The 144179-nt window shown below is 46.4% G+C and overlaps 1 protein-coding gene across 1 annotated transcript; it reads left to right on the forward strand.

Annotated features, from left to right (window-relative positions):
• The first annotated feature begins 41806 nt into the window (after positions 1 to 41806).
• On the forward strand, positions 41807 to 113423 carry LOC138246277 (galactoside alpha-(1,2)-fucosyltransferase 2-like). The gene is made up of 3 exons (XM_069200712.1): positions 41807 to 42242; positions 85702 to 85798; positions 107410 to 113423. The coding sequence occupies exons 2-3, from the start codon at positions 85791 to 85793 to the stop codon at positions 108461 to 108463; spliced, it is 1062 nt and encodes a 353-aa protein (XP_069056813.1). The 5' UTR covers positions 41807 to 42242; positions 85702 to 85790; the 3' UTR covers positions 108464 to 113423.
• Positions 113424 to 144179: the final 30756 nt, after the last annotated feature.

Consider the following 144179-nt stretch of genomic DNA (forward strand, 5'->3'; position numbering starts at 1 on the left):
CATAGCCAGGAAGATGGAGCTATGGCAAAGAATAGTGGACAGGGTCAACGCTGGGGGACAGCATCCAAGAAATAGGGAGGACATCAGGAAGAGGTGGAACGACCTACGGGGGAAGGTGCGTTCCACGGTATCCAGGCGCAACATCGTGGTACAGCGGACTGGCGGCGGACCCCCACCTCCTCCCCCACAACTAACAACATGGGAGGAGCAAGTCTTGTCCATCTTGCATCCTGAGGGCCTCGGAGGAGTCGTTGGAGGAACGGACACTGGTAAGTCAATTTAAAACTATCATATCCCCCACCCTACCTGCATGCTATCACACACCCCCACCCTCACACCCTCCCCTATCACCCCAAAGCCTCACTAATCTACCCATTACACCAACCACCCATCCCAACCCCAAGACCTGCATGACATAACTAAGCATGGATACCCATCACTAAAGCATGCCCACTGCACAGACCCACAACACCCCCCAACCATCACCACACAAGCCCCCACACAGGAATGCCTGCACTGGAGTACATGCACACCCAAACATTGCACATCATGAAACATACACATGCAATAATCATGTACTCATACCCCCGCAGGAACCCGAAGGAACGTCACCACACCAGAGGGTCCAGACAACACCACTCCACCCCCAGAAGAGGCCCACAGTGACAACAGCAGCTCTGCCCCACTGGATCTTGATGACCAGCCCGGACCATCGTGGGCCTCAGGACAGTCGGTTCCCCTTGCCCAGCCACAGCCTAACACCGAACTGCCACCCTCTGGGAACACCAGCACAGCACCCACCCAGCGGGCCCAAACCTCCCTACCCAGGACAGGTCAATCAGTGGTGTGTCCACCACTACAGGGCACCCAGGGTAACCCACAACCCCAACAACAACAGGGACCTGGGGGCAGTGGTAGTGGGCAAACGGTCCAGGGGACGGAGGCACAGGAACACAGGGGAACTGGGAGGGCTGCTGTGCGACAGAGGGAGGACAGGCCAAGGGAACCTACTCTCAACGAGGCCCTCTCCTCCATCATGGGAGCATACCACCACTCCCAGGAGACGATGGCTACGGTACTGGGCAAGTTGCAGGAGACCCTGCGTCTGCAGGAGGAACAGTATTTGGGCTTCAGGGAGGAGCTCAGGACCATCGGCTCCGCCCTGGGCACCATTGTAGGGGTGCTGACGGACATTCAAAAGACCTTGAGGGACACCGTGGCACTCCAAGGGGCCCCTGACACTAGCCACGACGATGAAATGCCCACCACCTCCGCCGGCGCTAGTGGACAGGACGTCCCGCCACAGGACCACCATACCAGCACTCCACCCCCTGCAGACAGACAACCACCACGAAAGCGGTCCCTGAGATCCAGGAACAGGACAGAGCAAGATGGCAAGACCCCACCAGGAAATAAGACCACCCTGATTGTCCTCCTACTGTCCCACTTTGTTACCCTGTCCAAATCGGAACTGCCCCAGCTCCACTTCCAATGGCCAGATGTGCAATGTACCTGTGAGACTAATAGACTGAACTCTGCCATGGACATTCTTCCACCCTAACCCATCCCCATTTCACAACCCCCCTTCATTGTTATGCACTTAAATAAACACCCTTGAAACACTAATAAAACTGGAGTCAGTCAATGATTGTGAACTTTGTATTGTCAATTACAGTGTTAAAAAAGGTTACCCATTGGAAGGACCACATACCAATGTCACACATCACAAGCCTTTCAAGGCTGCAAGCTGTTGACACGTAGGTTACCACATTAGTGAAACTGAAATGGAAGGGGACAACTCAGTTAACAAATAGTGAGTGAAATGTAGGTACAGGATAGAGGTAGACGTGTGAAAGTTAATATTATGTGAAACATGAAAATGTACTCACCTGTGTCTCACTGAAAATATTGCTGTATGACTGACTCCCTGTTGTCGTTTTCATCTTCATCAGCTTCATCCTCATCACTGTCCACAGGCTCCACAGCTGCCACAACAACGTCATCTGGATCATCCTCCTGCAGAAAAGGCACCTGGCTTCGCAATGCCAAATTATGGAGCATGGAGCAGGCGATGATGATGTCGCACACCTTCTTCGGTGAGTAGAATAGGGATCCACCTGTCATATGCAGACACCTGAACCTGGCCTTCAGGAAGCCGAAGGTCCGCTCGATCACCCTCCTAGTCTGCCCATGGGCCTCATTGTACCATTCCTCTGCCCTGGTCCTGGGTTTCCTCACTGGGGTCAGTAGCCATGACAGGTTGGGGTAACCAGAGTCCCCCAATAGCCATACACGGTGCCTCTGGAGTTGACCCATCATATCAGGGATGCTGCTATTCTGCAGGATGTAGGCGTCATGCACTGAGCCAGGGAACATAGCATTTACCTGTGAGATGTACTGGTCTGCCAAACAGACCATTTGGACATTCATAGAATGATAACTTTTCCTGGTCCTGTACACCTGTTCATTCCTGCGGGGGGGACCAGAGCTACATGGGTCCCATCAATGGCACCTATGACATTGGGGATATGTCCAAGGGCATAGAAGTCACCTTTCACTGTAGGCAAATCCTCCACCTCAGGGAAAATGATGTATCTCCTTACGTGTTTCCGCAGGGCAGACAACACTCTGGACAACACTTTGGAAAACATAGGCTGGGACATCCCTGATGCCATGGCACTGTTGTCTGAAATGACCCACTTGCAAGGAAATGGAGCACTGACAGCACCTGCACGTCAGGGGGGATTCCAGTCGGATGGCGGATTGATGACATCAGGTCTGGCTCCAACTGGGTACACAGTTCCTGGATTGTGGCACGGTCAAACCGGTAGGTCACGATGACATGTCGCTCTTCCATTGTCAACAGGTCCACCAGCGGTCGGTACACCGGCGGATTCCGCCATCTTCCAATATGTCCCAACTGACGGTGCCTAACAAGGGCAACAGCAAAGAAACTGTTAGCATTCCTCCAGGTATGTACCCACAGTCACACACAAGACTACAACAGACAATTAACCCATCCGGGAAAGGTTTTGAGTGTAGGCCTCGGTATGTGTGACGCAGTAGTAATTGAAGCCATGTGGGCCCCTGAAATGGCGGCTGCCTGACCTCTAAACTGGGACAATGGAATTGTGGGGTAACTTTGCTGGCATTGGACACCGTCGCGGTAGGCGGTCGTAGACCGCGGCGCAATGCTGCATTGGTTAACATTGGACCCTATGGGTCCCAGGAGCCAATGAGCAGGTGCGCTGGCGGTGATGACGCGCCCGCCGCGGACGTCACCGCCGCGGACGTCACCACCATTTTCTATCTCTTCAATCACTAGATACCTGACCTTCGACAGGAGAGGACCTACACTGCTAGTGCTGCTGTGACCTCGGTCTGGAAGCGACGATGGCTGCTGCGTCTGGGGAAAGGGTCCCTGCCTTCACTGCACAGGAGTTGGAGAAACTTGTGGATGGGGTCCTCCCCCAGTACACGCTACTCTACGGTCCTCCAGACCAACAGGTTAGTACACATGGAGCACGTTGTATGGGCTAGGCTTGGGTGGAGAGGGCTGGGGTGATGAGGGAAGGGGGCAGAGTACATAGAACAGTTATGCATGGGGATGAATGGGCCACAGGGATAGAGTTGGGAGAGGGCCAATCACAACGACGGTGCAGTAGGTAATGACTGTTCCCCTTTCCTTATGCATGTCATGTAGGTCAGCGCCCACCACAAGAGGGACATTTCGCGTGCCATCGCCAAGGAAGTCCGGACCCTGGGGGCTCACCAGAGACGGGGCACCCTCTGCCGTAAGAGATGGGAGGACATTCGCCGCTGCAGCAAGAGGACGGCGGAGGCTCTGCTGGGAATGGCCTCCCAACGTGGGAGGGGTGCCCGTCGCACCATGACCCCCCTGATGTTCCGGATCCTGGCGGTGGCCTACCCGGAGTTGGATGGGCGCTTAAGGACATCACAGCAGACACAAGGGGGTGAGTACAACCTCATCCTATGGACTTTGCGTGCAGTGGAGGTGTCTGGGTGGGGGTGGTGGGCTGTGGGTGTCCCTAGGCCAGGGCGAGTTAGGTAGGCAAGGCCCCTCCATTATGTAGGCCATGTGGCACTGTACCCCAGCTCAAAACAGAGGCAAGTTGATGTATAGTTGCCCCTTTGCCATCCATGTGGGCAGATTACTACCATTGCCATGTAGGCCATATCCCAGAAATAGCATGTGCAGAGGGCAGGAGCACGGCATAATGCATGGGGCTGCTGCGTCTGTCTTGTCCGCCAACGGTAGCGGTATGCCATGCACTAAAACTCTCTTTCTTCTGTCTCCCCCCTTTTCCTGCTCTCCCTGTCCTTTTGTACATCAGCATCTACAGGCGGAGGTACAGTGGCACCGGACCACGAGGGAGCTGCATGCCACATGGCCATGGAGGGCCACACCACAGACTCTGAATTCACCAGTGGGACGGAGGGCGAGGGGAGCTTCACGTCGGCCACCGGATCAGCAACCAGCGACACGGACTCGTCCACCGATGGGAGCTCCCCTGTGGTGGCGGCACCATCTGTGCGCCCCACTTCTACAGGTACAGCCGCCACCTCCCCTACCAGCACCGCCCTCCCAGCAGCCCCTCAGCGTGTGTCCCGTGCCCGCTCACCCAGGAGGGTGGGCATCACCTTCGCCCCAGGCACCTCAGGCCCTGCCCCAGTCACCCCTGCTGCCCTCAGTGAGGAGGCCATTGACCTCCTCAGGTCACTCACTGTTGGGCAGTCTACCATTGTGAATGCCATCCAGGGTGTAGAACGAGAGTTGAAACACGGTAATGCATTCCTGGAAGGCATTCATTCTGGTCAGGCTGTCCTTCAGCGAACCCTGCAATCTCTGGCTTCAGCACTGATGGCAGCCATTGTCCCTGTGTCCAGCCTCCCCCCTCCAACCTCCTCCACCCAGACCCAATCCCCTGTACCCCAGCCCATCCCAAGCACACCTACAGACCAGCATGCACACAAGTCAACACCCAAAAGTAGCTCAAGCAAACATAGGCACCACACACACCACAGGCACTCACACAAGCATCACACCCATACAGACACAGCAACATCCACTGTCCCCACTGTGTCCCCCTCCTCCACTTCTCCCTCCTCCCTCCCAGTGTCGTCTACACACACACCTGCATGCACCACATCTACAGGCACTAGGACTCGCACCAGAACACCCAGCACCACAAGCCGCTCACCTGCACTCACCACCTCCACTGCCATTTACACGTCCCCTGTGTCCTCTCCGAGTGTGTCTGTGACGCCCCCTCCCAAAGTACCCAAACGCCGGCAATCACTCACCCAACATCCATCCACCTCACGACAGCCTCCAGTACCTGCACCTGCACCCAAAACACCTAAAGTGACACCTCCTACAACCACCTCCTCTACCTCCACTCCCAGACCCCCTCCAGCTACCCATCCCAGTGTCCATCAGAAACTGTCCCTCTGTCAAATTGACCTGTTTTCCCCCACCCGCCCCCCCTCCAGTTCATCAGTACCGTTGTAGCGCCTCAGCCAAAAAGCCTTTAGTACCAGTGGTGCGTGTTCCAGGTTTTTGGAGTGCACCGTCCACCAGGGCAGACAGTAGTACCTGGAGCCAAGGCACTGGCAGCCCACCCCCTGTAAAGGCACCGAAATTGGAGAGCGGATGACGGGACCGTGTCAAGACTCCTGGTGGGACAACAAGTGAAATGCGATCGAAGGCGATTGGTGAGTCAGCTGTAACTCCAAAGAAGGTGGGGAAGGTTCCGAGGAAGTCTGCCCAGCCTGTTGTGAGTGTCACGGCGGAGAAGTGCGCCATCATTTCCGGCGGTCCAGACACAACCACCAGCACTGTCGTCACTGGTCCAGAGACCACCGCCAGAGTCAGTGCCCAGGAGGGCCCAAGTATCGTTACTGGTCAGGAGACCACCGCCAGAGTCAGTGCCCAGGAGGGCCCAAGTATTGTTACTGGTCAGGAGACCACCGCCAGAGTCAGTGCCCAGGAGGGCCCAAGTATCGTCACTGGTCAGGAGACCACCGCCGGAGTCAGGGGCCAGGAGGGACTAGGATCCCACATCCCTGCTGGGCGATGATGGAACATCAAGCCACACCCCAAAGTCCAGTGTGGAGTTCGTCATGCCACACCCCAAAGTCCAGTGTGGAGTTCGTCATGCCACACACCAATGTCCAGTGTGGAGTTCGTCATGCCACACCCCAAAGTCCAGTGTGGAGTTCGTCATGCCACACACCAATGTCCAGTGTGGAGTTCGTCATGCCACACACCAATGTCCAGTGTGGAGTTTGTCATGCCACACACCAATGTCCAGTATGGAGTTCGTCATGCCACACCCCAATGTCAGTATCTGAACCGCCATGTCAGGCCACCGCTGAACAGTCCATAGCCAGCCATGGCAAAGCACCGCTGAACAAGGCCAAGACCGCCATGGTGAAGACCACTGAACAGGGCCAAGACCGCCATGGTGAAGACCACTGAACAGTCCATAGCCAGCCATGGCTAAGCACTGCTGAACAGTCCATAGCCAGCCATGGCAAAGCACCGCTGAACAAGGCCAAGACCGCCATAGTGAAGACCGCTGAACAGGGCCAAGACCGCCATGGTGAAGCCGCTGAACAGTCCATAGCCAGCCATGGCAAAGCACCACTGAACAAGGCCAAGACCGCCATGGTGAAGACCGCTGAACAGGGCCAAGACCGCCATGGTGAAGACCGCTGAACAGTCCATAGCCAGCCATGGCTAAGCACCGCTGAACAGTCCATAACCAGCCATGGCAAAGCACCGCTGAACAAGGCCAAGACCGCCATGGTGAAGACCGCTGAACAGGGCAAACAGCATGTGGGTATGAATAAGCCGCCACATCAGACATCCTTCTCCCATGTGCAGCTGGGACAGTGACAGGACAGGAACTTTCACGGGGAGACTCATCCAGTCTGGCCACCAGTCCCACCCAGTACCAGTTGAGAACTGCATCTACTTGCGTCAATGTGGCTTTGCACTCCCCAGGATGGCACAGTGGGCAACCCACCCACTGTATAGACTTGAGAGACTGTGGCTTTGCACTCCCCAGGATGGCACTGTGGGCAAGCCACCCACTGTATAGACTTGCGAGACTGTGGCTTTGCACTCCCCAGGATGACACAGTGGGCAAGCCACCCACTGTATAGACTTGAGAGACTGTGGCTTTGCACTCCCCAGGATGGCACAGTGGGCAGCCCACCCACTGTATAGACTTGAGAGACTGTGGCTTTGCACTCCCCAGGATGGCACAGTGGGCAAGCCACCCACTGTATAGACTTGAGAGACTGTGGCTTTGCACTCCCCAGGATGGCACAGTGGGCAAGCCACCCACTGTATAGACTTGAGAGACTGTGACTTTGCACTCCCCAGGATACATCAATGGGCATGGAGCCCCGTCGTGGATCTGGCTTTGCAGTCATCTGGCTGAGGTGCCCCTCCTTCCCTTCCCTTCCCCCTGAGGTGCCTGTAGTGTTTCTATCTGATGCACCAGCAGTGTTCTCTCGGATTTTGGTCAGGTATCTATTGTGGGCCTCGCCCATGCATTTTTGGACTGTTGGTGCACGGACATTGTTGTGTACATATCTGCACTACTTCTTGTATTGTATATATAATTATGACAGATTTTGAGATATGATTCAGTATATTTTTATATGACATGTATATTGGCACATTACAATATTTGAACTGATCTCTCTTTGTCTTTGCATTCTTCCGGGGGAATTGTGGGTTGTTAATGTGATATTTTTGACTGCATTGGTGAGTATGTTGTAATCTGCGAGGGTGGGGGTGTTTGGTGGGTGTCCCCCTAACTTTTGCCTCCCCGTGTCGTAGATGCAGTACTCACCGGTATCTTCTGCTCCTACGTCGCTGTTGTTCGTAGAGGAGCAGGAAGACAAGGGCAGGGAGGATTTGGAGTTCCGGCTCCATGGAGTCCTCGTTCCACGTGGAGTGTGTTGAGGTGAGCGTTTTCCCATAGCAAAGGCTGTTTCCGCCGTGTTTTTATCCACGGTGAATCCACCCCGGAAAAGGTGGCGGATTGGTGTGTTGTAATAGTGTGGGTGGTACATTGTCTCCCGCCTGTCTGTTGGCGGTGACCGCCACGCTGTTTGTCTATACCGCCGTGGCGGGCGAAGTGTTAAAGTGGCTGTCTTTGTTGGCGGTTACCGCCAGGGTCGTAATTTCCTTTTTTTGTCCGCCGGCCTGTTTGCGGTATTTCCGCAGCTTTAACACCGTCCGCCAGGGTCGGAATGACCACCTAAGTCTTTTCCTACACCTATTTGTAACTGTTGTCCAAACCTTACCGGCTCATTAGCAGTACCTCACCAGAAACACAAAAGTAAAAGGTGATTTGTAGCAGTCGCTTACGCATGGACTCAAAGTAAGATTTCTCAGGGTTGTCGTGGTTAAACGGAAATTACCCTTTTCTCACAGATTTATTATGTCCCAAATAAACAAAGGCAATAACACAGATGCAGTGAAGTTATAATAGTTTTTATTCAACATAACTGCAATTTGCGATAAGTTGCATGAACTGCAATGATTAGGATAATGAATATACCAAGCAACAGTATTGTGAAGAAGAGAGTCATTGTTATGAAGACCCCCACCATTGTGCAATATATGAAAGAAATATATATGTATGTATAAGATGGAATATGCCCTAATACCCTAAGGAGAATAGGTCTAACCTCCTACCTAAAAGGAGAGCTGGGTTCGTTAAACCTAATCTGCGAAAGCCGTGTCCATGAGAGGAGCCCCCAACCCTCGTTACCTTGGAATGAGGTCTCTATCTCAGACTACGCAGGGACACGAAGACTGGGTCAGCGTCAAGATGACTGCAGCATCGGTATCAGCGATGGTGGCAATGCCCTCTGGTCGGAATCCCTCTGATTATCTGTCTAAAGTGTGATGTATTTATACAGATCTACAAGGTCCCCTGACGTAGGTGTAATTCAAAACAATAGATAACAAGCATGCTTGGGACGGCAATTGATATCAACAATCCCTCGAAAGTATAGAGAGGGAAAATCCCTAAGTGTGAACACCTACTGTTTGTTTGTCTTTCGTGCTTGATCTTGACGCCTTGGCGCAGTGACACTGATAATAAAATTCATAACAAGTGGCATAACTATAAACAAGGCCGCCATCTTAAAGGAAATAAATAATTAAATGAACTAAGACAGAGCAAGCTAAGTAGGTTAAAAGTCACTAGGTGACGGGGGCACGAGTTTACAAGCCTACGGCTAAGCTAACTCCTGTTATCCCGTTAAAACAAACTAGGATTCACTACACCCTCCCCATTGCTGTAACAGGTATGATGAAGGTACAGGAACCCAAATGCTAATAAAGCAGCTTCCAAACTAAAAGCCAAAAATAAAACAAAAAACAAGCTAATAAATGTAGCTAATAATAAAACAATTGCTGTGTGTTAAAATTCGTTTTACATACAGAGATGTTAATATCAACTATGACAAGTACAGAAAACGTTTAGTATAATTGCATATTTTGGAACCGGGAAATGGTAAGCAAATTCATCAAATTATGTGTTATACGCAGGATCTTGAAGAATGTCATCGAAGTCACCAGGCAAGGACCTCAAAAATTAGTCAACATCGTCTGAAGTGAAATCTATTGCTGGACGGACAAACGGATCCACAGAGTAGAAGTGAGCCACATTCACCGGTGTATCGATACTCGCTGCAGTGTCCTCATCCATGTTAGATCTTATAACAAAAGGCTCATAGGTGGCCTCGCGGAGCAACCTCAGTCTCAAGGGGCATGACCGTGTATGAACCCTCATCGGGGACATCAGCAGTTCGCGGTCCACAGGAGATGTCGGTGCAACAGCAAGACAGACCATAGGCAGATTTTCAAAGAGACACCATATGCAGCGGAAGACCGGTTGTACACACCAGAGTAGAGGCCAGAATGACAACGACCAGTCAAACTCCAGTTCCACCAGCAAAGGTGTACCGAAGATCCGAACCATGCGTTCATGGCACAGCGGGGTTGACGGGAGCGGCTCCATTGCTCTGTGTTGCTGGAAAGAAACAACCACCGCGAATCAGAAGAAATAGCAGTAGTAGTCCGCCAATTAAAGCCAAAATAATTGGAAAGCCACCAAACACACTGGAAAAGAGAGAATGGATGGCTGATGGGATGACTCCGAAGACAGTCTGGAAGATGGACACAAAACCAGACCCGACAACCTTAAAGAAATGAACAATCCCAGTTGTGCTTGAAGCACTGAATATTCTGGATACCAGCTCTCCAAAGTGTTTGGGGAAATCGGTATTTAAAAGGGATTGTATCTCGGCTGATGATCTCGCATTCTGGAGAGCATATGTCTCTTTTGCGGATATCAAGGCGACCTGTTTCTGAAACAATAGCACCTTTAGTCTACTCAACTTGTCATAGTTCACATTAATAGTATCTATGTGGGGCCACATTTCAGATACTTTTATCTCTCGTGTGGGGGGGAAACAAAACATGTCCACAACACGTAACGACCTTCGTGACTGAGATTGCGTAGGCAATTCCAGGTCGCAAGCCGCAACAGCTTTCATCGTTCAGTAGAACATAACTTCCATTGGAAAGTACATGAAACACTGGACGAATCAAGGGGACGGGAGTACCCTTCAGAAAACAGGCCAAATTTGCGACCCCCGCATTGCAAAGACCGTGAAGAGACACATGTTTGCATATCATAGAATGACGAACAGCAGTCTCACATTCACTTCCGCTAAGAAAGACCTCCTGTTCACCGTTCAGACACTTATCGTCAGAGGGCAACTCCCACTCTTCCTTAATAAAGCTATCTCCTAGCTGCTCATATCGTCCCACCGCAAGATGTTTCAGGCAGCTCGAGAAACGAAAGGTCGAAATCGGTAAATTAATAATGCCATGTACGAGCCAGATAGTTGAAGGACTCTCTGCTACCGTGAAGGGCAACTTATCTAACTTCTCTACTTGAAGCAGGGTGAAACGAGCCTCCCTTTTAGCCATTGTCTGTTGTTCCCTGGAAAAATTAAAACTAGTGAATAGTTTACTCCCATTAATGTACTTCCATGGAATGTGGCCACTTTTCAGTGTCTGTAATGTCCAACCCAGCTGCATGATGGAACGTAGCTGTGTTTGCCCATGATATAACCGGGACAAGTGAGTCTGAGTGATATCAATAGCAGACGACACTATATTTGATAGTGAATAAATTCTGTTGGACAGCGTGTTCATGCCATTGTCGACAACAGCTAATATTTTTTCCAAATTTTCCTTCTCAAGTTGCCTTAAACGTGCAGCAGCTTCAATCTGGGAAAGTTTCCAAATTTCATTGTACATAGCATATAAAAACCGTTTTGAGCATTGTTTCCTAGGACCTAATAGGAAATCCTGTAAGTCTACACTGTCAGAAAGAGTATTCAGGTGTTGCTTATCCGCTGTTAAAGTGTTTGTCTGCACCCATTGCTGGCACAGCTTACCCACACTGTATGTCGTAATTATACCCGTATGTTGACCTGATAGAAAGCGAGGGTCAGGCCTGTGAATGGAAAAAAACCCTGAAGAGTTCAAAAAACGCTTTTGACACTCATCAGTGTCGGTGGGCCATACCAACCATCCGCCGGGACAGGAAAGTGAAGAATTATAGGTACCAGCCTTAACCATTGCATCTAGCCTGTCTTCTGAGATATTAAGAAAGTGTTGCCAATCTCTAAATTTATTTGGAGTAGGGATACTGGGCGTGTTCAGGTCTTTAATTTTTGCTAACCCTAGACATGATGTCTGCTCAATAGTGTCATTTAAGAAAATAATTTGCACAGGAATCAGGCATGCTCGAAACAAAGCCTCCCTACCCTGTATCTGCCAATCTTGTGTCCCCCATACACTTTTCAAATCAATAGTGTTTTTCCAATATTCGTAACCCTCAATCGAGAGCCGGGAAACTAAGGGATCTGAATAAATCAGTTTCGTAACTGTTTGCAAAAGTTTTCTAATTTGTGCCGGAGGTATCTTAAAATAATATGATTCTGCGTTCTTCGTATCATGCCCAGAAAAGTATGTACATTTGTCACTGTAATACTTTGGACTCCCCACCTGTGGTGTTGAACAGTGTTCCCATTGTGTGTAGTTCAAGAGAGGCCTATATCTAGTTGCACGGTGTAGGTAGTGATGTCCCCAATTGTTATAACAGAACATTTCCCCATAATTCATTGTATAATGATATACATCATCACTTCCAAAAGTGGAATAGTCCTTCATTTCAGTTAGCATGGAATCAACTGTTTGGACATCCCAATCATCAGAGACAACATTAGGTGTAAATAACATCAGACATTGAAATTTTGAACACGTATGGTATCTGAATAATCTCAGTAGGCCCTTATACATCGAATGCAACTTTGTCCCACACAATCCCATCAGAAATTGGTATAGCTGTAATATTCACATGGGACAAATCTCGTCGTACCTTATGGGAAGAATGATGTGGTCTTAAAATTTCATCAACAGGCTCCACAGAGGAGCGATCAGCAATATAGTGACCATTAATCAGCAAAAAGAAAACAGCCACAAAACCAATCCATAAAAACAATGCAATAAATGTCAAACAGGACCATAGATAGTTCCATGGGTAGATCAAATAGTTCTTTTTAAGCCATCGATACACCCAGCTACCTCTCGAAAGTTTGCCAGTCTCAGTTGAGGATGAATCCGAAGAAAAATCATCAATGTCTACGAAATAGCCAGAGGAAGTCTCCGAAAACACAGGACCTGCTGCATTCTGATCCACCGCTCGCGGAGGGTCATGATAGACAACATCATTAGTTGTGGAAGTGTTCGTGTAAAATACAGCCAAATCTTGAAGCGGGGTGGTCACTGAAGTTGTAACTGGAACTAACAAAAGTTCATGTTCCGCCCTCCCCATGGTCGAGGAAGTGTCTGGAACAGCAGTGGACATAGTTGCATAGTCAGTAGCAGAGATGTTCATCCTACTATGTAGATGGATGTCCTGTTGGGTAGTGAGAGGGGATCGGAAACCACCAAAGGGACCTCCTGGTCTACTGTGAAGAATCGGCCACATGGTGTAATTTGATGTCATCAATGGAGATGAATCTATTCGATTTAGAGCCAGACAATGGTGGAAGGATGACAGTCCTGGTGCCTTTTATTCCCAAGACCGGTACGGGTGCTCTGTATGATGGACCGAACTCTTTTTTCACAGCGATCTTCTCACAAACCAGATCCCCAACGTTAGGAATCCAGCCAGTCGAAGTTTTCGCCAAGTCCCTTATTCCTAAGGTGGCAGCACTTGCAGATGATTTATCATCACAAAATTGTTGAAGCTCCTGTAAAACAGTGAGACGTTCTTTTATGTCAAATGGTGTTTCTGCTGCCACCATACCAGGGGCATCAAGATCGGGGACATACATAGGTATCCCAAAGAGAACCTCATATGGAGACTTTCCCCCCAAGGACCGTCTTGGCAGATTATTCAGTGCTCTCTGGACCCCATATAGGTGATGTAACCAACTGCGGCCTGAACCTAATACTCGAGCTGTTAAGGACTGCTTTAGATCACGATTCCGCCTCTCCACTACCGAATTTCCCTCTGGATAGTATGGTGAGGAGTAATGGAGTTCAACACCCATCGTTCTCATGGTGTCCCTGAAAGGTTTAGAGGCAAATGCAGGGCCCTGGAATGCTGCAACCGCATATGTACCGAAAAAGACCAGCAGATCTTTTATAACAGTCTGGGCGTCAGCCGACCGCTGTGGCCATACCCACAGGAATCTAGAACAGGAATCCACAGCCACTAGAATGTATTTGTATGCACCATCAGGCTGTAAGGGACCACAATGGTCCAGGTACACACATTGGAGTGGCTTGTCTGACACTAAGAGGGATGTCTGCGGAGGGCGTTTTATATTCGAGCCCTTAATCTGCTGACGAATGTCACAGCAAAGGACATACTGTTTAGTCCGTCTGCATAGACCAGGCCACCAGTATCATTGTTGTAGAATTGTTATAGTGGCCTGTATACCAGCATGGGCAGAAGCGACACCCTCATGTGCGGCTGTAATCAGCTCTAATCTCTGGTCTTCATTGGGGATCACTCGATCACCTACCCCAGGAATCGTCGCATAAGCAACATTCTGTGCACTCATATGGTAAGTATAGTTCGTAGGGTATCCTTTCGGAAGGGTCTTGCCTGCAGCCGAAGCTTTAACGGCAACCAGTATTTCATTATCCAACCTCGTCCTAGAACGAGTCACTGCAGCCACAGAAGCCGTAGCTACTGATGCTTTGGCTGCTTCATCAGCCAATGTATTGCCGGCAACGTGTATTCCTACACGTTGGTGTCCTAATGTATGAACTACATGGACATATGGCAGCTTATCCTTAAGATCAGCCACCCTTCCCCACAACATTTTGTGTTTAATGGTGTTCCCTTTAGAATCTCTAAACCCATTCAATTTCCAATGATTGAGATAATCATTGTATGACTGGACGCAATAATAAGAATCACAGACGATCAAAGTCTGAGTTCCTAGCTCAGTATGCTCGAGCGCTAGAAGAAGAGCCTTGAGCTCGGCCAACTGGGCTGTGCATTCCCCTAAGGTCTGCGTGTAGGTATCGTGTGGATGGAAACCTCCGTCTTCCATTGTCCCGCACACGGCTGCGCAGGCTGCCGAGTATTGATATTTAGTACCTACAGCTGGTTGTGCCGACCCGTCAGTATAAATGATGGTATTATAACTGTCTATTGGCAAGATATGTAGAGGAGCGGGGTACTCCTGTTCATACTGGAGAAATTCTTGTATCTGAAGTCTTGGGTCAAATACATAATCAACATCAGTGGGGGTCAGAGACGTTGCCCATTGAATCCAGCGTGGATGTAATGCCTTAGCGTTTGGAACGCTAGCTTTAGTGACAACCTCTAAGGCCGGCCCCGGGGAGACAACAATAATGCGTTTCCCCTGGGCAAGTGGCCTCTCCTTTATGACGGCCATCTGAACTGGTGTCAGAATCTTTTCTGTAGGTGCAAATTGTTTTTCAGCATTTGAGTATAAGTGTGATTTATATGCTATCGGCACTGTGTCACCCTCATTAAAGGTGACATAAGTAAATCCAAGGGCACCAGCAATTATTCTGATGACCAAATTTGTTTTATTGTCACATGTGTATAAGTGTCTAGCTTCTAGCATGTCCCGTTGTATGTCCCTAAGGATGTGTGTGTGTTCAATCGTCCATCGTCTGCTAGAAAAATTGGGCTGAATTAAGTCATAAAGTGGTTTGATGCGTTCTGCATAATCTGGAATGTATGTTCTGCCAAAATTAAAGAAACCCAGTAATGACTGTAATTTCTTAAGTGTGTTCGGAGGCTGTAGTTGAGCACACTTTTCTAGGAAGTGCGGGGCCAGGCTCTTCCCCTCGTTAGATAGCTCATATCCCAGGAACAATACACTAAGAAAGGCTATCTTACTTTTCTTAAAATAAAATTTATAACCGAGGGCTGCAAATCCCAAAATGATCCGATCGACCCTCGCAAGATGAATGTCGAGGGCGTCGTCAGTGAGATAGATATCATCCACATAGGACAATGCATCAGAATCAACCTCGTGCAAAATTGATGTCACACGGGCTGAAAACAGTCCTGGGCTATTTTCATAGCCTTGGGGTAAACGACAAAAGCGTTTCTGAGAGCCAAATGAAAATGCACTTAGGTCCCTACTTTCATGTGCTAAATTCTGGCAGAAAAACCCATTAGATATATCCAATGTAGTTTTATATTTTTTACGCACTATATTGCTTATCAGTGCTGTGCTGTGTGAATTTTGTATAGCATATGTGCGAGTATGACTATTTAAGTGTCTATAATCAACCACTATTCTATATGAATGATCTGGTTTCGCAACGGGAAATAATGGATTATTCATTGCTGATGTACAGGGCTCAATCACTCTCTGGTACTCAAGTTGTGACAGTATCTCGTCACCGGAGCTTTCGCTTCATGCTTAACAGGGTATTGTGGTTGCGGGTGGGGTGTAGACCTAACGGGAATAACATGAAAAGGAGAGTCCTTGTCCCAGCCTACATGATTACGGTATAATGCAGGTGCCTGCGCTAAAGCCCATTCAACAGCATAGGCTTTTTTGTCTGCCTCTGGAACAAGATCGGAGAAAGAAGGCAAAATGACATCTTCCCCATGAGGGAGCTTGCGGACGTGTTCAGGGGGCCAGTCTCTCTCAGCCAATAGGATATCACTAGTAAGTTCATCCCAAAATATTACACTAATAATTCGCTCCACGTCTCCCTCTATCATTGTCAAATCATAAACCCTATCGGGTGGGAGAAGGCGGCCATCCGCTGTCTCAACTGCGATGTAATCGCTAGTTGCTGTCAAATCCAGATGATCTTTCAGACTCTGGCGACATATCGTGACCTCTGCTGTGCTGTCCAACAGAGTCACGGCCCACTTCTTGTTCCTCAACAGTGTTCTCAATACTACTGGCATTTTTAACTGTCAGCGCTGCCACCTTCTTCTTTTTAAACTGTGGCTTTTGCTGAGGAGTCTTTTCTTCTTTTTTAATGGTAGACTGTGGCGAGTCTTTCTTTTCTTTCACGTATTCCGGACGTCGATCTTGAGGGCCCCCTCTCTCGCTACGTTTATCCGGTGCGTCCTGAAAGGAACGAGAAGGACGTGAATCAGTATATCTGTCTGGAGTTCTAATGTTTTCCCTGTTTCTGAGATTATACCTCCTTTCGGAGTACTCCGGATGTGGAGAATCAGCTCTTCTATTTCTCCTCTCTTTGAAATCTTTTTGTTTATCCCAGCGCTTTTTAGAGCCCTCTTGTGCCTGCTTAGTACCTTCCTTATGGGTGGTACTTGGTAATTCCAATTTTTTAGGTTTGGCTCCCAAACCATCCCGTCCTATACTAGTATAGGTATCGGAAATTATTTTCGGTAGCTGTCTCTCTTGTTCCACATTTGGAGTTTCCCGGAGACGCTGGCGTATTGCCAGTGCTACCGCTTCCCCTTTAATATTACTCAGTATGATAGAGGAGACGGCGTCAAAGTTACGCATCAATTTCATCCACAGATCCAGGGCCGGTGCAGCCCCATGTTCATTTTGTATGTGTTTTAACACTTCCGGTAAATTGGCAAGTGTTGGGGTACCATGTGTGGTAGTATAAATGGCAGAGAAGACTGTACCCCATGTGGCACAGTCATCCTCCGAGGGAACCTTCGCAAATGGCAAGCACATAGTGAGCAGTCTATGTTTTTCCTGCGGCCCCGTATGGGGGAACACAGCTTCCAGCTGATTTGTTTTCTGGGCAATCGAGAACAGTATTTTTTCCCGTTCCGTGGGCACTTTACCCATAATAGTATGCACTGTTTGTGGATTAATCCCAGTAGCCAATTGATAACCACTAGCTACTGGCGGTGCTGGACGCGCTGGTGTAGTGTTCAACGTTCGCATTACGAACTGAACCAATCGTCTATATAATGCCACTAATTCATTATATAATACCCGTAAATCTGCGATCGGCATGGTCTGTATGCCTGGGTGAGGTGTATACGTGGCAAACATAGGCCATGTAGGTCCCTCATTACTCAAAGGACCTAGCCTCACCCGTCTTAGTACATGTGGTAGGACGCCTTCAAACCAGTTCTGATGCTCTTGATATGTGAGCGATATATCATAATACTCGTATGCTTCGTATCTTACAGGTACGTTCGCAATTTCATATGTGTGAAATGTATGTGCTCTTTGGTCGGCCTCAGGAAAGGTGACCCAACTGTAAAAAGTCTCTGTTTGGTATGCTTCAGTCACTTCTATAATCAAAGTAACATCCCTGCCCTCTTCTGTAAGGCCATGCGCTAATAAATGTTGTGTAAGTGCATGTCTAGCATTCACAGGAATGTCTATGGTATCAGCCATAGTTGTTTCAGAGAAACGGAACACCAAATTAGGTGTTACCTGTTCAGCTGAGGAGGATTCTCCCAAAGACCACGGACGTCTCCGTATAATGGTACTGTGGGTACCTGTTGTCTGTGAGACAGTGATAGTCAGGGTAACCGTAAATTAGTGCCTAAACACCTTCGTTGGTGGCGCCATGTCGTAGTTTGGACTCTTGCTCTGAGCAAGACTGCTGGTCTCAGGATGACAGTACTTTCATTTGTAGGTGACTAAGGCCCTCATTCCGACTTAGGCGGGCGGCGCCGGGAACCGCCATTTGGCCGCTCCGCGGTCAAAAGACCGTGGAGGCTATTCTGGCTTTCCCGCTGGGCCGGCGGGCGCCCGCCAAAGGAGCGCCCGCCGGCCCAGCGGGAAAGGCCCTGCAACAATGAAGCCGGCTCCGAATGGAGCCGGCGGAGTTGCAGGGGTGCGACGGGTGCAGTTGCACCCGTCGCGATTTTCACTGTCTGCAATGCAGACAGTGAAAATCTTTATGGGGCCCTGTTAGGGGGCCCCTGCACTGCCCATGCCAGTGGCATGGATAGTGCAGGGACCCCCAGGGGGCCCACGACACCCGTTCCCGCCATCCTGTTCCTGGCGGATGGCGGGAAGGGGGTGGAGATTCAGCCCATGCAGGGGAAATCCGGCGGGAAACCGCCGGATTCCCTTTTCTGACCGCGGCTTTAACGCCGCAGTCACAATGGGCTGGGAAGCACCGCCAGCATGTTGGCGGTGCTTCCGTGGTCGTCGACAGGGTCAGAATGACCCCCTAAGTCTTTTCCTACAACTATTTGTAACTGTTGTCCAAACCTTACCGGCTCACTAGCAGTACCTCACCAGAAACACAATAGTAAAAGGTGATTTGTGGCAGTCGCTTACGCATGGTCTCAAAGTAAGATTTCTCAGGGTTGTCGTGGTTAAACGGAAATTACCCTTTTCTCACAGATTTATTATGTCTCATACAAACAAAGGCAATAACACAGATGCAGTGAAGTTATAATAGTTTTTATTCAACATAACTGCAATTTGCGATAAGTTGCCTGAACTGCAATGATTAGGATAATGAATATACCAAGCAACAGTATTGTGAAGAAGAGAGTCATTGTTATGAAGAAACCCACCATTGTGCAATATATGAAAGAAATATATATGTATGTATAAGATGGAATATGCCCTAATACCCTAAGGAGAATAGGTCTAACCTCCTACCTAAAAAGAGAGCTGGGTTCGTTAAACCTAATCTGCGAAAGCCGTGTCCATGAGAGGAGCCCCCAACCCTCGTTACCTTGGAATGAGGTCTCTATCTCAGACTCCGCAGGGACACGAAGACTGGGTCAGCGTCAAGATGACTGCAGCATCGGTATCAGCGATGGTGGCGATGCCCTCTGGTCGGCATCCCTCTGATTATCTGTCTAAAGTGTGATGTATTTATACAGATCTACAAGGTCCCCTGACGTAGGTGTAATTCAAAACAATAGATAACAGGCATGCTTGGGACGGCAATTAATAACAACAATCCCTCGAAAGTATAGAGAGGGAAAAACCCTAAGTGTGAACACCTACTGTTTGTTTGTCTTTCGTGCTTGATCTTGACGCCTTGGCGCAGTGACACTGATAATAAAACTCATAACAAGTGGCCTAACTATAAACAAGGCCGCCATCTTAAAGGAAATAAATCATTAAATGAACTAAGATAGAGCAAGCTAAGTAGGTTAAAAGTCACTAGGTGACGGGGGCACGAGTTTACAAGCCTACGGCTAGGCTAACTCCTGTTATCCCGTTAAAACAAACTAGGATTCACTACACCAGGGCCTGGAAATCAAATGCTACTAGTGGGTTTGCAGCACCGATTGTGCCACTCACATAGGTAGCTCTGTAATCATGTCTCAGACCTGCCACTGCAGTGTCTGTGTGTGCAGTTTTAACTGTAAATTCGACTTGGCAAGTGTACCGACTTGCCAGACCTAAACATTGCCTTTTCTTAAATGTAAGGCACCCCTAAGGTAGGCCCTAGGTAGTCCCAAGGGCAGGGTGCAGTGTATGGTTAAGGTAGGACAAATAGTAATGTGTTGTATATGTCCTGACAGTGAAATATTGCTAAATTCGTTTTTCACTGTTGCAAGGCCTGTCCCTCTCATAGGTGAACATGGGGGCTACCTTTGAATCTGATTAAAGTGTAGATTCCCTTTGGGAGTGGATGGACATGTGGAGTTGGGGTCTCTGAGCTCACAATTTAAACATACATCTTTTAGTAAAGTTGATTTTAAGATTGTGTGTTTGAAAATGCCACTTTTAGAAAGTGAGCATTTTCTTGCTTATACCATTTCTGTGACTCTGCCTGTTTGTGGACTCCCTGTCTGGGTCAGTTTGACAGTTGGGCTGGTTGCACCTCACACTAGACAGTGGCACAAAGGGAGCTGGGGTGTGGTCTGCATTTCCTGATGAGCCATCTGTGCTAGGAGGGAGGAGCTGAGTGGTCACTTACACCTGAAAGGGCTGTGCCTGTCCTCACACAATGCAGTCTCCAACCCCCTGGTGACTGTCTGGGGCCTGGCCTGGGCAAGACAGAATTTCATATTCAAAAGAGACTTTACTTTGAAGTAGGCCTACTTCAAAGGAGAAAATGGGTATAAGAAGGGCACCCAAAACCACAGACTTTAGAAACACTTCTGGAAACAAGAGGAACATCTGCCTAGAGAAGAGCTGAAGAGCTGAGGAAGAAGAGCTGCCCTGTCTGTGACTGTGCTTTGTGGAGCTATCCTGCAGTTGAGGCTTCTGCCAGAGTAAGAGGGCAAAGACTGGACTTTGTGTGCCTTCCATCTTGAGAAGAAATCTCCAAGGGCTTGATTTACAGCTTGCCTCCTGTTGTTTGAAGTTTCAGGGACATCAAAGACTTCACTCTGCCAGCACCTGGAGTCTGTGGAGAGACTCCTATTCTACCCTGTGGTGCCCATCCAGTTCCTGGGACCCTGAAAGGAGAAGCTGGCATCCTAAAGACAAGGAAATCCACACACAAAGCGATGTGCGGGGAAAAGAGTGACGCAACTCCGATCTGTGGCTGAAGAAACGACGCGCCGCCTGCTCCGCAGCTCAAAATCGGCGCTCGCCGGAAACGCGACCGAAGAATCAACGCACGGAGCAGGAGAAACATCGCTGACGGAGGCTGGGAAATCAAAACCCATGCTGCGGGGTTTTCGGATCATCGTGCGGCTGGATTTCCAACTCAAGTACCACTGGGCGTGTAAAAACAATGCAAGGCCTGCCCGGACCCGAGAGTGCTGACTGGATCGACGCATCGCTCTCCTGCAGAGAGAAGAAACAACGTGCCCAACCCGGAGAAAGGAGAAAAGACGCAAGGTCCCCCTCGTGAGTGGAATCAACGCATCGCAAGCCCTTTTTGACGTGCACTCGCCCGTGCACGGTTATTTTTGACGCACCCAAGGTCCTTTTTCATGCTAACAGTGTTAGTGTGTGTTTAAATCTACTTAAAGACTCTTTTTGCTTTTTTATTGATAACTTGACTTGTGTATTGTGGATTTTTGTCGTTTTGGTCTTGTTTTGTTTAGATAAATATTTCCTATTTTTCTAAACCTGTGTTGTGGCATTTTGTAGTGTTTTCATTAAGTTACTGTGTGTGTTGGTACAAATACTTTACACCTAGCACTCTGAAGTTAAGCCTACTGCTCTGCCAAGCTACCAAGGGGGTAAGCAGGGGTTAGCTGAGGGTGATTCTCTTTTACCCTGACTAGAGTGAGGGTCCTTGCTTGAACAGGGGGTAACCTGTAAACCAAGGACCCCATTTCTAACATTAGTGATCAGTGGTTGGGATTTGGACTTGTATTTGTACTTGACAAACAGTGATTAAGGGGGTCATTCTAACCCTGGCGGTCCGCGACCGCCAGGGCTAAAATGACGGAAGCACCGCCAACAGGCTGGTGGTGCTTCCCTGCCCATTCTGACTGCGGCGGTAAAGCCGCGGTCAGAAAAGGGGATCCGGCGGTTTCCCGCCGGATTTCCCCTGTCTGGGCTGAATCTCCATGGCGGCGCTGCAAGCAGCGCCGCCATTGAGATTCCGACCCCGTTCCCGCCATCCTGTTCCTGGCGGTTTTTACCGCCAGGAACAGGATGGCGAGAACAGGTGTCATGGGGCCCCTGGGGGCCCCTGCACTGCCTATGCCACTGGCATGCCACTGGCATGGGCAGTGCAGGGCCCCCCTAACAGGGCCCCAGCATGATTTTCACTGTCTGCTTAGCAGACAGTCAAAATCGCGACCGGTGCAACTGCACACGTCGCACCCCTGCAACACCGCCGGCTCCATTCGGAGCCGGCTTCTGGGTTGCAGGGCCTTTCCCGCTGGGCCGGCGGGCGCTCCCTTGGCGGGCGCCCGCCGGCCCAGCCGGAAAGCCAGAATGGCCTCCGCGGTATTTTGACCGCGGAGCGGGCAAGTGGCGGTTCCCGCTTGGCGGGTGGCGACCGCCGCCCGCCAATGTAGGAATGACCCCCTAAGTGTACACTACTATTTTGAGTGCAGACCACTACGTGACCACATACTACTTGTTTGGTGAACTTTTTATTTTTTCTCTTTGGGACTGTTTTTTTCTACTTCCATGATTTTGCTGATCCCTTGACTGACTCGTTTTACTTCATTGGGAACTTATTTTCTGCCTTTGGAACTTTGCACTTGTGACCATCCTGTTTCAATCTGGAGATGCAACAGCTGTAGCTGTGTTTGAAATAGAGAAACTGAAGGAGTACTCAGTTGCTCAATTGAAACCGTTCCTTAAAGATCTTGACTGTCCCACTGAGAGCTCCACCAGGGAGGGGGAGCTGCAAAAGGCACAGAGGGCCTGGGTGACAGACAAGGAGGCTGGAGGGCACACAGAGGAGGAGGATGTGGGTGGGGAAGTGTAGAGGATACACCGTGGTGTAGTGGAGGTACCTGTTACGCCTGGATGGAGGGTCCCCAGGAGGGGTAGCAGGGTGTAACCTAATGGTCTAACTCCTGACAAGTTACAGGACAGACAGGCAGAGTGGGCTCACCGGTTAATGTTCAAGGAGTTGAGGATGCAATGGGAGAAGGAGTTGGAAGAAAGGAGGAGGGACTTAGAGATTAAAAAGAGGGTTTGGGCTTATGAGCTCAAAATGAAGGAGCTGGAAGTCATAAGGGCTGAGTCCAGCTGGAATGGTGGCAGCAAAAATCTTGAATCCAGTACTGCTGAAGAAGTGCACATCCCAGAAGAGTGTGGGTTGAATGTCAGGGACAGTCAGGTACTGTCTCACCAGTTTCAGGAGGGTGATGTGGGGTGCTTTTTCAAAGAAGAGTCACTAGGTGGTTGGGTGAAGGGTACTTTGGTTAATTCATGTGAGGGGCTGAGTGATGTAATTGCTGGAGAGCATATGTCTAGTCCTTATTTTCCAGAGCTACGCCAACACCAGGTGGAGTGTGAGTTCTCTGACCCCAGGGAACTTTCACTGGAGGCGGACCTTTGGGTGAGTACCAGAGAGTCTGAAGAGGCATTTGGGGGTGCTCCAGAGAGGAGTGGTCTAGGTATTTCCCAACCAGGTGAGGTAAGGAAGGATTGTAGTGTCCCAGGTAGGTCCCAGTGTAGTGGGATGGGTGAGGGACCCCATGTCCAGTCTCAGAGGAGAGGGAATGGGGATGGGTTGAGACCTAAGGTGCCTGACATTCGGTCCCAGGTCCTGGAGGGTTCCATGAGGGAACACCGGGATGGGAGCCTAGCCTGCACCATAGGGCCATCTGTTGAGGGAAATCCCACAGTTTCAGGAGAACTTGGGGGCACGGCTGTCGCCAGCATCCCACCAGTTCTGGTGTGTTGCAGTACTACTCTTAGTGAGGGGGTGCAGAAGTCCAGGCAGAGGGTTGAGAGGGGGTTGCGGACGCCAGTGGAGGACCTGGAATGTCAGGCTTCAGCTCTGAGAGCGGAGCCCCCCAGGAATGACCTTGGTGAGACCATTTCTGGGTTGGGGGGAATCCAGACTCTGTCAGATGGGCAGGTGTCAGGAGACCTGCGCCAGCCAGACTCTTGTGTTGCCCTTGGAGACAGTGTGTCCCTTGAGGGGGATAAGTGTGCCCCTCTGGAAGTCCTGGTGTGCCAGGCAATGGTTCAACTGTAGGGTGGTGACTCTGGGTTGAATGATCAGGTTCAGGGGTTAAACTCTGACCTGATGATGGGTAGGTGTGCTCCCAACGAAGTCCTGGGTTGCCAGACAGTGGTCCAGTCTGAGGGTACATACCCTGGACTGGAGGATCAGGTGCAGGGGTTAAACCCTGACCTGAAGTGGGAGGCAGTTTGCCCAATCACCCCCCTGGTGTGATTTCAAGGGGTACTCTCCCTGAGGAGGTGGTGCAGAACCCTGAGAGTAGGGACAGGGGAGAGAGAGACTCACACCTGACCCCAGTGCAATCTAATGGCACAGACCCTGGATTGGAAGGCCAGGTTCAGGGTGTCACCCTGACCTGGAGGAAGGGGCTACTGCTAACAGTGCCCCTACCATGTTGTCTTCTGGGGGGCCACTCCTAGTTGGGGGGTGCAGGACCCCAGAAGGGAGGGCAGGGGGAGGGAAGCCTTACACCTGGCCCTGGTCCAACTTGAAGTGCAGACCCCAGGTTGGAGGACCAGTTGCAGGTTAACATCCCTGCACTGGTGGGAGAATTGTGCAGGACTGCTTCTACAAGCACCCTGACAATTTTGGGCTTTGGAGGTGCTTCTCCAGAAGGGAGGGTACAGTACCCCAGAAGGGAGGACCAAGGTCAGGTTATCATCCCTGACCTGGTGGAAGGGAGAGTGGTCAAAGGGTGCCAGGCACCTGGGGCTACCGCCCCCCCACTCTCCATAGTCACAGTGGTTGGAGAGGCCTGAGGTCGGGCCTCAACCCTGACAGTTGTCAGGAGTCACTGTGGCTTGCTGTCCTGGTGGACAGAGTTGCCCCTGGGGGTGGCCAAGAGTCTCACCCTGGGGGTGGAGTGGGCAACACCACTGTGTTGGCCCTGGTGGTACTATCTGCCCATTTGGATACATCTGTGAGCAAAGTAAAGTTAGGTGCTGCACAGATGGTATCTGCAGATGTGGAGAAAGGTTCCCCACGGGTTAGCTTAGTGGGCCCTGAGAGTATGGACAGAGGGATCCGACTGGACTCAGGAAGGCGTAGAACTGGAACATGCCCCTGCTGTTGGGGGCCTGGGTCCTTGTTCTATCGCCCCAATCAGGGAAGTACATCAAGGTATTGATTGTTCACCCCTCGCTTTAGGCTGGTAGGGGGTCATGTTGGACTTTTTTGCTTATGCAGGATCATTCCCAATCTTTTTGCCTCCTGGTTTTTATGACCTGTTGCTGTTGGCTTTTGAATTCTGAGCACTTTACCACTGCTAACCAGTGCTAAGGTGCATATGCTCTCTGTGTACATTGTATGTAATTGGTTTATCCATGATTGGCATATTTGATTTAATAGTAAGTCCCTGGTAAAGTGCACTAGAGGGGCCAGGGCCTGGAAATCAAATGCTACTAGTGGGCCTACAGCACTGATTGTGCCACCCACATAAGCAGCTCTGTAATCATGTCTCAGACCTTACACTGCAGTGTCTGGGTGTGCAGTTTTAACTGTAAATTCGACTTGGCAAGTGTACCCACTTGCCAGGCCTAAACCTTGCCTTTTCTTACATGTAAGGCACCCCTAAGGTAGGCCCTAGGTAGCCCCAAGGGCAGGGTGCAGTGTATGGTTAAGGTAGGACATATAGGTGGTCATTACAACCCTGGCGGTCGGTGTTAAAGCGGCGGTAAGACTGCCAACAGGCCGGCGGTAAATAAATTGCAATTACGACCGTGGCGGAAACCGCCAACAAAGACAGCCACTTTAACACTCTGACCACCACGGCGGTACAAACAAACAGCGCGGCGGTCACCGCCAACAGACAGACGGGAGACAATGTACTGCCCACACTATTATGACAGGCCAATCCGACACCTTTTCCGGGGCGAATTCACCGCGGATAAAAACACGGCGGAAACAGGAATCCCGAAGGAAAAACGCTCACCTCTCCACACCCCACGAGGAACGAGGACGCCATGGACCCGGAACTCCAAATTCTACCTGCAATAGTCTTCCTGCTCCTCTACCAAGAGCACGAACGCCGGCGGTGAAGACCACGGTGAGTACTGCACCTACGACACAGGGGAGGGGGAGGGAAAAAACAGGGACATACACATGCAACACCCTCACCCACTACAACACACACACTAATGCATATCAATACATCACAGTTACACCCCCCGGAAGAATGCAAAGGCAATAGAAAATGAGTGTAACCATTGTAATATATTAAAAGCAAGTAGGCAGAAGTATATATATACACCATATACAAAATATATACCAAGCATAGTAGTCCAGGTAGTGCTCTACGAAAGTCCGTGGAACACTGGGACCACACGGTATGGGCGAGGCCCACACAAGATCCCCGACCATGACGGAGAGAACACTGCAGGGACATCAGAGAGCAACTAAACAGGCACCTCAGGGGGAGGGAAAGGGGGGGCACCTCAGCCGCTTGAGTGCACAACGCCAAATCCCCGAGGGGGCCACATGCCCACTGTTCCATCCTGGGGAGTGCAAAGCCACAGTCTCTCAAGTCTCTACAGTGGGTGGTTTGCCCACTGTTCAACCCTGGGGAGTGCAAAGCCACAGTCTCTCAAGTCTCTACAGTGGGTGGTTTGCCCACTGCCATATCCTGGGGAGTGCAAAACCACAGTCTCTCAAGTGGATAACAGTCTCCACTGGTTCTGGAGGGGGCATGGTGCCCAGAGTGCTTCATCCTGCTAAGGACAGAGGTAGTGGATGGATCTCTCCACTGGTTCTGGAGGGGGCATGGTGCCCAGAGTGCTTCATCCTGCTAAGGACAGAGGTAGTGGATGACAGTCTCCACTGGTTATGGAGGGGGCATGGTGCCCAGAGTGCTTCATCCTGCTAAGGACAGAGGTAGTGGATGACAGTCTCCACTGCTTCTGGAGGAGGCATGGTGCCCAGAGTGCTTCATTCTGCTAAGGACAGAGGTAGTGGATGACAGTCTCCACTGGTTCTGGAGGGGGCTTTGTGCCCAGAGTGCATCATTCACCCCGTGACGGTCTCAGCTGCGTCAGTGCCCTTGCCGCTCATGGGCCAGCGGTGCTTGAGACAGCGGTGCCCTGTTCAGCGGTGTTTGAGATGGCGGTGCCCTGTTCAGCGGTGCTTGAGATGGCGGTGCCCTATGCAGCGGTGCTTGAGATGGTGGTGCCCTGTGCAGCGGTGCTTGAGACGGTGGTGCCCTGTTCAGCGGTGCTTGAGATGGCGGTGCCCTGTGCAGCGGTGCCTGAGACGGCGGTGCCCTGTTCAGCGGTGCTTGAGATGGCGGTGCCCTGTGTAGCGGTGCTTGAGACGGCGGTGCCCTGTGCAGCGGTGCTTGAGATGGCGGTGCCCTGTGCAGCGGTGCTTGAGATGGCGGTGCCCTGTGCAGCGGTGCTTGAGATGGCGGTGCCCTGTTCAGCAGTGCTTGAGGCGGCGGTCTCCATTGCAGGGACTCAGCTGCTGGCGGTCCTTCATGGCCCAGCTGGGCTTTTGCTGGCGGTCCTTCTTGGCCCAGCGGGGCTTTTGCTGGCGGTTCTTCATGGCCCAGCGGGGCTTTTGCTGGCGGTCCTTCATGGCCCAGCTGGGTTTGTGCTGGTGGTGGCCTCCTGGGCAGGTGGGCTGGTGCTGCGGGCCCCTCCTGGGCAGGTGGGCTTGTGCTGGCCATCCTGTCCTGGGTAGGTGGGCTTGTGCTGGCCGTACTGTCCTGGGCAGGTGGGCTGGTGCTGGCGGGCCCCTCCTGGGCAGCTGGGCTTGTGCTGGTGGTCCTGTCATGGCAGCTGGGCTTGTGCTGGCGGTCCTGTCCTCGGCAGCTGGGCTTGTGCTGGTGGTCCTGTCCTCGGCAGCTGGGCTTGTGCTGGCGGTCCTGTCCTGGGCAGCTGGGCTTGTGCTGGCGGTCCTGTCCTGGGCAGCTGGGCTTGTGCTGGCAGTCCTGTCCTGGGCAGCTGGCCTTGTGCTGGAGGTGGCCTCCTGGGCAGCGGGGATGATGGCGGTCTTCTCCGCCGTGCTGCTCTTCCCAGACTTGCCGGGTTTCTTGTGGCCCTTCCCCACCTTGGAAGGTGTCACAGCTGACTCCACACTCCCACCGGGACCCCTGGGATCGGCTTTGGTGGTTGGAGTCTTCCCCCCTCCCGCCGGGCACTGGCCAACTTCTGATGCTTCACAGGTGGGGGACTGGCTGTGCTGTGGCTCCGTGCCACACTGGCTGCCCTGGTGCCTGGTGCACTCCAGATTCCGGTGACTACAGGCACCACTGGTCCCGGAGATGTTGTGGCTGAGGTGCTAATTCGGGACCTAGGAGACGGACGGGGTGGGGGAGGTGTGGGAAAGAGGTCAAGGTTGGACAGGAAAAGTTTTTGGGACACACTGGGACGGGTAGCTGGAGGGGGTTTGGGAGTGGAGGAAGAGGTGGTGGTTGTAGGAGGTGTACGTTTGCTGACTTTGGGTGAAGGTGCATGCGCTGGAGGCTGTCGTGAGGTGGATGGCTGTTGGGTGGGTGTGTGCCTGCGTTTGTGTATCTTGGGAGGGGGTGTCACAGACACACTGGGAGAGGACACAGGGTACGTGTGAATGGTAGTGGGGGTGGTGACTGCACTTGAGCGGAGTGTGGTGGTGGGTGTGCTGGAGAGGGACGTAGTGGCTGTAGAGGTAGTGTATGCAGGTGTGAGTGTAGACGAGACTGGGAGGGAGAAGGGAGACGAGGAGGAGGGGGACACAGTGGAGGCAGTGGATGTTGGTGTGTCTGCATGTGTGTGATGCTTGCGTGAGTGCCTGTGGGATGTGTGGTGCTTATGTTTGCCTGAGCTTCCCTTGTGTGTTGAGGTGTGTGCATGCTGGTCTGTAGGTGTGCTTGGGATAGGATGAGGTACAGGGGATTGGGTCGGGGTGGAGGAAGTTGGAGGGGGGAGGCTAGACACAAGGACAATGGCTGCCATCAGTGCTGAGGCCTGAGTCTGAAAAGCTTGCTGAAGGGCCGCCTGACCAGAATGAATGCCCTCCAGGAATGCATTTGTTTGTCGCAACTGCCTTTCTACACCCTGGATGGCATTCAAAATGGTAGACTGCCCAGCAGTGAGGGACCTGAGGAGGTCAATGGCCTCCTCACTGAGGGCAGCAGGGGTGACTGGGGCAGGGCCTGAGGTGCCTGGGGCGAAGGTGATGCCCACCCTCCCGGGTGAGCGGGCACGGGGCAAAGGCTGAGGGGCTGCTGGGAGGGCGGTCCTGGAAAGGGGGGGGCGGTTGTACCTGTAGATGGGGGTGGCACAGATGTTGCCGCCACCACAAGGGAGCTCCCATCAGAGGACGAGTCCGTGTCACTGGTGTCAGCTCCTGTCCCCGCCGTGGACCTCCCCTCGCCCTCCGTCCCACTGGTGAAGTCTGATTCCGTAGTGTGGCCCTCCATGGCCATGTGGGATGCAGCCCCCTGGTGCTCCGGTGCCACTGCTCCTCGGCCTGATGATGCTAATGCACACAAGAACAGGGAGACCACAAAAAGGGGAGGGGACGACAGAAGAAAGACATGTTGAGTGCATGCATTACCGCTACCGTTGGCGGACACGACAGACACGTAAGCCCCATGCACTACGCCGCCCTCTTGGGATCCACTGTTCAATTCCTGGGAAATGGCCTACAAGGCTATGGACGACATCTGCACACATAGATGACACAGGGGCATGACTAGGTGTAGTTGTCACTCTACAGAGGTGGGGTGGGGTGCCACATGGCCTGCCTTACGGAGGTGCCTTGCCTACGGAACTCGCCCTGGCCTAGGGAAACCCACAGCCCACCTCCCCATCCAGACACCTCCACTGCGCGCAAAGTCAGCAGAATGAGAGTGTATTCACCCCCTTGTGGCTGCTGTGATGCCCATCCAACTCCGGGTAGACCACCGCCAGGATCCTGGTGCGACGGGGACCCCTCCCACATTGGGAGGCCATCCCCAGCTGAGCCTCCGCCGTCTTCTTGCTCCAGCGGCGAATGTCCTCCCATCTTTTCCGGCAGTGGGTGCTCCGTCTGTGGTAGACCCCCACGGTCCGGACGTCCTTGGCACGCCAAATTAACTTACTAATGGGGTGAAATGCTAGGGTTCACAAGGCGCTCAGGATTCAAATAGACTGAAGATCTCAAGAAAAGAGGATGCCTGCACGAGGGTAATCACCCAACCCTCCAAAAGGTTCAATGGAACCTCAAACCTAATCACAACAATGTGCGGTACCTCTCAAATTAATGTTAGAATCCAATATTGATAAGTATCTTTCAAACAGAAAAATCTATTTCGATATAGTTTCAGTTTAACCAATCAAATAGTAGTACTCTAATTCAAAACAATTTTTGCATCTATGATTAAACAATTCAAGCCTCAAAACAATTTTAGATATGATTTCAGTTAGTAATAATCGATTCAAACATTCATTGTAGCCCGTCCATCATGTTATACTTAAAGCTTGTAGCCCGTCCATGTTTTTACAAATCAAGCCAACACGTGTTTCGTCACGGGACATTGTTATCTCCCATCCCAAACGACTTCTTCAGGGCTAAAAAATTGTAAACAAATTAAATGTATAATTTATCCCAAAAAAAAAAAATGCTCCATCTTGAAGGTTCAAATAGTCTCCAAAGAACCCAGCAAAGAACTTAAAAATATAAAGGCACTGAGTAACCCTGACAAGGTACTCTTATAATGGAAAGATATTTAGATCATGTGCAAAAATGACAAGGGGTGAAATCAAACACCATTGGGGCATCCCCAACCCCAAACGTCTGTAGTAAACCTGAAAAGGGGTTGTGTAATATCCAACTTCCAACATATGTTAATATATCAAAGTGATGAACACCACCAATTACACACCTCCGAATAAAAAACAAAACCCTTCCGTGTCATAACCTACACACCAACGTGTTACATGCCCTCTGTAAATTATAATGCACTGAAGTGACCAATCATAAAGTGCACTACCAACCAGTGTCCGATGCAATCCCATATTTATTGCTGGTGCCTTAGATTAGAGTCCAAGAATTACGTTACTAATTAGCCAAGCCTGTCTTAGTTGTTTGAATACTCACCACTTGACTCTAGTTATCCATCTCTAGTGTCAAAGACAACAACAAATCTAAATGAGATAACTTCATGTGATGACCAAAATCATACTTTTATCAAATATAACTAGTTTTGCATATAATACCTCGATTATATCTTCCAATGATAGTATTAGAGACAAGATTTCCATGAACTTCGTTCATGCATTATAATGCAGAAAACTTCTATCAGAATCTATATATAAAATAATATACCATTAATTATCTTCCAAAGTAAATATAACCTTATAATACAACTGCCCTAACTTAATTGCTCACCTGGCTAGTACGGGCGGTTATTACAGTCGACAATCGGAAATGAAAAAGGCCATGTAACGAGTACGCCCAGTGCGTAGATCAGATAACCCCCAAAGCCGATCTATGTGAAAAAATATTTTGCCATTAGTAACCTCCTAAAATAAATAAACCTCTTAGTAACGCTACCTTATCTCAATAAGATTACCTGAGTACAGCGGACGATATTCCAAAACGGCATGCAAAAGTGAAGAGACGCCGTGTTGCGAGTACACACAACGCGTCACATTCACCCGGAAGTTAAATATGCTTCTGAGGTGAATTCGAGCCTTACATCGCAGAAACAAACAAAGGACTAGCGACCATATCCGTTACACATCATCAAAAAATACTTAGTAAAATAAACAAGCCCACAGCAAAGAGCCAATCTCAAAACGGCAAAACATTTTTTTTTTTGCTACTTAGGACAACAGTAGAGAATTACGATGTACCTTATAAATGGATACTAATCATCACTCTTATACCTTTTAATTTCTAATTTCACTCCCATCAAATCAGGCATGATTAAAGACATAAATCATCTGTTATCGTTTTTTTCTCACCAATTATTCAAACTATCGTATCAGCATTGTAAGATAGGCCCGAAATGTCAGATTATCAGATGTGCCAAAAATCATACACCAATCCGTAATTTAATTAGTTTGAGTGGTGAATACTGGTTAGACCTATATAACAGGTAAAAACTTTTTATGTTCCAGCATTTAGTAGCCAATTGTGAAATGTTGGAGAATTTTGGCTATTGTAGTCATCAAAATGTACAGTGTACCATCATGTTACATAAGAAAATCATTTCAATCATCACTTCATTTCCCCAAGAAAAATTCAAGTTCCCTATCAGAGTTAAGACCACACTCTACGCCAAATATGTTTTTTCTGGTGGGCACTGACCTACATGAAATGTACAGGGGAAAAAGAGAAGTTATTACCAACTGCACCGTCAAACTGATTGGCCCTCATCCCTACCCTTGCCATGTGGCACATGCATTCACCGTCTTTCATGCACGCAGCACTCTCCCCCCTTCCTTCTTACATCCAGCCCTCTCCACACAGGCATAGCTCATACAACATGCTCCATGTGTACTTACCTGTTTGTCTGGAGGACCGTAGAGTAGCGTGTACTGGGGGAGTACCCCATCCACGAGTTTCTCCAACTCCTCCGATGTGAAGGCAGGGGCCCTTTCCTCAGACACTCGAGCCATTGTCTCTTCCAGACCGAGGTCACAGCAGCACTTGCAGTGTAGGTCCTCTCCTGTCGAAAATCAGGTACCGAGTTATTGAACAGATAGAAAATGGCAGTCACGTCCGCGGCGGTGCGTACTGTCACCGCCGGCGTACATCGTCATTGGCTCCTGGGACCCATAGGGTCCAATGTCAACCAATGCAGCATTGCGCTGCGGTCTTCGACCGACTACCGCGACGGTGTACAACGCCAGGGCAGTTACCTCACATCCCATTGTCCCACTTTAGAGGTCAGGCAGCTGCCATTTCAGGGGCCCACATGGCTTCATTTTCAACTGCGTCACACATACCTAGGCCTAGACTCAACACACATACAGGCCACCTTTTGTGTATGAATGGTGGTCTGTGTAAACTGTGGGTACGTACCTCTGAGTTGTTTGACTCTGTGCTCGCCGTTGTACTTCATAGGCACCGTCCGCTGGGACATGTGAGGAAATGGGGGCATCCTCCGGTTTACTGACCATTGGTGGACCTGTCGACAATGGAGGAGCGACATGTGATTATCACATACAGGCTTGACCGTGCCACAATCCAGGAATTGTGTACCCAGTTGGAGCCAGACCTGATGTCAGCAATCCGCCATCCCACAGGAATCCCCCCTCAAGTGCAGGTGCTGTCAGTGCTCCATTTCCTTGCAAGTGGGTCTTTTCAAACAACAGTGGCCATAGCATCAGGGATGTCCCAGCCTATGTTTTCCAACGTATTGTCCAGAGTGTTGTCTGCCCATCTGAAACACATGAGGAGCTACATCGTTTTTCCTCAGGTGAAGGATTTGCCTACAGTGAAAGGTGATTTCTATGCCCTGGGACACATCCCCAACATCATAGGTGCCATTGATGGGACCCATGTGGCTTTGGTTCCCCCCCCCCCACAGGAGTGAACAAGTGTACAGAAACCGGAAGAGTTATCATTCGATGAATGTACAGATGGTATGTTTGGCAGACCAGTACATCTCCCATGTGAATGCCATGTTCCCTGGCTCAGTGCATGACGCCTACATCCTGCGGAATAGCAGCATCCCTTATGTGATGGGTCAACTCCAGAGGCACCGTGTGTTGCTATTAGGTGAGCACCTGGAAGCAAGACAGTGGGAATGGTTGTCTGGGTCTGGGGATATCCCTCCAGGTTAGTGCGTGTCTAACAGCTGTCCCTCGCCATTTGCAGGTGACTCTGGTTACCCCAACCTGTCATGGCTACTGACCCCAGTGAGGAATCCCAGGACAAGGGCAGAGGAACGCTACAATGAGGCCCATGGGCGAACTAGGAGGGTGATCGAGCGGATCTTCGGCCTCCTGAAGGCCAGGTTCCGGTGCCTCCATATGACAGGTGAATCTCTATTCTACTCACCAAAGAAGGTGTGCCAGATCATCGTGGCCTGCTGTATGCTTCACAACTTGGCTTTGCGACGACAGGTGCCTTTTCTGCAGGAGGATGGTCCAGATGGCGGTGTTGTGGCAGCTGTGGAGCCTGTGGACAGTGAAGAAGAGGAAGCAGAGGAAGAAGACATGAACAACAGGGACTCAGTGATCCAGCAATATTTCCAGTGAGACACAGGTAAGAGTACAGACCTGCCTACTACATGTACTTTAACACTACTACCTCTCTACTGTCTGTCGTTTTCACCCAGTGTATGGTCACTGAGTTGTCACTTTCCCTTACGATTTCACAGATGTGGGTCACACTGTGTGACATCTGCTTAGATTCCTCATGGACTAGAGCTGTGTGACATAGGTATGTTGACATTACAATTGAAAGAGCATTTTGTCACTGTAATTGCTAATACACTATTTCAAAATAACTGACAGACTCCAGATTGTTTTGTGCTTTAAGTGTGTTTATTTAAGTGCTCAATATTGGAGGGGGTACTGAAATGGTGAGGGGTGATGGCGGAGGAATGTCCATGGCAGAGTCCAGTCTATTAGTCTCACAGGTGCATTGCCCATATGGGCGTAGGAAGTGGAACTGGGGCAGTTTAAGTATGGACAGGATGACAAAGTGGGACAGTAGGATGGCAATCAGGGTGGTCTCATTTCTTGGCGGGGGTCTTGGCATCGTGCTCTGTCTTGTTCCTGGATCTCAGGGACCATTTGCGGGGTGGTTCTCCCTCTGCAGGGGGTGGGGTGCTGGTGTGGTGGGCCTGTGGCGGGGCATCCTGTCCACTAGCGCTGGCAGAGATGGTGGGCAGTTCATCGTCCATTCTAGTGTCAGGGGCCCCTTGTAGTGCCACAGTGTCCCTCCTGGTGTTCACAAGTTCCTTCAGCACCCCTACGGTGGTGCCCAGGGTGGAGCTGATGGTTCTGAGTTCCTCCCTGAAGCCCAAATACTGTTCCTCCTGCAGGCGCTGGGTCTCCTGAAACTTGGCCAGTACCGTTGCCATTGTCTCCTGGGAGTGGTGGTAGGCTCCCATGATGGAGGAGAGGGCCTCATGGAGAGTGGGTTCCCTTGGCCTGTCCTCCCCTGTCGCCCAGCAGCCCTCCCAGTTCCCCTGTGTTCCTGGGCCTCCATGCCCTGGACCGTGTGCCCACTGCCACTGCCCCCAGGTCCCTGTTGCTGTTGGGGTGGTGAGTTAGCCTGGGTTCCCTGTAGTGGTGGACACACTGCTGATTGACGTGTCCTGGGGACAGAGGTTTGGGCCCGCTGGGTGGGTGCTGTGCTGGTGTTTTCAGAGGGGGAAGCTCTGTAGTGGCCTGTGACTGTGTGATGGGAACCGACTGTCCCGAGGTCACCGATGGGCCGGGCTGGTCATCTAGATCCAGTTGGATAGAGCTGCTGTCATCACTGTGGGCCTCTTCTGTTGGTGGTGTGGAGATGTGTGGACCCTCCTGTCCGGTGACGTTGGGTAGGGGTCCTCAAGGGGTATAAAAGGATGTTTATTACATCTGTGTGTGCCATGGTGTGCAATGGGTCGGTGACCGTGTACCCCAGTGCTTGCATTGCTGTGTGGGACCTTGTGTGATGATGGTTTAGGGGGGTGTATGGGTTTGTGCAGTGGGTATGCTTTGGTGATGGGTGTCCATGTTTTGGTATTGCATGCAGGGCATGGTGTTGGGATGTGTGGTTTGTGATGTTGGGACATTTGTGAGGAGTTGGAGTGATGGGGGTGAGGGTGGGGGTATTTACTGGCATGCAGGTAGGGTGGGGGATGTAATAGTTAAGATTTGACTTACCAGAGTCCATTCCGCCATCTACTCCTGCGAGGCCCTCAGGATGCCGAATCGCCAAGACCTGCTCCTCCCATGTTGTTAGTTGTCGGGGAGGAGGTGGGGGTCTGCCGCCAGTCCGCTGAACCGCAAGGTGGTGTCTTGAGATCACGGAACGCACCTTCCCCCGTAGTTCGTTCCACCTCTTCCTGATGACATCCAGATTTCTTGGGTGCTGTCCCACTGCGTTGACCCTGTCCACTATTCTTCGCCATAGCTCCATCTTCCTTGCAATGGAGGTGTGCTGCACCTGTGATCCGAATAGCTGTGGCTCTACCTGGACGATTTCTTCCACCATGCCCCTGAGCTCCTCCTCCAAGAACCTGGGGTGTCTTTGCCATGCCAAGGGGTGGTGTGGGTGATGCGTGGGGTGGTGTGTGTGGTGATAAGTGTGCTGATATGTAGTGGGGTGTTGTGTGAGGTGCGTGGAAGTTATGTGGGTGATGGTCTGGTGTGCCTGTGGATGCTAGTATTGTTGATGGTGGTGTCTCTCTCTGTGCTTCTTTCTCAATTGTTGTCGTAGGGGTTTGTGGGTGATGTGGGTGTGTGTTTTATATTGTATTGGGTGTGTGGGTTTATTTTGAATTGTCCCATGTGGCTATGTTTTGTACAAGTGTATGTATTTTGAGCGCGGCGGTGTGTACCGCCAATGGAATACCGCGGTTGAAAGACCGCCACATGGATTTGTGTGTTGTGATAGTGTGGGATCATTTCTGTTGGCGTGACAGTGGAGGTTTTGTTTTCGCCAGTTTATCACTGACCTTTGGTGTGGCGGACTTGTGTGGGTGTCTGAATTTTGGCGGATTCCTTACTGTGGGTCATAATAGCTGTGGCAGATTTCCACGGCCACGGTCGTGTGTTGGCAGTCTTCTGCACGGGGGTAAGCAGCTTTTACCGCCAATGTTGTAATGAGGGCCATAGTAATGTGATTTATATGTCCTGACAGTGAAATGTTGCTAAATTCATTTTTCACTGTTGCAAAGCCTGTCCCTCTCATAGGTTAACATGGGGGCTACCTTTAAATCTGATTAAAGTGTAGATTCCCTTTGGGAGAGGATGGACATATGGAGTTTGGGGTATCTGAGCCCAAAATTTATAAATACATCTTTTGGTAAAGTTGATTTTAAGATTGTGTGTTTGAAAATGCCACTTTTAGAAAGTGAGCATTTTCTTGCTTATAACTTTTCAGTGACTCTGCCTGTTTGTGGATTCCCTGTCTGGGTCAGTTTGACAGTTGGGCTTGTTGCACCTCACACTAGACAGTGACACAAAGGTAGCTGGGGTGTAGTCTGCATTTCCTGATGAGCCATCTCTGCTAGGAGGGAGGGAAGGAGTGGTCACTTACACCTGAAAAGGCTGTGCCTGTCCTGACACAATGCAGTCTCCAGCCCCCTGGTGACTGTCTGGGGCCTGGCCTGGGCAAGGCAGGATTTCACATTCAAAAGAGACTTTACTTTGAAGTAGGCCTACTTCAAAGGAGAAATTGGGTATAAGAAGGGAACCCAAAACCACAGACTTTAGAAACACTTCTGGAAACAAGAGGAACCTCTGCCTGGAAAAGAGCTGAGAGCTGAGGAAGAAGAGCTGCCCTGCCTGTGGCTGTGCTTTGTGGAGCTATCCTGCACTTGCTGCTTCTGCCAGAGTAAGAGGGCAAAGACTGGACGTTTTGTGCCTTCCATCTTGAGAAGAAATCTCCAAGGGCTTGATTTAGAGATTGCCTCCTGTTGTTTGAAGTCTCAGGGACAGCAAAGACTTCTCTCTGCCAGCACCTGGAGTCTCTGGAGAGACTCTTACTCTGCCCTGTGGTGCCTATCCAGTTTCTTGGACCCTGAAAGGAGAAGCTGGCAGCCTAAAGACAAGGAAATCCATGCACAGAGCGATGTGCGGGGAAAAGATCGACACGACTCCGATCTGCGGTTGAAGAAACGACGCGCCGCCTGCTCCGCAGCTGAGAATCGACGTTTGCCAGAAATGCAAGTACCGTTGGGCATGTAAAAACAACGCAAGGCCTGGCCGGACCCGGGAGTGCTGACCGGATCGACACATCGCTCTCCTGCAGAGAGAAGAAACAACGCCCCGACCCGGCGAAAGGAGAAACGACACAAGGTCCCACTCATAAGTGGAATCAACGCATCGCAAGCCCTTTTTGACGTGCACTCGCCCGTGCGGGGTTATTTTTGACGCACCCAAGGTACTTTTTCACACTAACAGTGTTAGTGTGTGTTTAAAACTAGTTAAAGACTCTTTTTGCATTTGTAACTTGACTTGTGTATTGTGGATTTTTGTCGTTTAGGTCTTGTTTTGTTTAGATAAATATTTCCTATTTTTCTAAACCTGTGTTGTGTCATTATGTAGTTTTTTCATTAAGTTACTGTGTGTGTTAGTACAAATACTTTACAACTAGCACTCTGAAGTTAAGCCTACTGCTCTGCCAAGCTACGAAGGGTGTAAGCAGGGGTTAGCTGCGGTTGATTCTCTTTTACCCTGACTAGAGTGAGGGTCCTTGCTTCAACAGGGGCTAACCTGACTGTCAACCAAAGGCCCCATTTCTAACAATATCATTCACCAAAACCTAAAGAATTGACTCTCTCTCTCTCTCTCTCAATTTCTTTTTCAATCTCTTTCATCCACTCACAGACCTACCCAAAACCTCACACACCCACTCACAGACCCACTCAGACCCTCATGCACCCACTCACAGCCCCACTCCCACCCTTACGCAAACACTCACAGACCGACTCATACTCCCACACACCCACTCACAGACCCACACAGAAACTGATGCACCCTCTAAGACACTGATGCACCCACTCACACAACCAGACACTCACATCCATTCTCATCCCCAGAGACAACCTCTCACACCTATTCTCACACCCAGAGAGACAGGCCACAGCGAACTCCTGCCGCACACGACCAACGGCGAACTCCCGCCACACACGACCAAAGGGCCGTAAGTAGTATGGGGTTCAGTGGTTGGCTGCAGGCCCTGTCGCCCACCGCTGCCACGCACAGCCAAAGGTAGTGCACAGATGTGGTTGGATTAACGTATAGTAATGAAAATTACATTTTAAAAAAACAATGTAAATTCACTGAAAAAAGAAAGGTTACAGGGATGTTATAGTTAGGAAATAGAATTAAAGAAAATATAGAAATTCACTTAAAAAAAACAAAGATCACAGGAACATTATAGTTAGGCTCACATTTTAAACCTACCAAACCATTGAAATTCACCAGTTAGAGTTATCTCAAATAACTATAATTAGTGCCCTAAGGTAACTATAACTTGTGCCCGGGGACAAGCACCCCCTGGGGCGAAAATGCTTTTAATACGTGGGGGAGGCCTGATGGCCTATCTCACAGCCCCGGGGACCATCACCTACCCGCGCCTACAAAGAATTATGAGCGGGGTTGCACTGCACCTCTGCGCCCCGGGGACCACCACCCCCTGGGGCACATACTAAATAATGTAGCTCTTAGCCCTGGGGATCACTACCTCCACGGGGCTACGTGCACATTAAAGGGGGGACACGCTCCCCTCATGGAGCCACTGATGGCCCTGGGAACCAACACCCCCCGGGGTCAGCTCCTGCTATGTTGCAGGGTGCCCACACCCGGAACATAGCTGTTGGCTGTGGTGTGGCTGGAGCTTTGCAGCTGCACCAAATCACAACAAACACTTTGGTTTTTGACAACGGGACCTGTCAAACATATCCCACTTTCAAAAAGTGAACTTTCATCTCTGTCCCCTGAACCAGTAGCAGGGGACAGAGATGGAATGCTTCAGAAAGCATGAAGCTGCTGTTAAAGCAGCTGAATGCTTCCTGAAGCAATGGCACAGCGAAGTGAGCCTTGAGGCTTATGTATCATAAGGAAGGGACATGGAGAATTACTGGTCCAGTGTATAGCCTCCCTGAGTCAATTATGTAAGATAAATACACTGTTCCAAAGAAAAAGAAAAGGAAGAGAAGACGGAAGTCCTAAATTTCAGGAGCAAGAGTCCTCACACACCCAACTGGGTGTCAGCTTCATCATCGGATCTGCTCCTCGTCAGACCGGCGCTGCAATGTCTGACGGGCCCCACCGAGGGGGGGCTCTTTGTCGGAGGTCTTTTCTCAATGATGCCAAGACCCATAGGGTGTACTTGGAAGATAAAAGAAGGAGAGAACTAAAGATAGAAGCCTTGAGGCTTACCGGGCGGTGCCAGATAGCCCATAAAGGGCATTTTGGTAAATTAAAAAAAATGATATAGATTAATATGGAGGAGCCGCGGGGTAGCCCTTGAGGGTTCCCTTGCGGTCCCAGATAGCCGATCCAGGGATAAAAAAAAAAAAGAAAAAGGTTGAGTAGACTGGGCTTCTGTCTTCAAAAGGTGATTCTCCCGTTGACTTCAAGATGATGTCATTCTGCATGGTCTATCTAGTGCACTGAGTTTATCATTGTTAATCATTAGCCATGGAGAGCCTCCATGGGCCATGTGTACAAACATATTTTCCATAGACACAGAATGGCCAAAACTGTTTGATACATCTGGTCCTAACTGTCTAATCCTTCCGCCTCTCTCACCACAGACTTCCCCCTCACCTCCTTCCCTTAACTCTTCCCCTGTGCCCTCTGGTTCCTACGGTTCTTCCACCGGACACTTTACAATCAGATTACACAGTTACTATCTTGTCTGCAAGGAGCATAACCTAGATATACGTACAAGAACATGCTTTGCGAATGAAAGAGAATGTGTATTATTGCAAAAACCTATCTTTATTTCTGCATTATGCTGTGTTTGCCACCTCTCCAATTAAAAGTATTACGGTTTTCTCGAGATGTGCCGGTACTTCCCCTCTCAAAATAAAAAAGTGCCGGTACTCAGTACCGGCCCATTTAAAGCACTGCAGTAGATATTCAATAAAATAAAAGATAGCGTCCTGCAGGAATTGGGATTAATGTGAGGCTTTGTTCTGTGTTCACGACAAAAGCTGCCCCATGGCTGGATGTTAGTACGGATGCGGCATCGCAGCCCTGGGTTCCCATGCAGCAGCAAGCTACCGCATTCTAGGGCATGTGGATGCTACCTTCCGCCAAGGGCTTCTGAGGGTTTTTGTGTATTTTAAATCTCGTGTTTTTGCAGGAGCAGAGTTTGAAAACCGAGGTTAGTAGGCCTGAACATGCAGTATGAACAAGCATCGCCGAAGTCAATGGACCTAGCTGGCTGTTTCAGTTTCAAGCCAGTCCTATTTGCCTTAGTAATGTTCCTTACAAAACAAAAAAACACTGTTGACTTTGTTTCTTTTGGTGGTTATTTGTTTATGTATATTTCGTTGTGGATACCGAAGAATCTGTGCTGCGCCACGGAGCGCTGTCACCCAGTGCTTAATTTGTGCTTGTTTTTTCCAGTCCTGAGCACCGGCACTTGTGTTTGAGGACAGTGGCTTATTCTTCTGCCTCAAGCATTTGCTGCGAGCAAAAGACACACATGAAAAAGATGGAGGAAGAGAAAAACGAAAAAGCTCACAAAGGGAGAGATGAAAGGGCAGGGAGTGGCTTTTTATGGATGAAAGAGGCCCGAGATGGCGTCAGGATTACGCCGCCTCAGTAGTCTGTGTTCACACAATCAAATGCAGCAGCCGCGTGTTTAAGAGAAGGGTTTTGGGCACCGGCACCTTATTATTATTTACAAATTAAGCCATGCTGTCACCTGAGAGTATCTCTTACTGCCAGTGTCGCTTAGCCTTGAACGGGTCGTGAAGAGTTGCTGCCCCCTGTGGACCAAATCCAAAAGCGCGTTGTATAAAAAAAATGGTTGCCTCTCAATTCAGGTTTGAAAAATAAACAATTTTGGCATTATACAGACTATTTCCGGCCAGTCGTACTATCAAAAGGCGTTCCTTTATAATGACACCGGCAGGTTTTCAAATATTTTCCCCCGAGTCTCGGGATCTGGTCTTTCTGCAGTCTTGGTTATAGTTGCTTGTTTTGAGAGGACATGGCTCTTTGTGTGCACTTTGGTGCAGCCACACCTGCACGTGCATTCCTCGCCCGCCCGTGGGTGGGTCAGTCGACTGATAAGGGTGAGGAGGGAGAGGAGGAAGACAACCAAGAAACATCAGAGCTGGCGAGTCGAGGAGCCCAGTGCCCGCGGTGGTCGGACTTGAAAGCACGCGCCGGTCTGAGGAGTTTCGTGGACACCTGGCTACCAAGGTTGGCACCGGAGTTCACCAGAGACGAAGAGAGGGCGTGCGGCTTCAGGACACAGCAAGCTCCTCCTGACACAGGATTTAAACGGCTGTTCCTTGAACAAGGTAAGTAGGTTTAGAAACATTAAGGAGGATTGGCGCGCTTGGGCACATCCAGGTCTGCGAGAAGAAGCAAGTAGCGCCTGGAGTCAGGAGCGTCGCCTCAGGGGGGTTGTTGGGTTGTTACACCCTCCTAATAAGTATGTTCTCCAGTAGTTGGGTACTAGTGCATTCAGTCGGGTATGGTGAGGTGACTGTCGGATTTCCCCTAAGATTTTAACATGCACATATAGGAAAAAAACACACAATCTATTTTGAAGTTCTTAAAACTGTTCGTTATTTTGCAACATGTTTAGTGTGACCAGATTTTGAGGAGCAAAAACCGGGACAGGTCAGACATAAAAGAAGGACTAAAGACTTTACTCTCACTTATATATCTGGCCTGTACAATTTTTTTGCATAGCTTTGTGAATGTTTTTGTGTAGCTTTGTGAATGTGTGCCTATACATGTGTTGATATAAATATATATATATATATATATATATATATATATATATATATATATATATATATATATATATATATATATATATACACAAATATATATATGTACTCACACACACATTTACAATACTACATATATAAAATTACCTGTGGCTTGACTTCCCACCCTGCAACCCCCAACCTGCCCCCACCCTCCTCTCTCTGCTCCCCGCTCTTCTCTCTGCTGGGAGCAGACAGGGAACTCTGTTGCCTGGCAGTAACAGATACATTATTTAATTATTTCATACTTTGAAGGCGTCTGTTAAAGGAAAGCATACCTTTAACTTATGCTTCCTTAGATGATCTGACCTTTGTCCCAAAAACAGGGACATTTATTTAATGAATTGAATTTTGTTCCAAAAAACGGGACATTTTTTTTAAATTAAGAGAAGCGTTGGGACACTGGGAAAGTCCTCGAAAAACTGGGACTGTCCGGGGAAATCCTGGACACCATAAACATGTTGTCTTTTAAGTAACCCTAACTGTCCACATTGCTATCCATTACCACTGACCTCCTCCCCCAACTACCAACACACACACTTCTTACAGCTGCGCCCCTGCCTGGAGTTGAACGCAAGGCGGGAAGTACTTTCGTACAAATGTCTGGCCAACCAAGGTTTGCAGCGGAGTTTACCGCGGACTAAGAAAGACAGACAGCCCAACTTCACACTGGAAATACGCATGAAACGGCAGTATCTTGGTTAGTCCAGAAGTAAAGTGTGTAGAAGAAGCGAGATGGGCCACGGTTGGCTTGGGAGGAACATTAGTTATTATAATTAGTAATATTTAAGATACCATGCTTGAGAAAAAAACAGGTATGAGAATTTCTAAATTCGAAAAGTAAGGCTGGCAAAGGCTTGCTGGAAGTTGGGGAGGAGGGCGTGTGGTGCTGCAGCACCCCCAAAAATAACCGTCCTGGAGTTCAGAAGGTAAATGAGAAATACATTTTGTGTTTATCTTGTCGTTAAAGAAAAGGTCACATTTCAGTCACATTTCAGTCTTTTCTAACAAATTGCTGCTTACACCCAAACTGGTGTTTACTTCTATCTCTCTCACTGCAAATTGAGAGGATTTTGTAAAAGTGACCTAAGTGACAATCTTGCTGGGGTACAGGAAGTGAAAGTAAAGGCTATATGATGTCAGTTTTCTTCTAAAACATAACAAATATGAAATACTTGTAAATTAACTATACATGTTTCAAAATAGATAAAAAAATTATGAATGCACAAACGAGGCCTTTTTTGTAATTCTATAGTGCGAGTGAAACAAAGATTATACATTCAAAACAAATCACAACCCTTTACTTGGTGATGTGCAAATGTTAAATACTCATTGAAACCCGATTTCGACTCATTACCATTTGTGTGATATATAGTTTTATCAGTAAAACTTTGTTTGTACAAAGTTAGTGGCAATTTCAGTGGCAAATGTGCTGTCCACAAATGACAGTGCGCTTCCAGAACAGTGCTCTAAAGTACAACACTGGCTCCGTAACACACCATTAAGTAGCATACACCTGGCAGAAGGACTAATAGTGCCTTTTCTATTTCCATGGTTTGGGACTGCTCTAGAATAAATAAGTGACAGGAGGACACCCACCAAAAAGGCAGACGTCCTGTCTACTCTTCTTTGTGTTCCCTATTTTGAGGAGAAAAGGCAGATTCACCCGATAGCACAGGCTCCGACAGGTCCGGCATCACTGGCATCCTTTTGGCAGCTGTGACACCGGCGGACATGGTCCTGGATGGACCTCCCTATTCAGGATGACCAGTCCGCCACCATTTCTGCTGCTGCTCCTTTAGTACAGTAATACTGTGAAAAACCTACAAAAACAATGAAATGCACCCATTCCCTGGAAGATAAATTTAGGGGACACATTTACTAAAAAAAAAAAAAAAAAAAATGCAATGCAGCACAACAATCACCCCTTTGTGTGGAAAAGAAATACTCCGAAAGGTATTGTTTTGCCAGGACCATCATCTTATTCTTTTGAGAGAGGATAACTCCAAGGTTCACATGCCCTATGAGATCTTACTGAACGTCCTTCGCCTGCTGAGCTCCACCTGTGTTTTCTTGGGGAGAGAAGGGTCTACCGACCAGACAGGGTTTTGGAGACTGGGGTCTGCCGCTCCGTGAGGGAGACGTCTCTTGGGCATGAGGGGGGAGGTGTGATAGCTTGAAGGAAGAACCAGGGAGCAGTACATTCAAAGGACTGCATGCTTCATGGGCCCTGCAGTGCACTATAGGGGAAGGGGAGCCACATGAGATTGTGATGAGGGATGGACAGATCTATTTGTTGGAACGCGAAATCTGCCTGTTGTTTGTAGTTTACTTCCGGAGCAGATCTGTCCTTCGGAAACTGCCCAGATTCGATTCTCAAGCAATCCTGAGAGAAACCGGCAGAATTGGCGAATGGTGTTGTTTCTTCAGTTCTATCCTGAAGCGATTTGGTAGGTAGGTGATAGAGCGGAACGTGGTACCAATTTACCTGCGTTCGGATGCTCTTTAGGTCGATGAATCTTTTGACTAAGTGGGAACTCTCTGTACTCTTAATCGATCAATCACCTTTTATCGATAATCAATAACGAACATAAGCAACACCTTGAACAACATAACACTTAACAATTAATCCAGAATACATTTCGGCGAACCCTGACCTTTCAGTCAGGAATAACCACACCAGTTTATTGCAAAGTTAGTGAATTTATTTCCCTATATTAACAAAGCTAGCACAATATAGATGTGTCTCAACACCAAATGATAAACATAAATGAACATTAATAGCTGTCCATATCGTCGAAACAAGTGTAATCTATGTAGCATTTGAATCACAAGGCATTCGATAGTGGCAATGCAAAGCACTAATACGATAATCTGTAATGGGCTAATTGCGTACATTTAGTCAGCATAACAAGATCTCCAATTGCATCGTGCGACATATGAAATCCTCATCTAACCTCAAATTAGCATCAGCATGTGGGACTTCATGCAAAAACGATTTGGCAACAGCAATTTAGAAAACTCCTAGCTAGGGTCCTTATCAAAATCAGCAGTTGGTTACCTAAAAGAAACACAATGCAATTTTACAATTTCCTTTCATAATTACCAATTCCAATCAGCAATCAATGAAGTCTTCGTCTCACAGGTACCGTTTCTCGATCAGCATGGGACGGGACAAAGGGGCAGGGGTGAACGGGGCAATTGCCTCACGGCGGCAAGATAAGATTACTACTTCATGCAAAGGGGCAAATCAAAGTTAAAGTCTCTAGGGCAAGAATCATTAAAGTCTCTTTCTCTCGACTAGAGAAAGCATCAAAGTCTCTCAAAATGGCGTCGCAGCAAAATGGGTCATAGTAGCTACGAAGTCAAAATGGCGGGATGTCCGAAGATAGAGAGAGCTTCCCTCTCATGCACCTGGGTTTTAAAGACAACAGTTCAAGTCCAGTAGGGTCTCCATTGGAGGGTTCATAGGTTAGCTTCAAATTGACCAATCAAAAACGACAGTTCTCAAGCTTTTACTTAAGCATACATTATCCTTGGAGATGGGTACGCAATTTGCAACATTGTTTCTCGATTAGCTTACTCTCAGAGGCTCCATTGTCCGCACCTGCAAGCAGACCTTGAATTTAAGAGAAAATATGCCATGCTGGCACCAACTTTAAGATAAGCATGCGAGCAGTCTCTGTGGAAAAGTACAGCTTCAAGCAGAAATACACGTTTAATAGCACAGTGGAAAAATACGAACGTTTAAACCGTGAGACCAGGCAACTAGGCCAAAGCCTCCGCTAAAGTAATGCTAAGCTAAGGCATTTCAAATAAGCAAATCGTAGCACACGTTTATGATTATGTCGGATTAGTGCATTTCTAATACACCACGTTATATAAAGCACGCGTATAAATGATGGCAAACTACTCTGAGGGCACATTTTGTCCCCGTACAATCTTTATTAATTCGGTTAATGTCACACATGATTATTTCAGCACTACGTTTATGCGTTAATAAATCAAAACCTTCATTTTCTGCTTCATCAATCCCTCCTCTGATGACTACTTGTCATCACACAAATTTAGCCCACAAATTTTATCCCATTAAAATTCTGTCAGCTCCCTTTTCCTTTTAGTCCCCCTAGTTTGCGCTTTGTATTCTTCTGCCATTCTTTTCATAATTTTCTCCTCCTTTCTCCTTTTAATTCTTTCCATAATCATTATTATTCCCCTTTTTATTCCCCAAATTCCAAATACACATATTATTATTATTAATATTCCTTCTATTATTTTCAATAATATTCCATTCCAAATTCCCCCAATCCAATGTCCCACTGAAGCAAGTCCCTTTCCAACCTTCTCCCACACTCCTGGTTCTTTCAGTTCCTTCAAATCTGCACTTTCTTTTGTTAGATTAGCAAGCATAGTTTTAATTTTCACACTATTATCAGGTATATAGGTGCAGCAGTGACGTGCACCAATAATTTTGCAAACGCCTCCATCCTTTGCTAAAAGAATGTCTAAAGCAAGCCTATTTTGAAGAGTCATAGCTCTTTCCGCTGCAAGTTCAGCATCCATCAGGATTATAGCACCTGAAAACTTTGTCAGCATGTTATCCACTATAGTAGACAACTTTCTTATTTTGATGGAATTCAGCACAACTCCTAATGAAGGAATCATGGCTCCAAATATATCACCTACCACAGCAGCTGCGGTCTCTCTTTTCTGGATACGGTGGGATCCAGGTGTCTTTTTAATCATCGATATGTCATCCAGTTGATAAACCTTCGGAAACACTATACCCAAATAACATCTTCCCCACCATCCCTTTGGAAGACGATAATAGGCATTATGCCCACAAATGTAATATACCCCTGGAATGACAGGGTCAAGTCCGTCCATCATGAATGTCCATTTGGCCTTAAAAATAAACGTATGTTTGCATTCACTCGCTCCTACAAAAATATTGTCATAGTAAGATTCACCTCGATATATACAAAACTTCCCTACATGCCAAGCATCTAAAGCTATTTTCCCTTGTGTCTTTATAGCAGCAAAATCATAATTATCTACTGAAGTCCTCTTATGCAGTTCTTTTTCTAACTTCGCCTTCATTTGAGCCCTTCTATCATCTGTGCGATCTAAAAAGCTTATTTCTACAGCAGAGACGGAGCAAGTAAGGTTCTCCCTATGAGCATGAGCCGTTTCAAAAGGTTGCATTGGCTCGAAAAAGTCCCTCATAATTTTGTAATCCCAATATTTTGCAGTCTCGCTTAGCTGCGCTATTATAGGAACATAAGCAAAGGTAACATCATAATTTGAGAAAAAATACTGTATGTTAGATTGACCATAAAACCTAGACATTACTAAACTACATGTAATCCCATATGTAAGAGGCATGTGGTGATAAGTCACCCCTTCCTTTACTGATGTCGGTATCTGGGTACACACATAACAATCTTTCGCATCCATAGTCTCAACATACTCTGTTAGTAAGCGATAGAAAACGTTATACGAAAGCTCTTTCTTATCATGCAAGAGCCTCTCATCCATTGCTAGTCTTTTCAATGGTGTTAGTTCAGTGACAGTAACAGGAACAATAGTAGAAGCAGCAATAGTCTCATTCTCACCCTTTCCATGCATTCCAAACACAATTGCCATTATTATTAGTACACATGTTAGTACCAAGCCTATACACACGTATTTACAATACTTCTTTCTATTGTTTTGCATAGCGTACCCAGGCATGATCTGTATAGAATCAGAGAGCTAGAAGCACTTATAAATGAAACTACTTAGCAATTCAGTTACAAAGCTTGAACGAGCACAATGTTCACACCGTCTTCTTTAAAAGGCCAGTCACTTTTCGGTTAGCAGCATTTGTCTCAATTCGGTTTAGCAATGTCTCAGCTGGTTGTTTATCTCACGTTAGATTGCAGCAAGCAATGCCATTTACTACCGTTTCAGTCAACAGAGTCTATGAAACTTTTCTTTTCTATTGGTATCTCTTCTTCTTCTTCGTTCTCGATGCTTAGAGATACAAACTCATCAGTCCAATCATCATTGACTGCATATGCCCATTCAGGACCGGAATACCTCTTGTTTGGTATCCTTTTCCTTTTCAATTTTGCTTCTCTCTTGGATTCTGCTTCGCTGGCACTCTCCTCCTTTGCCAAGTCCTTTTCCTCACTTGACAATTGTTCCACGACGGTCACTTCCTCTCTTTTCTCTTTCACTTTCGGCCTTCCTCCTGCGTTCAAACCTTCTTTACCCTTTTCTTTTATCGGTGAGATACTTAGTCTTCTTTTTGCACCGTGTCCGTTTGATGGACCTGCAATCTTTTCTGTAGAGGTTTGAACTCTTTCGTTCTGCTCTTCTTTGTCCCCACCTTCAGGGGAATCAGTCACGTTTTCCTTTTCTTTTTCTGTATCGTCTGTTTCTGGGAAAGCCCCCTTCTGCTCAGGCCCTCCTGCTTTCTCACTCTCTTCGAGCCCTTCGTCACCGTTACCTTCTTCAGGCTCTGTATCACTTTCAGCTGCTTCAGGTTCCTTGTCACCTTCAGCTGCTTCAGGCTTTTTGCTACCCTCAGCTGCTTCAGGCTCTTTGTCACCTGCAGCTTCGTCGTCGCTGTCTGAACTTTCTCCTTGGTCTTCCCCAAGTGAGTCGGACCCTTCGTTCTCCAATAATATCTCTTTTTCTCCTGCTGTTGCTTGTTCGCTTTCAGTTCGCTTTTGTTCTGTCTCAGCACTCGGCACCGTTTTATCAGGCACTGGTAGTTTCAGCGCTTCAACTTCCTCATCTGTGGGACACAGCACCTTCTTTGTATGACTGGCGTGAATCCAGTTGGGAACCCCCGCGCACTTCACAGCGGTAGTTGTTGTCAGGATCACTTGGAAAGGGCCTTTCCAACGGGGTTCCAGACACGACTTCCTCACGTGCTTCTTTATCACGACCCAGTCACCTGCTTTCAGGGCGTGTCCTGGACCTTGGATCGGTGGCAAGGTGGTCGCCTCCACCTGGTGAGAGAAAGAGCGAACCACGTCAGCCAGACCTTTGCAGTAGTCTAACACCATATCATCTGTAATATTCAAAAGCATATTTGCGGGAACTGCAGGAAGTCTCATAGCCCTGCCCATGAGAATTTCGTGCGGAGACAATCCAGTTTTTCTATCCGGAGTGTTTCTCATTGACATTAGCACTAAGGGCAATGCGTCAGGCCATTTCAAATTTGTTGATGCACATATTTTTGCCATTCTCGATTTCAGCGTACCATTCATCTGCTCCACCAGTCCTGATGCCTCAGGATGATAGCTACAGTGCAGCTTTTGCTCAATGTTCAGTGCTTCGCAAAGTAACTTCATCACCTCGTTATTGAAGTGACTTCCCCTATCTGATTCTAAAGAGATCGGGAATCCGAAACGTGGTATTAACTCCCTCAATAATAGCTTGGCAACTGTAAGACTGTCATTTCTACGTGTGGGGTATGCCTCAATCCAATGACTAAAAATGCACACAATCACCAACACATATCTTAAACCTCCATGCACAGGCATCTCAATGAAGTCCATCTGCATTCGGCTAAAAGGACCGCTTGCCCTACCAATGTGGCTCGCGTTCACAACTGTTCCCTTTCCTGGGTTCATCTGTTGGCAAGTGACACATCGATGGCAAACTGCTTCCGCAGCTTGGCGAAATCTGGGGTTAAACCAATCAGTTTTGAACAATCTTATCATGGCATCTCTCCCTAGGTGAGCTTGCCCATGATAGAACCGCGCAAGCTGTGATAAGAGACTATTTGGCAAAACAAATTTTCCCTCATGTGAAACCCATAGCTCGTCTTGTCTTTTTATGCATTGTGATTTAATCCAGGAATCTCTTTCATCCTCCCTGACATTACTTTGTAGTGCTTTTAGTTCTTCTATTGTATCTACGACCTTCAAGGCAAATGCTTCAGCTGGTTCGAGTTCTGGTTCACTTATTGTATTCCAATCATCCCTTAACAATATACAGTTCAAGGCACAAAATCTTGCGACTTGATCTGCATAGGCGTTTCCCAGAGACACATAGTCCTGTCCTTTCGTGTGAGCACTGCACTTTACCACTGCAACTTCAGCTGGTACTTGAATGGCATGTAACAACTCCCTTATTCTCTCCCCATTTTTCACTGGGGATCCTGAAGAAGTCAGGAAACCTCTCTGTGACCACAGTTGTCCAAAGTCATGCACAATCCCAAACCCGTATTGGCTATCAGTGTAAATGGTGACTTTCATCAATGCAGACAATTGACATGCTCTAGTAAGGGCTACAAGTTCTGCTACTTGTGCAGAATAGACTCCTTGGAGCCATCCCGCTTCCAAGACCCCTGTTACAGTACATACAGCATATCCTGCTTTCAAAATTCCCACCCCATCTCTTAGACATGAACCATCAACAAAAAGAATTTGGTCATTTTCATCAAGTTTTGTATCCTTGATGTCCGGTCGGGGTTTTGTGCAAAATTCAGTCACCTGAAGGCAGTCATGCTCGACGTCTTCAACGTTCTCAATTTCAGCATGTTCTCCAGGAAGCAAGGTAGCTGGATTCAACGTAGTGCACCTTTTCAGCTGCACATTCGGTGAGCCCAGAATAGTCGTTTCATACCTTGTGAGTCTTGCTCCAGTCATGTGCTGTGTTCAGGAGCGGGTCAAAAGTATCTCAACTGAGTGAGGGACCATGACTGTTACTGGGTGTCCCATCACTATTCCTTCACTCTGAGTGAGGCTGATACCAACTGCTGCTACGGCGCGCAAACACCCTGGGAGTGCTGCTGCAACCGGATCCAGAGTAGCTGAAAAATACGCTACTGGTCTGTTTACGCCACCATGGGCTTGTGTCAAGACAGACAAAGAACATGCATCACGTTCATGGCAAAACAATGTGAAAGGCTTTGTGTAATCAGGCATACCTAAAGCTGGAGCCCTGCACATGCATTCCTTTAATTCAACAAAAGCATCCATCTCATCCCCCTTCAGTTCAATCTGTTCCAAGGCATCCTTCTGGGTCAATTTCAGTAAAGGCTTTGCTAGAGACGAGAAGTTGGGAATCCACTGGCGACAGTATCCCACCATTCCCAAAAACTTCCTCACCTCCTTCCTTGTCTTTGGTGGATTCATTTGAAGTACACTTGTAATTCTTTCCTTCATTATTTTCCGTGACCCTTTCTCTATCTGGTGACCCAAGTACTTCACTTTCTTCTGACAGAACTGCAGTTTGGAAGGAGACACCTTGTGTCCATTCCCTCCCAAATGGTTCAACAGAGCAATGGTATCGGCTGTGCAGCCACTTTCTGTCTTGGATGCAACCAGTAAGTCATCAATGTACTGTACTAGGGTTGACTCGAATGGCAACTCTAACTCTTCCAAGTCTTTCTTTAGAACCTGATTGAATATCGACGGTGACTCAGAAAACCCCTGAGGAATTCGGCACCAACTGTACACTCTGTCTAGGAATTTGAAACAAAAGAGGAATTGGCTGTCCTCATGAAGAGGCACAGAAAAGAATGCTTGTGACAAATCGATGACTGAGAACCACTCAGCTTCGCAAGGGATCTGAAACATTATCACAGCTGGATTCGGTACGACAGGGCAGCACTTTATTATGATGTCATTTATTTTCCTCAAATCCTGTACAAGTCGGACTTTCCCACTTGGCTTTATTAGTCCCATTATCGGTGAATTACATGGGCTGCTTAATACTTCTTTCAGTACTCCCTGCTTCACGAATTCGTCAATAAGTTGGGCAACTTTCATGAGGGTATCTTGTGGCATGTGGTATTGTGGGGTCTGGGGAAAGATCGCATTGGGCTTTACCATCACTTTTACTGGTTCTACTCCTTTCATCAATCCCACCTCTTTCCCTGTCATGTCCCACACTTTCTCTCCGACTGTTTCCCGTAGTTCTGCTGGGATATCTTCTTCAGTTATCATTGGTAAAAGACAAATCAGAGGATACTCTTCGTCAACTGTTTCTATCTCATCCCCCTCTACACTGTCCTCGTCTTCCCCATCATTGCTCGTCTCTATTGTTATTCCTTCGTTTGAACACATGATCGAGCAACCCAATTTACACAATAGGTCTCTTCCTAACAGTGCTATCGGGCTTGAGTCACACACCACAAACTGATGTACCCCTTGATAGTTACCAATGTTGACTGGTATCGGATCTGTTATTGGGTTCGTCAGATGCCTGTTTGCTACTCCCACCACTTGAACTGTCCTCCCCGAGAGTGGCAAATTTGGTACTTCACTGCTCTTAACTGTTGAACGTGTGGCTCCCGTGTCAACCAGGAATGAGACGCGATGACCCATTACTCTTCCCTCTACGTACGGACCCTTTTGATCAACTTCTAGGGATGCCGCAAGCACACAATCTCCTTCCTCTTCTGAGCTTTCACTCTCCCATACATTGTTTATTCCACTCTCACTGTGTAATGGGAACTGTTGTACTGTGCCGTTTGTGCTCATTACCTGACCCGTTACCTGTGGAGGAACCATCATTTGCTGCTGACTCATTGGTGCCAAAGGTATTTGCATTTGCTGATTAGGTACCAAAGGTAACTGCTGTTGCATCGGCTGCATTTGCGTCATCTGCACACGGGGCATCTGCATCTGCTGCGGCTGCATAGGTTGTAATCCCTGCAATTGATTCATGGTCTGAAAATTTGGGTTTGGACCCCTCATTTTCGGTCCTCTTGTTATCTGAAATGCATTGACATCATTGTTTTGCTGACCAACACCTACACCTGCACCTGCACCTTCCTGCACCACCATCGGACACTCGCGTTTCCAATGACCTACGTTTCCGCACGCGTGACACGGCATCACTTTCTTCATTGCCTGCACACCTGTCACAACAGTGTTCAAATCCGGACCATTATTCACAAAACCTCCTCTACCTCTGCCTCTGCCCTGTGGCTGAAACGCCATGTTTCCTTGCAACTGCGGCTGCTGTTGCTGAAACACCATGCCTCCCTGCAACTGCGGCTGCTGTTGCGGTACCTGCTGTTGGAACCCTTGCATCCCTGGCAACCCTTGCAAGCCTGTCTGAGCCGCCTTAAGCTGCATCATCATCACCTTCTCTTTCAGTCTTTTCTGTTTCACCTCAATTTCGTCGCTACAGTATTTCGCATAAGTCAAGACTTCATCAATCGGTTTCGACTGCCAGCAGATCAAATGCGATTTTATCATCTGACTTATCTCTGGTCTCAGCCCTTCCACAAATCTGAACACAAAATGAAGCATATCTTTCGCCTCGATTGCTTCTGTGCCACTGTAATTCTTGAACGCCTTCAACAACCTCTCATAGTAACTATGAATCGATTCTTTAGCCTCTTGGGCAGTTCGATCAATTTTCTGCCAATCCACATTTTTGGCGGCAACCTTCGTCTTCAAATGTTCAATCACCTTATAGTACAGACACATCACCATAGGTGATGGCGCACCCGTCTCTCTGTCTCTCTCTGGTTCACTTGTCGGCCAACCTACAGCTCTTTTGCAATCCTCCCACAAATCTGCCGGAACCACAATCTCGAATAAAGTGTTCAGGTCTTCCCAGAGACATTTGGCAAGCTTCACAAACCTATCAGTCTGTTGATACCATTCGATCGGCTTCTCCCTCAGTTTGGGAAAATCATTCGTAAAAGACTGAATATCACTCCTGTGCCATGGTACATGTACTAATTTTCCTCCTGCTGTCTCCCTCATTGGTAACATTGTTACGGTCTCGCTGCTCTGTGGTCTTTTCTCATTGTGTTCTGTAACACTGTCCCTCCTCTTATCCTTCCTCTTTACCCATCTGCTTTCCCACTTGTCTAAGCACCTCCACACTTGGGCACTCTGCAACAATTCTCTAAGGTGTGCCTTCATGCCTGCTGATCTCATGTGTTCAAAATCTGTGGTCCCAAAATCCAACCTATAGCTCCTGCTCAAGTGTTTCGTCTTGCCTATGTCAATCCCGTTCCTGTCTGCTACTTCCTGCAAACTTTTATGTACCTTGTTTACCTCTTTCGTGATCTTTGGACATAGATACCTCAACTCCTCTTCCGTGTAGGATTCTAACCTGTTCACACCCATATTCCCTTCCACCAATTCTTGTGCTTCCATGTTCAGCCTCATCCTGCTCAAGTAATCGTCTCCTTTCCCACTGTCTGAACTTTGTGTGGAATTTAAACTGTTGAACCACTGTGTCAGCTGTTGCGCATTTACCCCCATCAGTGTAGCATTCACATCGACTGCCATCGATGGTTGTGGCAACTTTTCAGTGTTCGATGTTAATGGTATTATCAGTGGGGGGCTCGACCTCACCAGTGTTGACTGAGCGCATACGGGACTAAACTCCATCAAGGACCCAGACCCAGTTGGCTGAGCCACTATCGGGGTTATCCCTGGAGTGTTTTCTATGCACCTTCTTTCTGTCCCATTCTGCAGCATTTGTCCCTGACTGCTCATACCTAAGTTAGGCTGACTATACAAAGGTACCACTGGACCTACAGTAATGGGCAGTGATATCGCATCTGGATTTTGTCCATTTCCCATATTCTGAGGCATGTTCATCCCCATATTATGGGCCATCATTGCCGGCATGCCCATCTGACTCCCCGTCATTTGAGCATGAACATTTCCTCCCTGCATCTGCTTTTGAGGCATCATAAACTGAGTTGATTCAGCTTGTGCCATTGTTGGGTTGTAACCATTCTGTACGCCCCTTACGGTTGGATCTAGAATCATTCCTCCACTGTTATCACTACTGTAGTACCCTGGCATCTGCGGCTGATAGTGTTCTGCTAGTTTCAACACGGGCACATCTGGATACATTCTCCTGATCTGCGGTATCTGTGGGGTGAGCAGTAAGCTCGGATCCTTAGATCCCGATGGTACTCCTGTATTCTGCGTTTCCCTGTTCTGTACCGATGCCGGAGGGGCAGAACTGGTACTTGGACCTTGTCCATTCTCTGCATAAGGTGGTGGACGGTCGTTCAGCAACTCCATTATCAATTCCTCATCCTCTAGCTCCTCATCTTTTCTCAACTTTTCCTCGTCCTCTCTGTCCTTGGAACACTTCCTGTCTGTCTTACAGGTAGCTTTCTTACCTGTCTCCTCTTCATCTTTAGTAATTGCGGGGAACAATTTTATTCCCTGCAATACATCTGACCTCCACACCTTCTGCGCATTATCCCCCCTAGCATCCGCTAGTGTCTTTTCGACCTTCCTCATCCTTGTTTCAAACTTGTTTTTCTGTTGTTGTCTAGCCATGAGTTCCCATATTGCTAGAGCCTCAAACTGTGCTGGCCTTGGAGGCACCTTCATGTCATACATCGTGAACCTCAAGTTCTCTAGGACCCTTATATTGAATGTCCCATGTATCGGGAATGCTACGCTCCCATGTTTCTCTGTCCACTTGTGCCATTGTTTTAGCCAAAGGCACGGAGCTACCCCTTTTTCCTCCATTACAATGTAAGCTGGTGTACCCTCGGGCGGCGTTTCCTCTCCTACGCTCGCTTTAATGTAAGTCTCCCCCTTCATCGCACTCCTAAATGCTTTAAGGAATTTCATTTTCTCGTCTTTTAATTCACAAAGTTTATAATCAATAGATCACTGTTATTCCACAAGATTTGTAATCAATAGGTGACTTTAATTCCCGGAATACTCTTCACCTGCCTTTCCCCTTCCAATCGAGTCCCACAGACTGCGTCCAATCCGTGCGCGACCCGTCTCTGCAACCAACCTATCCCAGCGCGGCTCTTAGTGACGTCACACTCACACACATTGCGGCTGACAAAGCCTCGTGGCTAATCCTCCTTCACTCAGTTCCTCCCGTAACAACTTTTGCATGTATCGCGAGCTACCAAAAACTAAAACAGATCTGTCGGTTTACTACAGGAAGGGTAACATAATCGCTTCAGGACCTTAGGGACTTTTCACTAACCTCGACCACTATTCGATCTCTTTCACCAGCCTCGGCCGCTATTCCGTCTTTCTCAATTCCCACATTCGCAAGCAAATCTGACCCGCAGACCTACTCTCAACTTGTCAATGATCTGTTCTAGTGCACTTAGAATCTCGTCAAAGCCCGAAGTCGAAGTTCCTATCACTCCCTAACACACGTACCCACTCGTTGACCACGCCCGATCAACCTACTAAACCGCCCAGACCACAACATGGATCAACATACTCCGGAGTCTCTTGACCTCGCAGGGCCCGCCTCAACAACAACAACCACGTGGACCTTTTTATGCACAAAGCGCCAGACGCACATGAAGTTCGACGACTTCCCTACTCTCACACTCGGAGCCGCACCTCCGTTACTCTATGAAGTTCGACGACCTCTCTACTTCTACACTCGGAGTCGCACCTCCGCTATCCTTAAAAAGAAAATCCTCGCAACCTTTTCACACACCCTGCGGCAATAAGCTGTGCAAGCGCAAAACCCTAACTTCACTCATACCATCACTAGTACCGCCAACGCTGTTTCCACATCTCCGTTCGCTCCATTCGCAAGCTCCGAGATCCCGGGAAAGTCGCGGTGGACCTAGCCCATCATCATCTTGTCAATTATTTTCATCCAAGAAAATCTAATTCAACTTTCCGAATGAGGCCTCAAATGCGTAACCGTTAATCCAACACCATGTACTCTAATGGTACAGGGTCCCAAAAGACGTAACCGTCCTCTGCTACCATCTACTGATAGAGCGGAACGTGGTACCAATTTACCTGCGTTCGGATGCTCTTTAGGTCGATGAATCTTTTGACTAAGTGGGAACTCTCTGTACTCTTAATCGATCAATCACCTTTTATCGATAATCAATAACGAACATAAGCAACACCTTGAACAACATAACACTTAACAATTAATCCAGAATACATTTCGGCGAACCCTGACCTTTCAGTCAGGAATAACCACACCAGTTTATTGCAAAGTTAGTGAATTTATTTCCCTATATTAACAAAGCTAGCACAATATAGATGTGTCTCAACACCAAATGATAAACATAAAGGAACATTAATAGCTGTCCATATCGTCGAAACAAGTGTAATCTATGTAGCATTTGAATCACAAGGCATTCGATAGTGGCAATGCAAAGCACTAATACGATAATCTGTAATGGGCTAATTGCGTACATTTAGTCAGCATAACAAGATCTCCAATTGCATCGTGCGACATATGAAATCCTCATCTAACCTCAAATTAGCATCAGCATGTGGGACTTCATGCAAAAACGATTTGGCAACATCAATTTAGAAAACTCCTAGCTAGGGTCCTTATCAAAATCAGCAGTTGGTTACCTAAAAGAAACACAATGCAATTTTACAATTTCCTTTCATAATTACCAATTCCAATCAGCAATCAATGAAGTCTTCGTCTCACAGGTACCGTTTCTCGATCAGCATGGGACGGGACAAAGGGGCAGGGGTGAACCGGGCAATTGCCTCACGGCGGCAAGATAAGATTACTACTTCATGCAAAGGGGCAAATCAAAGTTAAAGTCTCTAGGGCAAGAATCATTAAAGTCTCTTTCTCTCGACTAGAGAAAGCATCAAAGTCTCTCAAAATGGCGTCGCAGCAAAATGGGTCATAGTAGCTACGAAGTCAAAATGGCGGGATGTCCGAAGATAGAGAGAGCTTCCCTCTCATGCACCTGGGTTTTATAGACAACAGTTCAAGTCCAGTAGGGTCTCCATTGGAGGGTTCATAGGTTAGCTTCAAATTGACCAATCAAAAACGACAGTTCTCAAGCTTTTACTTAAGCATACATTATCCTTGGAGATGGGTACGCAATTTGCAACATTGTTTCTCGATTAGCTTACTCTCAGAGGCTCCATTGTCCGCACCTGCAAGCCGACCTTGAATTTAAGAGAAAATATGCCATGCTGGCACCAACTTTAAGATAAGCATGCGAGCAGTCTCTGTGGAAAAGTACAGCTTCAAGCAGAAATACACGTTTAATAGCACAGTGGAAAAATACGAACGTTTAAACCGTGAGACCAGGCAACTAGGCCAAAGCCTCCGCTAAAGTAATGCTAAGCTAAGGCATTTCAAATAAGCAAATCGTAGCACACGTTTATGATTATGTCGGATTAGTGCATTTCTAATACACCACGTTATATAAAGCACGCGTATAAATGATGGCAAACTACTCTGAGGGCACATTTTGTCCCCGTACAATCTTTATTAATTCGGTTAATGTCACACATGATTATTTCAGCACTACGTTTATGCGTTAATAAATCAAAACCTTCATTTTCTGCTTCATCATAGGTGTTAGGTTAAACTGGCCGTACCGGTGCGGTGTCCCCTGGCCCCAGTGTTAAGCACTATCTGAAACTCTGACCTGGCACATAACTCTGCCCATTCTTCAATGTGTCCGGACTGGAGCAGCCTAGTCTGGCGAGGAGGTAGCGAAACAGGCTCCACACCAGGCCCTGAAGCTTTCCCCAGGCGTGAGCGGAAACAGACGTCACGTTTGTTGTGGGCAGAGAGAGGAACTTGTTAGCAGCTGAGGGCCTGAGGCTAGATGAAGTTACTAAAGGGGCCAAGGAGACCTACACGGAATGCTCCCTGACTTGCACAATCTCTTCTTTGGCTGGGCGTTAGTTTGTTGGCTCAGAGCACCCGTTGCTCGGTGTATGCCTTCAATAGGTCACCCCTCCAAGCTTGATATACTTACTGCTATTCACATGAAACCAGTAAAATATTGTCAGATATCCACAGACCTGGGAATTCATGTGTGTTGGTTGTTTCAGGGCCAGCTTTAGAGCTGCTGGCACCCAGTGCGACAATGATTGTAGGTGGTACCCCAAATAACCACCTCCGCCATAGATTCCCTCACTATCACCCCTTAACATAGCCACTTAAGTCTCCATAACCACTCTCTCGCAGATGCATTTAATTAGTTTTATAGCATCAGTCATACCAGTGTAAGATAGAGTGTCCGAGCACAGAGACAATCAATCCTACGTGTGTAAATCAGTGTCTAGGAAATGTTACATAAGACAGCGGACTACAAGGAGTAAGGTCACGTCATCCATACTGGTGTATGTATAGTTTGAGTGCTTTGTCTGGAGTGCTTTGTCTGGAGAAGCACAACCTCAAAATTTAAAATGTAACACCATGGCTCTGGGTTCTCTTTAATAATAATAATTGATTTCTACCCAAATTAACCCTTTTTGCAACATTAAGATAATGAAAGACTAGGGAAAAAATAATTACGCTCTAATTGAGCGGGCCCAATCTGTGCGCCGTGGCACCTTGGTGCGCCATCAAACTTGCCAGGGGCATTGCAAACACAGTTTAGGAACCACTCATCCTGAAAAAGAGACATGGGGGCACACAGAGAAGCAGCAGATTCAATGAAGCACACCTCAGCCAAGACAGAACTTTGCCGTCATAAACCATAGTTAATGTTTTCTCCCGAGCTAAAGGCAGCTGATCTTTGTGCCTCTGCTGTGTCCAACCAGGGCCTCTTTCCTCAGAGGCACATTTCTCACAGCTGCCCACTCCACCTGCCATGGTAATCCAATGTAGTCTTCAATAGGGCACAAATTATTTGGAAAGTTTTCACAAGGTGCCAAAATCGGAAGCTTCCTGGGACACATACAATGTACACAGATTCTTCTTAAAGAGGCTGTGTTTACTCTGAGGTCAGGAGAGAAGAGTGCAAGAAGGGAGAGAAAGTGAGAAAGGAAGAAAATCGAGCACAGGCTTCATCGAGCACAGGCCACACTACCCAACAAAACATTTCCCCTTGTCAGAAATGCAGTTTCGGTAGTCATGGATTTTGGCTGCACACAAGCAGACAAACATGAAAAATAGTTAAATAATTAATTATACATTGGAACAATGCAATATTTTCTTGGAAAAGGTAAATTATATACCTTTTTATTTCTGGTCTCGCTCCATCTTTTTCGAAGTAAAACAGTTCATATTTTATTCCTTCATATGTTTAGGCAGAAGCTGTGTGACTTTAAGATTTTATTTTTTGCAGACTTTGGCGGTCCCACCACGGGACAGCCAAGGCCACGAGGACAACACTGCCGTCATGCCAGTGGCACCACCCCCATTGTATTACAATGTTCTCGCCAGGCTGACCGGCAGGAACATTGTATTACGACATTCCCGACGGGCTGACCGGTGGGAACAGTGCTTTGGTATTGGTCTCAGCTCCCTTAAGGGAGCCGAACCCAATACCGTAGCACAGCAGCACCCTCAGAATGCTCAATGTCTGCATAGCAGACAGTGAGCATTCTGAGGGTGCTGGACTGGGTGGCCCCAGGGTCCCCCCCTATGGCCCCCAGCACTGTGTTTTTGCCAGCCTTTCCATGGCAGGGTCCCCGCCATGGAAAGGCTGGCGGAAACAGGAGTCGTGATCATCACAGCGGTGCTGAATTCAGTGCCACCGTGGCTGACCACGAGCCTGACTGCTGTCTGGTCATCAGGAACCTTGTTCACCAGGGCCGTAATGTGGTGGTTGGACTTCCTAGACTGCGGTGGTCCAAACATCTCCGCAAGTCTGGCGGTCCTTAGACCGCCAGGCTCGTAATGGGTCCCTTAGTGTTTGCAAATGATGCTGAGCTGCAAGCTTGGAAACTAATATTTAAGCAGCCCGAGAGCAAAAAGAAAGGGAATGGGTCTGGTGCAGGGGCAGTCTCTCTATACTGGTATATACATGTGCTCTTTAATTCCCTTCTGGACATCATGCTCCACGACTAGTGGACGACTTGTGGAACTGGCTGTTCTGGACAGATAAAAAAAAATGCTAATACTAAGTGCAATGTTGTGTTTGGCCGAAGTGTGTCCTATGCCATCTGTATATCCTGTGACCTGTACCATTCCAAAATGTCTCTCAGAGAAGCTTTCTGTCTCTGTTACTTCTGGTCTTGGATTGAGATGCAAGGAAGTAAGCTCAGACGAAGAACGGACTTGTCCAGAGTCAGATCTTCTTGTCGGTGTCTGGTGACCCTGTAGTAGAGCCCGTCCGGTTATTGCTCAGTTGCTGATCCTGTTAAAGCTTTTTATTAAACAACTGTTATATTTTTGTTTTGTTACATCCATGATTATAATACCTTCATTGCTTTATCCCAATTATTTTCAGGGAGAAAAATTTAAGTATTCCCGAGGCTGGGCCTACTCCCCCCTATCCGTCAAATAAAAGTAACATCATAGTGAGCTGTGGGCAACAACCAATAGGTGAAGGGAGCCGAGGATCAAACAAGTTTGGGAACCACTGCACTAATCTATACTTTGATGTTTGCAGGAAGCTCCTTGATGACAGTTAATAGCTTACTGTTCTATATTAGGATTTAACTTATAAACTGCAAGTAACAAAAGGATCTCTCTAATAAAAACAATAACACTGACCTTTTTACATTATATGCACTTTTTTATCTGCATAGTTTACGTTCTTTGTAGCAAACATAATAACCCTTTGCGTTACCTTAAGATGAGTCAAAACTTCCACTAAACAGAGCTTCGACCTCTCTCCAGAAAGAACAACAATTACAGAGGTAACTTTACATTTTTATAATTGGCTTAAAATTGCTAGAGGCAAGGAATGCCAGCAGCAGGTGCTTTTTAAATCATAATACACTTGCAACACGGCGTCGCCACCTGTAGTCAGCCCCCGATGCGATGGCACCAGTCACACCGCCCTAGAGCCGACCCTGGGTGGTTTTGTTAGTTTATTGGATCGACCCAGGACCCCTCACAGCCCACCCACTAACCCAGCAACTAGGGTCGGACTAGCCTATTGCCATCAGGGAGTGCCTGATGGGCTGGTCTGACAGGTGAGTGTGTGTGCGCCGGTTTTCTGGCTGTTTGCGTGCATGTTTTGTGGTTTGCTGGGCCTCCTTTTTTCTGTTGGTTTGCCTGATATTAAAACAAACATTGTCTGCAGCAAGCTCACATTCATGCAGTTTACTATACCTTGCAAAACATTTTTTCTGTCCCAGTCCGACCCTGCTGAGACCATATCCACCACACCGTGGAGCATGAAACGTTATGCCATGTAGTAGTGACTTAGTGCTCACACATTGTGAGCATTACAACAACCTGTGAAGACAATAATAACAAACAATAAGGTGTTCATATACACAGATGTAGTGTCTAACAAAAGACTGTAAGCCTATAAAGCATGCAAAAGCTAAAAGGTAAGGCAACGAATAGCACATCAATCACTGTATGGCAAAACAACTGACATACGGGGCACAGATTAAGAAACGTTATAGAAAAAGGTATCAGGACGGAAGAGCATCACAATGCAGCCAGACAGTGTGATCATTCCACTACCTGGCCACTAGAAGAATGCCCTAGGCCACTCCTACGGTTGTTCTCATATCCTGTAGTCTTGCTGCCGTCACATCCTGTATATCCTGCCGCTGCCTTTCACCTGTATATTTGTGAATGAACCTCAGGTCTCACAGGCTCAGGCCCTTGCAGTACCTATAGCCAGTACCTATAGCGAGAACCTTCCTACTTGTGATGTCAGAAGGGCAGGAGGGAGAAACCTGTGCCCAGTGCAGCAATTTAAAGACAAAATCGCAAAACCAAAAACTATGCCTCTGCCTCTGTGTTATTTTTATTTTCACCACCCTCCACTGCCCCTTCTGGTGTTGATGTTTCTCATCTTTTTATTTGACAATCCCCTCTCACACATTCTTTCTCCATTCATTCTTTCCCTTCCTCCCCTTTTCTCTTCCTCTGACCCTCATTTTCTCTCTTGCTCATCTTTCCAGCTTTCCTTTCTCCCTCTTTCCAGTGTTGTCACATTGCCTCTTGTTACAGTTTAATTTACATTTTTGCCATCTTTGTTTCCATGCCCCATCACACCTTTTCTCCACCCCTGGCACACTCACCTTTTTCTACCCCCAATTTATTCCTTTACACATACTCTGTGACACTGATCACTTTCCCCCGCTGCTCCTACCCTCCTTATCACCACCTTCTCTCTTACTTCCTGCTATGCCTTTTTATATTTTCCTCTCCACCACCTGGACCACTGGAAGGATTTCTGCGTGGATTTCTGTACCTGTCCCTCTTGCAACTCTACCGCTTTTACTGCTTGTACTGGTAATGTGGCACCCCCTGTATTTTTATAACTTTTAAACCTCCTGTAACTTGAACAGGAAGAGATTGTACTAGTACAAGTTATTTAGTGTTTTTTTTAACTTATAATAATTGATCCTATAACATCTGGGTATTTTGTTGACTTTGCCAAGAAGGCAGAAGTGAGGAAGTATCCAGTGTTTGTTTTCATTACGAGGTCTATAGGTAATTGAGATTTTTAGCGGGCTTTTACATTTTTTTCACTTTTCCTGGGCTTTAATTTGTAATTGTTTTCCTTGTGTTTTCATGTGACTTATTGTTTGCACCCACTTACATTCCAGAACTAAACAATAGGAAAGAGGGAAGTTAACTGGAAAGCACAAAATAACAGAGTTGATGAGATTATTACTACTCAAGAGTTGACATTTTGTTACTTACCTTATATTTGTTAGGTGCATACACGAAAAAAATCATGTATATCAATGAAAAGATGTCCACATTCAGAGGGATCAATTTAGCGGAGCACTCTGATTTGTTCTATCTTGTCCACTTCTTCTTTCCCTGAACAGTGATTTCTTCTGTATCCTGTAAGCTGGAGTTGTACAGATGCAGTGGTTGGGTGGCGCTGGAAATTCTCTTCTGGGGTTGCCTTTTGATCCTATAGGATAGCACTACCTGAAAATGAACCACGGTGCAGGATAGTTGATCACAGTTCAGTTTCATCCAGGGATGCACCCTAGATTTTAATTCCCCATGAATTGCAGTAGCAGCTATTACAAGTGAATGTACCCAAGGGCACGGGACTCTACTCCGCACAGCCCCATTTAAGTAGCTGGTCATAGGTTAGCACAGAAGGTAGATGGAAATATTTTTACACCACATCTGAGTAACTCCAGGAAGGAATTGAAAAGTCAGAGATTCAAGCTAAAAAAGTGAGACTGATTTCTGGTGAAAAACGCTAATGCTGGATTACATAGCAGTAAACTTCATTATCCGAATCCTAGCCGTCCTCGTCACAGTCATTACGTAGTGCACATGTACAAGCTCCTTCATATTACTATTTAACGAACGGAACAAAATTAGTTTTTGATACGGGAAAAGAAAATAATTTTTATTACACACTATTTCTCTGATGTAATAATTTTTTTTATATTTTTTCTGTTTTTAAAAATTTGTCCAGTATTAACAGGTAGGGAGTCAAAAGGGAACAAGCTAAGGAAAATTGTGGAGCTTTCAAACCGAGACATGCTGAAGTATTTTTAATAATCTGTAATATTTGAAGCTTGTTTTGAGGTAAATCCAGTTAAACAGAATTGACATAGTCAATTCACGAGTCAATAAGTGCTTAGATGACCAACCACTTAGCTTTATAAAATAAAAATGGCAGCATAACCATCACGAGAACTTAGTGGTAAGAACAACTAGAAACGACTGTGGAAACATTCTTAGATAAATGCAATTTATTGACACCTGGGCTCTTCAATGAGTTTGAAGGGACAGGAAAAATAATAATTTTTTAGGCCATTAGGAGTCAAGACAGAAATTCCTTTGGCTATTTATGATAAGTTCTTCTTTTTACTCAGCATCTACTTTTAATTTATTTCTTCATATCTATTGAATTATAAGCTTCTTATTAGCTAGAATTCGGTATGAGAAGTAGAATTATTATCTAGATGCCCCATACGTTGAGTCTCATCGGCATAAATGAATAGTCCGATGCCCCTCAAGCAAGTGCAGTAGTTAAAGGTCTAATATAGATGTTAAACATGTGTAGTGACAATGATGAGCCATGTGGGATTCCACAATTTAGAAGGGGAAGATGTACGCATATGGCTAGAACTTCTAACTTTGTGATGTACGTTTTGTAAACAAACTTTTTATTGCGTTTTCGGGAGAAACATACACAACGTCTTGCATCAGTATCTTAAACATTTGTACATTCGCTCTATGTACTTTTCACGTTAATCAACATGTTAGGCAGATTGCCCCTCATCTATCTGTCCGTGATTGTGCTTTGGTCAATCAGCTGCCCGCTGAGAGTTGCAATAGTCTTCACTTTTAACATGTCCTGGTAGTCAATCCCGAATTCGCTTTTAACCATCCTGTAACAGGCCCTCACCCCGCCCCCATGGTCCATCCAGTCATTCTGTAGGGGTATGTCTGCCCTATAGGCCCAGTCCAATGTATATAGTACAGCTCTGTGCTATTACACTCTCCCCCTGGGAACTCCGCTTGCCCAATGTCCCTTTGCATGAATGTTGTGCAGCTGCCCGTGGTGCATGATCTTATGCCTCTTCTTGCGGTTGTTGCTCTGGGTCTCTTAGGGTGTCCACTAGTGTCCCCCAGGCCTGCGCAGCATCCATTGATCCCTTCCCTTGTTTTGCCTCCTGGAGTCTCCCCTCTGCCTCCAGATCCGCCCACTTCCTGAACTCTTGTTTCCATGCTTGTAAGCAAGGACCTCTTGGGGTTTTCCAATATCTTGCGATCTCCTTCTTAGTGAGGACCAGCACCAGGTCCTGGAAGTGGCTAGTCACTTTCATCTTTACTTTGTGGGGAAACCATCCCAATAGGCAGTGTTGGGCCTCACAGGGGACCTCGCGCTCTATGCTATCAGTTAGCGTTTCTAAAATACACCCCCTCACCAGTACATAGCAAGTGCAGGGCAGCTCCAAAACATGGTGAAATTCCACCCTTAGCTCGCCACAGCATGGACATGTGTGTTTGGTCTGTCGAAAATACCTGTTGAGTCTCCTGTGTAATACATAAAAATTAATTAGTTTAAATCTGGCATTTCGGGTCCCCTTGGCTGTGTTATAGAGGATGATTTCCCAGTCCCTTTTTTCTATCTGCAGCCCAAGATCCTCCTCCCATTTACCCTTCACATCCAGCACTGGGGCCTGGAGATCCTCCTGGTATCTTTTGTAGAGGAAGTTATCTGCACTATATGTTCCCGCTGCTGTCAGTATATATTGAAGGTGGGCTGATCCCCAATGTTTGCGTATAGCCGCAGTGACCGCACCATATAGGAGAAAGTGCCCCTGCTGGAGATTATATCTAAGCTGTAGCTGGTCGAAGGGAATGAGCATTCCCTCCTCAAAGAGGGCGCCTATTGTAGTTATTCCGGCATCCTGCCAGGCTATAAGTCCTTGCCATGTCACTCCATATGGTAACTCCATAAGATAGTGAAGTGGTTTATCCTGTGAGTAGGGGACACGTATCCATGCCTTCTTAAGGCTACGGGTCCACCACTGCCATACGACTCGAAACTCAGCAGTGCCTGTGGCGCTTGGCAGAGGAAGGTCGAGCAGAACTCGGGTTAGCATGGGTGCTTCCAGGGTTAGCAGCAGGACCTCTCTGTCAGGTCTTTGTCTGATGGCCACCCATTGCGTGAGCCACTGCAATTGTGCTACTAGGTAATGGGGCTCATAGTCTGGGGCTGCCAGCCCCCCCTCTGTTGTTGGGTGCTGCATAATGGCCGAAGCTACCCTGTGCCTGCTTTGACCCCATATAAAGCTGGTGATAATCTGACTAATATCTCAAAAGTAGGAGGCTGGCATCCAGACTGGGAGGGTTGTGAAGAGATAGAGCAGTCTGGGAAATTATTTCATCTTTAGCAGGACCACTCAGCCCACTACCGACAATGGCAGCATCACATAAAAGGTAGTGCTGGTCCTGAGGGACCTGATCATTCTGCCTCTATGGCCTTCTAGCAAGTCTTCCAGGTTATAAAATACTCATACTCCATGATATTGAAAGGTGTTAGGTTCCCACAGCAGGAGTCTCTGGTCTTCTGGGGGCTGCCTCGAGTTATAAATAGGGAACCAGCAGGATTTGTTCCAATTGACCCTGAGTCCCGACAGCAGTCCATATCAATCTACCATCGCGCAGGCTCTGTCCAACGCCTCCCGGTCATCACAGAGGAACAGAAGCAGGTCATCCAAGTATAGTGCTATGTGGTGCACTCGGTCCCATACTAGTAGGCCTTGATAGTTGCTGCCTGTGCGGGCCCAGTTGGCCAGGGTTCAACTGCTACTGTAAAAAGTAGGGGGGAAGAGAGGGCAGTCCTACCTGGTCCCCCTCTCCATTTCCCATCCCCCTGATATTGTTCGACCTGTGTGACCCTGTTGTTCCTGCATTCTCCTCAAAATATTGCTGTATGCTTGACCTTATTCGGTCTCTGATGGTCTGATCGTCAAGGGAGTCTGGTCGCAGCCTCCACGTGGGTATGGCCGGCCGGTTTCTTTCCCACTGTAGTTCCGTCAGCAGGGGATTATGATCAGAGATTGAGGACAAGTACTCTGTATTCGTCACCAGCATGTGCACATCCGGAGTGCTAAGGAGGGCATCTAGGCAGGCATGCAGGTCGTGGAGAGCTGTAAAGAAGGAGTACTCGTGTTCTTGCAGGCACTGTTGTCTCCAGGAGTCAAGCAATCCCCACTGTTGCTGCCATTGTGCAAACCCTTGAGATATGCACACAGCTGGTGCCTCCCTCAGGGGGAAATTGGAGCGTTCCATCTCCAGATTGGAGACACTGTTGTAATCACCTACCAAGAGGACCGAGCCCATTAGATATGAGGCCAATATATCGGACAGTTCCTCGAGAAACTCCTGCTGTCCCACATTGGGGCCACAAATGCTACCCAGCAGTATGTTGTGCCCATCCTGTCGCCCAGCACAATGGCATACCATCTGTTAGGATTCACAATCTGCCTAGTTTGCTGATAGGGAATGCCCACTCTGATCCATATGAGGAGTCCCCGTGCAAATGAAGAGTAGGTCGTGTAAATGAGCTGCCCCCTCCATCTGCGCTGCAATGCTAAAACTTCTGCGGCGGTCAGCTGTGTTTCCTGGAGGAGGGCGATGTGCATTCCTCTGCTTTGCAAGTATGAGTGTACCTTGCAGTGTTTGGTCATAGAACACATCCCCGAGATATTCCAGGTAATGATTTTATGTGTTCCAGGTACCATCATGGTGTCGCGATATGATGATGAGCCCTACCGGGGCGCGTCCCGGGCCCTTTGTGTTCAGCTACCTTGTCCCATGAGCTCCTTTCCAGAACATTTACAATTTATGGATACACCACACCAGAATTTCCCTTCCAACAACTGTTTAAAACACCTTAAACTCCTCCTCTCGGGACAAGCAGGGTCCCTTCCTCATCAAAAATAGCAAGTAGTAAACAGGCAATTAAACCGCAGTTGGAGCGGTCATGCTGCGCCCGACCCAAACAAGCCAACGACCTAACACTCCAACCCACCCCACGTGTCCATTATGAATGGTATGGTCCATCCCTAGTGCCTTATACAGAGGTTGGCTCATATTCCAGCCTCCCAGGTTATTCTGCTAGTGCTGCTAGTGTCATCTCTGGGTGCCCAAAGGTCCAGCATCATTTCACGCTAGTCCCCATCCCTCTCACGCAACCTCTGCCTTCTCGGAGTGGTGATACACCTTAGTCATCATACCTCATGTCAGTTAGTTTCGTTGAGCACCCTGCCTTGGCACCCCCATGGCTTTCCTGGTACCCTTGTTGGAATATGTCATCTGCGGCATGTGGTTTAATCTTGGGGAGATTGTCATCTGTGAACCCACAGGTGCTGTTCCCGCTTGAGGTGCTTGAGCGCAGGGAGTCCTCCCCTGTCAAGAGGGAGAGCGAGATCCTCCGGCCCCCACTCAAAGCAACCACCTTCTGCATTGCCCTCTGCCTGGCCTTCTGTGCTTCTTCACCTGAAGGAGCGAGTATGCCCGAAGGAAGCCTGCGCCTCTTTATCCTCTTCAACTTTGGCCTCGATCGTCCTGTCGTCTCTCCGCTAGGTCCAGCATGGGCACTTGCGTCCAGCCAGCTCCAGACCTCTCAAGGTGTGTGGAAGAATTGTATACGTTATGTACCATAACCTGTAAAGCATGTAGTGGGACTGTAATGACTTCCTCCTACTTGCTTGGGAATGGGTCAGGGTCTTCAAAGTGCTTTCTTTAGGTAGCACTTTTTCTACCTCCAGAAACGCCTTTACTATAACCTACTTCATGGTCTTTAAATACCATTGGGTGAAGTCCGTTCTCATGTATGATAAGAGTTTAAAAAGTGTAAAAAAACGAGCATTGGCAAAGCCATTATGTCACAAATACTTTGCCTAGAATCACAGGATTTAGACTCAAACCTGGTTCCTCATTTGCAAGTTGGCATCTTTTACTCTTACGCCACATCTCCGCTGTCCATGTTGGCTTGTGTCCAGCCCAGCTATGTTGGATTTTGACACATCCCCAGATTTACAAGAACAACCTTGTGCTTCCCCAGGGGAGGCACAACAAGGAGAAATATATTTGTTTCTTCTATTTGTTTCCTTTTTCTATGTGTGCTGAATTCTGCAGCACACATAGAAAGAGGAAACGCCTCCTAGGATTGTTTTTTGGCATGAAGATGTCTCTTCCTGCATACAAACAATCCTGCATGCAACACAAGCACCCTTGCACCACGGTGCAAGGATGACTATATTGGTGCTAGGCTGCCAAAACAGCATCAGTGCAGGGGACACGGGCACCCTTGTATCATGGGGCAAGGGTGCCTACATTAGTGTTATGCTGCTGAAACTGCGCCACTGCAGGGGGAAAGGACAGGAATACACCGTATGCCATAGATACTGCACATTCCAGCACATTCCAGCCCTTCCTCTTTGACACGGGGCAGCACAGCAAGATGACCATAAATATGGGCCCCAGTTTACAGCCCAGGGAGATCACTTAACCGCTGTGGCACAAAATCTGCTTCACCCACACAGTCCTACAAACCATGAATACAACGCATCTTGACACTCAAAAATAAAAGTATTTAATTACTGAAAAAGGCAAACTAGTGGGTTGCGTCAAGGTGCATTCATCTCATGCCACATTTCTCTCTCTCCTTTATTACTTTCCTTTCTCTAGTCACATGTGCATTCTGAACTGGACTTGTTAAGTCGTGTGTGTAAACACTGATGCTTCCAAGGACAGATAGGAAATGCAGTGGCGCTGGAACAGTTTTCAGAGTTGGGACCCTGACCTTCCGCACTGCTCGCATACACTTGCTTTGGAAAACCAGCACATATTAGTATGTATATGTATGTTACAAGTTTCTGGAGTCCTGTGGCCTTCTATTTTCATGTGTTCCTCAGCAAGGGTGTCACTAGTTAAATGATAAAATACCCTAAAAATGCAGTCTGCAACATGCTGTTAAAACATTTAGCAGAACTTAAGAAAGTTGTCTGTCATGAGACAGTTTGTTCTTGAACACACAGTAAATGCTTGAAGACTAATTGATGAAGGGTTCTTTATTCCTAAATGCACATTTGAACTCCATCAAGGATACAAGAGGTTCTGCAGCACCCCTGCACCCCTGCTTCCAGCTTCTCGAAACAGCTAAAAATCAGACAATCAAGACAATTAAATTAGTGCTGAATTAGTCAGAAGAGGAAAACCGGCGGTCTCCCGCCGGTTTTCCGCTGCCCTTCTGAATCCTCCATGGCGGCGCAGCTCGCTGCGCCGCCATTGGGATTCAGACACCCCATACCGCTATCCTGTTCCTGGCGGTTCGCCCGCCAGGAACAGGATGGCGGGATGGGGTGTCGTGGGGTGTCGTGGGGCCCCTGGGGGCCCCTGCAGTGCCCATGCCAATGGCATGGGCACTGCAGGGGCCCCCGTAAGCGGGCCCCACTTTGAATTTCACTGTCTGCATTGCAGACAGTGAAATTCGCGACGGGTGCAACTGCACCCGTCGCACCTTCCCACTCCGCCGGCTCAATTCTGAGCCGGCGTCCTCGTGGGAAGGGTTTTTGCACTGGGCTGGCGGGCGGCCTTTTGGCGGTCGCCCGCCAGCCCAGTGCAAAAGCCAAAATACCCTCAGCGGTCTTGCGACCGCGGAGCGGTATTTTGGAGGGGGGAAGTCTGGCGGGCGGCCTCCGCCGCCCGCCAGACTTAGAATGACCCCCTTGGTCTTCATCCAGTGGGTGATTTCAGACATGCAGACATTGAACTAGGTACTGGGTGTCTTGTTCGTGAGGGAGAGAATGAGTTGTATGTTATCAGCATAGTAGATAATGTAATGTGAGAGTGGATAATGCTGGCTAGAGGGGTCATGAGGTCGGGCTCAGGGAAGATCCGTGTGGAACTCCACAGGTGAGGTCTGAAGTTTATAGTGCCAAGCTGACTGACTGGGTCCTTCCAGTCAGGAAGGAGCAGATCCATTGGAGTGCATCCCCTTAGATTCTAATGCTGCATAGGTGTTGGATGAGGATGGGTTGGGAGACCATGTCAAATGATATGGAGAGGTCCAAGAGGATGAGGGCTGCCAAGTCTCCTCCATCTACAGTAATGCGGATGTCACCCATTGCAGCGATGAGGGCAGTTTCCATGCTGTGGTTGGGTCTGAAACCAGGCCTTACTGGTGTTGAGAAGATGGTGGTCATTGAGGAATTGTTTGAGGTGTCTATTGGTTATGTTTTCTAAGACCTTGGCCGAGAATGGTAGCAGGGAGATCAGTCTGTAGTTGGAGAGCATTGAAGGGTCTGCAAAGGGTTTCTTCAGCAATGGGAGGACAGTTGCCTGTTTCCAAGCATCTGGCAAGATTGAGGAAGAGGTGAAGGCCTTCAGAATTGGTGTGAGCATGGCACTGATGGGTTGCAGTCCTTTGGAGTACGGGTGGTAGGGGCAGGAGTCTGGTGCAGCCCCTGAGTGGATGGACTTCATGGTGAGGCAGTTTCTTCTGCGGTGACGAAAGCCAATGTGGTTAGCATTGGTTATCTAAATAAAACCCGAAGGCATTTGCTGAGGTCTGTTGGTTCTGGTTGTAAGTTGAATTTGCTGTAAATGGCTGTGATTTTGTTGCTGAAGGCTTGGGAGAGATTGATGCGTAGATACTGTAACAGTACGATAGGGATGGAGGCTGCCGCTTGTGAGGTGAAATCTTTCACAATGGTTAAGACTTCTTTGCTTCTGCTGGTGCTGGCATGGATGTGGTCCGTTAGCATGGTACATTTGGTGGTCCGGATCATTTGGTGGTACCGTCTCATAGAGGATTAGAACATGGTCCTGTCTGCATTGTCCTGGCTCATTCTCCATTGCGCTTCAGTTGTTTGTAGTGGCGTTTCATTTGTCTTTCTTTAGATTGGCAATTGTCTGACCAGATAGATCTCCCCACCAGGCCTGCAGTCTGAGGTGGTCAAAAATAGTGAAGTTTGACAATCAGTTGTCATTTCAAAATCAAATACACACTGTTGTAGGAACGTTTGGCTCTTCTCATATTGCAAAACATTTTTTTGCATTTTTTCTCCCTTGCGGTCAAGAAAATTGTGATTCTAGCCCTCATTATGTCTAGGTTGTATTATGCAAATGTATTTTATTCTGGACTTTTGCAGTACCTAGAAAATAAGTACAGGTACTACAAAACGATGCTGCTCACCTAGCTCTTAGGCTCCCGTTAAGTGCCCACATTTCGCCACATCTTTTTGCCTTGCACTGGCTCCCAGTGAACAAAAGAATTCTGTTTGAAACTCTTGTTTTGACTTATAAAGCGCTACATATTTCTGGCCCTAGATAGCTTGCATCTAGGAAACACACATACTGCCCTAATAGGAATCTGTGATCCTCCAACAGAATATTGGCTTAATTACCTAGGGTTCACTGCTCAAAAATAGGCAGTCGCTCTTACTCCTATCTAGTTCTTTGGCATGGAACAAACTCCCACTGATACTGGGATCAGTCTAATTCCATGTGATGAGAGCAAAAACAAGCATTGGCAAGTTTTTACATTTGGGACCCATTGGCTGTGCCAATGGTTTCAGCAATATGTTACTCTATACACATTGAATACTTTAGGCGAGTAAAACCTTTGAATTTGTTACCCTTTATAAATTCTCTTTGCTTTAGTGCAATTTTTTTCTTGTATTTGTAATTGACTTTATTAAGTATTGGCACAGCTGAGCGGTCTCAGCTCTTAAAGGCTGGCCTATTGAGATTTTCAATGTTTATATGATAAATGTGAACTGAGTCACATGTAGGTGTCCAGGTGAGTTCTGGTTGTGGGAGGGTGTTTATAATGGGGTATGAATGAGGACCATGGAGCTGAGGCTGAAGGCAGTGTGAGTCAGAGGGCATTATCAAGGTTCAGATTACATGCTTATCCAATCCTTGGCCTATCTCCAGCGCTCACAGTCTGATATCACATATGTACCACTTGTAATCACCAATTCTAAATATTTACAACAAAATCATTATTGTTACTCGTTTATATGAAACTACTAACAAGCACTAACAAAGCCAATAGTTTTGTCATGTTTTTGGCGTATGTCTTTTGTGTGATATATCTGGATATAATAGAAGAAAACTCACAATGAGGCACCTTAATGCTGGTCAGGCAGTATGCTGTGTCTAGAACGGTTTTGTAGAATCCCCCAGCCCAACTTTTCTGTCCCATTTAAAACACATTGGTCCGTGTTAGAAATGGGGTTTCTGGTTGGCTAGGGTATGCACCTCAGCCAGGCAGAACTTACCCACTCTAGTCAGGGCAAGGGAGTTACACGTCCAAGATAATCCCTGCTCACCCCCTTGGTAGCTTGGCACGAGCAGTCAGGCTTAACCCGGAGGCAATGTATAAAGCGTTTGCACAACACACACAACACATGTGATGCAATATCCCCACCACAAAGGAAACACAACACCAGATTATATGAAAATATACTGTATTGTACACAAGGCAATTATCAGACCAAACATCACATATCAGTACTATCATGCTACCTTAGCAGTTGTCAGAACGTTACACATTAGTTACTCTGCAACCTAGCAGTAGTCACACATTACACACAGGTTACTCAGTATTCTGCAACATAAGCAGTAGTCAGGAAAACACGTTATTACATCACAGCACTTGTCATAAGAATATCATAAAATGCCCATAGTAGGAACACTAGAAAACATATGGCAAGTTAGAAAAAACATATTAGCAAGCATGTCCATAAAAGGAAAATTTGCATACGCATATGTAAAAACATTAAACGCAGGTAGGTAACATATGAATCAAACAAAAGTCTGTAGAAAGAACTTTGGATTGCAACTATATTGGTCCTTTAAACAGTACCTGGTTGGATGAAGGCACCTCCAGTGCCTAGAAGGCGAAAAATGGGGCCCCCGGCGCTCCTATGCGCAAAACGGGGGCCTCCCTTATACTCTGGGGTCAGAGGAGGGCGATATGCACCTCCTCTCTTTTATAGACAGGCCCCTCCGGGGAACGTGATTACTGGGGGCCCCCCAGGGCCTCAACCGGCTCTCATGAGGGGGGCCAAAGCCAGCAAAAACAACTTAGGGCAGGAGAGGGGCACCACGCACCCCCTCCGGTTTAATGACAGGCCCCTCCTGGGACCCGTGATCTCTGGGGGCCCCCCAGGCCTCCACTGGCACTTCCACCAAGCTGGGGGGGGCACAATAATGCCCATTTTACATAACAGCAGAAAAGGAGCGTCCTGCTCCTAACGCAGAGGCCAGGGGGAAGGGGGCACCCCCCTCGCCTTCCTCTGGTCCTGCCGTGAAGCCACAAGAAGATCAGACCCCTCCTGGGGCCCGAGCAGACACTCACCTGCACCTGATGCGGTGCACAAGTGTTCTTCCAGCTTCCCGGGCTGCTGCGGTGATCTTATTTAAAGGGGCACAATGCAGCAAGGAGCCTACGAGCTCCCAAGGCTCCATAAGCGCGCTGCAATCGGCGCTATGGCAGCCGCAACCATGGAGAAGCACCCCTAGTGAAGAAATGGATGCAGGGGTTCAGGGGCCACAGCACCCTGCCCCTGGGGAGCAGAATCTTAAGACAAGGTCCTCAGGTGGAGGGCCCAGCTACAGGCCAGCACAAGGGAAAGGCAGCAAGTGGCAAGTCCTTCACAGTGACCAGGCAGGTCACAGGTCAGCACAGCAGCAGCAGTCCATGGCGGTTCCTGGTGAGTCCTTTCAGCCTTTGGTGTCCAGTTCCAAGATGATTCCAAGAGTCTCCAAATTGTGGGGAAAATTCCCCTGTACTTATAGTCAGTTCTTACAGTGTTTTACAATGGTAGGGAGAGGAGGTTCCAGCCAGTTACAACTGGTTCTGGGAGTGCCCCCTCTCTCCTTTCAGCACAGGCTCCAAACATCAGTGGGGGGTTAACGACCCTATTGTGTGAAGCAAGGGCACAGTCTTTACAAATGCAGGTGTGCCCCGCCTCTCCCTTCTCTCAGCCCAGGAAGACTATTCAGTATGCAGATGCACCTCTGTTACACCTCCACCCTCCCTGTGTACAAGCTGTCTGAAAAGTATGCACAAAGCCCCAACTGTCACTCTGCCCAGATGTGGATTAGAGTCAAGCTGCAAAACACCAGAGTCATAAGCACAGATAAATGCGCACTTTCTAGAAGTGGCATTTCTGTGATAGTAATAACAAATACACCCACACCAGTAAGCAGCACTTATTATCACCATCACAACCATACCAAACACGCCTACGCTACCCCTCATAAATCAGACAATACCCCTTACACATAAGGCAGGGCATTTCTAATGCAATCCTATGAGGAGGTAGCACTCACATCAGTGAGACACCAAGTTAGGCTGTTTGTCACTACCAGGACAGGCCATGCAATATGGCACATGTCCTGCCTTTCTACATACATGGCACCCTGCCCATAGGGCTAGCTACGCCGTACCTTAGGGGTGACTTACATGTAGTAAAAGGGGAGTTCTGGGCCTGGCAAGTAAATTTGGATGCCAGGTCCCTGTGGCAGAAAATTGCGCACACAGGCCCTGCGCGAGCAGTCCTGAGACAGGTTTGAAAGTCTACTTCAGTGGTGACGCAAGCAGCGCTGCAGGCCCACTAGTAGTATTTAATGTACAGGCCCTGGGTATAGAGATACCACTGTACAAGGGACTTATAGGTAAATTAAATATGCCAATTAGGTATAAGCCAATCATACCAACTTTAGATGGGAGAGCACCTGCACATTAGCACTGGTCAGCAGTGATAAAGTGCTCAGAGTCCTAAAGCCAACAGCGAGAGGTCAGAAAAACCAGGAGGAAGGAGGCAAAAAGACTGGGGATGACCCTGCGTAAGGCAAAAAGTCCAACAGTCCGCAATTGGCTATTACCCACAGACAGCTAAAAGCTGTCTTGTAGGCAAGACTTAAAATTGTGATATAGTATAAAACTGTGGAGTCAAATCTAAAACTTGTGTAGCAGAGAGAAGGAGCAACTGCTTTGTTCTTGTGCAGCACTCACTCTGCAGTGTTGAAGGGCAAGAGCGCAGCTGGTATGAGGAGAGCCACGCACTTCCTTCACTGTCATGCCCCAGGTCATGATCGTAGGTCCTGGGGCTCTTGGCACTACAGCTGCCCTTTAGAATTGGCACTGCAGCAATAGTTCCTCAGCGAAGTTGATCCAAGAGTCATGCAGGTCATTTTCTCCCTGGTGAAGCAGATCCAAATGTCCTCAGCTTTTTTAGGAGTAAGAGCAAAGTGAGAAATATAATTAAGAGACAGTAGTGTGGGGTAATGGTGGAGCGGAAGCACTACGGAGGGCAAGAGGACAAAATTACAGAGGACGTGGGTGAGGGAAGCAATAGGAAGGCTGTGGAAAAACCCTGATGTTGGGACAGGAGCAGCATGGGGTTGGGTTTGGGGGTGAAGCAACATGGGGCCAGATGTAGCAAAGGTTTTTACCCATTCTGTGTCTATGGGAAAAAGTGTTCGTACATATGGCCCATGGAGAGTGAGGGAGGGGAAGCAAACTAAAGAGCGAGAATCACGCTGCTAAAGCATAGAGCAGCAGAGGGCAGAAGGGCAGAGGGAGGGAGAAGAACACAGGAGAGAAACCAAAGTGGAGTGATAGGGGTCATCAGAGAAGCACATCAGGAAGAAAAAAAATACTCTATTATGAAGTGCTTTACAAAAAAGAGTTCCCAAAAAGGGAACATTTGTGAATTAACTTGCTATGCTTCACCCAAGGAACAAAGACAAGATGGATGGAGTAAAACAAATAAATCCAGTGAATGTAACGCAAGCAATGTAAGTGACAAAACACAAAGGCAGTGGTAAGCAATGGGTGGAATGCATTCCCCTGTAAGCTTTTCACACGTCACCAGTATATCTTGGCAACTAGACTACTTTGCTGTTGGGTAGGCTTTGGCCTAAAAAGTGTCCATTAAAGTCTTCTTATTTGCAGTGAAGAAGGTTGCTATGAGAGGATTTTGTGCTAATGTTAAAAATTCATCACTGTTTCAGTGTCAAAGGTCCACAGTACGTCACCATTTTCAGGACTATGTGACACTATGTGTGTGCTAAAATGGCCAATCCTTTATATGGATCACTGACACAACATCGAGGTAAACAATATCATTGACAAAAATATCATGTCAAAAATATAATTCACCACAATATCGTGCTCCTATACTTACAATGCTAAGTAAAAAAAATCTCAAAAAAATATTGTTGACACTAATATTGGCAAAAGATACACAAAAATATCAATTTCTTAATATAAATAGATAGAATATTAGGTAAATTACATAACAAAAACCTGTATAGATACATACATAAAAAAAGAAACACTTGTTCAACCCAAGGTGCAAGTCAATCAATCCAGTTAATTCCAAATCATCAGTTAACACATTTCGGCCAAAGCCTTCATCATGGCATCTTTCTCTTCTTAGGCTTGGTGATCTTAACGCCGGGTTTGCTCCCTCTGCAGCCATTCCTCCTCTTGTGAGGTCGGGTGCACCCTATCTGGGGGGAGCCTGGGGATTGTATGGTTAAAAATATATTAGTTCTTGTAGAAAATAAATACAATAAATAAAATAATAAAAAAATGAAAACCCCAACACATTTACTAAAAATACTATAACCATTAAACGAAATACAACATAAAAACAAATAATATGAAATATAAACAAACAATTAATGCTATAAAATCTATTTTACCAAAATTATGAAAACCATTGTAGTTTGAAAATATTAAATATACCATTCCATTTTATTTTGTGCAACAGTGGGAAAGTGTTGGGCTTCAGAGGGATTATATGTAATATTCCTACTCCAGTCAGTGCAATAATCGGGAAAGCATTGGACATCGGAAGGGTTAAATTTACTATACCCACTTCAGTCTGCACAACAGTAGGGAAAACATTGGACTTCAGAGCGGTGAAATTTACTATTCCCACTCCAGTCTGTGCAACAGCAGGAAAAGCATTGAATTTCAGAGGAGTTAAATATACTATTTCTACTCCAAACAACAAAACAGTAGGGAATATGTGTTGGACTTTGGAGGGGTTAAATTTACTATTCCCACTCCAGTCTGTGCAACAGTATGGAAAGGGATGGACTTCAAATAGGTTGAAATGTATTATTCCCTCTCCAAACAGGACAATGGTAGGGAAAGTGTTGGACTATGGAGACGTTACATTTATTATTCACACTCAGGTCTGTGAAGCAGTAGGGAAAGCATTGGATTTCGAAGCGATGAAATTTACTGTTCCTGCTCCAAACAGTGCATTAGTACAGAAGGTGTTGAACTGCAAACAGGTTAATTTTAATATTCCTACTGCAGTCTAAACAAGAGTAGGGAAAGTACTTCACTTCAAACACATTATTATTACATATATAAATAACACCATGAATGTAGAAAAATATGACTCTCTTAATATAAAAATTATTAACATGAAACATATATATATATATATATATATATATATGAGTGTGTGTAATAAAACAGCTAAAACAATTACTCAATTTACATAATTACTATTCCATAAAATAATTATCAATTAATAAATAATTGTTATTCAAGTATTTAGTAACTTCCCACCCTATTCGCCTACAAACTTAGCAGCCCGCACCTAAAATATAACTGTAAAAATAATGTAATTTGTTAATTAATTATTACCTAATTTACTTCCCATCCTCCACCACTGTATACCTAGCAGCCTGCACCTAAACTAGAATTAAAATAAATAAGTATTTTTACATATGTAAAATTCAAGTAAATAATTTACAAATAATAATTAATAATTTAATGTTACTTAAATGACTTCCCACCCTATACCCCCACAAACCTGGAATCCCACAACTAAAATATAAGTAAAATAGATCAGTGTTCCACATTTTACATAATTACCATTTAAGTAATCACTTAACATTTAATAATAATTTGTTATTTAATTAGTACCTAAATATCTTTCTCCCGGTATTTTTAAGTCAATATTTTCCCAATTACCATCCTAGTTCCAATGATTAGAAATCGAGGCCTTTGCATGATCATGCCCTGAATCTTGACTACCAAACCTCAATAATTATCAAATCTTGCATTAATCACCACCACATGTTTTCCCATTATAATCCTTTTCACAAACGTTAGGGGTAATTAATGTCTTCGATCACTGAAAGCTTTAATTTTTCAACATTGCCTATTTAGGTGCATCTATTAACAAGCACTGGCAAAGCCAATAGGTCTGGCATTGACTGCAAGCCTTTGGACAATTCTGCCTTTGTTTTGTCAAGGTTTTTGCAGAACTTTATTGTTTGGGTAGCTGCTTTACCCTCTTCAATCTAAACAAAAACACTCGCTAGAGCCAAAAATGGTATCTTGGTCTCAAAAAAGTACACGTTGCCATTGTACTCCCTGGCACAGAAGAGAGCTACTTTGGGGGTGATTCTGACCCCGGCGGTCTTAGACCGCCGGGGCCAGGGTCGGCGGGAGCACCGCCGACAGGCCGGCGGTGCCCCGCAGGGCATTCTGACCGCGGCGCTTTGGCCGTGGTCAGTGCAGGAAAACCGGCGGTCTCCCGCCGGTTTTCCGCTGCCCCTAAGAATCCTCCAAGGGGGCGCAGCTCGCTGCGCCGCCGAGGGGATTCTGACCCCCCCTACCGCCATCCTGTTCATGGCGGGAAAGCCGCCATGAACAGGATGGCGGTAGGGGGGGTCGCGGGGCCCCTGGGGGCCCCTGCCGTGCCCATGCCAATGGCATGGGCCTGGCAGGGGCCCCCGTAAGAGGGCCCCGCAAAGTATTTCAGTGTCTGCCTTGCAGACACTGAAATACGCGACGGGTGCCACTGCACCCGTCGCACCTTCCCACTCCGCCGGCTCGATTACGAGCCGGCATCCTCGTGGGAAGGGAGTTTTTCCCTGGGCTGGCGGGCGGTCTTTTGGAGACCGCCCGCCAGCCCAGGGAAAAACTCATAATACCCTCCGCGGTCTTCTGACCGCGGAGCGGTATAATGGAGGGCGGAATTCTGGCGGGCGGCCTCCGCCGCCCGCCAGAATCAGAATCACCCCCTTTGTGTGTTAATGTGCTCCTTGTGAAAGGGCAGCGAGTCGTAATTCATAGTGTAGTCAGCCATGGGCTGAAGTCATGGGAACATTTCCCCTTGATGTATGCTGGAGTGGGTGGAAGAAAAATGTGAATGACCGAACCACAGACTAGTGGATGAAGTATGTTGGAAAACCACTTTAAGTAACAATGTTATAGGGGGTAATGTGGCGTCCGTACCGCCAACAGGCTGGCAGTACGGAGACCCGTATTACGACTGCGGCAGTAGCGCTGCGGTCGCACCTCCGGGGCCGGCGGTTTCCCGCTGTTTTAGCCCCGGCGGTGATAATCCGCCAGGGCAGCGCTGCCCTGGGGATTATGACTCCCCTACCACCAGCCTGTTTCTGGCGGTTTGCACCACCAGGAAGAGGCTGGCGGTAAGGGGAGTCCTGGGGCCACTGGGGGCCCCTGCACTGCCCATGCTACTGGCATGGGCAGTGCAGGGGTCCCCTAACAGGGCCCCGTGCAGCTTTTCACTGTCTGCATAGCAGACAGTGAAAAGCGCGACGGGTGCTACTGCACCCGTCGCAAGGCCGCAACACCACCGGCTCCATTAGGAGCCGGCTCCTATGTTGCGCCGTATCCCCGCTGGGCCGGCGGGTGTAAACTAGGTTTGCGCCCGCCGGCCCAGCGGGGATGTTGTAATGGGGTCCGCGGGAGTGCGGCCGCATTGGCGGCCGTACGCCGGTTACCCCCAATCTTGTAATGACCCCCATAATGTCTTGGTTAACATAGACTTAAAAAAGCAAATCAGTCTGGTATTGGCTGCCAGAATGTTGTCTTTGGGAAAGAAGGACTAAAAGAAAGAAGAACAGAAAAAAAGAGAAGAAGGGGAGAAGGTAGGGTGTGAAAAGCAGCAGTCAGGTAAACAAAGACCACTTCAAAAGGAATTTAAAACAGCATTGGCAGGACGAAGGAACTGATAAACCAGGAATGTGCCCTGTGTTTTATCTGGTAGCTCTACAGACAAAGGCAACATTAAAGTAATAATAAAGTAAAAACAAAAACACTGGAACTGAAGGGAACTACCTTGTGTGTTAATGTGCTCCTTGTCAAAGGACTAAATGCCATCACTTAAAGTGAAGTTAGCCAGTGTTTGAAGGAGGCTGGCCCCTTGCCCCATGCTGTATGCTGTAGTGTGCAGAAGCAAAATGTGAATGATACAAGAACAGACCAATGGATGAAGAGAGGTGGATGAATGCTTGTTTATGCAATTATTCGTATTGTAATATTAAGAGGTATTAGCTAATGCCAGACCCAAAAATGTACACGTCTCTGCGTTATGCGACACATTTTGGGGATAATGATGGTGTTCAAGAGAGTGACTCTGCTGACAAATATACCATCAGCAACATCCATTTGGAGGCTGCGACACAAGATGAAATGGTTCTTAAAGGGCCTCCCAGTTAGGACTGACCCATCAGACACTGTTTCTGCTGTTGCCCATTTTGTACAGAACCACAGTAAAAAATACACAGAAATCTATGAACTGTGCTCAGCGTGCCGGAGGTAAAACCCCCACTGCACATGGTACATTCGATATGTGAGTCTTAGAAATGGATTCCAACTTGAGGAGGTCTATTTCTAGGACGTGCATTGAATGAAGCCACCAAGCAAAGTCAACGGGGCATCTTCCTACATGTCCAGAGTTTTCATTAGCTGAGGTAATCTATGAGGTAGTCTGGTGAGTAGAGCATCCCATGCAGGCAGCTACAGTTTTAAAACACAGTGGATGTCGTCAAGCTTTCAGCCTTCTGAGCTTGATAAAACTAGTGCTCTTGAGAGCAAAGAGAATCATAATTTGGTGCGTAACAAAAGTGTGTATTTGCTATTTTCTAGCTCTTAATGGAAATGTCAGGCACATGTAATATCACTTGGAGAGGCATGTGAAAACGCTCCAGTCACCGCAGTGTAACAATACCTTAATGAGAGGCGTAAAAGAAATACCTGGTTGGCAGCATTGTACATGACTATTTGGTTGCTATGTAAACCCTTAATTACATGAAGCTCGCAATGGTGTTGCTTGGGCCGAGTTTGTGCTATTCAAAAATAAAAAATAAAAACATGTATTGGCAGTACCAATATGTCTGGCTTTAAAATACTGTTGAGGGGTAATGTGAAGCATTACACGTAGATAGCACGGGAAGAGATATGTGTTTGCGTGGAAGCAAGGAACTGTTTAATAATAGTGGTGTAGGTTAACAGGTAAGGTGATGGTTGCACTGTCAAGCCAGACCTAAAAATCCATGTATGTTAATGACTGCCTTCTTGTCATCTGTGTTGCTGCCAGAGAAAAACACCATACCTCATCTAGTTATGTAAGACATTTTAATAGCATGGCAATGCCATGTGTGTGACCCTGAGAGTTGGATACAAAAATGATCACAGCTGCGTGGAGGGCATGCACTTTTTTGGTGGAAGCACACAACCTCTGCCCAATCAGAATATGCACTTGTGGGCCCCAATATGAGGGAGGGGCCACGCCTTCCCTCTTGGTGACTGTCACATAATTATCTGGCGACAGCCAAGCACCAGCAGTGACCCCAGCAGTGATCCATGGAGCAGGAGGAGTTGCAGGACACGGACATAGGCCCTGATTCTGACCCCGGCGGTCTGAGACCGCCGGGGCCAGGGTCGGCGGGAGCACCGCCGACAGGCCGGCGGTGCCCCGCAGGGCATTCTGACCGCGGCGCTTTGGCCGCGGTCAGATTTGGAAAACCGGCGGTCTCCCGCCGGTTTTCCGCTGCCCTTGAGAATCCTCCATGGCGGCGGAGCGCGCTCCGCCGCCATGGGGATTCTGACACCCCCTACCGCCATCCTGTTCCTGGCGGGTCTCCCGCCAGGAACAGGATGGCGGTAGGGGGTGCCGCGGGGCCCCTGGGGGCCCCTGCAGTGCCCATGCCAATGGCATGGGCACTGCAGGGGCCCCCGTAAGAGGGCCCCACTTAGTATTTCAGTGTCTGCTATGCAGACACTGAAATACGCGACGGGTGCCACTGCACCCGTCGCACCTTCCCACTCCGCCGGCTCAATTCTGAGCCGGCGTCCTCGTGGGAAGGATGATTTGCCCTGGGCTGGCGGGCGGCCTTTTGGCGGTCGCCCGCCAGCCCAGGGCAAATCCCAAAATACCCTCAGCGGTCTTTCGACCGCGGAGCGGTATTTTGGTGGGGGAACTCTGGCGGGCGGCCTCCGCCGCCCGTCAGGGTCAGAATGACCCCCATAGTTATGACTGAGGCGAGTGGGTTTCTTGAGAAATGTAAGTAGGAGTTGGACATAAGGTAAAGCGAAGGTACAGCATAAAATAAGTTAAGGCACTCGACCTTTCATCCAGAGACAAAAAAAAGATGCTAGTAGAGAAAAAAAGGCGTCTTAAAAGTGATGTATTATTACCAACTTTCGATCTGAAGACGGAATTTCTGAACTCTTTCAATTCTGGTAGAGACTGAATCAATATCTGACAGGTTATGTACACAATGCTATAATGGAGACCAGTGTGATCTCACAAGTCACAACCTGGTGGCAGGGGAGGCAGACATTGTTTGATGCCATAAGGGCTGGTCGGTAGTCTGCTAGTACATACATGTTATTATACCTACTTTTCCCCAAAGTAATTGCCAGCGGGGGGAAGTGTTCTAGTGAGGCTGTCGTACCTGTTTTTGCAGATGACAGGTTCTTGTTTGAGATAGCTTATATGCTTAGGGCGGGGATATCTCTGTGTGTACAGCAAGCCTGAGGCCGGGGACACGATACTGGCAAACAGCTCAGTTGCGGCGGTTAATGGTGGTGAGATTTGTGTGTAATAAATAGCTGAGGTGTCAGCATAAAATAGCCAATAGGATTAAGGTGCCCGATGCAGAGCACTGCGCTTGCATTTTGTGTAAAACAGCCCAGAGGGTGTTCTATGAATGGCAGAGATCCTTGTATAAAGTGCAGGTCACAATGTACAGTCCTATAGCTCCATGTCTACCACACACACGTTGAGAAAGTAAAAGCGAGCTCACATTTCAGCATAGTGTGTGCATTCAGCTGTGCTCTGTTTAACTTGCAACGCCTGCTCCCAGCCTGGACACGAAAGATGTTACTGATTGTCCGTGAAGTGAGGCCTTTTCCAACCCACAGGTCACCAACTAGAGGCTAGTTGTCAGCTGGTCATATGGAATTTCCACCACTGTGAGGTTGGGAAAGTTCCTTTGCAGGTATGTTCGAAGTCGAGGAGGTTCGAATTGTTTCTCGCATGTTGATGTGGGAATTAGGAAAACCTGCCTTTCCCAGGAAATTTCTGCTCGTCTTCTCCTTTTCTCAGTTATCAGAACGTTGTCGATTGCTGGGGATTTAAAGCGCCACAGACAGGGTGCAAAATCCGCATGATGCTGGCTTTTCGGACGTCTGTTCTGATTTTGTTTTAGTTTCCTAAAGTGAATCATTGATCCGCACCTGGATTCGCTGCTACATGTGATGTGTCTGTCCGAGGAGCTGTTTGCTCTGCATGGAGTTTGTCGGTTGTGTTTCTCAATAGCTCATAGTTTTGTACTAAGCTCACTGCTACGCTTTGCACAAAGGACTTCTCTGTTTTTTTTCCAGACCTTTGATCGTGGGCGACTGTTGGCCACCACCACTGAGGAAGCATCAAAGTGCGGGGAGAGTCGCGAAGAGGTAGAGGGGCCTATGCCATGAGAAGGTAACTGTGTGAATGGAACACTCTTGCAGCCAGTTCTTGATCTGAGCTGGTGGGGGCCAGCACTTACCTTTTCAGCATCAGAAGTTTGCTAACAACAAGAGAAGGAAAACACACAAAGGAGAAAAAGGGAGGAAGATAGAATAATCGCACAACCTGCGAGAGTGAGATAAAGGGGTGAGAGGGTCTGGTAGTGGATTAAAGAGGCATGTGATGGAATCAAGACTATGCAGCACTGGTATTCGGCTCGCTGACATTTATTAGTGCTGGCCGGGTTTCTGAGCAGAGCTTTGGGCATCAGCATTATTATTTTACAAATTAAGCACTTCTCGTAGCTCTTCCATCACACCAATTGTACACTATTGTACATCCTTCTACCTTTGGTCACCCTTCCTTTGGCAAACTACAACCGCTTTAAACTAGCCACACTGAATCTTGCCACATTTTAGGGTGACCACCCATCCGTAAATTTCATGGACTGCCCGTAATTTCGCCCTGCCGTCCGTTGTCCGTGATGAAAGGCTTAACGGACGGCATTTGTCCGTAATTTTAGCTTTTCACCAAAACGACAAAGGACGAGGAGGAGAAACTATGGGCAGATTCGTTTCCCCATCTGCAGTGAAAGGCAGGGAGTCTCCTGTGCTCTGAGGGAGGGGCAGACAGATAAGAAACAGACCTTCTTGTCAGGGTGTCTCCTTCCCTAAAGAAATGCAAATGTGGGGAACTGGTAAATCTGCAAATGTAAAAGGGCTTGAAAACCTGCATCCTCTTTAACCAAAGGAGTCACTTGAAGCTTTCTAATGGGAAATATATTTTCCTTTAGAGAGGTACTGCAATGGTGCTCCAAGGTGAGTTGTGGAGTGTGTGGTTTTAATGGAGTGTTATAAAAAATGTTAGTACTAGGTATAAACTCTATATTATTCAAATCTATATTTTAGCAGCACTTTTTTTTATTTAACCAAAATGTATTTGTGCATTTTGTAGCAACCTATATATGATGTAATTGTATTTATATAGAGCCTACTGTCCCTGACGAGGCGTCAAATGCATGTTTAGAATAAGGACTTATACATTCACAGTTCTTTCAGGGGCCTCTGTACCTCATAGAGCTAACAAACATTGGCAAAACCAGTATGTCTAGTCTATGCAAGACTTATTGGCTTTGCCAATGTGTTTTAGCCATGGTATACACCAGAGTGGGTGCTGTTCATGGTTAAAAGTTAGTGGCATAGTGGTGAGGAGTGGAGTAGAGCAGCATAGGAGCAGCGGAGTAGAGCGGCATAGGAGCAGTGGCGTAGAGCCCAGTGGTGCAGGGTACAGTGCATTTGTTTAGAGTGCACTGGCGTAGAGTGCAGTGGTTTAGAGTGCAGTGGCATGAGTGGCGTGGGACAGAATAGAGTGGCACAGAGTGCAATGGAGTAGAGTGGCATACAATAGAGTGGCAGATAGTGCAGCAGTGTAGAGTGGTGCAGTGACATAGAGGGCAGAGTAGACTTGTGTAGCAGAGTGCAGTGGCGTAGTGTAGAGTGGTGCAGTGCAGAGCAGAGTATAGTGCTGTAGAGTGCAGTTGCGTAGATTGGAGTGATGCAGAGTAGAGTGGCATAGAGTGCAGTGGCGTAGAAAGCAGTAGTACATAGTAGATTGGTGTACAGTACAGTGCCGGAGAATGCAATGTTGCAGAGTAGAGTGTCAGTGCAGTGATGTAGAGTGGAGTAGAGTGGCACAGAGAGCAGTGACATAGAGTACAGTGGTACAGAGTAGAGGGCAGTGGCGTACAGTGCAGTTGTTTAGAGTGCATTGGCGCACAGTGCAGTGGCATAGAGTGGCATGGGGTAGAGTAGCATGGGGTAGAGTAGCATAGAGTGGAGTAGAGTGGCATACAAAAGAGTGGCATAGAGTGCAGTAATGCAGAGTGGTGCAGTGTCATATAGTGCAAAGTAGACTCATGTAAGATAAATGTAGAGTCCCTGACATACACTCTAGTGCTGTGAGACTACAGACAAGTTGTGGGTACCTCACATCCTGACATTAGGTGTGAGACTGTCGCCCACACGATCTGCCCTGCCTCTTTCATTTTTTTTTAGGTTGAAAGTCCATGGGCGGTTGGGATAAGCCAGATGTTTTTGTTCAATTTGTTTAAACTAGCATAAGGTTAATTACCCTAATGTTTCCCAAACTGTTTGCCTAGGGTTTTAAAATGCTCAGAAACAATAAAAAATGTGCTGTTACTTTCTCTTCAAGGAAGAATGGGTAGATTTGGGTAGGGGTGATGGCCTTGACGCAGTACTGAAGGGCATTCATTTAGTACTGAACAAGGACGTAATGTGGCACCTGAATGTAGCATACCAGGAGGCAATCACAAAAAGATCACAATGAATAAATAGTGCTATGTTAAAAAAGAGTAAATAAATGCACTGACAATATAGTGAGGCATGGCCTCTCTTGCGTAAAACTGACGTTTGTTGTTGAATTTTTGTCCTGAATTTTGACCCTTTGTCCTGAATTTTTGTCCTAAATTTTGACCCTTTGTCCTGAATTTTTTGCAGTCCTGTCCAGAATTTTCATCAATGCCAGGTGGTCACCCTACCACATTTTGTTGTATCGTTGTCATGTTTCTCACCCAATACGCCCAGATCCGGCGTTAGTCCATGTGCCCATAATACCCTATGGCTTAGGAGAGTTTAATGCGAGTATCATGGACAATACAGGTTGAATAATAAAGGGGTGTATACTAAGCAGTCACGAAAGAAGCACCATCAGCCTTGTTCTAGAGTCACACCCTCGCACCCGTCTTACCCCCATTTGTTGTCGATGAAGTCCATAAACAATCACTCTCAACAAACTCCCTATTAAAATATCTTCATTCCACTAAAAGCAAGGCGGTAAAACCATATAATCATCTCATGTCAAGACAGACGCACCCATTAACAGTCATTTCTTGATTAAGATCTGATCATTTTTTGAAATTTCTTTCTGTTTGTGTGCATGGATGGTATTTAGTAAGTCCATATATTGTATCTGTATTTTTAATAGTTAATAAAGGATAGTTTTGCCATTGATTCTACATTCCTGTTGCGCATTTGACATATGAGGTTTATTTATATTGCTAACCTTCTCCTTGAGCCAATGAAAAGTCAGCACGTGTTTCGCTCCTGCTTGCTGTAGCTTTTTCAAGGCAGTTCATTCTATCTAATTTGTCCAAACTTGCAAATAATAGTTTGTAGTATGTGTATGTAGTTGAAGTGGAAGAAAACGACATAAAAAACAATAGAGAATGACATTTCAGAGTACGGAGAAAGTATACAAGACAGCCATTTTGAAACCACTCGAAGATGCTTTACCCACAGCGTGAGAATTGTGAAGAGACTGGGTGTAAAAGAAAGATAAGGTGAGCATCTGTTTAGCCACTCCGTATGCATGACAGGACAATTTTTAATATTCGTAGTGAGCTCCTCATTGCTATCACCCAAGCTGGTTTTGTGATGTAGACTTTTCAGTCTCCCTTTGAGTATAGATACCAAAAAAGCCACGGCAATTATCTGGGTTCTCACCGCCAATATAAAACCAGTAACGACTCTGTAATGTAAGCATGTCAACTATTGTATGAGAAAGACAAATATAGTTGAAAAGAAGCATGAACAGAAGAAAAACGTGTTGTTATGTGTGCTTCCGATTTAGCATTTAATCTGTAGTCGATAAAGCTTGCTTTGAATTTGTAGAGGCACAGCTGTCACCCAGTGAGGATTTTCCTTAAGGTCTGTGATGCCGCTCAGGACATCTTGGTGAAAGGCATCTCCTTGTTGACAGCTGCCGTACTATAATCTTGTACATCCCTCATGGAAAACATGATGGGAGCCTCAGAGGTGGATCCGTGGTCTCTAAAATCCACTCAATCCGTCCTTGACAAGATTCGAAGTATATTGTTGGGCATTGTAAGGAGCAGGAGCTGATGGGCTGTGTGACAAGCTGGCTGTGATGGGCACTTTAATAAGGTGGCCCTACTGGGTAGCGTGGGCAATGCCAGGGCTTGCCCAGGTGGGCACTGTGAGGGACTGGCACTGGTGTGCAGAGTCAGAAGATGTGCATGGTGGGCACTGGCGAGCAGCGTAAGAAGCAGACACAAGTGTACAGAGTGTGAATCATGCATATGTGGACCATGTTAGAAGTTGACAAGAGATCCAGCAACAAAAGCTAGCATGGGTGAACAGTGGCAGACGCTGTTGTAAGTTGGCAGCATTTAAAATGGCATTGGCGAGGTGTGAAGAAGTGACCACAGGTGGGCAGTGTGAAAAGCTGAGAATGGTGAGCAATTTGAGGAACCTGCAAAGTGTAATCTGGTGGCTGGTGTGAAACACTGGCACTGGTGAGCTGTGTGAGAAGCTGGTTCTGGAGAGAAGTGAGAGAAGTTAGCATAGGTTTCAATGTAAGAAGCCAATAGAGGTGAATAGTATTAGGAGATGAAATCTGTGTGCAGTGCACAAGATCCTGGGTAGATGTTGCGAGATTCTGGAGCTTAAGAACCTTACACTGAAGTAGACAGTGTTAGAAGCTGAAAAAGATTAACCACCAGCACGAGTTTCTTATAGCCTACTAGTGCCATCTTTTCAATACATCCACCACATGCCAGTTTTACAGACGGTCTACCAGTGCCTGCTTTTCACACTGCCCACTAGTGTCAGTTCCTCACACTGTCCACATGAGCTTACTTTAGGCACAATAGTGGGCTTGCACTGGTAGGCACTGTGACAGGCACAGATGTGTAAGCAGTGTGAGAAACTGTAACTGGTTTGAGTGCAGGAGAATCATACTTCCAGGCAGCATTAGAAGTTGATACAGGTGAGCAGTTTGACAAGATGGAAATGAGGCATCATAGTGAAAACATTGTAAATAATTGATACGGGGACAGTGAGATATGTTGTCAATGGCAGTGAGTGTCAGAAACGGGCACTGTTGGGCTATGCATAAAGCTAGCAATCACTGTGTGAGAGGCTGGTGGGCATTGTGAGATGCTGGTACTGGTGGGCAATGGGAATAGTTGGCACCAGCGGCTATTGTGAGAAATCGGCCCTGGTCAATGGGTGAAATTTGCTATTCGTGGTTGAGGTGAAAACATTCCTGGCATTGTAAAATTCTGACAGTACTGCACACGTGTGAAAAAGAAGCACTGATGAAGAACGGGAGAAGGTGCACTTGTAAGAATTATGAGAGAACATCATTGGTGAGAATGTGAGAGGGTCACACTTGTAGGACGCCTGATCTTTCATTGATGCATAGCACGAGAGCACGACAATGTGACAGTGCACAATATGAGAGGCTCATGCTTGACAAGAGTGTAAAAAGATGGCCCTGGTATGCTTTGTGAGAGGCCCGTACTCATGATACTGGAGGGAAGTGACATAATCTGGCAGTTGTGTGTAGTGAGTGAATCTAGTACATACAGGCAATATAGAGCTCATACTGGAGGGCAGTATGAAAATCTGGCACAGGTGAACAGTATGAGAAGATAACAGTGGTGGCCAATGTGATACAATGATATTGGAAGGGATGCTGCCTGAGCTGATAATGGTGGGCAGAGTGAGAACCTGGCAGTGGTGTATGGTGTGATAATTTGCACACGGTCATCAATAGTCTAAGTGGGCACTGGCATTTAGTGTGAGAAGCTGAGATTAATAAGCAGTAGGAGGAGCCGGCACTGGTGGACAATGTAAAGATGGCTCTCGTAGGACTATGGTGAAGGTCACACTTGTATGAGAAGATGCAACTGGTGGGCATTTTGAGAAGCTTACGCTGGTGCTTTGTAAAATCTGGCAGTAGTGGGCTATGTGAGAACTTGACACTTGTACGTAGGGCAAGAGAGCTCTGACAGGAGCCATTATGATAAACAGGCAGAGGTGGGCTGTGTGGCGTATGGCATGGTTTAAAAAATTAAGACACTGATGGGCTATGTGAGAAGTTAGCTCGTGGCAGTGGAATGAGTTGACACTTGGGTACTGTGTGAAAAGATGTTGCTGGTGAACAGTGTGAGAGGATCACACGTGCACACTTTATGAGAAAGAGACACTGGTGGGTAGTCTGAAAGCTGGTACTCATGGGCTTAATGAGCTTAAAAAGACGCTGCCACTTGCGTACAGTTGACACAATAGTTTAGTTTAGTTTAATGAATTTTTAGAGCGCATGGTTACCCGAGGGATTCCCAGCGCTGAAGATAGACCATAAACTCAGCAGAGCCTATACTGAGAATAAAAATGTCTTCATTTTCTTACGAAAGGAAGATTCCTGCTGTTCTTGTCGAAGTTCCAATGGAAGAGAATTCTAGAGGTATGTGGCTTTAACTGAGAAAGAGCTGCTCCTCTATGTTGCTTTCTTTAAACAGGGTATGTTAACCAACGAGGCAGTGGAGGATCTAAGTGCCCTTTGAGGGACATAAGGTGACATACATTGCCTGAGAAACTGCAGACCCTTGTTATGGAGGGCTTTATGCATCATGCAGATGGCCTTGAAATTGATCTGTTGTTTTATGGGAAGCCAATGAAGAGAGGCCAGTGCAGGTTGGCAGACAGATGTCTGGGTGTGTGTGAGAAGGTAGCCTCTTTCTAGCCTTGTTACCCCCACTTTTGGCCTGTTTGTGAGTGTATGTCAGGATGTTTGTCACTGTTTTCACTGTCTCACTGGGATCCTGATGGCTAGGCCTCAGTGCTCATAGTGAAAACACTATGTTTTCAGTATGGTTGTTATGTGTCACTGGGATCTTGCTAGTCAGGACCCCAGTGCTCATAGGTTTGTGGCCTATATGTATGTGTCACTGGGACCCTGTCACACAGGGCCCCAGTGCTCATAGGTGTGCATGTATATGTTCCCTGTGTGGTGCCTAACTGTCTCACTGAGGCTCTGCTAACCAGAACCTCAGTGGTTATGCTCTCTCATTACTTTCAAATTGTCACTAACAGGCTAGTGACCAATTTTACCAATTTACATTGGCTTACTGGAACACCCTTATAATTCCCTAGTATATGGTACTGAGGTACCCAGGGTTTTGGGGTTCCAGGAGATCCCTATGGGCTGCAGCATTTCTTTTGCCACCCATAGGGAGCTCTGACAATTCTTACACAGGCCTGCCACTGCAGCCTGAGTGAAATAACGTCCACGTTATTTCACAGCCATTTTACACTGCACTTAAGTAACTTATAAGTCACCTATATGTCTAACCTTTACCTGGTAAAGGTTAGGTGCAAAGTTACTTAGTGTGAGGGCACCCTGGCACTAGCCAAGGTGCCCCCACATTGTTCAGAGCCAATTCACTGAACTTTGTGAGTGCGGGGACACCATTACACGCGTGCACTACATATAGGTCACTACCTATATGTAGCTTCACCATGGTAACTCCGAATATGGCCATGTAACATGTCTATGATCATGGAATTGCCCCCTCTATGCCATCCTGGCATTGTTGGTACAATTCCATGATCCCAGTGGTCTGTAGCACAGACCCTGGTACTGCCAGACTGCCCTTCCTGGGGTTTCTCTGCAGCTGCTGCTGCTGCCAACCCCTCAGACAGGCAGCTGCCCTCCTGGGGTCCAGCCAGGCCTGGCCCAGGATGGCAGAACAAAGAACTTCCTCTGAGAGAGGGTGTGACACCCTCTCCCTTTGGAAAATGGTGTGAAGGCAGGGGAGGAGTAGCCTCCCCCAGCCTCTGGAAATGCTTTGTTGGGCACAGATGTGCCCAATTCTGCATAAGCCAGTCTACACCGGTTCAGGGACCCCTTAGCCCCTGCTCTGGCGCAAAACTGGACAAAGGAAAGGGGAGTGACCACTCCCCTGACCTGCACCTCCCCTGGGAGGTGTCCAGAGCTCCTCCAGTGTGCTCCAGACCTCTGCCATCTTGGAAACAGAGGTGCTGCTGGCACACTGGACTGCTCTGAGTGGCCAGTGCCACCAGGTGACGTCAGAGACTCCTGCTGATAGGCTCCTTCAGGTATTAGTAGCCTTTCCTCTCTCCTAGGTAGCCAAACCCTCTTTTCTGGCTATTTAGGGTCTCTGTCTCTGGGGAAACTTTAGATAACTAATGCATGAGCTCAGCCGAGTTCCTCTGCATCTCTCTCTTCACCTTCTGATAAGGAATCGACCGCTGACCGCGCTGGAAGCCTGCAAACCTGCAACATAGTAGCAAAGACGACTACTGCAACTCTGTAACGCTGATCCTGCCGCCTTCTCGACTGTTTTCCTGCTTGTGCATGCTGTGGGGGTAGCCTGCCTCCTCTCTGCACCAGAAGCTCCAAAGAAATCTCCCGTGGGTCGACGGAATCTTCCCCCTGCAACCGCAGGCACCAAAAAGCTGCATTACCGGTCCCTTGGGTCTCCTCTCAGCACGACGAGCGAGGTCCCTCGAATCCAGCGACTCTGTCCAAGTGACCCCCACAGTCCAGTGACTCTTCAGCCCAAGTTTGGTGGAGGTAAGTCCTTGCCTCACCTCGCTGGGCTGCATTGCTGGGAACCGCGACTTTGCAGCTACTCCGGCCCCTGTGCACTTCCGGCGGAAATCCTTCGTGCACAGCCAAGCCTGGGTCCACGGCACTCTAACCTGCATTGCACGACTTTCTAAGTTGGTCTCCGGCGACGTGGGACTCCTTTGTGCAACTTCGGCGAGCACCGTTTCACGCATCCTTGTAGTGCCTGTTTCTGGCACTTCTCCGGGTGCTACCTGCTTCAGTGAGGGCTCTTTGTCTGTCTCGACGTCCCCTCTCTCTGCAGGTCTAATTTGCGACCTCCTGGTCCCTCCTGGGCCCCAGCAGCGTCCAAAAAACGCCAAACGCACAATTTGCATGTAGCAAGGCTTGTTGGCGTCCTTCCGGCGGGAAAACACTTCTGTACGACTCTCCAAGGCGAGAGGGATCCGTCCACCAAAGGAGAAGTCTCTAGCCCTTTTTGTTCCTGCAGAAACCTCAGCTTCTTCTGTCCAGTCGAAGCTTCTTTGCACCCGCAGCTGGCATTTCCTGGGCATCTGCCCATCTCCGACTTGCTTGTGACTTTTGGACTTGGTCCCCTTGTTCCACAGGTACCCTAGATTGGAAATCCACAGTTGTTGCATTGCTGGTTTGTGTCTTTCCTGCATTATTCCTCTAACACTACTCTTTTGTCCTTAGGGGAACTTTGGTGCACTTTGCACTCACTTTTCAGGGTCTTGGGGAGGGTTATTTTGCTAACTCTCACTATTTTCTAATAGTCCCAGCGACCCTCTACAAGGTCACATAGGTTTGGGGTCCATTCGTGATTCGCATTCCACTTTTGGAGTATATGGTTTGTGTTGCCCCTATCCCTATGTTTCCCCATTGCATCCTATTGTAACTATACATTGTTTGCACTGTTTTCTAAGACTATACTGCATATTTTTGCTATTGTGTATATATATCTTGTGTATATTTCCTATCCTCTCACTGAGGGTACACTCTAAGATACTTTGGCATATTGTCATAAAAATAAAGTACCTTTATTTTTAGTATAACTGTGTATTGTGTTTTCTTATGATATTGTGCATATGACACTAAGTGGTACTGTAGTAGCTTCACACGTCTCCTAGTTCAGCCTAAGCTGCTCTGCTAAGCTACCATTATCTATCAGCCTCAGCTGCTAGACACCCTATACACTAATAAGGGATAACTGGGCCTGGTGCAAGGTGCAAGTACCCCTTGGTACTCACTACAAGCCAGTCCAGCCTCCTACAGTGTGTTCATAAGCAAACGTGCGGCAGCCTTATGCACAACTTGCAATCTCTTTATTATATGGCCCGGAGAGCTAAGAAATTGGGAGTTGCCATAGTCTAAGTGGGACAATATCACGGCCTGAATAATGAGTCTTCCGACCATAAAATGTAAGATGTTGAAGATTTTCCTTGTGGTTCTTAGTAAGCAGAAACAGGATGCTGCCAGCTGTTTGGATTTATAATCCATCGGGAGGCGGGGATCTAACCAGAAGCCTAAGGTCTTTATATTTTCTTTGGGAGGAGGGTGATTTTTAAGGTTTTCCATTGCTAAAGCAGGAGACTTAAGGAGAGCGTGGTTTGCTACTATCATTACTTCAGATTTTTCTTCATTGAGTTTAAGTTTAGAGATATTCATCCATCTTGCTACATCAGCGAGACAGGAGGATAAATTAGATTGGGCAGTGCTTCTGGGATTCGAAAGAGAAACTACCAGCTGGGTATCGTCTCCATATGATATCAAGGAAAGACCATTTGGTTCAACTATTTTGGCTAAGGGGGACATATACACATTAAAGAGAGTGGGGCTCAACGAGGAGCCCTGTGGGACCCCGCAGGTAAGGGAGAATGTGTTGGAAAGGAAAGAGCGGTCAAGGACTTGAAAAGTTCTATCTTTCAAGAAGGAAGAAAAACATCTTAATGCAGCATCTTCCATTTCTATGACTGAACGTCTTTGAAGTAATATACTGTGGTCTACCGTATAAAATGGAGCACTGAGGTCTAATAGGATGATGGCTGCATGTCCACCTAGATCTAGTAATTGGCGAGTATCTTCCATAACGGCTAATAGAGCTGACTCTGTGCTATGTTGTGGTCTAAAACTCATTTGTGAGGGATGTAGGAGTTCGTGGTCCTCAAGGAAACATGTTAGTTGGTTATTAACGTGTTTTTCAGCTACCTTCGCCACAATAGGAAGGAGAGCAATAGGTCTATAGTTGCTCAGCAGAGTTGGGTCAAGTTTAGGTTTTTTAACAAAGGCTCAACAACTGCATGCTACAAAAGCTGGGGTAAGTTCTTTGAGGATCGTAAATATCTCTTTAGGGGAGTTTGTAGACTGTTAAATTCTGTATGTATAGAATACTGCTTGAGCTAGTTTGATTTCTGCATGGAAAAGTCTAATCACCTCCCTATATTGTGTCTTAAAGGAGATGACATAGTCCTTCCTCCACATTCTTTCAAGTTGCTTGCACTTTTTTTTATATTGAAGCAGTTGGGGTGTAAACCATGGTTTGGCCTTATGATTAATCCTTCTGACAACAGTCTTAGTTGGTAATATGGTGTCTAAGGAAGTAGAAATCCACTTACTAAAGTTTTATATTGGACACAAACCAGACTCCTCACAGATAGGAAGAGAGAGATTGACGAGAGGTTGAATTTATGGAGGTTTGATGAGGGGAAGAGAGGAACAGGGAAGCGTAAGTGACAGTAGATAATGGTCCATCCAAATCAGAGGGAGAGGGGTTTGAGAGAGTGCAAGTGCAACTTGGGACAGTGGTGCGTTTCGGAAGGTTATAAATGCGCTGTTCTTCAGTGATGTGCCACACCTTCGAGTGGTAACCTTAGTATCAGCTTGCAGATGGGTGGACCACTTCACAAATTTGTTATCTTCTTTTCAGCCTGATGCTTCCTCTTGTTCCTGTAAAGAAGGTGGCTGAGGCAGAGAATACTCGACCTAGCACTCATATTGATGCTGTGGAAGTTATCCTGGGAAATAAAGAGTCCTAACGGCAAAGCCCCTGGCCCATACGGTGTTCCTGTGGTTGTTTCGAGCTTCAAAATTTTGGGTAGAATCCTTCTTGCAAGACTGGAACTTTGGGCAGAGCAGAATTCTATTCTATTGGTTAACCAATGTCATCTAGCAAGGACATGGGGCAGCTGAACAGTGTCTGAATATTTCAAATTAGTATAGCAGTTTGCCAGAGCTGGGTACTGACAGATTTCATGTTCACCCTTTATGTTAATGATCTAAAGAACTTTTTATTGGCAAATGGACAGGACATGCCTCAGTTGGGTGTATGCCCAATCCCGGTACTGCTGAACACGGATGATGCAATCCTGATAGCAAGGACAGTTAATGACCTGCAGAAATTACTTGATGCGTTTACTCTTTTTATGGATCAGCTGGATTTGAAAACAAATGGAACATCTTTTATTATGAGTTCTGGGCCCAAAACTGTGAAAAGATGCCATCTTACCATTGTTGGTATGCAAGTGGGGTGTATTCGGACCTTCACTTGTTCAGGGATAAGATTAGACACAGCTCTCAAACAATTTGATAGAGTGATAGAAGCAGTTTTCAGGTTTGCAGCAGAATTAGTTGTAAAGCCTATCAGGGAGATTATGACAGTTTAGAAAAAAAAAATGCTTATCTATGGCTTCTTATGGAACTGGTCTATTGGAGTTATTCAGGTACAGGTAGTATAAAAAAGGCTGAAAGCATATTTTGAAGGATGGTGGCTGTCTCACATAATTGCTCTTCCTATATCTGTCACTCTGAAGTGGTAGTTTTTATTTGGAGAACTTAATTAAAATACCACTAAGGTGGTTTTTCACCTCAATTTGGGTGAAGATGGAGGCCAGTTTTACAAGGGGAATAGTATGTGACTGTCATTGGAGTACGTGTCATGGACTCCCCGGCTCTATACTATTAAAAAGCTTTGTTGCCATCTGGGTGCCTCTGAAGTATTTAGCAATCGTGAGTCAAAATATGCCTTCACCTAAGTTACTCTTAAGCACTTGTTTTTAATCACTTTGAGAAGTAAGGGCTTCTAGAACTTATTGTAAACCTTTGGTGAGCAATGATTCCATTATATTGGCTTTTGCGACATTGGAACTCCACCTTTGTTTTGTGGTTAACTCGCAACATAGATTCTCTCTAATTCGATGTAGTTTAAATTCCTAAGTGTGCGTTTTAGATTGTGAAAATTCAGTTTTGTCATTGTGGCAATCAGTTTTTTCAGAGTGCACTTCATTTTAGTTTTTTTGTAAACTTTATACAGTTCCCAGGGTACTTGCTACCAATACTTGATATCTTAAACATAAGACAATGCAGGCCAGCAATTATCCTTTAACGGCAGCTTTTCCATGATGCTCTTTGCCTGTCTTTAGTCAATTTTGTAAGTAGTGCACTCAGGATCAGGAAGTTTTTTATAGGCTATTGCTGACTGATTACCTGTATTTATAAGATAAATGTTAATGTTTTTAGATGATAGACCTGATTTAGAAGTTGGCAGAGGGGAATACTCTGTCACAAACGTGACGCATATCCCATCTGCCACATTATGATCCCATTATATCCTATGGAGATGCCCATTATCAGAAACTGCAAAAAGAACAAGTGATGGACGGAATGCTAAACAATGTCAAACATTCACCCCAATACAAAGATCTGGGCCTAAATCCATAATTTTGTTTGCTACCCATGCCATTCCAGTTTAGACCCAGCCATATGCAAATCAGTCTTGACCCTGTTCCCCATGGGAACATTCCAGCCTGAACTGCCAGGCCAGGTTTTCCCAGGACTGGAAACAAGCATTCTGGGACCGATTTCTGGGTATCATCCCTCCTCAGCCAGGCTAGCTTGAATCCAGTGGCATGGTGAGCACGGGACCCACGTCTGGACATAACCTTCCCACTTAGGTTGACAAATGCATACAGAACAAGTGATGAACAGAATGCTGAACAATGTCAAACATTCACCCCAGGTACAGAGATCTGGGCCTAAATCCATTGTGCTTTTGCTACCCATGCCACTCCAGTTTGGTCCCAGCCATATACAAATCAGTTTTGATCCTGTTCCCCATGGAAACAAACCAGCCTGAACTGCCAGGCCAGGTCTTCCCATACTGGAAACAAACATTCTAGGACTGGTTTCAGGGTATCACCCCTCCTCAGCCAGGCTAGCTTAAATCCACTATGATAAGGGAGGACGGGACCCACATCTGGGCATATCCTTTCCACTTAGGGCAACAAATGCTAAAAGAACAAGTGATGGACTGAATGCTGAACAATGTCAAACATTCACTCCCAGGACAGAGATCTGGGCCTAAATCCATCATTTTTTTAGTACCCATGCCATTCCAGTTTGGACCCAGCCATATGCAAATCAGTCTTCACCCTGGTCCCCAGGGGAACAGTTCAGCCGGAACGACCAGGCCAGGTCTTCCCCGGACTGGAAACACGCATCCTGGGACCGATTTCATGGTATCACTCCTCCTCAGCCAGGTTAGCGTGAATCTAGTGGCATGGGGAGCACGGCACACATGGCATACCCTTCCCACTTAGGGCGACAAATGCAAAAACAAAAAGTGATGGACTGAATGCTGAACAATGGCAACATTTTGTTTTTGTTTGCTTTTGTCTCCATAAGTGCACCGGGTATTCCCACACGTGGGTCCCAGGCTCACTTTGCCACTGGATTCAAGCTAGCCTGACTGATGAAGGGTGATACCCTGAAACCAGACCCAGGATGCTTGTTTCCGGTCCAGGGAGGGCACGGCAGATCAGACTGAACTGTTCCCATGGGTAACAGGGTCAAGACTGATTTGCATATCACTGGGTACAAACTGGGGTGGCATGGTGACAGAATTGATGGTTTAAACCCAGATCTGTGACTGAGGGTGAATGTTTGATTGGTTCCACATTCCCTCCATCATTTGCGTTTGTTTGCTTTTGTCGCCATGAGTGCAGGGGGTATGCCCACACATGGGTCCTGGGCTCATTGTGCCAATGGATTCAAGCTAATCTGGCTGGTGAAGGGTGATACTCTGAAACTGGTCCCCATATGCTTGTTTCTGGTCCAGGGAGGGCCTGGCCTGGCAGTTCGGTCTACACTGTTCCCATGGGGAACAGGTTCAAGATTGATTTGCATATCGCTGGGTCCAAACTGGGGTGGCATGGTAAGCAAAAGAATTGATGGATTAAACCCAGATTTGTGAATGTTTGATTGGTTCCACATACCATCCATCGTTTGTGTTTGTTTGCTTTTGTCGCCATAAGTGCGCTGGGTATGCCCAGATGTAGGTCCTGGGCTCACTGTGCCACTGGATTCATGCTAGCCTGGCTAATGAAGTGTAATACCCTGAAACCAGTCCCAGGATGTTTGTTTCCAGTTCAGGGAGGACCTGGCTTGGCAGTCCAGGTTGGACTGTTCCCATGAGGAACAGAGTCAAGACTGATTTGCATGTGGCTGGGTCCAAACTGGGGTGGCATGGTGAGCAAAATAATTGATGTATTAAACCCAGATCTGTGACTGGGGGTGAATGTTTGATTGGTTCTGCATTCCATTCATCATTTGTGTTTGTTTGCTATTGTTGCCATAAGTGCGCCGGCTATGCCCAGACGTGGGTCCCGGACTCACTGTGCCACTGGATTTACGCTAGCCTGGCTGATGAAGGGTGATACCCTGAAACCAGTCCCAGGATGCTTGTTTCCGGTCCAGGGAGGACCTGGCCTTGCAGTTCAGGTGGACTGTTCCCACAGTGAATAGGATGAAGACTGATTTGCATATGGCTGGGTCCAAACTGGGGTGGTATGGTGAGCAAAATAATTGATGGATTAAACCCAGATCTGTGACTGGGGGTGAATGTTTGATTGGTTCTGCATTCCGTCCATCATTTGTGTTTGTTTGCCACAATCAGAAGCTGGCACTAGTGTGCTGCATGCTGTGGCACGGGAACTAGGGTTGTGGGCGAGGCTGTAGCACCCCCATAAAACCTTAAAGAGTTTAGATGGAGAATGAGCAATAAAGAGGACCTTCAACGAGTTGTCTTCTTGCATCATTTTTTTGTGTTAAATAGCCCCTATCCTTTTATTGAGCTGATGCTATTGAACAGCACCCCCATTCCACAAATTGCTCCACCACCACTGGATGTGTGAGAAGATAGCACCAGTGAACACTGTTGTGTGTTGTTACTGTGGCATGTGTGAGACTATGACACCAGTGGGCAGAGTAAGAAGATGGCACTAATGAGAAGTGTTTGAAGCTGTCATAACCTGCCAATCCCTACATTTCACGAATCACTGGTGAGTAGGGAGATGGGTGGGCTCTTGTGAGCAACATGAGACGCTGTCATTGGTAGCCATGTAGGACTTGAAATTTTAGGCCAGTGTTTGGAGCTTTCTTCGGGCTACCGGTCTCTCTCTTCAGTATGGGTGAACATAATTGCCAAACATCATACATGGCAAAATCTGCCCTGTTTATTTACTTTGTTTGCAGAGCAGAGTTCTGTTACAAAACGTCCCAAATCACCTCTGTTGTCATACTAGAAAATAATATGTATTCCGTGCTGCGTGGCTGTAGCAATCACTGGCATAGCAGACACAATAGCACCGGGCTTAGGCGCCTAAGTGCCCCCTTGAGCCCTGATTACAGCTGTATTACACTACCCAACTGACAGTCAGGGTGCTATGTTCTTGCTTACCATGCGGCCCATAAGCAAAAAGAACAGATGATGGATGGCATGCTGAACAATGCAAACAATTACCCCCAGTCACAGAGATCAGGGTTTAAGCCATCAATTTTTTTGCCCACCCCACGCCAGCATGGACCCAGCTATATGCAAATCAGTCTTGACCCTACTAACCAAGGGAGCAGTCCAGCCCAAACTGCTAGGCCAGGTCCACCCTGGACTGGAAACAAGCATCCTCGGACTAGTTTCGGGATATCAACTTGTTGCGGGATAGTCCTCGTTTTGGACCGCGACCTGATCTGGAACGGAGCCAGACATACCTCGAGGATGTGGATGAATTCCGGGGTTGCGACCTCATAGGGCAGACCTCACCAGAAGAGGTGGAAGAAGGGGCCAGTGAGCGAGGAGAGGGAGACGCGATAGTCGGAAAGGAATCAGAAACAGGAACAACCGGGACCCCCTTGAGAAAGGAATTTGAGTGATCTGATTATCGGAAGACGAGAGAGCACCCAAGTGAAGCAGAGCATGGAAACAATCGACCGGAGCAGCACCACGTACCTAGAGACACAGAGCAGCCCAGCCACGTTCCAGGATGGACGTGGCTTCACAAGGTACGGGCTTATTTACAGGAGGGACAGGCAACACTACAACTTGTCCCTGATTAACGATACAGTGACACTGATGGAGGGAGCCTATAGAATAAACACACCTCTGCATGAGTCACCCTTATAAGACTGTTTTCTTTTGTTTTTGGTGAACCACTGGGAAAAAGGGAAAAGTTGCAATTAACCCAAACCTCACTGACCTTCCACCTATACCTCCCCGGTGTCCAAAACCCCAAAATAAACCCCAAAAACCACTTACCTGAGTCCGTCCTCTGTTTCTTACCTTTCGTTTTCTGAACCACCTAGACACCCCCTCATCTGCTAGGCTAGCTTGAATCCAGTGACACAGTGAGCAAGGGATCCACGTCTGGGCATACCATTTGCACTTAGGGTGACAAAAGCAAAAAGAAAACAGAAGAATGACAGAATGCTGAACAATGCAAACATTCACCTCCAGACACAGAGATCTGGGTTTAATCCATCATTGTTTTTGCCCACTACCCCACCCCAGTTTGGACCCAGCAAAATGAAAATCAATCATGACCCTTCTCTCCACAGTCCATCCCAAACTGCAAACCCAAAATGAAAAACAATTGATTAAACCCAGATCTGTGACTGGAGCACAATGTTTGCATTGTTCAGCATTCCGTCCATCATCTGTTCTTTTTGCTTCTGTCGCCCTAAGTGGGAAGAAGGGGCGCAAGGGCAAGAATGATTTCCATATGGGTGGGTCCAAACTGGGGTGGCGTGATGAGCTACAAAATTATTGATTATTGATGGATTAAACGCAGGTCTGACTTGGGGTAAATGTTTGCATTGTTTAGCATTCCGTCTATCATCAGTTCTTTTTGCTTCTGTCACCCTAAGTGGTAAGGGTATGACCAAACGTGGGTCCCCTTCTCACTGGACCACTGGATTCAAGCTAGCCTTACTGATGAGAGGTGAGACACTGAAACCAGTCCCAAGATGTTTGTTTCCAGTCCAGGGAGGAACTGCCCTGGCATTTCAGGATGGACTGTTCCTATGGGGAGCAGCGTCATCACTGATTTGCATATGTCTGGGTCCAAACTGGGGTGGCGTGATGAGCTAAGAATAATGGATTAAACCCAGATCTGTGACTGAGGTGAATGTTTGAATTGTTCAGCATTCCGTCCATCATCTGTTCTCTTTGCTCTTGTCGCCCTAAGTGGGAAGGGTATTCCAAGACGTCGGTCCTGTTCTCACTGCACTACTGTATTCAAACTAGCCTGCCTGGTGAGCGGGTGATATCCTGAAACCGGTCCCAGGATGCTTGGTGCAGAGAAGAACTGGCTTGACAGTTCAGGCTGGACTGTTCCCATGGTGAGCAGGGTCAAGAATGATGTGCATATTTCTGGATCCAAACTGGGGAGCGCGTGGTGAACTAAAAACAAGGGATTAAACCCAGATCTGTGACTGGGTGCAAACATTTGCATTGTTCAGCATTCTATCCTTCATCTGTTCCTTTTGCCTATGAGGCCCATGGCATCCCTGCATCCTTGCTAGGACACTGATAAAACACGTGTGCCACGTCACTCTACCATCACAGATGGCAAAATGGCCTGGGGAGAGACAGGGGCAAGCATCCAGTCAGAATGAACAGCTGAGTGCAGCAAATGAGAAATGCCAGTGAATGGTAAGTAAAGTACTGCCTGTGGGTGGTAAGGCAAGTAGAATATTTAAATTCAGGACAACGAATCATACATTTGAAAAACACAGTCTATATGCAACTCTGGAAGTAGAAAGTGTGTGCAATTTAGAAAAAGAATGTGACCCATTAAGATAAATCATTTACTATTGGTGAGGTCACTCCTTTATAGATTCAACTACTTTTGCAATCATTTTACTGCGTGCATGGTCATTCTAGTGGATTCTTCTACCTCCAGATTTCTCTTTTTTTGACTATCCTCTGGCACCAGACTGGTTCCTTAATCTTTGCAATAGCTCTCTTGCTCCAGGAGGTGTTATTGGTTCAATTTCAATGTCATTTACTGCACAGATGTAATGTCTGTGAAGTCATATACTGCCACCCCAACGCCCTGCCTGTCCCCTTATTTCCCTGTCTGCTCTTTTTTTCCTCCTTACCCTTTGACAGATTTGCATTCCTTAATGGTATCTTCCTCTGGAAAGTCATGCTATAAGTCCTGAATCTCATGTTATAGCAGTTTTCCATTTCTGACCCCACCTGGTCTGCCTGGGCCCGAAGTACATCACCAAGATGTGCCACAAATGAGGACCCATGCACACTAATACAATAAATGAACATGAGGTGAAGTTATCATGTGTGCACGTGTCTGACGACTGCTGAACTAAGCAAAGCTCTCTTTCAAGGTCAGGATCAAAATCATGTTAATCCTCATCCTCAAAGAAGAAAATGAAGCATAAGAAGAGAAGAAGACAGGGCGATACCACACCTAGAAGTAATTCCCAATTGCGAGGTAGGTCTCCACAATGCTTTCCACCTCCAGCGTAAGCCTCCTCAGAGTTGGTGCACATCACTCGGCTGAAAATCAATTGCCACTGGTTCCTGTTACTGCTTCCATGCTGGCAGCACATGCTCCTGTCCAGGCTCCTTTGCCCACTGTTGTTCTTAGCTCCCTTGCCCCCACTGTCCTACCCAGAGTTTCCGGTGCATAGTGCTGATCCAGCAGAGTTTATGTACACCTTGGTGGTACTGTTCAGAAATACAGCAGTACCCCTAGGTGGTTCCCCTCAGCACCAGTTGACCCGACATGCCTACCACATGGCACGCCACCAGTGCTACTTGTAGCTGCATCAGCACCCTTGACCATGCCAATGGCCCCTCCAGCAGCTCCAGCACTAATACTATTGGTGCCAGTGCTTGTGCCCTCACAGTCTCCAGCTGCTCCTCAATAGACACCTTCATGGAACAAAGCCATGCTACTCAGAGGCTGCATGATGGGCTGAGGATGCCAGGTACTGGGATGAGACCCAACCTGGCTGTATGGCGATGCAACAGTATTCGCAAACCATGGAGGACATCTGCTGGTTGGATTTCAACCATATTCAAATGTCACAAATTATACTACACAGCAATGAATACAACAGTTTGGTGGTTAATCAGCTGCCCCTGCTAATTCTAATATGTCAAACTATCCAGTGCTTCAGGATCCCAGTCATTTGGACACCACTTTGCAAATAACAATGGAGTGCCGTATGGGCTAGCTCCCAGAGGTAGTCTATTTTATTGTGGTTCTATGGAAAGTCATGTCTGGTGCAATCTGAATCCCTGTTCTCCTTCAACAATGCCCTAATGGAGCCAATCATGGTGTATTGGAAGAAACTCACCTCTGTCCCTGTGATAAACAGATTGATAGACTGTTGATACAGCATGGTTCCACATGATCCTTTTTTTGTCCATGCATCATTTTCCTAAAATTTGATAGTGCAATCATCTCTTGCTCCAAACAAAACACACATGCGTTTCCCCTGACACCCCCAAACAGGGAGTTCAAAAACCTGGAGGATGTAGGAAGAAGGCGTTTTGAGGTGGGAGTCTGAACCTGTGTTCCTTGAATGCCACGTGCCTGCTAGTTCGCCTTTTGGGAAATGGCAAATTGAAAGACATCTTCCTTGATGTGGAGAGGGACAGCCAGGATGCCTCCAGACAGATACTTAAGCATGCCTGGGCACTGTGGATTGAGTGGCCAATGCCATGGCATCCCTGGCTGAGATCCACAGGCTTCCCAGGTGATGTGCAAGCAAGCCTGATGAGTTAGCTTCTCTATTGATAAGGCAAAGAAGTTCAGCTCTGACAATCAGCTGTTAGTGGGATATGTGAGCAACAAGAAGGGCTAGGGCTCCCAAAAGAGAGGCCATCCTCCACATTAAGATATTTGATGCCCTTCCTAAGAAAGAACAGCCAGAGGGCATATTTGATCATTACAACAGAGCAAAAGCATCAAACTCAGTACTGCCTTGGGTAGTTCCTTTGGTAAAAATGTGTTGCAGGGCAACATGTACTTCCTTTCACACATTCACAAACCATTATTGCTTGGACTTAGAGGCAAGATGGGATGGCCATTTTGCTCTTTCTGTGCTGTGGGAGTTCCTCATCTGACCATTCCTTTCAATTCACCACCTGAGAGGAGGTACTAATGTGGTATGAACCCATTTAATAAGAAATCTGTGGGTAGAAGCACTCATCAGAAGACAAATGTACCTACTCTTTCTGGTGGGTACCCTACCTGCAGATTCCTCACTGACTCACCTCTCCACCTCCAAACTCCCTGTTCTGCAGGATGGTTTTCATGATCTGGATAACAAGTGCCATATTAGAAATACTGCAACTGCATATTCACTGCCTAATTAAGCTAACCTAATCTATGCCTATGGTCTTAGAAAAATAGGATGAGGCATTGGCATCAAGGTGCAAGTGTTGGCACTATATGGCTCTTGCAATGTCACATCACTGCAGTAACCCATGCATAGATGGGATCGATATCACCTAGTGGCACAGGAGATCTATTGCATTTCTCACGCATGGGGATATTCAGTTGTTGAGGAACCTGCATGTAGTTAGAATATTCACCAGAAAGACTGTTATTGATAGTAAGTAACATTTTATTTCCATCTCGAATGGCATCTTGATGTCAGAGATGGAATGGCCTTCAACAGTAGCAAAAGATTTTCCAACAGGGAAATGATGGCAGAGCCAGTTGTATGCAAGGCTTTTTAGAGGTTCTAGTGTGGTCAGAAACGTAATATGTTTTGTATATCCTCCAAAACCATAGCTCCTACTGAAAATGTTTTCTGTTTGAATGTTATAACTTTTCCTTTTCATTGTTTGTTTATTTTGACACCAGGAAATGCCACTGCAATCCTCAAAGATTGGTGCTGAAACACCGAAGACAAAAGCTATGCCTTCTCTTCTTAGTGTTATACCTGTCGCTGTGTCTGGTGATATCTGCTTACTTCCTGCCTATCATCAACTTCTGTTCCTTTTTTGGAACATGCCCCTGTACCATCTCCTGGTCTGAAAACAGTAACTCAACAAATTTCGATAACCACAGCAACGTATGGACTGTTGAGCCCACCGGTCGGTTGGGCAACCAGATGGGACAGTATGCAGCTTTGTATGCGCTAGCCAAGATCAATGGGCATCAGGCATACATTTTGCCTGAAATGTACCAATTACTAAGCCACATCTTCAAGATCACCTTACCTGTTCTTCCGATGAGCAACGCCAATGCTATCTGTTGGAAGGAATATGAGCTCCATGACTGGATGTCCAATGAGTACAGAACTATCAAGGGCAAGTATGTGAAGCTGACCGGGTATCCCTGCTCATGGACGTTCTACCACCATATCCGGGATGAGATCCGTAGAGAGTTCACTTTCCATGACTTTATCAAGGAAGAGGTCAACCAGTACCTGGAACAGCTGAGGGTGGGCCGAAATAATGTGACCTACATCGGGATCCATGTGCGCAGGGGAGACTATGTTCATGTCATGCCCAAGATCTGGAAAGGGGTGATAGCAGATAAAGACTACCTCCAAAAGGCCATAGCCTACTTCAGGAAGAAGTATGCGGAGCCTGTCTTCATAGTGGCCAGCAATGGGATGAAGTGGTGCAGAAAGAACATTGATGACACCAAAGGAGACGTTTACTTTTTGGGTGATGGCATTGAGTCAACCCCAGGAAAGGATTTTGCCCTTCTCGCCCATTGCAACCACACAATAATGACCATTGGAACTTTTGGCTACTGGGCTGGATACCTTGCTGGTGGGGAGGTGGTCTACCTCACCAACTTTACATTACCAGAGTCACCATTTCTCAAAGTCTTCCACTACGAGGCAGCTTTCCTACCCCATTGGGTTGGGATTCCTGCTGATCTTTCAGTCTTGTATTCAAACTGAAACCGGTAGGTTTGTTAAATAATTTTATATCATGGAAACATAGCAATCATACCTCTCATTTTGTTTTTTGTTGAATTAATTTGGAAACACACTCCTCCCCTAATCAAACCTATTAAAAAATGGAGCCCGATTAAGCAGATCCAATCAAGCATTACTGCTTTGTCATATGCCGGATTACACACTTTCATAAGATATGAATCCCTTCAGTTTCATAAGTGAGGGTACCATCCGCGCTAATAGGTGCATTATTTGCCAACCTGAATGCAACTAAATATTGTATCACTTGACCTGAGACATCTGAAACAGCAGTTACAGTTAGCAAAGTGTTTACTTTTTATAGGTCAACATTTCCAAATATTTTGAGTCTGATATAGAGTGTGGCAGATGGGTACTCCTTAAAAAACATTACAGATATCCCATCCATTTTATTACAAGTGTATTAAACTAAGGGACAGATTTATACTCTTGGGGATGCTTGGTTTTCCTTCTGAAAAAATCTTTGCCCGTATTTCCAAAAGCAAAGCATGCCAGAAAGGGGAAAATCATGCAAATGCACCTGATGGTAAAACTGATACTGCATGTTGTTCCCCATTATGGCATGCAAAACCGAGAATGGGTCCAGAGACACAAAACTCAATTTTTCTATTTTTTCCCAATTGGACATTACACTTAGAAGATGTTTCAAGGTAACCTCAGTAGGAGAGGTAGTCCTTGCAATAGTTTAAAACAAATTTAAGACATGCTAAACTTCAAAGTATGTCCACCTTTTTAAATACACTGCACACTGCTCTTGGGGCTACCCAGGGCCTACCTTAGGGGTGACATACATGTAATAAAAATGACATTTTGGGCTTGGCAAGTGGGTACACTTGCCAGGTCGAAATTTCAGCTTAAGCTGCACACACAGGCTCTGCAATGTCAGGCCTGAGACATATTTGACAGGCTACCATAGTGGGTGGCATAATCACTGCTGCAGGCCCACTAGTAGCCTTTGACTTATAGGCCCTGAGTACACATAGTGCACTTTACTAGTGACCTACTAGTAAATCAAATACGCCAATCATGGAGAAGCCAGTTTTACCATGTTTTAGACACAGAGCACATGCACTTTGGCACTGGATAGCAGTGGTAAAGTGCCCAGAGTCCTAATGCCAGCAAAACCAAGGTCAGCATAAGAGGGGAAGGAAGGCAAAAAGTCCAGGGGTGACCCTACAGAAAGGGCCACTTCCAACACAACTCCCCACCAGCATAATGCCAAGGTTTACCAATTAATACCTTGATGGGCTTCCCTGCTTAGGGTGATAGAACATGGACAATGGCCCACTACTGCAGGGGCACTTATCAGTTCTACGCCTCTCTGAACCCAGTTGGATCCCTCTGTCTGTAATCTGGAGGCCCACTGAACTGACCCTTAGGGAACCATTTTCTTCTGTGGACTCCATCTGCGCAGCACCTAACCTTAATTTGCTCACAGATGTATCCAAATAGGCAGAGAGTACCACCATGGCCAACAAAGTAATGTGGTCCTTTCTGCCCCCTGGGTCTGATTTTTGTCTCTGTCCCCAACTCAGGAAAAACTTTGGACCACTCCCAACAGAGGCCACAGACAGCTGTCAGTGTCAAGAGCCAGGCCACTGGTCATCCAGGGCTGTCTGACCTCTAATGCTTTTCAGATTGGGGGTGAAGTTGGTCCAGGTGCCTTGCACATCTTCTTCCAATCTACCTCACACCATTTCAGGGGTGCTATCCTGAGACTGGCCAACCAACCTTAGGTCTGTACCCTGAGGCTGCACAAAAGACAGGGATGGACACTCCCTCGCCCTGCACCTGCCTCTGGGGTCCTGTACCCTTTGCTTGAGAGTGGTACCCCCATAAATCTGAACTGTTAAGGCACTTGTGGCAGCTGCCCTACCCAGTTTCCCTGACATGAGGGGCAACCATACGGGGATCTGGGAACTAAATATGACCATCCTCCTGGTCACCTCCCCACCCCACTCTAGGAACACCAGGGCGATAGGGCAGAAGTCCCTGCCATGGGCTGTCACTCTATACTCCTGGTCAGTGTACTGCTCTAGGGAGACTAGCCTTTCCCTCACCATGGTATGGCTAGCCCCGGTTTCTCTCAGAGCAGTGACTGGGACTCCATTCACTGTCACCCGGTGGAAGTAACGACTCTCATGTTCAGGGATCATCTCCTCATACTCTGAGTCCACTTTCCAATTAAGGGAGCTCATGGCATGGTCTATGACCTGCCCCTGGGGACTATTTACCCCTAAGGCTACATTGGCCACTCCTGCATCATTCCCACCGTGGGTGGGTTCTTTGGACAGACAGAGTCCTCCTGCTTGAGTCGTAGCTGAGAACAATCAAAGCATCGTGGTTGGAAATGGGCAGCCCTGTGCCACCACCCACCGGAACCTCCCTCCCTCCTTCTTCTCAGAAGGGAGATTGGAACCCTTTCCCTCCCGCTTACCCTGGGAATTGCCTAGGTCTACCTTGACTTACCCCCTCACTTTTCTGTGGGGAGCCTGAACCATCCTTCTTGCAGTCATTCCCAGGTACCTTCTTGTGGATCCTGGTGCTAACCCAGTGGTCCGCCTGCTTAGCAAGCTCCCTGGGGTCAGAGAGCTTATTGTCAATCAAGTGTTGGCACAGCTCTGTAAAACTGACTGACGTTATAAAAAGGAAGGTTTAGGCCTCGCAAATGGGTACACTTGCCAGGTCGAAATGGCAGTTTAAACTACCCACACAGGCTCTTCAATGGCAGGCCTGAGACATGTTTGAAAGGCTACCTTAGTAGGTGGCCCAACCAGCGCTGCAAAAGCACTAGTAGCATTTGACATACAGGCCCTGTTCACACATAATGCACTTTTTTCTAGGGCCTTACTAGTAAATCAAATATGTCAGCCATGAGGAAGCCAATGTTACCATGTTTTCGGGACAGAGCACATGCATTTTAGCACTGGATAGCAGGGGTAAAGTGCACAGAGTCCTAAAGCCAACAAAAACAGGGTCAGAAAAAAGAGGACAAGGAAGGCAAACAGTCTGGGGATGACCCCACTGAAAGGGCCATTTCCCAAAAATACATTCCATTGTGATTGGAAAGAATGCCCTAAACACACCCCTTCCAAATATCGATTCAGTATATACTGTAGTCATAAGCCACAATTGCAATTTGGTTTTGTTACATACTAATGTCTTTTTGCACACGCAAATGGTCCTATTCTGTGAATAGGGCAGTTTGCAAATACAAAAAGACTTGATAAATCTGGTCCTTTGTGTTCCAACTAACCTAAAAATAGGCAAGTCAGATCATCACATAACCCCTCATACCCTCATGCAACCCCTTCACACAGCTCCTAAAATACTCATAGCTTTGTTCCAGATCTACAGACACATTGGACTCTCAATTAGAAGCTCACACAACCCCCAACAGATCCTCTCTTAGCCCTCAGCACACACCCTCGAAGTCCCTAGCAAGCCCTCCCTTATCCCCCTTAGATACCATTAATGAATAATCTCACAGCCTGTGAAAGAGCTTATGTAGAGATTCTCACATAGACCCAACTGAACCTCACATAACACCCACCAAATTTGCATCAGAGACACTCCTAGAACCTCTAACTACTCCTTACACTGATAAATCAGACCTAAATATTTGCAGTAGATCGAGTCTACTTGCTTCTGTGCTGTGTTCACTGTTATTCTTTGTGCACACATAAGTGCCTTGGTGTAGCCCAAACAATACATGGGGACCCTGAATTTTCTGAATGGTTTTTGGAATGTAACTAACACTGAAGCATAGTGTTTACTCTGCTCATTGGCTAATTCGTTTATAAAGCCGCAGCTGTACTTGTGACATGGTTATACTGTGAACTCACTGTGCCCTTAATGCGAGTAAATAATGAGTGTGGAATAACAATTCTATATAAAAAAGATATGAAAGGGTGATTATAAATAAATGAACCACGTCAAGGTCCTTCTTAAGGTATATTTCACATCCATGACTCTTATCAGGATGACTAAACCATTTTATTATGACTGCTCTGTCATTGGTTAATTACATATTTATAATTGTTTCTGTATTAAAAATTATTTGATGGTTAATGTGTTCCCCATTGTTACTGTAGCTGGTTTACAAGCTGTATAGCATAGACAGTTACATCATGGCAACACTGCCAATGTAGTATACATTTACACATGCTCAGCTGCCAAACTTTTATATATATTTTACTTTAATGCTCTTTTATTATTATATATTAGAGTACCACCTTGCCACTGGTGGCTAAGAGGTGTGCCATGTTATAATCGTTTTCTCCGTTACAGCTTGCTTTTGGCATAGAGAATCAAACAAAGCATTCGGTGTATTCAATCTATTTCTTAACTTTGGCTACAGCCCACAAACAGTGTGAAAATTGTCTAGCAAGGTTTTACTAAGTCATGTTCAATTTGTCAAAATTGTGAGATAATATACGTTTTGTATATCTTGAATATGTTTATGCTTTTGTTTTTTAAAATGTTCATAGCTTCTATAAGTATTTATTTTTTAAAGAACATAGGGGGTTATTACAACTTTGGAGGAGGTGTTAATCCGTCCCAAATGTGACGGATATACCACCAGCCGTATTACGAGTTCCATAGGATATAATGGACTCGTAATACGGCTGGTGGTATATCCGTCACTTTACCGTCACTTTTGGGACGGATTAACACCTCCTCCAAAGTTGTAATAACCCCCATAGTTTTACATTTATTTTCGTTTTCTACCCCAAGAATTTTAGTAGTTGGACAAGCAAAAATGGATAATTATGAAAAATCCTTGCCGAACCCTAACCCTTACCTTGTGCCTTAATCCAACCTCATCCCTTTTTCTAACTTTATTCATTAACCTAACCCCACATACACGCGTATAGTTTGTATATACACCACTTTTTCAAATAAAAAATGCGATTTTGTTAAATTAATTGTAAGTACACTACTTTTATGACACAACGTTTTTTCATGTCATGACATTATCCCCTCACCTCATTTTACTACAAAATCTTCTTGGAAATCCAGTTGATCATAAGAAGATAGGGGGCTGGGCATGGATTGGGGTGGGGGGATATTATATTTGGGACTCGGAAAGCATTCTGATCAAACTCACACCCTACATTCCACCTGTTTGCATCCCAAAGAGAGGTCTTTTATAAGCCAATCACACTTCTCAGTATTACCAATTCATGTGCATTACGAGGCCTACTTCTGACCTAAAACTATGAGGGGAGCTACTACAGAAAAAGCAAGGAGCTGGTAGAGTGAGTTTGCTGGCCATTCTCTGGTAATTATTTGCAGAGGGGAGTTATCTGGTTCTTCGAGGGCATGGACTGTTGAGGACGCATACCACTACATGCATTAATTTCACGGGAGATAGACTCAAACTTTGTTGTGGTTATCTAGGAATGTTGGGCATAGCCTGGAACTTACATGTCATCTAGGTTCCAGGTGAGGTCACTGGGGAGGTGAGAGTCTTGACAGTTGGTGAGGGTTGGAAGTGTTTGCATCTGCTGTGGGTTGGTGGTATTTAATAAAGCTCATCTTACCAAATTACATGTCTGGAGCTTAACACTGGCGACGAGGAGTCACCACCAACTCGGAACCCACGCATCTTCTTCCTGTTGGCATCTGTTTTTCTGCTCTGTTCGAGATCGGCTGATCGAGGGTGCCTGGCTTGGAGATCCTGATCCTGAAGACAGTAAAATCCTGGCAGCACTGACCCTGCTCCTCTTACACTTGCAGCAGATGTAATTGGGCGGCTTCCTGGTGGTGATTGATGCGTTGGAGCCTTGTGCGGTGAGGTGTTGGAAAATCGGAACCTCCAACGCAGCGGGAGACGCGCTGCGCTATCTCCAAAGTCATTGTTGTTATTTATTTATTTATTTTTTCCTTTTTCCACCTATTTTCGGCTCCCTGTTACCTCTCAGCGCGAGCCTTTCAACGGTTTCTCTCCGCACGCGGGGAGTTTTCACTGTGCGCGAGAATGCGTCTTTCTACAATTCTTCCTGTTCGCGAGGAGCGGCACGCGCAACCATAGCAACGCGTCTCCTTGCTCTGGAAGTATGACGCGCGTGTGAGTACAGAACACTAGACCGCAATTTGCATGGTGTTTCCACGCCGGTTATGGTCAATTACGGGATTTCGGTGTGAAGTTTCGCTTGTTTCGCTCATTTCGGCTGAACACTAGACTGCTCACTGTACTTTTGTTCCATACACGTATGACTCAATTACGGAGTGTTCAATGTGAAGTCTAAATACTTCAAACTGTAAGACGTTTGTTTTATTTTGCCTTGTGGCCGTTACTACATTTGAATACAGGGTTGCTGTTTTATCTTAAGCTTTTCAGATTGCGGTGAATACATTTAAATGCGCACCTTTACCTCTGCTGGTGTCCATTTACTTGTATTGCCTGTACCTTCACCTGTTCACCTGTTCTAAGACTTAAATTCCAAACTCATTATGGCTTCTCCCACGATGTCTCAACCGCCCCCCTTTTTATCAGACAAAGGGGACTCTATTCTTCCTTGGAAACGTTGGAAGAACCTTTTTGACTCCTACCTTGTAGCAATTGGGGGGGGGAAATTCTCTCCAGCTAGGAAACAGGCTGTTCTATTGCATAATTTGGGAATTGAGGGCAGGAACATTTATGATAGTCTTGAAACTCTTCCAGTAGGAGGGGCGGAGGGGGAACCCAGGGATATTTATGAAATGTCAGTAGCAATTTTAGCTGCACATTTTGAATCAAAGCTCAATGTGGTTTTGGAAAGACACAAATTTTTTGCAAGATTCCAAGGCAAATCAGAGAGTGTAGGAAACTTTGTAGCTGCTTTACGCACGTTAGCACGCACATGTGACTTTGGTGATATCACGGATTCTCTCATTCGTGATCAATTAGTCCGCTGTACAAACAATAAGAGGGTTCAAGAAAAGTTGTTAACGAAGAACCCAGATTTGAAAGAAGCTATTGCAATTGTGGAAGGAATGGAAAGTACCAGCAATTGGATCAAGGAGATGAATGACCATGAAGAAGACAAGTTATGCATGGTACAGGCACCTCAGATTCGTGAAGAGGTTTCGAAGGTCAGCAACGACAGCAAAGCACCTGTACCCACTCTGGAGAAGAGGAGAGAAGCCAAACATCAGCGTTGTTATCGCTGTGGCAACTCTGGTCACACAGCGAACAGCTCAAATTGTTTTGCACGAAACTCTCTATGTAGAAAATGTGGAAAAAAAGGCCACTATGCTAGGGTCTGCAATAGTGACAAATGTGGCATAGATTCTATAACTGATAATATTAGCAAGATGATTTTGTATATTGAACCTGATATCAACCATATTGAGAACAATGGTGAAGTTGTCGATACTGGGCCAGTTGTCATGCCTGAGTGTGCTATTGAGCTTGATGGCAGAATAGTTACAGTTTTAGCAGACTCAGGATCGCCTTACACTATGGTGGGGGACAAGAATTGGCGAGCGATATTTGGGGAGGATTTTCATTCTTTAATTAAGCCTGATATCAATCCTGTTAGTTATGGTGGCACTAAGATTGAAGTAATTGGGTATAAGGTCATGAAGATTCAATTTCAGAACAAAACCACTGTGGGGAAAGTTTATGTAGCGAGGCGTGGAAATAACCTGCTAGGTTGGCGTCACCAGCGTGACATGGGAATTAAGTTAGACCCCAACTCTAAGTGTCAGGTTATGGTGGTGAATGACGGAGATGATAATCTTGAGATCCTTAAGGAGTTCCCTCAAGTATTTAATGACAAATTGGGATGTTTAACTAATTTTTAACACAAAATTATCCTGAAGAAAGGTGCTGTTCCTTCTGTGCATAAGGTGAGAAGAGTCCCTAAGTTGATGTTAGAACCACTCAGAGCAGAGTTGAATAAGCTTCTGTGCGCTGGTGTAATTGAAGAGATAGAATCGTCTGAGTGGTTGGCTCCCGTTGTTCTGGCACCTAAAGACAAGGGGAGGCAGATCCGTATGTGTGTGGACCTTAGAGACCTCAACAGGCATATATGGGTAGATCGCCAACCCTTACCCAACATTTCTGAAGAATTGTCGGGTTTGGGTGGTTCGAAGGTGTTTAGTGTGTTAGATCTATCCTCAGCCTATCACCAAATTCTTTTGCATCCCGATTCTAGACATCTCACATCATTTGTGACGCCAGTGGGAGCCTACCAATTTTTAAGGATGCCCTTTGGATTGGCCTCTGCGGCTGCATGTTTCCAACGAATCATGAAGAAGATTTTAGGGAAAGTCTCTGGAGTCTTATTTTTCCAAGATGATAACTTAGTTCATGGCAGTACTGTGGAAGAACACGACAAAGTTCTTAGAGAGGTGTTGAGTAAGCTGGCCCGTTCTGGTTTGACTGTGAAGAGGGAGAAGTGCAAGTTTAGAGTCTTTTCGGTAACTTACTTGGGCCATACTATATCTAGTGAGGGAATCAAGCCCAAGTTAGAATTGGTTGATTCCATTGTCAGGGCACCTCAACCCGGTGATAAAGATGGGGTAAGATCCTTTCTAGGTCTAGCAGAGTATTATTCTAAGTTTATTGCCAATTTTTCGAGTGTGACCCAACCCCTGAGATCTCTCCTAAAGAAAGGGTGTGAATTTGTTTGGACAGATGAGTGTACAGCTGCCTTCACTTTTGTGAAAGATTGTATTGGGAAGATGCCCACTTTAGGACATTTCGATATACATGCCAAAACCTTCTTGTACACAGATGCCAGTATTAAGGGACTGGGAGCGGTATTGATCCAAAGGGTTAAACAGGAGGAGAAAGTAATTGCCTTTGCGTCCCGATCTCTCAAAGGAGCTGAACAACAGTATTCCGTTATAGAGAGAGAAGCACTTGCGTGCATGTGGGCAGTTAAGCACTTCAGATTTTATTTGTGGGGTTTACCTTTTGTAGTGAGAACAGACCACAGGCCCCTTGTTCAAATATTTTCTTCTAAGAAAGGGGAAGAATTGACGCCCAGGATAAAAAGGTGGGTTGAAGGATTAATGGAATATAATTTCACTGTTGAATATGTGCCTGGGCCAAAGAATATTGTGGCAGATTTCCTGTCCCGAACATCGGTTGGTGGTGATGATGAGTCTGAAAACGAGATAGAAGTCAACTGGGTGAGGGAGTTGGCCGTAAGTGAAGATGATTGGAAGACTGCATCTATTCAGGATTCAGACAGACATGATCTTGCAGAGCTCGTAGTGAAAGGTTGGCCAGAATATAAGGACGTTTCCGATTCTTTAAAGGGGTACTGGAATGTTAGAGATGAACTGTCTCTAAGTGGTGGTGAATTATTCTGTGGTACTAAATCCATACCTCCTTCTAGTCTAAGGAGTAAAATTATCAATTTGGCTCATGAGGGTCATTTAGGCAGGAATATGACTAAATCAAGGTTAAGAACAGTATACTGGTGGCCAGGTTTAGATCGGGATGTAGAAGCAGTGGTGAAGGATTGTTTGACCTGTGCACGCAATGATAAAAACAAAGTTGTAGTGAAATCTCCACTTTCCCCAGTTGCAGTTCCAGAGAAACCATGGGTGAAATTAGGACTTGACTTTATGGGTCCTTTCCATCTCCTACCTGCAAATGAGCGTTATGTCATGCTCATAGTGGATTACACCTCGAAGTGGGTGGTAACTAAATGTGTGAATTCTGTGGACACTAGAACTGTGATTGAGTTTTTAAAGGAAGAATTCTCTCGGGAGGGTGTACCTAGTCATTTAATCACAGATAACGGTGTACAGTTAACTTCTCAGGAAATGAAGTTGTTTTTGGATTCCTTAGCCGTTGTGCACCTGAAAACCGCATTGTATTTACCTCAGGCCAATGGTCTTGCTGAACGTATGAACAGGATGGTAAAATCCTGTGTCCAAGAAGCAATCGAAACCAGAGCTCCCCTGGCGGATCTTCTGAGAGACCAGTGGTGGGCATATTGTAATACTCCCAATAGTATCACTGGTATCGCCCCTTTTGAATATATGAGAGGTAGATCGGGATGTACCAAAATGTCTCCTGCTTGGTTTAGGAATAAGTTTGATCTAGGGGATCTTGATCAAGAGAAACTTAGTAGAGCGTCTGATCGTAGAAGGGGTTACCAATGTAAGTACAAATTGCGGTATGATTACAAACATGGTGTTTCCAGTGTCAAATGGAAGGTTGGTGACATGGTGTTGCTGAAGGATCCTGGGTTTAGAACCAAGGGCAAGTCAAGATTCAAAGGTCCTTTCTGCATTAAGGAAGTTAGGAAGAATGTGGTTGTACTTAATAATGGAGACGTGTGGAGCATGTCTAGAATAGTGAAATGGAATAACCGGGTGGTAGATTCCCCTGACTTAAGCCCTGATCTAAGAGAAGATCCTTCCTTGAGCGGGTCTAAGGCAACACCATGCATCAAGGCTCCTTCCAGACTTCGCTCAAGACCATTGTGGTTGAGTGATTATGTTCCTTGATAATTTGTAACTTACGATATTATATGCCTTTGTGCATTGCGGGTACTGTTGGTCGTCACCACACAGTTACATTATGTTATTATTTATTTATCCTGTTTATTCTTTAAATGTTCTTCCTTCTCTGTTTCTGTGAAATATTTTCAATGTATGTAAAGGGGATGTGTTGTGGTTATCTAGGAATGTTGGGCATAGCCTGGAACTTACATGTCATCTAGGTTCCAGGTGAGGTCACTGGGGAGGTGAGAGTCTTGACAGTTGGTGAGGGTTGGAAGTGTTTGCATCTGCTGTGGGTTGGTGGTATTTAATAAAGCTCATCTTACCAAATTACATGTCTGGAGCTTAACAAACTTACTCTAGATAAGGAGTTAAAAGCCTGATGTATTATTCTTAAGTCGCAAAGCTGACAGTTTTTGAGCCGCATCTTTGAAGTGACTTAGAGTATCTTTTGCAGAGTTAATAAGGTAAACAGTGTTTCATTACGACTTTGCCGTACACTTTATGTGCTTGTAGAACTTTTGCGTAGGCGGAGACATCAGAAAACATTTGTTGAGGAGCAAGGAGACAGTTATTCCCTGAGCCCTTTCTTGGTACTTCATTCCAGAATTCCCTCCTCTGCTTTGAGCCATTTTAAAAGCTTTCTTTCTGCTGGATATTGAGCATCTTGAGTTTGACTACTATGTCATACTGTATTCGAGTTCCAGTCCGTTTATCAACTCCTGGAGTAAGTCTTGACTGTTGACACCTTTAGAGATATACCTTTACAAAATGTGATTCAAATGTAATTAAGTAGCTTTACGACCTTAAACATCACTGGTAAATAAATATCAGCATCGACCATGAGTACTGCCCGGATACCACCCACTACCTCAGGACCTAAAGAAAAGCTCGTCTTGCAGTTAGTAAGTTTGGGGTTATTACCTCGTGGGAGGGCAGGTAGACAGTGCCGATTCTCATGGCCTAGTCATCACAGTGTATTATAGTGTTAAAGTAATAGCATTTGGAATGGCCTGTAGTGCCTTTCAACTTTATCGAAATAATTGCTCTTGGCCAAATCATAATCTTTCTATGTCTCTGTTCTGTGACCTGTCACTATAAGTGAACTTTAACAAAGACCGAAATAAACACCCTGTACATATTCCCAGAATAGAACAGACCCAGCATAGCTACCATCTCTTAATGTGACTGTATTTCTGAAGCTGCATTGTGCAGGACCTCTGCTGTTCTCCAGCTCCTCTCTCCCAGCCACAAACAGGTACCACCATCACAGCTCATACAGGGCTGAAAATGTGAAAGTTGGACACACTGCCAGACCACTTAAGGTGATATGTTCTCTAGGGTCACCTTATATTTACAGGGATCAGATTTCTAACTCCTGGAACTAAGGACTTTATCAATGTGTCAGTCAAATTGGAAAATCCAGTTGGACTGCAACCAATACACAACCCATTGAGCAATATTGCATACGTAGTGTATCCTGATAAGGATCAATCCCATAAAATGAATGAATTCTGGGACACAGTGGGACTGCAAGTCGTCTTTTGTTAATGAACAATACACACAAATAGCACTAAGTAACAAGATTTGTATTTTAGAAAGTTTATTTCAAAATCCTACCTAGTGCATAAAACGCGAATGTAACCAGAGTATGAACAATATGGATAATGAAAACACCAAGAACAATTCTATCATCACGGTTGCACTTGACAGTCCTGATGCCCTCATTCTTCCACTTCTAGGCACTATGCTAGCTTCTAGCCTGTTCAGTAAATATAAGGCCTACTGTTAAGCTTGAGAAGCGGTGCGCAAAGCGGGTTGGTTTACATGACAACACGTTATGCTGTACCAGAAAATTAGTAGCTTCATTTGGTTACAGCAACAAGTATTTTAAAGATATTTGCACTAATAGATGAACAAATGAAACCTAGTGCTACTAAATGCGTAAGTGCAATATTAACTCATTTTGTGAACAATGTCAAAAAACAAATCAGGAGACATTAAATAAAAGGTATGGCGGTTATGATTTATTATTCCTCTTTTGTATATATCTCCTATTTCAGACAAACTGACAAAAGTATAGTCCAACAAAGCAATGTCTTGTGCGACATTAAGAGCAAGTGCAATGCACTTCTGGAATTCATTGTTTTTATTTTACCATTGTCTTCATGAAAAAAACCAACACACATTCTTTAGTGTACATTCTGTTAGGCTGTTAATTATTAATTTTAGATATGTGATATTGCACAATTAAATTTCAATGCAAAGCAAAGTATTTACACTGCAGGAGGAGCACCTCAATCTCAGTCACTATCTTCTGCTGTACATACAGCAGTGTGTGTATGTGTGTGTATCTATGTTTTGTTGAGGCAACCCTTTCATTTTTAAATCATACCTGTTAGAAATTAGGTTGGCAGAGGTATGCACCTTGTCCAAGTAGGGACCACAATTCTTGTCAGGGTAAGTCACAACACAACCTAAATTATCCTGTGCTCACACTCTGGTAGCTTTGCACACAGCAAGCAGGCTTAACTCAGAAGAGAATGTGTAAACTGTGCAATGTGTATTTGTACAATACCTCATACAGTAACACAGTGAAAACACCACAAAAAGACCTCACACCAGGTTAGAAAAACAGAAAATATTCATCTAAGGAAAATAAGACCAAAACAACAAAAATTCAAACAGTAGAAGTCGAGATATGAATTTTGAAATAATAAATGCAAAAATAGTGCTTAGAAGTCCCTAGTGGTCAAAAGGTCACGAGGGACCGACGCAAATCCAAAGTTCAGGCCATCCGCGTTGGAGAGTGTACCGCCTGCAAGACCTAGATAGGTCCCGCTGACAAAGTACCTTGGATGGAGCAAGAGTCAGCATCGAAGACTCAATGCGGGTAGTCGAGGATGTGCTGTGTCATTGTCATTCCTGTGGATGAAGGCGAAACTGCGCCAGTCCATGCAGTTGATAATGGCTTTAGTGTTGAATCCCTTTATGATGAAGGTGCTGCATCGATGTCGAGCCACGATGCCTATCGGTTTTGAGCCGCACAGTCTGTCGGCTGCTTCGGCTTCAGAGGGCGATGCATTGGCGCTGGCCTGTGCAAAGCCCCTTATGTGTCAATGTTGAGGTGGAAAAGGTTGCAGAAATCTACTTTCAATGCCTAGAGCTTGGAGGTAGCACCTCAGGCAAGGATAAGACTCACAATAGGCAGAGTCCAACAGCTTTCAGGAAGTCTTGTGCCCCTGAGACTTCAGACAACAGGAGGCAAGCCATCAAGTCCTTAGAGATCACTTGGAGGGAAGGCAGAGTCCTTCCAGCAGAGCCAGGGAGCAGGAGGCAGCAGGGCAACAAGTAGAAAATCATCCCTTCCAGAAAAGCAGTCCAGTTGAGTCCTTTGCGCAAGACAGCAGTCCTTCTGACAGAAGTTCAGTTCAAGATCCATGAGTGTCTGATTTGGTGGGGTCAGAGACCCAGTACTTATACCCAAATGTGCCTTTGAAGTGGAGGAGGGTTCTAAGAGTGGCTTTGAAATGCACAAGTATCCCCTTCAACCCAGCCCTGTCTGCCAGGCTATCTGTGGGGGGTTATCAGTCCTTTGTGTGGGGTCAGGTCACTACCCTTTGAAGTGTAAGAGTGAGCTCTTTCCTCTCTCCTGCCCAAGAAGGGCCATCAGAATGCAGATGTATGTAGATGGGTGTTCAGCCACTCCTAGCCTTCCCGTGTTTGTGGCTGTCTGGAGGAAAGGCACAAAGTGTAACTGTCAGCCAGCGTAGCTATGTATTGGAGATAGGCTGTAAGGCACATAGACCAGAGAAATAGCCACTTTCTAAAAGTAAAATAGTAATGTTAAATCGACTTTACTAGTAAAGAGAATTTATAATTACCATTCCAAAGATATGAAACATTATGGAACTTCTCCTTTATAATCAGTAAATACAGCTTAAAGGTATATTAAGGAATTCTCAATACTAGACTAACAGAGGAGTAGACCTCACAGTAGTGAAAACGACTTTGGAAGTTTTTCACTACTAGGGCATGTAAAACTTAAAAGTATATGAGCTGCCTTTTACTTACACAGCATCCTGCCCTATGGGCTACCTAGGGCCTACCGTGGGGGCGCCTTAGGTGTAATAAAAGGGGAGTTTAAGGCTTTGCAAAGGGTTTTAAATGCCAAGTCAAAGTGACAGTGAAACTGCACACACATGCCCTGCAATAGCAAGCCTGAGGCATGGTGAATGGGCTACTTATGTATGTGGCGCAATCAGTGCTCTAGGCCCTCTAGTAGCATTTAATTTACAGACCGTGGGCACATGTAGTGCACTTTACTAGGGACTTATAAGTAAATTAAATATGTCAATTGAGTATGAAGCAATATTACTATGTTTAAAGGAGAGAGCTCAAGCACTTTAGCACTGGTACAGCGTGGTAAAGTGCGTAGAGGAGCTAGCAAAAAAGAGGTTAGAAAAATGGAGGGAGCCAGGCAAAAAGTTTGTGGAAGACCACCCTAAGACTGTCAGGTCTAACAATACCCATTTACAGTTTAAGACACAAATATATGGAGGTGAAGTGATTTGCCTAGAACCCCATGATTTTCCTTGATGTGCTAGACTCCAAGATTAGAAACTAGTTCTTTGATATGGGTGATAAACAACAAAGCTAATGAAGCAAATTTCCTCTTTTATTTTATGTCCACTATCATATATTGTTGCACACAGCAAGGTCTTTGGGGCTTTTAACACCAGCTAAGCAGTTTAACCTTCTAGACAGGACATTCTTGGGAGCTAGCTTACAGGCAGTGGCAGACCTCCCTGCCTGTACTGCAACAATCAGTCAATTCCTTTCAAGGATGCAGATTTGACACCAGCAGAAGCCATTCAAACCAGTGGGGACAGCAATCCTTCCTTTCTTCCACCCTTGCTGCAGCACTTCCAAGAACCTATAGTTTACCCTCTCAGGCTCGCACCTCACCGGTTGGAGGCAGAATGCAGCATTTCCTTCCTGGGTGAAGACTCATAACACCAAACAGGTGGGTCTTGCAAATTGTTCATAGAGGCTACACTCTGCCATTTATTCTCCCCTCCACTAGGCCATCCCCTCAGAATCCATCTTTCAACCACATCAGAGGATCTTTTAAAGGATCACTAAACCATCTTTATGGAGGAAGTGAGTGAACCTTCTGTTGTCCTGAACCTTCTGTTGTTCACGAGTGCCATCGAGCAGTGACCAGTCTAGAAGAAATGATCTACTCATGTACTTCCTCATTCCGTGGAAGGATTAAGGCCTCTGGCCTTTTCTGGACCTCTGTCTGTCGAATATCTTTCTGAGAAAAAAAAAAATTCATAATTGTCACTGTGGCTCACAGCCTATTCTGATGGATCCAGGGAACTAAAAGATGTTCTTGAACTTGCAAGATGTGTATTTCCACATACACGCTGTGGTTCATGATGGCCCAGGAACACCTCCAAATTACTGTGACCCCCTTCTGCTTTGTCTTGACCCTCAAGAGTTCAGGAAAGTGGTGTTGTGGTTGCTACCTATCTTTGGAGGGCTGGAGTATGATATGGGAAATGGAAAATAAGAAAACATGGGGCAACAGTAGACAACAGTAGAGAGTGTCACACAGTAATACGTGTGAAAGAACAGTGCAGGCCACAAACCTGTGTTAAAGAGAGAAAAGTGAAGAGTTCACTTGGAAGTAGAATGCATGGCTTAAAAGATTGTAGTTAAAGGGAAACCAGTGTGTGGCAAACTTGAAGGAATTTATAGCCCTATTATCCTAGTTAAACACAAATGCAACTGATGGTGATTAAAAAATAGGAGCAGGAGATTGAATTAGTCAAAGGGAACACAACGTCTGATAAAGGGTTTTGGAAGAAGAATGATAAAGCACATATACAAATACACATGTATTCATGCATGGAGAATGTTTAGTTTGTTAAGCATTGTTAGACCTGCAATATAGGATGTGTAGTAATTTAGATTAAAGTTTAGGGTCATGGGGTCTCTGGTGGCATGATGTTTTTCCTTAACTAATGTATAACTATGTAGTGATTCATTGTTTGACATTTTGTAATAAAGTATTGTCTGGCCTGTGAAGCAGCAAATTGAGAATGAATGTTTACTGAGGTGGTCTTGCCACTCTCCCTGTCGCAACAGTAAAGAGCTGTTTCTACATCGCCAAGAGGAGTTTGTCTTTCTTTTTCTTTTTTAAATTACCCAGCAACAAGTACCCACATTCTTGTACCTCAATGACTGGTTGCTAAGGGCAGGTTTACTGCAGTCATTCTAAGATGACCACTGGATGACGGTTTCAGTATAAATATGGCAAAGTCCCAACTGAAACCTATGCATAGACAGACTTTCATTAATTGATGTGGTAATGACTTGCGCTTGTACTCGCACTTGGGGGTATTTATTACATTCTTTGTTTCACTTGTGCTGGCAGCACAAGTGCTTTACTGTATGTGTTCAAAGTTGTATTCTTTTGTTCTTTGCCTCACATTTGAGCTATACACCTACAAGAATTTCTTACTACTTATGTGCCAGTCAGTTGGATTCCTCCTAAGAAGTTGGCATGGGCTCCTTATTCTAAATAAATTTCTCTTCATTTGTACTCACCTGTGTCTGGACTTTCTTACCACATTCGGGCACGTCCGGAACATCCTGAAAATAACAATAACCAAAAGTAGTGAACCCTCATACCATATCAATCCAGGCCCTCTGAGATCTTTCTCAACAGACCCTCAACCACATATTCCACCCTCAACAGTGAATATTACCACAGTGGGGTGATTTAATGGGTAGCATCATCACTGGGTCTCCATTCACTTCAGTGTCCCGTTATCCAAGTGAATGATTACTGAAGAGTATCTCAGTGAGAAGGCAAGTGAAAAAATTTGAGTTAAAATTACCTCATATCCTTAATTCCTATTTTTTTAGTGTCCATAATAAATAAGATTGTGAGGATCAACAATTAATCCTATACAACTAAAATGAAGGTTGACATGTTTCAGCCTAACATAGCCACTTAGGGTCCTTGGCTTTCATCAGGACATACTGTTAATTAGATTATCTGCAACTATTGTGTAATCACCAAATGTAATTATGATTCATGGTTCAACTAGGGCCGCAACATTGAGAGCACAGAAGGGAAACTGAAATTATCAACAGACAAGGAGCAGAAAATAATCAATATCATTAATTATATTATCAATCCATACCCCCTTTGTCCACTCCGTGAAGGCTTCATTTTGAGTGCATTAAAAATGTAACATAGATCTGTAAGAAGAAAAGGTGTCATTGCCCAATTATTATGTACATTTTTTCAACGTAATCAACAAAAAAGTGCTTTATTAGGAATAAATGGCAATTAAGGTGTAAACTTAGTTAAATATAGTCCACAGATAAACTAAGCAATCTGATAGTAGTCTACAGCAGTCTAAAACGAAAGTATAAGCAGAAAAAAACATATGCAAAAAGAAACAAGGCTTAATTACCTCAATGGGAGCTCTCCGGTCTATGCCACCACAGGAAAGGGCCTCTCACTGTAGGAATATACATATGTACACACAAAATAGTTATAAGTCAAGATAAATATCTAGACTTGAAAGGAGGTCTTAAATACGTCCACATCTAAGGGGAGTACTTACTTTTAGAAAAGCTCTCAAAATCTTCAAACAATCTGTAATGCTGACCTGATCCAAGTTAGAAGGATGGCAAGAGTGGCTGTATTTAAATACAGAGGGCTTAAATCAATTAGGTTTGGGTTTATTTGGAAGAAATGGTGATCAGAGACCATTTGTCTCTGGCTGAAATCCAGCTCCATATCAGTCTTCTGAAAAGTCTTTCTGCTGTCAACCAAAAGGGAGGCCGGTGCAAGTGTTCTCACACTACACAATCGCCATGTGGTATTGCAAAAACAAAAGAATAGTGGGGTACTGGATTCTGTGTCAGGACGCTCTATGCTTCTAAAGGCAGCTGTACTGACATGACATCTTGCTGGTCACTATCCACCTCCCGGGGCCTCTGAATGCCATGGCAGAGTGGGTGAACTGAGCAGGCATCATCTAGCATACTATAAGTCGTGTCCACCGGTGTCTTTGAATAGTGAGGTACTTCCTGGGTAGATTTATTCATCACTGTTGAAAACATGTCAACAATTCTGCAAACTGGAGTTTGTGCAACTTTGCTCACTGGGAGACGAGTGTTAGCAAGAATGCTCCCTTTATTCCCCAAGTTCTGAGGAAGATCAAGACAGACCGGACCCAAGTAATTCTTATTGCCCAGGACTGAGTCAGCACAATTTTGAACCAAATGCTCCTGAGCATTTTGACTCCTATCAGGCTTCTACTTCAGGAAGACCTCAAGCCACAGACACATTGAAGGGTCCTACATCAATGTCTCCATAACTGACACCTGCATGTGGATTGAGCAGCAGCAGCTAAATGCATTCAACTTGCTTGCTTAGGTGATCAATGTCTTCATCGTGGCCACACGCCCTTCCATGAAGTCTGTCTATACTGGGCACTGGAATCATTTTGTCGCTTGGTGTGGTACCCGAAACACGGATGCCTTACATGCTCAATATTTTGATGTCCTTTTGTTTGTTCTTGTGTTAGCCTCTTAAGGGTTTTGCAGTGGTCACAATGGAAGCTAATTTGTCAGCCCTTTGAGCCTTTTTGTGTTCACCTGACCAACCTTCTTTATTTTAGTCACTGTTTTATAAAAAGGTTTGACTCACATGGTTCCTCCAAAACTAATTGTTATGCCTCAGCATGAACTTGGTTTTGACAATATGCATGTGTAGGCCCTGCAAGCCTATGCACAGTTGCTCTTTGAAGCTTTAGACACTTCAAACCATATTTCTCATTGCCATCCACACACTACATGAGTTAACTCAAGGTGCTTTCGGTGCCGCCGACCTACACTGCTTCTTTGTGGAAAAACTGGCACTTAGGACATGGATTGTCTTCCTCCCCAAGGTCCTGACTCCCTTCCATGTTAGTTGATCACTGTGTCAGAGATTTTTACCCTGCCTCACTACTCAAAATAGGAAGAGAGGCTCCACTGCCTAGACCCTAAGAGGCACTGAGTTTTTATATAGACTGCAGAAAGGACCATTGTGTGAATGATTAACTCTTTCTGGGTTTTCTGGTGCAATGCAGGGCAAGATGAGAAAGGGGGCCCTGTGAAGGTGGATAGTCCTCTGCATTAAAAACTGAGACACATTGGCTAAGAAGCAGCCCTTTGAAGGTCACTGGGCTCATTCCAACATGACCAAGACTGCAATAACTGCTTACCATGAGGGGCGCCTGTTCTAGACATCTGACTGCCTGTGACGTGGGCGTTCATGAATACATTCAGGAAACATTACTGCCTTAACAGTCAGTCTGAAGGGAAGTTCACTTTGTCCACTTGATTCTGCAAGGTGTTGTTTGACCCCAGACCCTCCACCTCCTGATGGGGATTCCAAAAATGACTAATCTGAGGCTAAATTAGAAGTCTCCATCAGAATATAGCAAGTTACTTAACTTTGGTGACGTTCTTTCTGATGGATACTCTATACTCAGATTCCTCACTGCCCTTCCACCTCCCCGTTTTGTGGCGTGGCCTCTTTAACATCTAAAAAGGTTCCAAGTTAGAAATTCAGCACACTGTCTCAGACAATTAGTTCTACTACTGTGTCTGAGGGTGCTGAAGGACAAAGCACCCTCAAGAAATTGCCTTCAACGCAACTCAACGCAACACAGGTGTGGAGTCAACCTGAAGACACAAAGCACCACATACTGGCACACAGGAGTATTGCTGAAGAATTCTCCAAATCCAGACTGGTGCTTGTCGATATTCTAAAGGTAAGGGATCTGTGTTTAGATAGAGTATCCACTAGAAATAGCTTTATCAAAGGAAACCCGGACTCTGAGCTATTCATGCATTGAACTGGGAAACTTGAGCGGGTTTGATTCACTGTATGTATATTTCCTCTTATGTAAAACTCTGGCAGGCCTTTTGCCCCGCCCCTAGTGACCTACATTAAACACTCCTAGATGGTAGAATTACCAGATAACTACATTTCAAAGGTCCATGGACTTCCTCTTATCCACACATGCAATCCAACACTTTAATCCCATTAGTTTCATTGAATTGACTAACAACTACAACTCCCAGAATGCCATTGGTTGGTAAATGAACACCTACGACTGAAAAATGTTGGGTTAGGTTATTACTTGTTAATCAAAAACATGTCCACAGTTTGAATCTAAAGCTATGTCTATTTTTTTACTAAAAGTCCTAATTCAGAACATTTGCAGCATCATGCTTTATTGTTGAGCTGTAACATGAAAACATCTTGTACATTGAAATACGCACCTGTTATCGTGATAGGGCATTAGAATAAAATGTAAGTCGGTGATTTTGATATGTGAGATCGGGTGGGTGAGCCTACAAGAAATGGAGGAAACTCCCCTGACAGCGTCTAATATTATTGTAGGGCTAGGATAGAGTCAGTTATATGGTAGGCGCAGCACCCACTTCATAATTTTGTAGTTCAGATATCTCCTTTCACATGCAATGTTATGTTTTCCTCAAAACAGACAGCACCGTTTGCACATTATCAGCTACAACAAACAAAGCATTCTCTCAGTGGCTTATCTCCGTTATGCGAATAAAAACAACTTCACATCATGATTTCTGACCCTAACGAGAAATGCATTTTGGGACATCTTTAGATTTCACCTGCACATCGCTTGCGCTGTACTTGTGAAATCTCTTGTGAACAAAAAAAATCACTTAAAAAAGGACTTAAAGCCCGCCTCATACTTATCCTTATTTGCCATCGGTTGGCTCCCAAGTCACTCTTGTTTCTTTGCTCGCCATTGGTCCATGCCCCCTAATCATCTTCGGCTTCCTCCTGGGCTTCAATCTTTGTCCCTGCCATGGACCATGTACAAAGTACTGCTACGTGTGTCTAGTTTCCATTCACTGGCTGCAGACTCCTTTGTGTATTCATTTTTACTTTATGCAATGCCCCACGTTTTCCCCTACCTTCCACCACCCCACTACCCTGCTGCCATTGCCATTCTCTTTAACCCACCCACTCTGCCACTACACGTTCTTTGTTTCCCAGCACCCTCTTTAACTTTTTTTGCAGGTTAGTGCAAACTAGATCCAAATGTATTGGAGTGCTTTACATTAGCACCAGTTATATCACACATTGGGCCAGATGTACCAAAGGATTTCACCAATTCTGTATCTATGGGAAAAAGCTTTCGCACATATGGCCCAAAGACACATTCATTTTTGTTTTTGGCACAGGGACATTAAGTAATTTGCCCAAAATCACAGGATGCTGAGCCGACGGAAAGACTCAAACCTGGTTCCTCAGTTCCACAGTCGACAGCTCTGGTGGCACTTCTGCCCATTACATCATCTGGCAGCACCTCTGTCCATTATATCACATCCTCTCCGCAGAGACAAGGGTTGCTTGCCACCACCAACTGCTCCAGTGCTGTTTTAAGGCATACTTCACAGCAGCATGGGCAGCCATGCAACATGCCTTGAAGTAAATTAAAACATAGCACTATGGCATGGCCAACATTGACCACATCATACTGCCCTGTTGTTACTTTTATATATATATTTATTTACTTTAAGCCATGGCGTACAGAGTTGCTGTGCAACATCTTTTAAACACATTAACAAAGCCAAATAGTTCACTCAGAGCTATTTGGCCTTGATGTTTTTTAAACATGTTCCTCAGCATCGCGGGCTACTGTGTAACATGGCCTAAAGCAAATGAATAAAGTGATATGACACGGTCAACGCTGGCCGCGTCATAGCGCTTTGCTTTTATTCACCTTGAATAATGTTGCACAGCAGCCTGTGCTGTTGTGAAACATCTTTAAAAGCATTAACAAAGTCAAAAAGCTCATGCAGAGTTATTTGGCTTTCTTAATGTGTTTTTAAGGATGGTGCACAGCCCCCGCTTGACAACACCAATAGGTCTTGAAAAGGCAAAATCTATTAGATTTATCAGTGCTAGTGTTATTTTCTTAGCCGCTGACCTTGAGCTGTCCAGAGAAACCATTTTGATTTTAACAGACATTGGGCATAGACCTCCACCCCCATCAGAGACAAAGCTTCCGATTGTGAGCCCTCACTTCATTTGAGCCTAAGGCAGAGCAGTGGACCCTCTTAATTCACACTTATTCGGCTGCTCCCATGACAAAACGCAACATGCTTGGGTGCCCAAGCCTCACGGAAACCCACTGCGAGGGCCAACTCAGAGGGAGTGACATTACCTCATCGAAGAGACCAACAGACGCAGAACCTTCCCAGCCCACTGTCAACAACAACGCTAATCTTCAGTGAGTGTACAGTGAATACCCAGGTGGGGCACTAAATGGTGAAAAATGAAGAAAGCACAACCCTCCACAATGCAGGCTGAGGGGACCCTTCTATGTCCCCACCAGAATTGGGAGCCCACAGTATCACAGTGGTGGAGGAGACTCTGCAGGACCACACAGGCAAATTCCACAAAATACTGTCAGCTATCTTAGACAATAAATCTACCCTGGCGCCCAAGCTTGACACTCACACACTCAACATGCATCTTATACGCGCCGACCATAGGAGAGGGTAGACGAGGCAGAATCTACAATGGCAGAACTTCCCCCCACAGTTAAAGACATACAAACCTACATTAAGGTTCTCCAGGATGAGGTACACAAACTGAGAACTAAAGATGCTGAAGGCCGCTGCCGTCGGAATTAACTTCCATATTGTTGGCTTGCCCTAACGCTCTGAAGGCCTTTGCCTGGAACTCTTTCTGGAGGACTGGTTGGTCGAAGATCTGTCTTTTCAGTTGTGTGGGCACATATGATGCCACCCCCCCTCCTCCACCAGGGCCTTCCCCAAGACCATTAGTGGCCCATTTGTTTAACTATCACGACAGAGATCACATGTTACAGATCAGTCGGCGAAGGGTCCCTAGCCAGTGGCAAACGCCAATGCCACCATTTATCTGGGCTACACATCAGTGGTCAATAAACAGAGGGAGTTCTTCTACAGGATGAAACAATGTCTCTGAGAATGGAACATTTGCTATGCACTGCTCTTCCCTGCTAAACTGAACATTGTATGCCAAGATACCATCAAATTCTTCACCTCTTCAGAGGAAGCACGGGCCTAGCTGCTCCCCAGATGAAGCATAGGCCTGGCTGGAATGTATGGGGGTGGTTGTACCGGAGAACAGAAGAGACGGCCCTGGCAGGTAAACAAGCATTCGGGCGGAGTGAAGCTAAAGGAAAAGAGCAAAAAATGCCCCACCTAGGGACCATGTGGCTAGAGAGCGTGCAATGGCAGTGACAAAGTTGGAACAGCGCAGTGGAAGGGATCTCCCAAGAGACTTTCCCAGAATGCACCCTTGAATGTTTGGGCGCTGGTCTTACTTTGACAGACTTAGTACTTTGGGGGACCCAGAGCTAAATCCAATGACAGCATATGGGGTACCTTAGACCACAGGAGAACAATTATGTGTCCCCTGTGGAAGGGTAGTGGAGACCCTCTGAACTCAAGGCTGAACACTTCAAGTAGATGTATGCTGCTCAGGTAACTGGAATTTGGGAGAGCAATGACGTAACCTTCTGGGGTGGGATATAACTGATCACTCTCCTCAGGTAGAGGAGAGCCACGGCTAGATGTGATACAGTGCACATGAGCGAGCACCATTGGTGTATCAACCTGGGTATGTGAGTTATGTTGAGCCTTTTTTTTTGTTGCACGTGGTTATATTTTATTCCCATAATGCTGGGGTCAGATATCGCACATATGAAATATCAAGGGAGGTGGTTGCCCCTGCAAATAGCGGGTATACTGATATACTGAATACACAATACATCACATGGTAGACCAAATATCTACCATCAATCCCAGTTATAACAGTTTACCGTTGAATGTCAGGAGCATGGCAAACTATATCAAACAATAAAGGTCCACACCTATCTGAAACGCTGTAAAATACACACGTCCTCCCAATAGGAAATCCATCTCTCTGGCGAGGAAGCGGCAAAACTCAGCAACAATGGAAAGACAGTGGTGGGCATTACATAGTCTAGGTTTGCCAGGAAAGTACATATGGACTGCCCAGGAGGAGTCCCCCACATGATTCATAACACTGTTATGGTCCAGGAGGGCAGAAATGTTGTGCTTGAAGATCTACAGGATGGTCTACCTGTATTGCTCATTGCTCTAAGCGCTTAACTCAAGTCAAGTTGCATTTATAGACTCCCTTTGCCCCCTCCCTTATTATGTGCACACAAACTCTGTATGTTTGGAGAGGTGACTTTAACACAATACCTGTCACGGACCTGGACAGATCCTGTGTTTAGTGTTACCTCCATAACAACAACAAAGTCACTGCAACAATGGGTTATACACATACAGGTGGTGAACCTCTGGTGCCTCCCATACAAAAAGGGTAGGGAAATATTCTCACCTCTCTGTGGTACATAACCTTCACAAACCTTTAATATTGTAGCCCCAACTAGTTGGCAGGGTTGTAGGGCCAAATATCTTGGGTGCACTCTGCCTGACTACAACTCCCTTATGATATCCCTTCTTTGGGGTTCAGCCCATATGACCATCCCAACATGGCACCTCCTCACAGGGGCGCTCAGAGACGCTGCCTTCGGAGTCACTGTGGGTGAAGCCGTAGACCAGTACTTCTTACAAACCACAGGCACAGAATCAGACTAGAGGAATATGATGCCTTCAAGATAGTCCTGAGGGGACTTTGTATTAGGTCAACATTAGAAACAGACATACGTGCGCTAGAACGCTCTTCACTACACAGTCCAAAGCTATGTCCTGGCTGATACACAAGAGAACAGACTACAAGGCAGCTCTGACATGCCTATGCAAGCTAGACTATAGGGAATATGTGGCTCGCCAACACTCGGAAGGCAACCGAGCAGGACAAATGCTAACTTGGCTTCCACGTTCCAAAATCCCTAGGACCACAATTGCTGTGATAGGATCTCTTCAGGGTAGGATAGTAAACACCTAGGCAGAGATTAATGACACATTCACTGACTACTACTACATTGGACTGTATGACCCAGGACAGGAGGCAGATGATTCCGCTGTTGAGAGCTACCTAGATACTCTGCCCCTGCCAACAGTGTCCTCCTTGCAGTGGACTGAGCTAGACACTCAGCTGTAGGTAGAAGAGATACATGCAGCCATAAAACAAATGGCAAAAGGAAAGATGCTGGGCACTGATGAGCTACTGTTGGAGTTCCATGCTACCTACGTGCAACAGCTAGCCCCTCAATTACTGCAAGTGTATGAAATGGGCAGGTCAAAGGGACAGCTTCCAACCTCCATGAAAGAGGTGATACTCACAGTCTTTCCAAAAACCCAACAGAGGCCTACTGTTGGTGGGCTCCTATCACCATCTATTGCTTCTAAATTTCGATTACAAGATATTGGGCAAAGTTTTGGTGAACTGTTTGGTGACTTTGGCTTTGACACATGTAGGGTCAGATCAGAGCAGCTTTATTCGGGGCAGGAGTACCTTCCTGAATCTTTGCCACTCGTTTTGATTATGAAGTGAGTGTACCGCATCTTGGGAGTCATCCCATGGGCAGCCTACCTTGACATCGAGAAGGTGTTTAATCCACTGGGATGGCAATATCTGTTGATGGTACCATGGACGCTCTGCCGAGGGAGCAGGTTCCTCTCCTGGGTTCAACTAGGAGTGGACCCTCCAATATGGTGGAGGAGCGTCGCCCCACTGCTGAAAGGCAGCAGAAAAATAAAATGATATTAAAATTATTTAATTATCTTTTTATTTTTTGTTTCCTCCTTGGCCATCTGCTGAGTCTAAGGCAGGGCAGGGCCATCCTCGTCACCAGGGAAAGGAGGAGTAGTGTGCACTCCAAGTGCGCATGCCTGTTTGACCGGCCAATCTAGGCTGGCCTAACTGACATGCGCACGGGTGAAGAACCAGTGCAGGCTCCCAGTCTCCAACTGAGCGGCATTTCAGCCCACTCCGACCAATCCAAGCGCTTCTCTCATGCTGTGTAACAGCATGAGAGAAGTGTCTGGACTGGGAGGGGAGAGAAGAAGCAGAGAAGCATTGAGGAGTCGAGGAACAGGGAGACAGCATGCAGCAGGTAAGTGTTTAATTTTATTTATCATTCCTAGCCCTCCCCCTTACAGCCAAGCTGGTGCAATGATCCTTTTGTTCCCCTCCCTCTCAATTATGAGCGAGGAGTGTTTCCTTATTGGGAACGGGAAGGGGTGCCATCCCAGGCCTCGCAGCTATAGCGTGGTCCTGGGAGGCCCAGGGAGGGGGCCTCCTCCCTGGGCCCAGGTAGGCGAGACACAGTGTGAACCATACTGCGGAATGCCTATTATCACCTTGTTAGTGCGCTGTGCCTAGGGAGTAGGTTTGTCTCCTAGGTTCGACCAGGGACGGCCCCTCAATTATGGTGGAGGAGTATCGCTCTGCTGCTGAAAGGCAGCAGAAAAATCAAATGATAATAAAGCTATATTATTATTATTTTATTTTTCGCTTCCTCTTTGGCCAATCTGCCTAGTGTAGGGCTGGGCTGGGCCATCTTTGTCACTAGGGAAAGGAGGAGTAGTGTGCACTTTAAGTGCCATGTTCGTTTGGCCAGCAGTTCTAGCCTGGCCAAACCGACATGCGCACTTAGGACTCTCCACCAGCCCACTCAGACCAATCCAGGCACTTCTCTCAGGCTGGATAGCAGCATGAGAGAAGCATCTGGATTGTGTGGGGGAGAGAAGAAGCAGAGAAACATTGAGACAGCGAGGAACATGGAGGAACACGGAGGGGGCATTCGGCAGGTAAGTGTTTTTTTATTTATCATACCCACCTCACCTTTACAGCCAGACTGGCGCAATGATCCTTTTGTTCCCCTCCCTCTCAATTAAGAGTGAGAAGTGTCTCCTTACTGGGAAAGGGAAGAGGGGCTCTCCTGGGCCTCACAGCTACAGTGTGGTGGTGTGAGGCCCAGGGAGGGGGGCCCCCTCCCTGGGCCCAGATAAGAAACACACTGAACCACACTGCAGGATCCCCGTTGTCAGTTAGTTAGTGCGTTACCTTCTTTTACCCTTTCAGTGGACAGGCAATATTTACTCTTTTAGCCCTTTATGGGCTATGAAAGAGGTGCCATGTCGATTACTTCGTTAAAGTGTATTTCTTTAACCTGTGGAAGCTGTGACATTATTATGTCACATTATAGCACATTTAGCACTGCAGAGAGAGGTACTTACTGGGACTGATAGTTTAGTGAACTCAGAGACAAGACAGTTGTCATGTAGATCCTGTACTATTATAGAGCAATATTATAGCCTATTAAGTCAAACATAATAGGTTTTTGCACAGAAGGTATTCTGAACTCGGGTTTGAAAGCACTTCTATATGGGATAATTAAGTAAAGGGGGTATTGGTAAAAAAAATATTACCTAAGATCACACAATTTAAGCATGGAAACCGCAAATTATCTAGGTTTTCTGGATTCACTTTGTACAAGTCGTCCACTAAATGGGTATCTATTTGTCTTTCTTTTTTATGTTAACACTCCACTTTTACTCCCTTGAGCATTTTTCTGCAGTTTTTATACAGCGCAAAAATGAACCACATGTATTGCAGCGCTTTCCTTGCGCACGAGGTACATTACTCACGGATACATTCGTTTTTTTATAGGCACAGGTAGATTAAGTGATTTGTCCAAAATCACAGGATGTTAGGCTGACGCTGAAACTCAAACCTGGTTCTCCATTTCCAAACTCTGCAATTCTGGCCGTAATGCCTCACCCTGGGTAGTGAGAGAGTGCCAGGCAGACCTTGAAAGCTCAGTTTAGTATGGGCTCGAGGTTCCAACAGGACCTCAGGCTCAGCTAGGTGTCAGGCTTGAGTCTGCCTTGAGGTTTCTTTGGCTCACCCACCTCTAATTTCCAACTAGTTCCCAATTGGGATGATGGTGACTCTGACAGCAATGACAAGGGACCGCCATTCAGAGGTAAATGTCTCTATGTTTTGGGCCCTGCCCAGCTGTGGAATTGAGGGCCATATTTATGGCCTGGTTTGCGTCACTCTTGCACCGCGCAATGTGGTACAAGAGCGAGCCTAATCTTATGTGAGATTAATGAAGTCATGCAAGACCACCTTGTGTGGCCCTGCGTGGCTTCATAAATGTTGAGTAATGTAACGCAGTGCAAAATGCTGCATTACATTATTTTGCACCAGGGAGATGTTTCCATGGCTGATGCATGGGTGCCCCCGCAAGATCCATAGATTTTTACACATTTCCAGATTTAAAAAAACTTGTAAACCTGGGAATGCACCAGAAAGATACGCCTCCCCAGGAGTGCTGAACAGAGGAGAAATATTTTATTTCTCTGTGTTTTATCCTCTTCTATGTGTCCTGCTTTCTATCAGTGATTTATGCAGCACAAATAGAAAGCGGTAAAAGCCTCTCAAGATTGTTTTGTGCAGGAAGGTATCCCTTCCTGCAGAAAAACAATCCTGCGCGCTACGCCGGCACCCTTGCACCATGCTGCAATGGCTGCTGCATTGGTGCCTGGCTACCAAAAGGGCCCCAGTTTAGGGGGAAACAATAGGAATGCAACATAGTGGATAAATACGGCGTACTCCTGCACTTTCCCTGAGGCTCAGTGCAGCAGAGCAATGGTGACCTGTTGTACTGTGCTGTGCCACGAACACCATAAATATGGACCAGAGTGTTTATTTTCAGCATATTTAGTTGAGGTGATAAAGCTGCTACTACATGTTAAATATCTAAGTGCCAATGATAAAATATACCCACTGGACCAGGTCCTGTGACAGTGGGTGGTTACTGGGCAGTACAAGTGGTAGATATTGATTTTTCAAAGCTTAAGACTATTTCATTTCTTTTGGATATCAGAGTTGTTCACTTTCTAAATCCAGGAGGTGGTAAATGGATATAAAATCAAATTAAATGTAAATAGTAATCACTTTCAATAAGTTCAACCTCCAGCTGAGTTATCTTTTAAGATAGACTACTTTAGAGGAGGGAATTTAGAATAAAACAAGAAAAATGCACCATGCAGCTTATAGTCCCGCTGCTCCTCAACAAACATCTTCTGATTTCTCTGCAAGTGCAATGTGTATCTGCACAAACAACGTGTCCTGTGACGTGATAGTGGAAACGTAACTGTCCCCTGGGCCTCGCAGCCGTGGTCTAGGGCTGAGAGGCTCAGGGTAGAGGGGTCCCAAGCCTTGGGCTTGCAGCACTAGACCACTGCTGCAATGCCCATGGTAGAGGGCTTCCATGCTCTAGGCCCCTACCCCCGGGCCTCGAAGCTCTGGATCATGGTGGAGAGTCCCAGGGCAGTGGACACTCTTTTCCGGCCTTCAGCACTAGACCATTGCTGCGAGGCCGAAAGTAGAAGACTGCAATGCCCTGGACTCCTGTCCCCTGGGCCTCGCAGCACTAGACCATTGCTGCGAGTCTCAGGGTAAAGGAATCCCATTCCCTGGACTGGGCCTTGCAGCACTTGACAATTGCTGCGAGGCCCATGGTAGAGGGCTCCCATGCCCTGGGCTCCCTTCCTGTGGGCCTCCCAGCGTTAGACCATTGATGGGAGGCCCACAGGAGAGGGCATGCTCTGGGCACTTCCCTGGGCCTCAAAGCACTGGACCATGTGGAGAGTCCCAGGAGAGTGGACCCTATTTCCCAGCCTGTAGCACTAGACCATTGCTACGTGGCCTAGGGTGGAGGGCACCTATGCCCTGGGTTCCTGTCCCCTGGGTCTTGCAGCACTAAACCATTGCTGCAAGGCCCAGGGTAGAGGGTTCCCATGCCCTGGGCTCCTGTCTCCTGGGACCCACCGCAATGGTCTAGTGCTGCAAGGCCCAAGGTAGAGCACTCACATGCCCTGAGTACCTGTCCCCTTGGTCTCGTAGCACTAGACCATGGTTGCAAGGGCTAGGTATGTGGGCGCCCCTATCCCGGGTCTCTTAGCTGTGATGTTGGGCAGCAAGGTCTTGGGGAAGGGCCCCCTCCTCTGGGCCCAATGCTAGTGCTTTACCGGACTGCACTATTGCTATGCACATGGACCCATGCCAAAGACATAGTCATCAGTAGTGCAGCAGCTGCAGTAGCACCAAGCCCCAGAGGTACTTAGTAGATGGCTAATTTACTCAAATTGTGGCTGTAATTACTTTGCAGCAAGGAGGTGGTGGGAGGGACGCTTTTACTTTGCAAGAAGACCCAGTGCCACCATTGCAATGCTACTGCCTACAGCAAAGGACCATTACTGCAAGGCCCATGGGATGAGAATGCTCTCAAAGGTGATGCTCTCAATAGTGCAGCAGGTACTGTGGTACTGAAGCCCAAGAGTCTTAGGTCCCAATGTACCTAAATTATGACTGTATTTACTGTCTACCAGTGGATGGAGGGGTGAGGGGGGAGCGATCCATTTATCTTGCTTTCACCGGGGCCCATCGCACATTGTTTCTCTACTGGCTCTCTCTCATGGCCCTTGCAGTGCTGGTACAGTGCTGTAAAGTCCTGTGTGGGGCATTTCATATGTTTGTCCTATATTCTCCTGCAAGCTTCTGCAGGACGCTTGATGTCCACTTTTGCTAACCATGGGACTAATGCAGATAAGCAGGCTAATCAATAGGGGATATAAATCAAACAGGGCAGCTGCAAAGTCTGGTGTCGCCCAGCCCAGCGGGATGCCCCAGCACTGACTCTAGGAAGTACCACCTTATAAATAATTTGTTAACATGGTAACTGGGAAGGGTACAGGAGTAGTACAGGAGGTGACCTACAAAGGCCTTGTTAATCAAATTTGTACCTTTAGACATGCTAAAAAGGAGTGTAAAAATGGGGAATGAAACATCCCTAAACGAGCATTTACCCACCTTAAAATCTTTACTTACAGATTATGACCAGCCAACTTGTGATGATAGCAAGAAAGGAGTTAAAGGACATGAGAACATTATTTGCCCAAAATCAAACTATTTGGTCAAGTAGGAGAACCAAGCCTGCAAGACAGGGCTGCTTTTTCAAGATGCATAACTTTCTAATTATACCACATACTTCATCTGCTAATGATTTTAGGGGCCTGAATAAAAACACAGTGCAATGGGAAGAAACCCTTTGCTGGCGGTCAGATAGAAACCCATTTCACCAAGTAACTCACTCACAGCTTCACTTCTCCTATGATGCTATAATATATGATATTGAAGGCTATTAACCGGTCTAAAAGTATTAGTGTCTCAATACCTCCATTGTCAAACCTGTGACAAAGATCAACCAAACCGATGTGATCACCAAGGCTGTAATGTTTACTGTCTAGAAACTGGCATAGAAGATATTCAAAAGATTGTTTTAAAAAACAGCTTGACCTGTTTAAAAACATTTTTGTCAGACGTTTGCCACAAAACGGTACAAGGCTAATTATTGAGATCTTGTGGGTCAAGGGTGTTCATTCTTTTAAAATGTTACCTTGTGGTGGGGAAATACCGTGTCTTAAAGAACAGATAAACATGTCCAGGAGTTGAGCTGTGAGAAAAGGGTAGGGAAGTTGCATGACTTTAGCTTGGTGTAAACTGACAGAATGACAGCCTGTAGCGAAGAAATCAAGATTAGCCCTATCAATCAGTGAGAAAGAGTTTAAAATATGGATATTTTGAGTTGTCACAGAAAGGTTTTCGAATGTAGGAATTTGTTAAGCTTGGATGCTGTCATGCAATAGTTTACACTTGTTGAAGAAGAATTGAGCACGATTATTAAATGTAATTTGGAGTGTTGTAATGTAACTGAGAGCTGAAGGAGGTTATAGTTGTAATACGATATGAAATAATTCTTTCAACGATCAAATACTATGAGAGAAGTAGCTTTTCTTGGGTTTGCTGAGTTTAAAATTATAGGTGGTAGCTATGTTTAATTCTTGTAAACCAACTTTTCTTCCTTTATCCAATTTAAATCCTATTTAAACATGTACATACTGCCCATGTTAGTAAAATACTGACCAGGTGGGAACCTGAGAGGCCTAACCATACTAGTCTGGAAATTATTCGTTAATATTTGGTTAAAGATATTCATTTTGGAGGACTCTAGGCAAAACGTGTCCACCCAGTGTGACTAATATATTGTATTTCACTTAACAGACTTAAAAAATATATGTCCATATTTTATTAGTGTTGCTATTTATGTTTTTTTGTTTTACTGATAACCACACCAGGAAAGAAGCTTCTTTTAAAGTTGCTTCAGGATGCCAAATGACTACAATTTATGGCACTTTCTGTGATGTAACTTCTTGGGTTGTCACATATTGTATGCATTTAGAGAGAGCCTCCCATGTTCCCTTTTTGCCCTGGACCCCACAAATCTTAAAACCAGCACTGAAGAGGGGAATGTACACAGAGCTAGACCCCATCACAAAATACACTGATTCATTGCAGACCCCACAAAGCCATTGCAATGGGAGAACTTCCCAAGGGGGTAGAGGCCAAAACGGGTGAAAAACCACCCTAAAGCCAGACACATTCTTCTTCTTTCTACAAACGGGCCTTTGGCCAGGATACCCTAGCCACACCAGTCACATATGAGGATAAACTCCACACTGCATTCCACCCATCTATTACACTTGATAAACCATTATCACCTGGAGGCGACTAACCAATCTCCACCCCTTAACCGCGGTTATTCCTCTCCAGTGTCTTCTTTAACTGCTGATGATGATATGGGCTGTAATGGAATTGTGCTTGTTTATTGTTTGTATGAAAAATGAAAAATAAAAATAAAAAAATGTATGTAATGAACCACGAAGGTGGGGGGAGCAATAGAGGAGTGGGTGGAAGGACAGTAAGAGGAAGCAGTGGCGAGTGGCAAGGGTGAGGAAGCAACAGATTTGCGCAAAAGGGCTTTTGGAATGTAGGGTGGACAACCAACAAAATGGCAGTTACCACATCCACCCAAAAAATGAAAGTGAAAGCATTTGCTTGGACCACGATGATTAGGGAAACAACACAGGAACGATTAGGGGGACGTATAAAGGGGAAGTAACAAGGGGAAGAGTAGTATGAGAGAGAGAGCAAGAAAACACATGCACTCTCATGGAGTAATTCATGAAAAAAATGAATTCCTAGATTGTGAGCACTGGAAGGATACAATTCGGCCAATCCAAGGATGATAAAGAGCCTATGCTCCAGGGGACGCACAAACACAAGAAGAGGAAGGCCATTGAATTAGAAGCAAGCAAATGAGGAGTGAGATAACAAACCCAACCCATGGTAAGCAATGCATCTGTTCTAAGCCAACTGGAAGTTTTTGGTATGGCCGAAAACAGGCTTTTCACAGCAAAGGGCTGACTGCAGGTGAATGTTAGAAATCGGGTTTCTGGTTGGCAGACGTATGCACCCTGTCCAAGCAGGAACCATAATCTTAGTCAGCGTAAGTCAGATACACACTAAAAGTTAACCTGTGCTCACCCCCTGGTAGATTGGCACAGAGCAGTCAGGCTTAACTTAAGAGGCAATGTGTAAAGAATTTGTGCAACACTTCAAACAGTAAAATAATGAAAACACACAAAAAGACACCATACCTCGTTAAAAAACAGATTTTAATTTAATGAACAAAACATGACAAAAATGAAAAAAATCCAATAAGTAGAAGACAAGATATTCATTTTTAAAGAATAAATGTAACTATAGTGCTTAGAAGCTTAAAACATCAACCAGGGCTATATGGTTGCGCTAGCCTGGGTCAAATGTGAAAAGTCAAGTAGACTGCGATGGACTGTGGTTTGGATACAGGGACCGACCTTGTCCCGCTTAAAGAGTACCTTTGGGTGGAGGATGCGTCAACGTTGAAGACCCGATGCGAGGAGCAGAGCAGGTGATGCGTCGGTGTGGATCCCTTCAGATGCATGCGATGGGTTGGTTCCAATCTGTGCAGTTGGAGATGCGTCATCAGTGAGTCTTTTGCGATGAAGGCTATGTCTCATTGTGAGCCGCGCAGCTGGTGATGAGAAGTAATCGAGCAGCAATGTGGCGGCGTCAAAGGAGATGCGTGGGTTCTGCCCGGCGCAGCGCATGCAATGCGATTATTTTGCTGGTACAGCACAAGGAAACTTGCTTCCTCAAGCCCAGGACTGGATTGGCACCACTTGGCAGGGTAGGACTCACAGATGGCAGAGTCCAGGTGCTGTTGTAGGGTTGCTGGAAGTCTTTGACGTCCCGGAGACTTCAGAACAGGAGGCAAGCAGACAGGCCCTTGGAGTCATTCTGTGTTCAAGTGGTGTAGGTTTAGTCCTTCTCACCCAGGTAGAGACGGCAACAGGCAGGTCAGCACAGCAGAAAAGCAGTTCTTCCAGTGCAGCAGCCCAGCAGTGTAACAGTCCTTCAGCAGCACAGGAGTCCTTGTTCCTGGCAGAGTGTCCAAAGGTCAAGAAGTGTACTGAGTTGGTAGGGTCAGATGTCCGATTCTTATACCCAGTGGTGCCTTTGAAGTGGGTGGGGGGTAACTTCAAATAAGGGCTTTGAAGTGCACAGGGGTCCTTCCTTCCTGCCCTAGCTCTACACTCAATACAGGGGGTTAAGCTGTCTGCCCAGGATGACCTATCAACATGCAGATACTAAGCCACATGTACCTTTCCTTTATGTTAGGTTATCTAGAGGGAATGCAGGACATCAGCTGTCATCCCAGCCCAGATGTGTATTGGAGACAGGCTGCAGACACACATGGCTAAGAGCAGGAAAATGCCAACTTTCTAAAAGTGGCATTTTCAAAATTGTAATAGTAAATCTGACTCTACCTTTACAGAGAATTTATCAGTACAATTTCATAGGTACTAAATGTGAAAATTCTACTCCTTCTAAACCAGAAATTACACTTTATTAAATGTAAGAAGGAATTGTCCAATGTTAAGCTATGAGAGGGGTAGGCCTCACACTAGTGAAAAATGAATTTGGGAGTTTTTGCACTAACCAGGACATATATAACTTAAAAGTATATATCCTGCCTGTTAATTGCACAGCACACTGCCCTGTGACCTACCTAGGGCCTACCTTAGGGGTGACATATGTAAGAAAAGGGGAGTTTAAGGCTTGGCAAGGGGTTTTAAATGCAAAGTGGCCATGGAAGTCCAACTGCACACACAGGCTCGGCAATGGCAGGACTGAGATGTTTAAAGGGCTACT

The sequence above is a fragment of the Pleurodeles waltl genome, chromosome 7 (genome assembly GCF_031143425.1).
Source record: "Pleurodeles waltl isolate 20211129_DDA chromosome 7, aPleWal1.hap1.20221129, whole genome shotgun sequence".
Taxonomy (NCBI): domain Eukaryota; kingdom Metazoa; phylum Chordata; class Amphibia; order Caudata; family Salamandridae; genus Pleurodeles; species Pleurodeles waltl.